Source organism: Nelumbo nucifera, chromosome 3, assembly GCF_055504915.1.
Source record: "Nelumbo nucifera cultivar China Antique chromosome 3, China Antique-T2T, whole genome shotgun sequence".
NCBI classification, from domain to species: domain Eukaryota; kingdom Viridiplantae; phylum Streptophyta; class Magnoliopsida; order Proteales; family Nelumbonaceae; genus Nelumbo; species Nelumbo nucifera.
Genome location: NC_142651.1, coordinates 79,545,791 through 79,689,969, shown reverse-complemented (window position 1 = coordinate 79,689,969; position 144,179 = coordinate 79,545,791). Strand labels below are relative to the sequence as shown.

Here is a 144,179-nt window from a genome sequence, read left to right as displayed (position 1 = left end):
CATTTGCTAATCAAGCCGAGCTCGAGCCTAGTGAAGCTCGATTCGTGAGGCTCGCAAGTCTAGTATAATAAATAAATAATTTTTTACTATATACATACATACATGCATACATATACATATACATATAAATATATAAATATATATAATAAATAATTTTTATTATATAATACTTTTAATTTTTTATGTATAATGGTAAATAATTTTTATAATTCTTATTTTTTATATGTAAAGTAAAAACATTATTTATATGTATATTTTTTATTTTTTATATGTATAATAATAAATGATTTTTATAATTCTTAACTTTTTGTATGTAAAATAAAAAATATTTTTATATGTATACTTTTTATTTAAAAAAAAACTCGGCTTGCAGTCGAGCTTGAGTCGAGCCAATCTCGAGCTCGAGCCTAACACAGTTTTAGCAAGTCGAGCTCGAATAGCCAAGTATTCAGCTCGGCTCAGCTCGAATCCACCCCTAATCCTAATATATCTATTTGTGAATTATCTAACTAAAAAACAAAAAAAAAGAAGATAAAAATATTAATTGTTGAAAATTCTCATTAAATGATTTTTCATGTTACAAAACTTTTGCATCTCCAGTAGGGGTGAGCCAATGGGTAAGTTCTACCCATAACTGAATGGAACCAACCTCAAACTGGCCTTGAACCAACCCTATCCAATCTATTACAGGGTAGGGTCTGGTTTCAAATTCTTGGAACCGACCCCCAGCCAAGTTGGCTCTAGGGTCTAAGGGCTTACCCCACCCGAACTGACTTTGGTTGGCCTTGGTGGAACCAAACTCGATGGAACCAAACTTACCTTGAAATAAACTTCAAAATACTTTTAAGGATGTAAAGATTTGAATCCAAAAACTCATGGTTACAAAGGCCATGGTCTCAATTGACCACTGAGTTAATTGAGATGTAAATCAGTCCTCTAATATCAAGATTAAACTTAGTAATTAGCAGAATAAAACATGTCTGAATAGTTGTACAAGAGAAGAAGAGAAGAGGTAAGAGAAGGAGTCTTATTATTCTCCATTCTCCTCTAACCCTATTTTATTAAGATCTAAAAATTTAATGATGACAAGAATGCCCTTAAGTGGGCGGCCAGTTTGGTAGTTACATTAAGAAAATAAAACAATAATAAATAACAGGCCCATTAAGTGTGGCCCATCAATCATAAAATAAAAGATATTACAAGAGTGGTTGTTAGGGCCCATTCAGCCCAGTCTCTTTACACTCTCTCTCAAGCTGAGCATAGATGTCAATCATGTCCAGCTTGCTTATATAGTGTGTCAATTTTTCCCTTGGAACTCCCTTGGTCAAGATATCAGCCAACTGCTCTTCTGATGTGATGAATGGTAAACAAACTTCTCATGAAGAAACTCTTTCCCTTATGAAATGCCTATCAACCTCAATGTGCTTAGTTCTGTCATGTTGAATAGGATTATGTGCAATGTTGATAGCAGTTTGGTTGTCACAATAGAGCATCATTGGTTTCTCGTAGTCCACCCCCAATTCCTCTAGAAGGGGTTGTAGCCATAGTAATTCTGACACACCATGAGCCATTGCCCTGCATTCTGCTTCAGCTGAGGATCTAGCAACTACTGATTGTTTCTTACTCCTCCAAGACATAATATTCCCAGCAACCAGAGCATAATAACTAGAGGTGGACCTTCTGTCATCAATACATCCTGACCAATCTGCATCAGTAAAGGCTTCCAGCTTCATGTGACCATGCTTAGCAAATAGAATACCTTTCCCTGGAGTACCTTTCAAGTAGCACAGAACCCTTTCTGCAACAGCTAGATGAGTATCTCTGGGAGAATGCATAAACTGACTAATAACACTTACTGCATAGGAAATATCTGTCCGAGTCATGCAAAGGTATAACAACTTCCCAAGCAGTCTCTGAAACACTCCCTTATCAGACAAAGGTTCACCATCTGTGGCATAAAGCTTATGATTAGGATCAATGGGAGTGGAGATGGGTTTAGCTCCAAGTTTACCAGTTTCAGCAAGAAGATCAAAGACATATTTGCGTTGAGATATGAAGATACCATCCTTAGATCGAGCAACTTCAATGCCCAAGAAATACCGAAGATCTCCCAAGTCTTTGATTTCAAATTCAGAGTTGAGAAATCCTTTTAGTTTACTGGCCTCCTCAATGTCATTACCCGTGACCACAATGTCATTAACATAAACAATCAAGAAGGTCACCAGAGAGTCATTTCTCTTCAAGAACAGTGTATGATCAAATTGTGTTTGAATGTAGCCAAAGGAGACAAGAGCAGCCCGAAATCTCTCAAACCAAGCCTGAGGAGATTGTTTGAAACCATAAATAGATTTGTGTAGTTTACACACCTTGCCTTTCATTTCTTTCTCATACACTCCTGGAGGTAGAGACATATAGACCTCTTCATGCAAGTCTCAATTCAAGAAAGCATTTTTAACATCAAACTGGTGTAGGGGCCAGTCAAAAGTAGCTGCTAGAGAAACTAAAACCCTAACTGAAGTCATCTTAGCAACAGGAGAAAATGTCTCAAGATAGTCAATGCCATACATTTGGGTGTAACCCTTAGCAACCAACCGAGCCTTAAACCTCTCAATAGAGCCATCAGAGTGATACTTAATGGTAAACACTCATTTACAACCCACTGGTTCCTTCCCTTCCAGCAAGTCCACAATATCCCAAGTATGGTTCTTATGCAATGCATCAAGTTTAGTCATCATAGCATCCCACCATTCAGTTTGAGATAATGCTTCTGGTACAGACCTGAGTATCACATGGGAAGAAATAGAGGCAAGAAAGGAGTAATAGGAAGGGGAGAGAAGGCTGTAAGATAAGTGTTTGGAGATACAATGGGTTGTACACTTCCGCTTGCCCTTGCGAAGAGCAATAGGAAGATCAAGGTCTGGGACAGTCAGAGATGGGTCAGTATAGGGCTGACTTGTTTCCTCAGGAATGATGGGAGTGGCAAGATGCTCTTCTGAAGGAGTGGAAACAACCTGCACATGTTTGAATTTCTGCCTTTGATACCACCTTTAGAGAGTAGGAGCAGAAGCAGGAGGAGCAAGGATATCAGAGGTAGGTCCAGTGGAAGAGGTGGACACCCCAGGATCAGACTCACAAGGGATGGGAAGAGGAACAGTTGGAGACATAGCAAAGGGCTCATCAGATTTCTCCCCCTCAAGAGGAATACTAAAGAAGGGAGTCAACTCGGCAAAGGTGACATTCCGAGATACAAAACGGGTGCCACGAACTAGATCAAAACAACAATAACCCTTCTGTGTGGAAGCATATCCCAGAAACACACACTTATGAACCTTAGGTTCAAACTTATGCCTTTGGTGACTATGAATATGCACATTGCAAGTACACCTAAACACACGGAGAGGAAGAGAAAAGAGATCCTCATCCGGGAAGAGAAGACTAAAAGGAGTTTTAAAGCCAAGGACCCGGAGGGCATACGGTTGATCAGAAAGGTAGCAGTAAGAACAGCATCGCCCCAAAACTTTAGTGGAACATGGGATGCAAACAAGAGGGATCTGGCAACCTCAACCACATGCATGTTCTTTCTTTCCGCCACCCCATTTTGTTATGGAGTATAGGAACAAGAACTTTGATGAATAACCCCAAAAGTTTCAAGATAGGTGGAGAGGGTTCTCTCAAAATACTCCTTAGCATTGTTAGAGCGAAATATTTTGATACAAGTATTAAACTGGGTGAGGATGAGTTCATGAAAATTTTTCACAATAGCTGGTACTTCATCCTTGGATTTCATGAGATAAATCCAAGTGTAACGTGAATAATCATCAATAAAAATGATAAAGTACCTATAACCCCCCATGGTTGGCATGTGATATGGCCCCCACACATCAGAGTTAACAATATGGAAAGGAGAAAGTGATCTTTTATTGCTAATTGAATAGGAATGTCTACAATGCTTTGCCAGCTCACATGATTCACAATGAAGACTCGATAAAGACACTCCTTTAAACATATCTGGGAACAGATGACTCAAAGCAAAAAAAGGCAAGTGACCAAACTGAAAATGACATAATAAAATTTTGTTAACAGACTCTGACACGACTGACTCTAAGGCAACTCCATGAGGTGGTCCCAAAGCTTGATCCGGTGTGTCCAGCAAGTATATTCCGTTTGCCTCATGGCCACTCTCAATCATCCTCTGAGACTGTAGGTCCTGAAAAACACAATGAGTGAGAAAGAAGGTTATGCTACAATTCATGGACTTTGTTAATCTATTAACAGATAAGAGGTATGTGTTAAGCTTAGGGACATGAAGAACAGGAAATAAGAACAGGGTGACGGAGGTATTTATATCATCTTTACCAGAGATGGGGGCAAGGGACCCATCGGCAAGTGATATTTTCTCTTTCCCAGAGAGAAGGTGATATAAGCAAAAAAGGTTAGATAGACTGGTCATATGATCTGATGCACCGGAATCGATAATCCAAGGGATTTTATGATTACCTAAAACTGAAGCATGATTTGCATAAGCACGAGTACCTGAGTGAAAAAAAATCCGATGAAGATGATGTACTGTTGGAAGGGTGAGCTGAAAAAACTGTAGCTTCCAGGTGATTTAGGAGCCTCCCATACTTCTCAAAATCCAACTTCATTGCAGCCAGCTACTCAATGGTTGATTTCTCTTCACTCTCCTTACTTCCCCCTTCAGGTACTGTAGCAGTATTAGCAGTCTTGGGTTTTCCCACCTGACTGCCCTTCTTAAGGTTATTATTGTTCTTAAACCTATCAAGGAGAAGTCCAGGATGAAGTTTCCAGCAGGTGTCCTTTGTATGCCGTGGTTTCTTGCAATATTCACATGCTCTCTTTTCTCAGTAGGGCCCTTTCATTTCATTCCCGCATGTGCAAAATGTTTTGTAGGTGGACTCTGCAACTGAACCTGCCGCCTACTCTCCTCACTACTTATCATAGCATATGCCTGTGAAAGAGTAATAACATCATCCCTGGCCAAAATATTATGTTTGATAATATCAAACTCTGGGTTGAGTCCAGTGAGAAACTCAAACACCCTATTTCTCTCCACCAACTCTCTATACATTTCAGCATCCTTTTTACTCTCCCATACCGCTGTCTCCATAACATCAATTTCCTGCCATAGGGATTTTAGTATAGAGTAATAAATTACTACACTCTTCTCCCCCTGTCTCAGGTTTTTCACATCACTTTTCAATTTGTATGCTTTGGCTACATTCAGTTTCTGTTAACAGGTCTCAGTTATACTGTCCCATATCTCCTTAGCCGAAGACATCTAGAGATAGGGCTAGCTTATATGGGGTTGCATAGAGTTAACTAACCATCCTATAACAGTATAGTTCTCTTGCATCCATTTTTCAAATTCAGAGTCTGTCTCTTCGGGTTTCACCTTACTACCTGTGAGATACTCGAGTTTTCCTCTACTACAAACATAGATTTTTATAGACTATGCCCAAGCAAGATATTCGTCCCATCTAGCTTAATTGTGGTAACACCAGTCAAAACGGAATCTACTGAGGCAGGTCCAAAAACTGACACCTACTTGAACTCACTTCCGTATGTCTCCATTAATCAAACGGAAATCAAAGAACATAAATTTTGACTATGTAAACTTACTTGAAGTCAAACCAGAACTCCGGTGCTTTAAAAACTAGGGTTTTGCTCCGTCCAGTAGATGGGAGGAAGAGAGAAGATGCTGTCGCACCTACCAGACTAACCCAAACTCTTCCAAACTTGAACCACCCTCCTTTAGCAATCACAAGACACCTTCCAAGCACAGAGCGCCACACCTGAGCTTCACCTTTCCTGGTAACCTCGAAAATCTCTAGTCGGCTAGGGTTTCGAGCAGCTGCAGAACAGCATCACTTCTTGGCAAAATCTAGCTAGAACTACTCTCCAAACCCTTCTACCAACTAGGCAAGTGATTCTCTATACTATAGAGAACCTATCTCTCCATACACTCTTGATTTTAGAGTGTACAGGAACGAAGAGAAAAAGGAAAATGAACTAAACCCGCTCTAATACCAAGATGTAAATCAGTCCTTTAATATCAAGATTAAACTTAGTAATTAGCAGAATAAAACAGATCCGAATAGTTGTACAAGAGAAGAAGATGGCGAAGAGAAGAGGTAAGAGAAGAATGAGTCTTCTTATTCTCCATTCTCCTCTAACCCTATTTTATTAAGATCTAAAAATTTGATGATGACAAGAATGCCCTTAAGTGGGCGGCCAGCTTGGCAGTTAGATAAAGAAAATAAAACAAGAATAAATAACAAGTCCATTAAGTGTGGCCCATCAATCATTAAATAAAAGATATTACAAGACTGGTTGTTAGGGTCCATTCGGCCCAGTCTCCTTACAAATTGATTAAATCATTTGTTTTCATTTTAATATTTGAATGTGTATAAAAAGTAATATAAAAGGAAATATTTACAAAACTTAAATTATAATGATAAGTTGTGACTTGTGAGCAATATATTAATATATAGTAATAATCTATATATTAAATTACTCAATTTAATAAATAAATATTATATAATTTTTAAATATATATTATATTTATTGAAAATTGAGTTTTTAAAAACATGTCATTTTTTTAAGGGGAGAGTAAAGAAAGAATAGGTTCCACGAATAGACCCTAGAATAAACCCCAAAACCACCAAGGGCAGGAACCAATTCTAGAACCAATCTTTATAGGGTAGGTTCTGGTTACAAAAACCTAAAAAATAACCCATACAAAATATATTCCAAGTTCAACCATAGAACCGAACCAATTCATGCTCACCCCTAGCATTTAGTGAATCGATACTTTGAATCAATGTCTTAAAAATGACTCAAAACTGGAATTGTTCTAGCCACCGATTTCTAGGTTGACGGTTTGACCGTTCAATTCAAACAAATAACCTATTTTGACAAAAATTTAAAAATTTAAGAAAAAATAATTAAAATAAAAAAACAACAAAAAAACCATTGAACGGGTCAAACAAGTCAATGGTTCGACCACCCAGGTCAACAGGCCATTGACCGATTCAACGATTTTTGGCTAAAGACCGGGTTTAAAATAAACAGAATCAGTTGCTTGAATGATTCCCAAACCAAATGGTCTGACCATCTGAAACAAGGGCCGTTCGAAAACCATTCTTTGTACGATGAAAGGACCTTTGTTTTTGGGTAAACCTGGTCCTTAACCGGGTTAGGTTTTCATTGTCATGATCCAGTTCATCCCATGAGTTTACCTGGAGCCAACAAAATTTGGATGGGGAGCATTGGATTATCTTGAGCTCCCAAATCACGCCAAAATGCCAAATGGATGATTTGTAGGCTGTTTTAGGCATTTCGTCTGCACGTTCTGGCCCGTATGTGACTGCCCTCAACGAGTAAGTATTGAATTCAGCAATTAAATGCAACTAGAATTTTTCGGGAGCCTCTCCTGCCTTTCTGAAAATGTCACTGTCCTGTTAATATCACTACCTACCGTTACCTACTTACCTACGTAGATTTTACACCCCCCCCCCTCCTCCCTTAACCAAGATGGGAAAATTGCCAAATTTTATCCTTCAATTCCACAGTTTTTACCATCCGGATATTTATCAAAAAAAAATTTAACTATCCGGATTTACAAATTCTTGGAAGGGAGTCGCATCATCAGAAACAATTCTTTTGTTTTTCCCCCTTTTTCTTCTTTTTGGTTCGTGCTATGTAAAAGCATGAACCCAAAGTTCTGTGGGGATTCAAAAAATACAGACTAGACCATGCAGAAACCAACCAATCAACCCATTTCATACCCATATGCACGTATGCATTGAGCCTAAATGACAAGTGAGAGCGAGCAAATTGGGTCAGAAATTGCAACCTTAGAAGTTGGTGAAGGTCAGGCCAGAGTGCTCTGAGTAACCCCACGGAGCCTCTCGTGTTCATTATTCCTTGGCTGAAGTGAAGAATTCACAGGAGGGATGTGCTGGAACCGAATGACAAAAACAAGATCGGTCCCCCACGGCACGCCTGATCATCACTGTTTACCAGACGGCGGCCAATCTGATGATTACTCTTCTCCGCCCCATGACCAGTCTAGTCAATAGTGAAAACCTTCCTTCTGCCTTACATCGTTGCTTTTGCTGTGTAGTCGGCAGATGGAAGGAGAAAAATGATCACAACGTCAGAATCAGAAGACAGAATCTCAGGGAAAAGATGAAAGATCAGACAGACTGTAACGTCAAAGTGCGAGAGAGGGAAGCTTCTAAAATTTGTCTGATGCCTATGGAGTTGAACGGGCTTCTTAATACTTTCTCTGATAAAATGGCCAACTAACGTCATTTTGAATCCAAATAATAAAATACCCGTTTGAGGGTTTAAATGAAACTCACCAACCAAATTTGGATTCTGGGCTTCTGGAGCTGACGATGAACTCTTTGTACCTTGTTCTGTTTCTTATGTCATCAAAAGCAGAGTTTCTCTATTAAATCCCAAATCCTCCATGTGCTCTGCCAACCCCACCTTCCCTTTCTGGATTGAGAATAGTAGAATCCACAAATCTTTAACCTTAGCTGGCAAAAACAGCATCTCCAACCACCAACCAACTTTCGTGCTTTGCATCCCTGTAATCAAAGTTTCAGCTCCAACCCCGCTGCCTTCCCTTGGAGAGAAGGCAGAAAACTGTTGGCTCTTAGCTCCAACAAATGTTTCACAGAGTGAGTGGTCCATGAATGTAAGAAGCTAGAGGGCTATCCACCACTTGTCAGATGGTGGTACCAATAATGGAAATAACCTGGACTGGACCGGAGGACCGTTTTTTACTTCACTTGTTGAATGGGCCCATATGGGGAAACCTGTCTCAACCATCTTTGCATTGCTAAGATCAGTTTCAGATTCGTTGTATTGGCTTTTGGCTCCAGAATCCACAGAATAAGGACCAAATCACGTCCTAACAAAGATATACATGCCAGATACGTTATAAGCAAATGGAACACTGTTGGAACCTTGCCAGCTTGACCATACAAGGTGGTTAAAAAGATTTGAGGAGTTGATCTGGTAAAAGAGCATCTTAGTATGCGTTTAGAATGGTTTTGGGTCTGTCATTCAGTTCTATTGTCTAACTTGACCATCTATGCCCTTGAAGGTTCATTATTCAGCAACATAATTTGGTGGGTATCTCCTTCACTTGTTGAATGGATCCATCCGAAGTAACTATATATTATTCAGGACCATTAATAGTTTTTTTCCTCCACTGGGCACTGGTTAAAGAACACACAAGGAACTCATGCTTGACCTAAAAAAGATGAAACTTTACCAAATATGATGTCAGATGCAGAAAAATCAATAAATTTAGAGCTGAGTTTATCACCATTGAGCCCATGACAAGTAAAACCAGTAGAGTGGATACCAGTTGCATTGCATATCTCTGTAATTAAAAAACTCGGGAATGGATGGTGAAATGCCAGATACCAGTTGCATTGCATATCTCTGTAATTATAAGATCTCAATATTTCAGAACTAGCAGCAAAATTTTATAACATGTGGAGCCTTCTACCATAAAGACACCCCCCCTCCCCCACCATGAATCACTTGAACAGTTTGCAATCCATCCTGTGAGTGTAAATGTGCATTGAACCATATTCATTCTAAACTGTACGCAATTAACATGATTGCTTCAGAAAACAGAAAAAACAGTTTCTTGGTCTAAAAACATTGCAATGCAGCAAGCAGAGGCAAACGTCCATATAAGGTATGTAATTTTCTCACATCATCATACATTGCAATTCCATAGTGCTGTACTGCTGTTGATAACATTCCAATGGAATGAGGAAGGATGAATCAATGAGCCAGCCCGGCTCCTGGCCATTTGAATGGTCTCGATAAAAAAAGACAATCACCTTTCTTGCCCTTGTACATAGAACACTTCCATACTCAAAATTTCAAAATCCCTACTAACACATTAGATTATCAACAAGAATATATTGGGAAAATTTGACACTCCACACGGGCAAAGTTTCTATGATTTATTCAGGCCCCACAAAATCCATTCCCTTGCAAAAGTCAAGTAGCCTGCTGCCTGCAGAATGTTATAAACTGAAGAACCATGAATTATCACAAAAGAATCACTTTACAACATCTGATGATAGATAACCTAGTTGAAAAGGCAAGAGGATTGTCCAAAGATAATAACAGGCAGGAAAATGTAAATAAGGTATTGATGCCTAGTCTAGGTAAGCCTATTCAAATAAGATAAAGATAAATGCTATTGATCTTTATGGCTATATTTACACATCTAGGGACATATTTAAGGGCATTTGCAACATCAGTCGAGCTGAATGTGTGATATGTACCCTCAATGAAAACCAGGAGTAGGTGCGGTTTCTTTCAGTTCAAGCACAAAGAACAATATATTCACAGCACATACATAATCAGCAGGGGGCATCGTTTGGGTGGCGGCAAAAATTGTTGGGCTTTGATGGAAGACCATTCCCAACTTATCGAATCCAAAAACAGAAAAAATGATTTCTGCCTTCCAAAATAACCAAATCCAAATTTCCTTAAATCATCAAACTTCCACCTGAAATTCCCATAAAGGAAATGAGTAAATTCAGAAAGAACAAACCTTCTCTCATTACATAATGAGGAACTTTTTTGAGTAGATATACATGCACCTTGGGGAAGACAACAACAAAAGCAGATCAAAACTAAGAAGCAAGGAAGCAATACAGAAGCACATATCTTCCAGCTAACCTATACATCGCTGAGTACATATTTGAAGAGTGCCTTCTGATTGACTAAACGTTACATCTACTGTATACAATTTCCCTGTGATTGTCAAGTTGGACCTTGTCGAGGATAAACTCATTGCAGCTCGGCCACAAGAGGAGCAGTTGTCAAGGGTCTGGGTTTCAATACACAGTTCACCGCTACCACTTTATCCTGCACCCGATGACCAGGGGAAGAAGAGGATTTGGTAAAATTACCTCAATTTTAGCTGCGCTCAGAAGGAATTCATCTCAAGACAATAGGTCCGTCTTTTCACCAGCAGCTTCGCTGCCGTTCCATACGGCTCCTCTTCCTCAAATGCTGTCGAAACCCAAGAACTATCGGAGATCTCTTTCTTGGCGGCAGTCTGCTCACTTGGTCGAATGGCTACCAACGTCGCCCCCTTCAGCACCATCCCGTTGGGCAGCTCCAAGTGTGGAGCATACCAGAGTCTCATGTTCAGCGCAGGCACCAGCGTCCGTCTTGAAGCTGTCGAAGCAGACAAGGGCTTCACTCTCAGCTCCTCCAGCTGCTCTCTGTTCATACAAAGAACACCCTGTCCGTCGGCATCCGTCAGGACAAGGCTTTCCAAGGTGTGATGCTCAGCGATAATCGGCTGGAGCAGGTAGTGTCTCGCTGATGCAGCTATCAGAGAACTGATTGTCCAGACGACTCTCAGTTTTAGGCCCCCGTTGGTGTAGAACGACTCAGGGATGTTCCCATTGTCATCTCCGTTTCCAACACACAAGCCATCGTTACCAACGCCATTTTCCTGCACGGATGAAGATTTGGTGGTTCCCGGAGAAAGGACAGATGAAGCACCGAGTATGACGCAGGTGTCAAGGGTGGATCCGAAATCTGCCCTCCATTTAAGCAAAACGCCATCCTCGATTCCTAATTCTCCACCAGGAAGCTCGATTCGGAGGCGACGGATCTCATTGAAGTTCTTCAACACCTGGGTCGGGGAGTGGTGGGTAACGCCACCTGCTTCCATTTCCTCGTCATCACCAACACCTCCGCCTCCCCCACCACCACCGCTACCACCGTTCAGAGACGAGGCAGACGAAGATTTCTTAGGGCCGAGAAATTGACCAAGGGCCTGGAGAGGCTTAACGATGCCACCGAAAACAAGACGGACAAGGTTCGAGAAGACGCCTCGCGTCTTATCAGAAGCGGCAGTCCCCGAAGAAGCGTCGTCGTCAGAGATGACGCAGTCGACCCTCACAACAACGTTATCCACCTGAGGAACCAGACCATGGAACCGACGGGACACAACGCAGCAGCGGCCCAACGCCTTCACATCTCCGATCTTGTTGAACACAATCAGAAGCAAAGAGTCCGGCAACCGATCGAAATGATCGATCTCCGCCACCTCCGCCGTGGACGGCTCCGGCCAGATTTTTCCGTTGAGATCCGGTCGGTGAGACGCCATCGCAAAACCCTCAAAGGAAGATAGACAATGATAGGAAGTCGGAGGCACGGATCAGCTTATACGACCAGTACAGATCAGATCTGATCTACTCTTCAGGTTAAACCAGTAATACAAATGAAACCTAATTCAGACTGCAAACCCTAGCCCTAGTTATACGAAGCGAACGCCGAGGAGAGAGAGGCAAAGCACTTCTCCGGCAAGGTTCTCCGTGCCAGATCTAGCCGGAAATGTAACATCACCGGATCAGAGACGACGACCAAATGAGGGAAAGAGAGGGAGAGAAACAAAGAGAGGTGAGAGGGTTATCGTTCTCTACTTCTCTTCTGAGGATAGATAGATAGATAGATCCACGGAAGAGAGAGAGGGAGAGAGAATGTGTGAGTGAGAAAAAGGAACGTTTTGATTTTTTTAATATTTTAATATTACTTATTTAGATTTTAATTTTATCTCTCTGTCTGTCTCGCTTTTGTGTTTCGCAATTATTTATTATTATTTAATTATTTATTTAATTACGCGGAGCGCGAGAGAGAGACGTTGTTGGAAGGGAGGTTCGGAAGAAAGAGGATTAGAGGAAGGGCAAACCTGTCCTTTACTGAGGGTATATTAGGTATTTGATTAATCTCTTTTTTTGTTATTTGGGAGTCGGCCGCATGAGAGGGATCACGTGAGAATGTTACTTTTTAACCGTCAGATGACTTTGAGCGCCCCCGGTTTTTGTCGCATGACTCACCGGTAGGTAAAAGGTCAACAATGCCTACATTAATTTGTTGCTTTTGGTGTACTTAATGGTGGCAATGTTGTCTTTCAACGCTTCATCGGGGTCGGGGACGGGGCGGTAGTGCTGCAAAACGGATTGGATCGAATCGTATAGACTTTGTTTTAAATTGATTCGTTTATTTTGGAATTCGAAGCGAATCTAATCCATCAAATTCATATCATATTAGAATCGAATTTGGATTGTTGCTGCCAAAATAAATTTGTAGCCGACGGCAACGACGTAATTTTTAGGGTTTTGAGGCTGACGGATCCGACCAGGTATGAGAAAGAAATGTTAGACTCCGATGGTTAAATTAGACGAAAGTTGTGAGGAGTCGGATCAAGCAAGAGAGGAGATTTAGAGTTTAAGTTCCGGTGTATTTACTTCAATGTGGGGGTCTTTTTTTTATAGTTGGAGTTGTTTGAGAGGAGTACTTAGGAGTATGTGGCGGCGGTTGGCAATGGTTAATGATGGGTGGTTAGGATACGTCCAGTCGATGCCACATGTCAAGATCTGCAAGTCAGCCAAATACCACTATATCACTTGTCCCCCACTCTCGAGATCATAGCAATTGAGGTTGTTTGGCAGGGTGCATTGAGGCCTTGACATCGGCCAAAGAGAATATAGTGTATTTGCATGGAGGCGTCAGCCTCGGCTGCAGAGCTCTTCTTAGGGGTTGTGTGGCAACTGCTTCTCCGTTCTCCCTTTGCGTCAATAAAGGACCATCTCGGGCTGAAGGGTCGTGACCATGGCCCGTGTGGGCATAGGCTGTCCATGTTCGTTGTTCATGCCTAGCACGGGCATTGATGTCTCTCATCATATGTCCTTACGCAAGACGGGTGTTGCATGCACGTATGCAGGACGGGCGTCATGTGTTCGTACGTAGGATGGGCATCGAGGTTGATCGAATGAGGCCATGCACGAGACGGTGCGAGAGGGTCTGGTTCGGCGTATCCTTGAGCCAGAGTCGATGGGTGAACTAGCCCCATCTCTTGGCGTCGTTTCGTCTCCCGAGGTTGGTGCCACGTGGAGCCCGTGGGTTCAGGTTGTTAGGTCGGCAAGTCCATGATCGTTGGATCTGAGCCATACATTTTTCTTTAAATAGGGAGGTTGGTTAAGCAACTCCCCACCATTTGCTCGAAACCTTATGCTTGGGAGCTAGTAAGGACACCTTGGCTATCAATAACCAATTCCCTTAAACTTTTTTTAACAAACATCTTTAGGTAAAGGATTCATGTCCTCAACATGTTCTCCTCGAATTTGGGTTGTGAGGAATATAACCTTCCTAACTGGAGTACTCCTAGCAGCACTCCTAGTAGTGATGGGAGTGATAATAGTGATTTTGAGAACTCCTCTTGGACATCTAGTGCCCAAGTGCTGAGGGAGAGAGTTACGTTCCATGGGGTCAAGCGTGATTAGTAGAGTGCGGGCCCTACCAATGAGAGTATTGATTCCAATCGGCCGAGGGTTGACACCCCAGGGAATGTTCTTGGGCACCTTAATGTTGTGGATGTGGAAGAGATCGAGGAACCCACAGCCAAGGCTGAGAGTAGAGGTGTGACATTGAGGCATTACCCCCACTCTAACTTAGACAACACTCTCAACAAGGTGCAAGTTAGTGCGTTGGCCAAGAGGTACCACATTCCAGGGGACTATAGGGTTAAAGTCCCTTTCATGGGTGATTGGCCATGGCTTGCTCCTGAAGAGGAGGTGTGCGTCCACGAGCATTACCTTCACTTCAGGTTGTAGTTTCCTTTACACCCCTTCATGCCCGAGATCCTAAACCATTACAACCTCACCCTTAGCCAGCTCGCCCCCAATGCCATTAGGACAATAGTGGTCGAATTGGTGATGGCCCATCTCTAAGAGGTGACAGTGATGCTAAATATATTTCGGTGTCTATTCGCACTAAGGAAGCACCCTGACAGGGAGGGCTTGTTTTAATTCCAAGGCCAATGGGAAAGGGTGGTGGACAACTCGTCATCTTTCCATAATTGGAAGAATAAATTCTTCTTCGTGAGTTGCCTCGAGGGCTAGTCCTTTCGGTCTGGTTGGGGGAGACCAGATATGTTGACCAAAAGGATTAAACCATGCAGTAGCGATGAGGAGAAGGCCATGATGACTCGGCTTCGTCTGGGCAGGATGATTCATGCCGGACCCTTGGTGAAGGAGGAGGAAGCCTTGGTGATGGCCGGCCTTAGTCCTACCCCCCTCAGTATGGATGCTCCCGCTGTCTGCCAGTTGTGAAGTTGCTTGAGTTTTGTTAGCATTCTTCTAAATCGTTTGCTTCTCTTGTTCATAGAAATGGAGAGCGGGAGGAAGGTGAAATTACTCGTGACGGTGTTTAAGAGAGTTGCTAGGAAGGAAACTACTAGGAGCATGCCTCGGCGTTAGCTAGAGGAGGGGGCTGCAAGACAATGGGCCAAGGCCGAGGTGGCCCATAGAAAGACAAAGGCGTAGAAGCTCCCTTCCGAAACAACCCAAGACCTTTAGGCCAAAAGGCTTCAACTACGCGAGCAACATCGGCCTGAGGGGACCTTGGGTGGATCACATCAGGTGGAGCCTCAGTCGTCTAATCCATGGGACAAGCCGCTCACCAAGCGTCGATTGATAGCTAGCGATCGGCATGGTCCTCCTCGGGGACTGCTAGTCCTAGACATAATATTCAGTGGACTTTGTTCGGGACAAGCTATTAGACAGGGCTGCTAAGGTATGTGTACACTACTTCGAATTTGTTGTGTCATCAAGGTCTTCTTGGTATCTGACTGATGTTTTTCCTTTCTTATGTGCAAAGGGTCTCTTGCTTGGTTGGCCTCTATGATAAGGTTGAGGTGCTAATTTAGCAACTCTAGCGGACGCAAGAGGAGATCAAGCATTTGAAGAAGCATGCGGCCAAGAACCGGGTACGCGACAAGCACGAGCATTGCAAGAAGGTCGAGGTCGAGGAGACCAATAACAAAGAGCTCATGAAGGAATTGAAGTCCTCCTTGGCCTCATTGGAGCAGCAACTGGAGGAATCGACCATAAAGGCAGTCAAAAAATACAAGAGCGCGAAGGAACATGAGATGGACTTGACATCCTTTGCCTCCTAGGCTTATTTGGAGGGCTTCGAAGACTGCAAGGCCTAGGTGATGAAGGTCCCTCTAAACTTCAATGTCAACCAACTAGATCTGTTTGGTGCCGAAGCTCGCTAGGTAGTAGATATATTGAGGATAGACTACAACCCAATCGTCGAAGTTGTTGCTGATGCCACTACTTAGGCCATCGCTCAAACTGGAAGGGGCCAATAAATTTTTTTTTCCTAGTTTTCTTTTGTTTGGGCCTAGGTTCCCTTGATACTTGTAATTTTTTCTTTTTCTTCTTTTTTTTTTCTTTTGTAAGGGGTCGACGCCTCCCCCATAAGAGGCCTTTATTTTGTAAAAACACCTGAGTGAATACAACTTGAGTTTCTTGGCAAAGATGTTCTTTACTTCTTTTCTTTTCTTCTTTTTGCTTTGTGCTAGGGGCCAAAGGTCTCCCCCCAAAGAGGCATCTTTGTAAAGAAACTTTCCATAGTAATCCTTTACATTTAAAGTGTCTTTTACTTAGTATTTTTGCGAGGACGTTCCGTATTAGAGTCTTGTAGGCCGATGCCGACACCACAAGTTGTTCTTTTATTTAGTCTTGGAACTCTTTGCCTTAGTGAAAAAGAAGGAAGTCTATTTTGGTCAAGGCCGACATCAGGCTCAGTGCATCATCGCACAAGGGCTTTGTAGTTGAGGTCACAAGTGGTTCCTTAGTGGAGAATCACTGGTCCGAGTGTATAACCTTAAGGAAGGTTGTATGCTTTGGGGCCAACGTCTGGTCTGAGCATATAACCTTAAAGAAGGTTTTATGCTGCGGTCAACCGGTCGAAGGGTCCTGGAAGTTGGAGGGAACGAGAACATTTACACAAAAAATGAGATCCAGGGTGAGGAATTTTGCACTTTTCATTCAGAATTTTTCACTAAGGTATTTATAACTCTACTGATAGTACATTCAGAGATTCTCAGAGTTCCAAGTGCGAGGCACCAACCTTCCACTTGTTCTAGCCAAAAGGTGTCGGGTCCTAACTGCTTGCTTGATTCTGTAGGGCCCTTCCTAGTTTGGGCCAAGCTTTCCGACACCAAGCTCAGGGACCATGACTTTTTTGAGGACGATGTCACCCTCCTTGAAGTAACGCTCTCTGACTCAGGAATTGTAGTATCTTGCAACTTTTCATTGGTATGTCGCGACCCTGATTTGGGCTTGTTCTCGAACACCTTCCAGTAAGTCAAGGTCATACCTAAACTCGTCACTGTTCTTGGCTTCCTGGTAAGCCTCAGTCTGGAGCATCAATTAGCTGATCTCTGTTGGGATGACAACCTCCATCCCATATGTCAAGTTGAAGGGGGTTTCACCTATGGCAATCCGAGGTGTCGTTCGGTATGCTCAGATCCCTTTGGTTGTGTCTAATCTTGCCTTCAGTCCGTCCAGGATTGTCATATTGGTGACCTTGTCTAGCCCGTTGGTTTGAGGGTAGCCAACTGAGGTGTACTATTGCTTTATCCCTAAGCTTCCACACCATTCTCTGAACTTGGCATCATCGAACTATCGGCCGTTGTCGATGACGAGCATGTATGGGATGCCAAACCAACAGATGATACTCTTCTAGAAGAAGCTTTAGATTGTTTTAGCCGTAATGGTCACCAAGGCCTCGACTTCGACCCACTTGGTGAAATAGTTTACTGCCATGATGAGGTATTTCTTATTTCTTGTGGCCGGGGGGGAAACTCCAAGGAGGTCCATACCCCACTTTGCAAAGAGCCATGGGTTGCTGAAGGCCGAGAGGGTCATTGCAAGCCAATGAAGGATGTTGGAATGCCTTTGGGATCGATCGCACTTCCGTACCAACTCAATAGCATCCTTTTGGATGGTCGGCTAAAAGCATCCTTGCATGAGTGCTTTCTATGACAAGGCTCTGCCCCCCAGATGATTGCCATAGATGCCTTCATGGATTTCTCTTAGCACATATTTGCCCTTGTCTTGGCAGAGGCATGTAAGATAGGGTAAGGTGAAAGATCTTCTATACAACTTGCCTTCGAGTATGGCATACTATACTGACTACCGTCAAACTTTCTTTGCCTCATTCTTGTCTGACGGTAACTACTCATGTTGCAAGTAGAAGAGAATGGGATCCATCCAGCAAGGCTTAACTTGGATGGGGTACACTTTCCTCTCTTTGATGTTAGGATGTGTCAAGCTTTCGATGTGCACAATGCGACCGAGGGCAGACCATGAGTAGCTGGCAAGTTTTGATAGGGCGTCGGCTTATGTGTTCTCGGCCCGTGAGACCTGGTGCAAGGCAAAGTGTTGAAAGTGATTAGTTAGCTCTCAGACTTTGTTCAAGTACTTGGCCATATTTGGCTCTCTAGCTTCATACTCTCCATTCACCTGGTTCACAACCAATTGTGAGTCGCTAAAGACTTCGATGCGCTTGCTTCCAAGGTCTTTTGCAAGCTGGAGGCTAACTAGCAGGGTCTCGTACTTGGTGTCATTGTTGGAAGCGGGGAAACCAAACTGCAATGCATACTCTAGCTCGCTACTGTCCAGGGTAAGAAGTATGAGGCTGACTCTACTTCTTTTGGAATTGGAGGATCCACCTACAAACAAAGTCCAGGTCGGTGATTCTTGTGGTTGGGGGCCTGTCTATGGTCGTGGTTGAAGGTGCATTCAACCAAGAAGTCTGTCAATGCTTGTGCCTTTATAGCTGGTCTCATTCTCATGCTTAGAGAGCACCAATTTGAGGGGCTGGTTGAGATCACTAGCGAAAGGCCTTAGCTTCTTGGCCGAGATCACTAGCGCAAAGGCTACTTTTTTACTTCTAGATATTTGGTCTCGGCCTCATAGAGCTCCTTGCTAATGTAATATACTAGCCTCTGAACCCCCTCATCTTCTTGAACCAATATTGAGCTAATGGCTTCATCCACAGTCGAGAGGTGCAAAAGTAAAGTCTCTCCCGGGAGGGGCCTTGTGAGCAAGGGTGGTGATGCGATGCAGGACTTTAACTCTTCGAAATCTTTCTGGCACTCTTCTGTCCATTGGAAACCCTTCAACTTCTTGATGGATTGGAAGAAAGTTATGCACCAGTCGGCCGACTTGGACATGAATCGGTTGAGGGTCGCGACTCAGCCAGTGAGCCTCTGAGTTTCTTTGGTCGGTCGAGGGGGCTTCGTGTCCAGTATGGCTTGTATATTCTCAGCTTTAGCCTCTATGCCTCATTGAGTGACTACAAAACCCAAGAATTTTCCTGAGGTGACCCCAAGGGCACACTTGGTGGGGTTCATCTTCATGTTGTATTTTCTCAGCATCCCAAAAGTCTTGTCAAGGTCCGACATAGGCTTTGACGTTTCTTCCCATATGCTGTATTTTCTAGCCCTAAGACTCTTCACAACCATGTCATCTTCATGTTGTATTTTCTAGCCCTAAGACTCTTCACAACCATGTCATCGACATAGGCTTTGACGTTTCTTCCCATATGCTCCTTGAAGATCTTGTTTACTAGCCTCTTATAGGTGGCCTCAGTGTTCTTCGGTCCAAAAGGCATCACCTTGTCGTAGTAGGTGTAGTGCTCAATGATGAATGAGGTCTTCTCCTCATCAACCAAGTGCATCTTATCTGGTTGTAGCTGGAGAAGGCGTTCATGAAGTTTAGTAACTCATATCCTATGGTGGCATCAACAAGGTGATCAATCATCGGTAAAGGAAAGTTGTCTTTGGGGCAGGCCTTATTGAAATCTGTGAAGTTAATACAAATGCGCCATTTCCCATTAGCCTTCTTAACCATGACCACGTTAGACAGCCATTTCCCGAGTAGATTGTCCACCTCCTCTCCGATGGCTTTCTAACGCTCCGGTGCAAAATTCCTCTTCTTTTTCCGAACCGACCTACAGCTTGGGTCCACACTCAACCTGTGAGTAATAATTGAGGGTTTGATTCCTAGAATATTAGTGGCGGACCAAGCAAACACGTCAGTATTGACTTTGAGGAAGTTTACTAGTTCAAAAAATATGTCCTAAGGGAGGCAAGACCTGACTTGTACCATTTTTTAGGGCTCAGCCTCGTCTAGGGGTACCGAGATGAGGGGCCTTGGAATGGGGCTTGCTAGCCTGTCAGCTGCTGCTATCGGAATCTGAGGGGTCGACCCCTTCTAGGCCCCCCAAGAATTGGCTTAGTGGGGTATGAGCGGATTGTCCTCCACATTGTTTGTGGCTTCCAGTGGGGCAGCTACCCTGTGGGTGGCTTCCTGTCGGGTGCCCTATGTTGTCTAATTGTCGGGCCAGGTTGTCCATCCTGCTTAGAACTAGCTCAAATTGGTAAATTGTGATTGTTTCGAACATTAGGGATGGAGTCTTGCTTGTCAGCCATTTTAGGGATGCTAGTCAATTAAATTAGATTAGGTTTTTTCTTAAGGGAAAGTTTTTAAGGCATTCCCACAAACGATGCCAATTGTTGTTGGCAATTGTCGAACACGGGTGGATCTATATTGATCCAATTATAAATGGGTTGATTTCAAATCTTCCCTAATGATTTCAATTTCAAATTCGGACAATCACATACCATTTGCAAACTCTTACCCTAAAATAACTATTACCATTTACTCATCTAGGCATGCTATTGAACTAATTCCAGCCTATTTTCATATTTACATATATCAATATTATATAATTAAATATGCCTATATAGGCATCTATGAATGTATGTATCAGTAATTTTAAATTTAAATATAAAAAAATTCAAAAATGCCTATATCTATCTATCTATACTATCTATAAAAGTGTGAATAGTTGTCCCTGACTTGTGAAAGTTTTATTGGACAACAAATCTCCCCTTTATATAGTTTGAATTGGAAAACAAGCAAAGACAAAATTGTTATTTTACATTTTCATTTAGTACTATTTATTTGATAAAAAGACACAAAAATACTTCTTTTGTTCAATAATTTAAAAACAAACTATAGTAAAAGATGCCATTTTACATTTTTCATTGAATGCTTATTTATACTATTATTAAAAGTGTGAATAATGGTGTGGAAATTTTATTTGACTAAATTACCCTAGTTTTTAAATTTGGTTTTTGTCTAATTTTAAGGATGGAAATGTAATTTTAAAAACCACTTTTCTCATCATTCAAATCCCTTTCATTAAGTCTCATATTAAAAGTATTAACTCTCATTAACATTCATTGAATCATTTTCTTAACTAAAATACTCATATTTTTGAATTTGGTACCTTTGTAATTGTCATAAAATGTAATTTGCAATGTTTTAAAAACCAACACGGAGGTTGAAGCATTTTTGCCTCCGGGTCGTGGGTTACTAGTTTGACTGGCCAGGTTGAGCGGTTCAGACCGTGCCACGTTAGCATATATGTATTAAGTGTATATATATACATATACATATTTAAAAGTAATGTATAAATATGTTTTAGATATGTTATATGTATTATTTTATATTTAATGTATGTTTTCTAATTTTTTTATTTATAAAAATACTAAAAATTGCAATTTGAGGCAAAAAAATGGGGTTTTTTGGCCTTGGGACGCATAGATCTTGAAAAGTTACCCAAAATAAAAAAATCACCCCAATCGGACATCAGAGTGCAAAGTTACGGCCTCTGAAAGTTTGCATGTATTTAGTGTGCAACCTGTGACCAAGCCACTGGGTCGAACGGGTCAACGGTCGAACCGGCCAGGTCAAATGGTTCTTGACCAAGTCAATAGTTTTTAACTATCTAACGGGTCTTGATTGAACCAGACCTAGAATGTTGGCCAGGTGACGGTTCGAACGGTTTAACCAACCAGGTCAACAACATGTTGAAAAGATTAGTAATTTAAACTACTACATTTCACAAAATAAAAAATAAATAGATTTTATAAATTGGATTTACAAATACTTTTAATGATATAAAATACATGTTTTGTAAAATCTATCCAAATGTGTTAACCCTTGATATCATAAATAAATAAATAAAATGGAAAAGTATAAAAACACAAAGACATTATATAATAATACAAAATTTTATAAATAACATTTATGCACCTATCTCATATTTATATTAATCATATTAAAGAAAAAATAGTGTGATAAATAATATTTTTTTTATTGATGTTGGAAATAAAATATAAAATTTAAAACCAACCCAAAAATGAAATTGTTTTCTTATTAGCGGATCAATAGTTCAACCTTTCGGGTCATATGTGTCAATTATTGATTTCATAATTACATAATAAAAATTAAAACAAAATAATAATACAAAAATATGAAAAAGATATAAACTCTGTAGAAAACATTTGGACACATCTCTAACATTTTATAGTAATCATATTAAAAAAAATAGACACAATAAACAAGAATAGTTTTTAACTTTTTATTGATGATATAAAGAAAATACAAAAATTCAAAGCTAACTTTTTAGGTCAAATGTGTCAATTCATGTAGTTATAATTAAATAATAAAATTTTAAAAAGATAAAAACAGAAAAATATACTATAATATATAAATTATGTAAAAAATATTTGAGAATATCTTTATATTAATGAACAATAATAAATATGATAAATAGGAATAATTTTTATAGACATTAAAATATAAAAAAAATATAAAAAATTTAGAAACATATTATATACTATCATCATCATAAATTTGTGACATACAAAACAAATATACACATACCAATTAATGTTAAGAGTACGTATTATGCACAGGTACAACTGAGTCTCCTTCACACCCCCAAACCCTGATGGTAGCAATAGGATTTGATCCTATGTCTTTGCTATAACGAATAAAAGATACCACTAACTAAGTCACCATCAGTGAATATATCAGGTCATAAAAATTAAATCAAAATATTTTAATAATATCATATAATATCCATATTTGCAAAGGATAATATTCTGATCTTTAAATGAATGTTAACCCATTTAAAAAGTACATTAAAAAAATTTCACAATCTAACATGTCTTTTCCCCTCTTTTTCACCTCTTTACCTTTTTAGATTTTCTTATACATGCATGATGCCGTTCCCTTGCACTAATATATTATTCTAAAAATAGTCAATTTTAACGTATTAAACTACAAACATTTTGAGAAAAAAAAAATGACAAACCAACCCAAACGCCAGAAGTCATTGTTATAATTAACTCGGTTTGGGTTAGGATTAACCTCAAGCAAACAGGCCAAACATAACCTGCCCCCAACACTCTCTCTCTCTCTATATATACATATATAAAACTGTTCCAACTAATATGGACCTAATTACCTGCTCACCCGTGACCCGTTGTTATGGTTCAATGAAAGTTATATTTATATATTTTTCAATGTTACTGTAGTTTCATGAGTATTTCATTGTATATATTTGTAACGTTTTTGTGCCTAAGCACTACAAAACAAACAGATAATTGTGTGGCAAATCTTGTAGAGGAATGGGTGCCAATGATGGACATCAAGCTAGTTAAAAGGCTCCAAATATGAAGAATTTACCTCAAAGGAGGGCTTTAAAGAAACCAAAAGAACAAAAGATAGATAAGGCTTAAAATATCGCAACATATCAGTGCATATTGAATGATATGTATCAGTTTTCAAGTTGTTGAAATTAGAGTGTCGTATATTTGAAATGCTTGATACTATAAAAGTTTTAGTGTTGAACGTATCGATACTTTGAACCTTGAGGATAGATAGCTAGATTACTAGCTCCTTAGAAGTGAAAGGTATTGGAAAAGAAAGTAGTAAAGGAAAAGATGGCTTAGCCAACTTGGACCATGAATTCCCAACATTAATTGATAACCGATGACCATTCTGATAATGAGAAGAGAATTTGGACAAGCAAATTGATCAAAGCTGTCAACTGATGGTCCTTGTACTCTTGTTTAACTTGTCTTTCACTTTCTCAAACCTTTAGCAAGTGGAGAAGAAAAAGGAGGAGTGGAAGAAGAAGGCCAACCTGTTACATTTATGAAATCTGAAAAGAAGGGCATATGACATTCACATCGATATCACAAAACATATCCTTTTATGTCTCTTAAAACCTAACCAAAGTCGCATAATGGGACATTACCAAAGTATCTCCTTGTCCCTTAATAAGTGAACCAGCTACATCACAAGACCCATAACAAGGTGGAAAGGAAAAATAAAGCCGTGGTAAAGGATGTCAAACTAGTTGAATTTGGTATGACTTGTCTCAAAACTAAACCCAATCCAAACCTTTTGCAGGTTTGGCTCACTTCACTTGACTCAAGTTGGGATCTCCTCTCAATAAAAACTGTCCCAACACTCTTCCAATATGATCTGAGTCCTCACATCTCACCATAAGGATGGGACCCATCATGTATGAAATGTGCGGATACAGATCATGTTGGAACCTATTGAAACTTTTTTTTTCTTTTTTGAGGGGAGATCCATACTCACTTAAATCCCAACCCTATATTCTAAACCTGACTGATTGGCATCCCTATGAACCAAAGAAAGAAAGAGCCCAGAACCAAAGGGAAATCCTGATTCTAGATCTGTGGTAATTAAGTGGGTCATGACTCATGGGTGAGGTTATGGAGATTGTTTGGGATATGCCCTAAAAAACCCAAATGTTATTAATGTAATTTAAGCAAACCTAGTTTTTCATTCTTTTTACCGCCATATCCATTATTAAATTATGAGTACCTAAATCATTTCTTATTACTTCACTCCTAATTAATGAATAACCCAAAAGCTCTAATAAAAGCATTATTATCAATTGCCCAAAGTCTAAGATTCAACCCACATTCAGAAATTAGAAAAAAAAAAAGATTGTCTTTCTAGCATGAAGGCATGCCCAAGAGATTTTGACCCATCAGCTCAGTTTTGGAAGAGTACAAATATAAATATATACAATGCAAATATAAGGTTTAAAATACAAAACACAGGGGTATTTGTACTCTTCCCAAACTGAGCCATCAGGGTGAAATGGTCAGCCCAGTTATATTTGGTGTCCATTAGGAAAAACACGTATTTGGTTGCAGTGCAATTTTATTTGAACTAGTATAAATGCATGAGAGTGCAAATGAAAAAAAAATGCATTCTTATTTAATTTTGTTTTGGGTTTTACTTCATTCTGCTTCGTGTCTTAATTTACTTTATTTGTAATGCAATCAAACAAAATAAGCAAAAATTTAAAACAAAAATAAGTCAGAATTTATACTCAAATCATTTATACTGTCACAATTTTGTATCAGTGCAAATTTATTTACATTACAACCAAACACAACTTAATTGTTTTTGTTGCATATTCAAATAAAAAAATGGATCTAAATGTGGTGCAACCCATACTTTGGTTTTAGTGTTTGAATGTTGGGTGGCCTGATATTTTTGGGCCAGGCCAAGTAGGTTGGCAAAAGTATTATTGTCTTCGGGGTGATACCCAATCAGAGTATCTTTGCTGTATATCTTAGCCACATGGCACATGTATTACAAAATATTGAACTAAAATGGTTGACCCGAAAACGGTTCATTAATTTGATCCTAAACCATTCTGACCCGATTTCACCAGATCTACCTCTACATTTTTATTCACATTGTAAATAAGGTTGGATTGTTCTAATTATCATGTAAATAAATACACACATTATTTCATACATATAACTTCATAAGTTTTTGTTATTTTAAAATAATTATTCACTATAAAATCTTGAAAAGAAGAAAAATAGAAAAATACCACAAATAATAGCATTAAATATGATATTTGAATAGAACAAAAGTACAGCTAATCTCATATAGTGGGGGAAGGTTACAAGAGAAGGAAATCAAATAGCTGATGTCCATGTGAAAATAGTGCACGGAAAAGATGAAAGCGATTTCAGAGAAAGAGGCCAGAAATTAATTAGAAGAATAGCTTTTGAGAATGATTAGGGATAAAGCTACCCCCAAGGTTTTCTGATCAGCCTTCTGCTCACTACCAAAAAAATGTACTATTTTTTTTAAAGCGTTAAAATATGACAAATAATTAATATGGATGGGCAAAATTGTCTTTGAGAATTCGGGATGTAAACTAATTGCTTTTTGTTGCTTCTCTTTTTGTAAGAGGTAATTATATATGTAGATGGATGTATAGTACATGACAAAGACATTCTTAACGCTTTTATGTGTTTATCATGGTTTATTCATATAAGGTGTCTAAAATTGTCATTTTAAGATACTTTAAGAAGGTTTGGGGCTAAACTCTTCTAGTATGTATTTGGTATAGCTATTGTTTATTAAATGTATTTGATTTTTTCAAAATCGAGAAAAGTATTTGGTAAATAATTTATGGATGCCATTTGTCACTATTAAGTGTTATATCAATAAAATAGTGAATACGTTCAACCATTGAGAAAAGCGTTAAAATGAAACTTCCTCTAAGAATTGGTGCACACATAAATCAAAACCCACTTTTGTGAATATCAATATATACAGATGAATATGATGAAAAAAATGCTGATTTGGTGATGACATGATGGTAATTTGATAAACGTCTATCATGAAACGCCCATGGAAAAAAAACACATGCATAATAAGGCCTTGTTAAGTTACAACCAATAAGCTTGAATGATAGGGTTAGTGTTGGCTTCACTACTTACAAAATGCAAAAGCTACAAGGTCATGGTTGGGACTAGGTTATGTGTTTTTCTTATAAATTCAAGACTAACTCTACCCTGATCTTGCCCAAGCTCAAGTTGTTAATTAAGAGGTCAATTCTACTCTTAGATGTTGAATTCGAGTTGAACTGAGAACATTTCATGCCAAAAAGTCAGATTGGGTTGAAGTTTGGGTTTGGTTAGGGTTCAGCCTTAACTGACATGTCTTCACATTTGATGATTTTAATGTATAAATCTATATCTATTATTAAAAGTAGGAATAAGGTCTAGATTCTGGAATTTTTGTTGAATAAAATACTCTTTTTGTTGAATTTAGTCCCTTTTATTATAAGGCAAAAAAATGTTATTTAAACTACTACTTAGGTTAAATTCATTCAATTCTCTCTTATTAAGTCCTATAGTTAAGATATTAACTTTCATCTTCTCATTAATTCCTATGTTTATTGTAAATTAAATAAATGAACACCAAGGCAAATTTTTCTAATTTTAAGTGTAAGAAACCAGTGAACCTTGATATGATAATTTTAAGTCTAAGAAATTAGAATATTATGACCAAATGAAATGAAAAAAATTGGACCAACCTGAAGCCAATCTGATCTCCCCACTTCACCTCTAGCTAACCCTAACCTAGTTATGGATAAAGATGTCGGATTAAAAAAGAAAAAGGAAAAGGAGAAATGACTCAAATCAGTGAACCTTCACCTGACTAACTAACAGGGGCCCTAGCTATTTCAACCAAACTGTCACAACAAAGGTGGTACTGATTAATCAATACCAAATATTTTACAAAGTTACAAAGAATACATGTAATTAATTTGTCCACTTGTAGTGAGAATAGAGCACGAAAAAGAAAGAAGTAATTAATCCCAATCCCACCAAAGATGACTAGAGATTAATAACAAGAATAGAATTATTCGGGATATAATAAGCTACCCTCAAAGATTTTAGATCAGTCTTCTGCTTACTACCAAAAATGTACTATATATATTTTCTTGAAGGGTAAAGGTGTTAATGTTGAGGAGAATCAATAATCGTAATATAGATGGATAAAATTGTCTTACACAAATCAAGACACAACTAGTTGATTCTTGTTGCTTTGTTTATAAGAGATATATGATTATATATAGAAATATATGTGCAGTACATGACAGACATTTTTATGTGTCTTTCCTCATGGCTTATTTGTATAAATTTCATATATAATGTCTAAAATTGTCATTTTAAGGGGATATTCAAGATATTTTGAGAAGGAATTAGCAGGTTTATTGTCAAATTATCAGGTTAACGGCCTATTAGTTATAAGGATTTGACTATGATGCCGAAAACACATCATACCGGAAAAACACATAATCAATCAACCGGTATCAAATGGTTAAGAGGTCAATATTCTACTCTTAGATGTTGAATTTGAGTTGAAGTGAGAAGATTTCACCCTGAAAAGCCAGGTTGAAGTCCAAGTTAGGGCTAGGTTGAAAAACATAAACCCAACTTAACTTTCAAAGTAACTTTGGGTTGAGTTAGAACCGAGGTCTTGGTGAATCCAAACCTGATATGTCTCATATTTGTATATATAAATATGTATATACTATCTAAGCATGCATCCACAAATGTATATATCTATGTGTGTCTATAGGGTGTCAATGGACCAGTTTTGAGTTGGACTCCATCCAAATCAAAATCAATTTGGACAGACTAATAAGATATATTGAATTTGGACGGACTGGATGGACCAATAAAACATATTGAGCCAATATCTGGTCCATTGATAGAAGATAAGAACATAGGTGTCAATGGACCAGATTTGAGTTGGAACCAATCTAAATTAAAATGAATTTAAATAGATTGGACAGTCCAGACACTGAACTGCACCGATCCAAAATGGTCAAAAATATTCATTAGACTGGATTGAACCAGGTCCATTTGCAATGGACTCACACTGGACTGGATTGGATTGGACCAAATCCAGTCCAATTGACACCCCTAAGTGTGTATCAACAATTTTTTAGTTTTAACTTTGTGTAAAAAAATGTCAACGGTTAGGATTGTTCGGAGTCTACTCCTCTCAAGACCCCGAATAGTTGAGACCAACATTGGATAATAACTTTATACTTTAAAGACAAAAAATTTCTGGTGTGATATAATTAAATATGGTACTCCATGAACCATGAATTTGTCCTCATCCATATAATAGTTCTAAAACCAACGAACCAAGGTTCAAAGTATCAACACGTATTGACCCATATCGGCTGATACGTATCATTCTGGGACCCCTTCAATACGCCCCTACAGTGGGTGTATTGGGGGGTCTGACTGGTTCAGGGGGTGGAGGAGCCCTAAACCGCCCCCCCTGAACCGGTTGTGAAAAAAAATAAAAAAAAAACATCAAAATATTTATCGATTCGTTTAATATGCCCATACCGGCGTATCGATATTTTAAACCTTGCAACGAACCTTTCATATATCTCTAATAAATAAGAACATTTTGTCATAATAAAACGAGAAAACCAGGCCAACCCCCAAACCCAACCTGACTTTTATGAGTAGGGTTAGTGTTACCCTCAGTCCATCTGATATAACCCGGTCCAAGTTGCAACCCTAGCTGTGCCTTTCCCTACATATGGCTGAAGATACATGGTCAATTAGTTTATCAAGTAAGAAAAGAAAGGTAAAGAACAGAAATGCCTTCAATTTGAAAGAGAGCATATGTTTTAGCTTGACACTATAGGTTTGTATCCCATGATATGCCACTATATCAACCTGACTCTGACATCATCTTGACTAACTAATAGAGATCCTAGCTATTAGTTAGGGTCTCTATTAGTTAGTCAAGATGATGTCACTATATCAACCAACTAAGAGCTTACCAAACTGTCACAGATTTTAGAAGGAATAACTGTAACTAATCAATTTATATATATTCGTAAGAGAAGAAAAACCGAGTTGATTTCTCATGACGAAATGGGGCAACAAAAAGAAAGAAGTGAATTCATTAAAGAAGACTAGAGATTAATTAATAAGAAGAATATATAACCTTTAATTTGAGGATTATTTGGAACAAGCTACTCCTAAGTTTATAGGCCAGTATTCTACTTACTACTTATCGGTGCATATAGATTGTAACTCTTTGAGGGTCAATACCCATCTTAGTCCTGGCTCAATTCTTGAAACTTGAAAAGTTTTTAATTTAAGCACATCACCCCCTGATCCCAACGGCATGCATGATACACAAATTTTGAATATTATGCACATCAATACCTTGAACCTTGATATAAATAATAATATTGTTTTTGAGAGATCACGACATAATAGGTGTTTGGCATTGGTATTGGAACATTATATCGTTTTCTCATAAAAATGGTGATGGGTATGTGTGAGTTGTAAGTGTTTATTTTTTATTTGGAAGTGGTACTGTCACATAGGCTGTTATCTGGGAAAATAATACGAGTTTTGTTTGATATCAGTACTGTAGAACCGTTTTCAGCATTGGTCATATTATCCAACGTCCAAGATGATGTTTTCTCAGAAAATGGCATCAATACTAAACACCCACATAGTTAATTGCTTCTTACTTTATTTATATTTTTTTTTGGTAAGAAGGAAGAATTTATTAAAAAAACACTGAAAAAGCAAAACAGATACAACCACCAAAACTAAACAAGAACAGAAGAAAAAAAAAACAAAGCACCAATAGCACAGAAAGAAAAAAAGAAAAAAAACAATAGAAAAACTACTAACTAACTACTGAAACAGAAAGACTGAGAACTGGGACTACTGTTTATATGAGGTAATTACAAATAATATAGATGCATGTGTACTACATGACAAAATATTTTGTGTTTTTAGGGTTCTAATAATTTCGTATAAGATGTTTAGAATCGTCCATCTCAAAAGGATATAAGATATGTATTTTGAGAAGAGGGCAAGAGAATTAGCAGTATTGGTAGCTGTCAACTTATTCAGCCATGTTCAGCCATTGAGAAGAGTACAAATACATACAAAATACAACAAGAATCTCATTAGAAATTTCCCATGTTAAGCCAACTTGTTCAAACTTTTCCCCAACAAGGATTTTTGATTAATTAATTCAGATCTCATCCCCACAAAATTCATCTTCACACCATCCTCAAAGCCCTTACAATATGTTCAATGTAAATATAAATGCTGCCATTTCTATGAAACTTGAATATTTGTATTTGTCCTCTTCTCAAATGGAGCCTTAGGCTCAGTTTGGAAGGAGTATAAATACAAATATGTAAAATGCAAAACCTTATATTTTGTATTATTTTGTATGTATTTGTACAGTACATATTTGTATTTGTACTTCTTCCAAACTGAACATTAGGTTCAGTTTGTTTGCAGCACACATTTCTTTTGCATTAATATAAATAAAGGGGAGTGCAAATGGGCTGGGTGCAAACTAAGGGTGCAAGTCGGATTGGCTCGAGTTAACAGTTTACACTGTTTTGGGCTTGGGCTTCGAGTTAGGCCTATTAAAATTTTGACAAAACCCCAATCTTAACCCAAAAAAGTTGCACCCCTAGTGCAAACTCTGGTTTACTTTTTACTTTAGATTTGACTTTGTTTCGTTTGTTTATGAGTAAAGGATGTAGCCCCTTCTTTATTTGAAACAAAATGGAGGCAAGATGAAGCTTATTTGTTTGAGAATAGTAAGATGGAGGCATAATGTTGTAGTCCCCTCATTATATGAGAGAAATACATGGAGGAAGGTTGTGCAAATTATGCATCAGTATTTTAGGCTCCATTTGGAAGGAGTACAAATACAAATATGTAGAGCGCAAAACCTTTTATTTTGCATTATTTTCTATGTAATTGTATTGTGCATATTTGTATTTGTACTCCTTCCAAACTAAGCATTAGATTGTGTTTGGTTGCAATGCAAATTTATTTGCACTGATACAAAAACATGATAGTGTAAATGATTTCAGTGCAAATTGTGATTTATTTTTATTTCAATATTTACTTCATTTTGTTTGATTGTAGTACAAATGAAGTAAAATAAGACCTTAAGCAAAATAAAATAAAATGCAAAACAAAATTAAACCAGAATTTGTGTTCTTATCATTTGCACTCCTATGTAATTGTACTAATACAAATAAAATTGTACTGCAACCAAACACATTCTTAGTATATGTTTGGCATCGATGCTGCAAATATAGGAAATGGTGCTGCTGATGTGTGGGTTGGAAGCACCGTTCAGAAAATGGTGTCTTTTTATTTCTATTTGGAAACATATCTGTCAGGTAGGATGTTTCCTAGAGCAACAACAACACTTTCTGTTTAGTACCAGTACTCCATGTTTGTTTTCAGCACTGGTAACCATTATAGGAAGTCCACATCACGTCCTCGTTGGAAGCAATGTGCTGCAATCTGAGAAAAAGCCAAATTCGGTGTTGCTCCAAACCATGCCTTATCGATTTCCAAGGCATGGTTTGGAGCACCGTTTTTTATGGAAAAATGGTTCCAAACAAACAAGAATTTCTTGGAGCACCATTTTTTTTGACGTGGCACTGATGTGTCACTGTTTTCTGGAGCAATGACATCGATGCCAAACATATGCTTAGATGCAAAATTTGCACTACCAATGAGTGCAAAGGAAACAAAAAAAAAGTGCAAATTTTGCAACAGGTAGAAATACAAACCATAGTCACAAACAAATGGGTGCAAGGCTGAAATGAGTGCAAAATTTATATTTTATCTAGATTTACATTGCAAACAGACAAAGCCTTAAGACCAAGGTTTTAAAACCCTCATTGACCCGGATGGTTGGTTCATTCAGCCCATATATCGGCTAGGGTACTAATTTCGTTTCAGCCCCAAGTCATTATTTTCCCAAAAAACTATTGAATTGATCATAAACCTGTTGACCCTGGTGGCCAAAGTTGTTCTGTTTTTTGTCCGGTCAATTTTCAAAGCACTGCTTAAGAATGAAGAGGGAGATACAAACAATTTGGCCCTTGTTGTTGCCAAGGATGGGTCGAGGGCAACAAAGTAATTACACTTCCATAGACGAGGGCTAGTTGAGTCCGAGGGCTTCAATGTTTGACCTATGAGTAAGGGAACACATCAGAGGCCCTGGGAATTATTGAAGGGATGTGAGATCCATCACATGGACACCCAAAAGGTGCGGAATAGGGTGGGCGAATTTCAAAAATTTCTCTCCCTTCAACTGGGAATCGTATTCCTTATTTTAGAAAAATCATATTTTTCAAGGATCAATCTTGAACCATAGATCAAACCAGATTTGAAACAAAACAGTGGGAGAGGGATATACCCCTGATACAGAGAAATAGTATCTCTCAATGGAGGTGTTCACGCCCAAAGAAGATCACCAAAAACTGCTCCCACTGAAGATGACATAGTGGATGGAGGAGTAGAATCAGTAGGGTCCTCCCACGAACCGAATTCTTCAGCAAGAATCCAATGGAGGCAGTGAGCACAACTTCTTATCAGCCTTTCACCAAAGACTGATGTCAAGGTCCAATCTTGACCACTCCTATAATGTTGGAGAACAAAATGGCAGTATGGCTGCGGCAGGAAGGGATCACAGGGAGAAGGCACAATCACACTATGTATTCTTCTCTTTGTAATTTGAGATATGGTATCTCTGGAATTTCTGGGATGGATTGGATGGTTCGCCCCCTCCTGCTTTTATAGGCTTAGAGAGATCAACTCCTGATCCTATCAGGAGTTTCCTAATCAGATCATTATCTGAATTTGGACTCTCTTCAAGTGATAAGGATAAGACCCTTATCTTATCTGCAGATTAGATCAGCCTTCTCCTGATCTTATCAGGAGGTTTCCAGATCTGAATTCAGATCTGATCTCTCTGAGTGGATAGGGCAGGACCCTATCCTATCTGCTGATTTAATCCCAGATCCACCCCATCTATTTAACTAATCAAATTAGGCCAGTTCGAAATGGGCTTCAGGCCCAATAAGTCTATGTGCTCAAAACTGCTTCCAAACTGCTGCCCAGTTGGACTTCTTTGTATGGCGTGGGACCCAAGCATTGATCTACACATTAGCCACATGGGTTCGGCCCAACCTTTGTTATAAGGCCTGGCCGAATACACTGTTGTGGATAGTACACCCCCTGAAACCCATCACATGGGCTTCTATTGGGCCCAACACTTACATTAAGTGGTCCCTGGGCCAAGCCACCTTATAAAAACCCAGGGACTATGGGCAAATGCAAGATTAGCCCATCAGGCATTACCCTCAGTGGCCTTACATTTAACCTCTTAGCCCATAATGATCAAACACTGCCCGACAAGAGATGACCTCTCCCTCGGCTGCAAGGAACAGTGTTGCACTCTCTGCTTATATGGATCACGGGGATTAAAACCTTTTGCAAACATTTTAGAAACCGCAATATATATACTTTTATATCTCATGTAAAATATATTTTGCAAAACAAATCTCAATGATTGAAATCGACTACCGGCAGTCTTGGTTTCCATCAGAGAGAATGCATCCCCGATCATTACCTTTGTCCGACAAAGGGGCTGATTCTGTCACTATGATCACCCACTCAGATGAATTCTCAGACTGTCCCAACATACCCAGGTTTTGACCCCTGCTAAGGATCTCACTGATTGGCATATCAAAGACAGCCCAATCCGACACCTAGTGCAGTATCATAATCGAGTCTAGGGGTCAGGTGTAACTTTCCAGTTTTGCCCATTAATCTCCAAGGTTCAGGGCAATACTGGAAAATCTGGTTCAGTTCAAAGATTTAATTAATCCTACACTGCATGTGCCTTGGGTCTCACCCTGGCGGCTGAGACAGGCCACCCCAACTGACTTGGTGGCACATCAGTGTCAGCCTTATCAGGATAGGTCTCCCCAGACCGACCCACCGGCTGTGAACATTCTAAACTAACACGAGTCTCATTAAGTATCAAGTTTAAGGGTATAACACAGAAACACACCACAAGAACATGAATCAAATATGCACTTTATTCATTTACAATAAACGTCAAAAGTACATCATTCTGATTGGAGCTAAGGACATACAAAGACTGTCTAACAATTATCCTAGGGGAAAAGACTCCGACGGTCAAGTTAGTAAGTGCGTAACAAGGGGCCAGACGAGGCCTGAGTAGAGATAGCTAGCTCAGACGAGATCACCAGAGAACTAGGGAGTTTAAAGCAGTTAAAGCCAAGATAGCTTACATTATAAGTGGCACACCTATTTATACTTGAGCTTGCCAAGAGTTTGTTAGTAGTGAACGACTAGGATGCGATCCGGTCCATTCCACATGTCGCCATCCTGGGCCTGCCATGTGCGCCTACATGAGCCCTCTTATTACTTGATGGTTAGGTATTCTTTTGGTGATATGGTGAGCAAGGTTTAGAGTATCAACATAATTTGTTTTTTGGTAGATAATTCACATGTGTTAGGGTCGTGTCTCAGTTGGTCGAGGTTGCCACATGGATGTTATCGTGTTGTAGGCTCATCTGACCTCTTTAGGCCACACCATGCACCGGGGTCACGGACCAAAAAGAAAAAACCTCGGAAGGGAGCATGATGCATGACCCACTTCACCAATAAGCATCCCCGCTGGGGAACGTGGAGCTATCTGAAGACTTTGTTAGGCGGCCTTCTCCCTTAAGCCTCACAAGGGATGTGTCCAAGTGCACCACAACATAAGGCATCTCCCCTCAACAACTCGACCCTGCCGCCCTTTGCTTACACCTTACTGACTTGGGCATCAGAGTACCTTCCTTGAGGACCTCATCCTTGGAACTTCTAACCATGCTTTGGTTGTAGGTTCTGTTTTGTACACCTCATCATCCTTTTACCTCAGATCGTCCAAGTTAGTAAGATCTATCTGTTGCGCGCCCACCTCGATTTGAACAACATAACATGAATTAGCCAATATAGATTGACACATATCAATTTTTCTAGATATATTTGCATCATATACAAGGAGAAAAGGGCAGTTTTAGATTGTATCATGTGGTATCAATTAACATGTTTGTAAAGCGAAACTCAACCATGCACAATGGTTGATAGGCATATATGCCAGCCTCATCACTACACATCAATATTGGAAACTACCTCTCTTATTCTAACCCTAACCTAATAAATGAAAAAACAAACCTATCAAACCTTGCCCATTTGGTATCAAACTTGATAAAAAATAAGTTCCTAATAGCAAAATGACTTAGGATCTATTATTCCTTTTTGTAAAAACCTTAAAATTGATTTTGTAATCAAAGAAGTTTAGAAATAAATGCAAAATATATTTTTTTGCATTGTTTTTTCATTTGATCCTTCAAGTTTCAACAGATTTATATTTTCTAGTGCTTGAAATACATGGATATGCTGATCTCTTGTTGAAACTATGAAGTTTTCACTTCCCCCCTCCCCCCCCGCCCTCCAAAAAATAAAGTAGAGACCTTTTCTTGTTAGAGACCTTTCTCTTTTAATAAGAAATCTATTAGAAAGTTGGTAGTCATGTTCAAACCACAAGCAAATTGCATTGCCAATCCTTCCTAGACACAGTGGTAGTTAGTCTACAACCGCTAGCTCAAATGGCTAATGCCACCCATGCATCTTGTGGTTTCCTTTGGACACAATGCTTGATTAATTAATGACACAAAGCCACCTCACTATCAGCCTCTAAGGCCTTGCCATGGTTCTTATTCCAAAAAAAAAAAAACCCTCTTTTTCTGAGAGAAATGAATCAAAATATATGAAGGAGAAATGGGAAAGAGACCCATTTTGTGATAAAAATAGAAAAAAAAAATTAAAAAAAAGTCTCCAAATGTTGTGATAAAATATGAGCTGAGCATGAACAGAGATTTCTTTATTATTCCACTTGAAACCCTCCAAATGCAATGAAAACCCACTCTAGTACTTAGGTACAGCAATGATGACTAGCAAGAGAGAGAGACCAAAAAAGTTGTCTGGTGCACAATTGGTAGTAGAAATCAATAGCCCTTTTTATACTACATCGAGATGCTTTTTTGATCTTTTGGTTGAACCACTGGTTGACACAACACTAAAAAGGCCAAATTCAAGGTCCTTTCACATGGACCATAATTGTTCAACTATTATAAAAATGTTAACTAGATTGAGATTAATTAATCTTCCACCATTAGTTAATCACAACAAACCTTGAGAGCACCAATCAAAAACTCCCACGTGGAAATCTCTGTGGTATTAGATTAGATAGGACTGCAGCCAAATGTCTATCTCATTGGGTATGGGGAAATCTAATCCACAATCACATTTCTTTAATATACATTGAATGTTTGAACTATCAAAGAAGCAGGATATGTTACTTCCAGGGAATATCTCTCCTGTTGGGCATTTCTCTTTTATGTGCCTCCTTGGCCACATGAGTTTGTCAGTTTGAAGAGATTGGTGGGATCAGGTGGGGTGTTAAAAGTATCCACGTATCGCCCTCTGCTCCCTTTTGTCCAAAGAGCCAAAGCCCTTGCCAGAACAGACCAGCTATCCTTCAATTTCCTTTTCCTTTTCTCTGTCGGGGCTTGTTTGGGAGAATGAGTTGAAGACTCAGCTAAACTGGTTCAACGGTCTTGAAACAAGGTTCAAAATTTTGTCATGTAATGAGTTATATTGTATCATATCCGCCCGTTTCTATATATAGAGTATTAAATATTTTAAAACTTTAATATAACGAGGGGCAGACTTTGTTAAGATTGCACCCCCATAAAATTTTGAAAAACACTAAGGTTCTGTTTGGTGGGTCTTTTCATGTAGGTTATTGGTTGTTTAAAAGTCCGATAATTTATGTTTTTGTCTTTTTTCGTTTGATTAAGGGAAGATTTAGCTGCTAAAAGACTTCACTCCAAAAAAATGCAAGTTTAAGAAGCTAGAAATGAAATTTTTTACCTTTTTTCATCTCATTTTTGTGTGGAAAGACGCACCTCCAACCAAACGATTTATAAGCTGCCAAGATTTTTATGTAAAAATCCATTACGTTTTTTGGCTATTAGATATTCCAGAAGGTATTTCAAAAAAGATTTATCAAACGGCACCTAAAAAAATAAAATGTGTTCTTCAAATCCCCTATACACGTCTTCTGACGTATCATGGTGTTTGGATATTTTAAACCTAGTTTTGAAGCACTCTGTTCAAGTCATTCAAACAGGGCACAGTGGACATAACTGATCCGGGAGGGCTGAAGCACAACAGCTTCTAGCTTATCAAGATGGGCTCCATATAAACGGTTCATATGCAGTGTTTGGTAAAAAAACCCAAAGAATCCAAATTAGCTGTTTATCAGTTGCTTGTTGGGCTTTTTGCTTCATCCTCTTTGAATAGTTTATCCAAAACTACTTCAAAACAGCTGAACCAACTTAGTAAAAAATACTCGAAGAACTCAAATTGACTGTTTATCAGTTGCTTAAGGAGCTTTCCCTTCATCCTCTTCAAATAACTTATCCAAAAATAATTCAAAGCAACTGAACCAACATAGCTGAATCTTCAGCTCAACCCTCCAAACAGACCAATTTAGCTTTCAACTTTCAACAACTAACATCACCTGAAAGAATGCCCTAATAAATAATAGGCTGTAAGGTTTAATGCGTGCTAGAAACTAACCTCAAAGGTGTCTATAACTGGTGAGTGGTGGAAATTGTCTGCACTCTCAACGTGGCAGAAATAAGATAGTCAAGCCTAGGCTTGGCCCAGCAATAAAAATAAAATATTGTTTTTTTTTTCAGTTCGAACCAATGTTTCAAAACCTGGCCGGATGTTGAACCATTCTTCTTAATCATTTGGATGGATTAAGGGGGTCAACCCATGATCTTATCAACATAAAAAAAGTTTAAAAGACAAAATAATACAAAAACCCAATAACCCTCACACCCATCTCACAGGGTATTAATGGTTCAACATTCCAGGTCAATGGGTTTAGAGGCCGACTTGAACCGGGACTATGATCGAATCATTGCATCAGCGGTCCAACTGGCCAGGTCAGTGATAAGTTGAAAACATTGGTCAAAACCCACTCAAACAAGTTCAATAATAAGCCTACAAGGCTACAATCTCTTTTATTAAAAAAATGTTGGAAAATCATTTGGTTGGAGGATAAAGGTGAGTGAAATCCCTTTGCTAAGGGCCCCGATTCTCTCAACCACTTTGAAGCATAATATGACTATGACCAATCCATGACATCCATTAAACTAGCAATCTCAGATAATGTACTATGTGTTCAGTCCTTAGTCCCCATCATCTATACATTGATCTTTTCTCTTCCTTTGTAGGGTTGCTGTTTTTTTTTTTTATTTATCTTTTTTTTAGAAAAAGATAAATAAAAATTAATGCTATTTTTTAAAAAAGATAAATAAAAAACCAATATTCTAAAAATTAATTCGAACATCAAACTGAAAAACTGAGTAGATCATGAGCTGAATCAGATGATTTACCCCGTGTGTGATCAAACTGTCAAGAACCTGAAGACCCTATCGTCGAGAAAAAGATCCATATGTATTAATTTTATCGTTACAAACAAGGGTTACTTTGTCCTTTCACTAGGGATGAGCCTGGTTTATCAAAAATAAAATATGTCCAAATACCAGCCCCCAACGAAGAAAAAGAAAAGGAAAGATAAACTTAAAAGTGAAGCTTTATTGCCGTGAATTTCTAAGCTATCAGGCTGAAAGTGAAGGATAATTTTTTTTTTTAATTCCAAGATTTTTATGTTCCTGATTTAAATCTTTTTTTACCATATTTTTTACTCTTATTGAAACATTCATACACTTTTTTGTAATGATTTTTTGTTTTTTAAATTCAGATTTTGAGATTTTTACAATCTCAACACACTCTCTCCAATGTCTCTTGATATGCCGGTATCATATAACTCAATTTAAAATGAGAAAAACATATTTATATAGATTTATTTATTTTAAAATAGTTCTTTTTTTGCTTTTTATTGTTTTCCTCTTTAAAAATCTATTTTCTGGCTTTTAATTCTCCAACTTGGCCACTATAATCACCTAAAATTTCCTAAAAGAACTACAATGTTACATATGCGGAGAACATCCGACACCTTCTTTGTAGCGCTGCTGTAATAAACATTTCGGTTTCGGAATCCGAAATAGCCGTTGTTTCCGCCTAAATTTTAACCATATCGTGACAACATCCCGAAGGACCGTTAGACCGGTCTGCCCGGTTCCGACACTATATGGATTTGACCGGTTGACTCTTTGGCAACCCAAGAGCGTGTCTACTTGATTGATGTTCCTCGTCTAAAAAGCCCGGTCGTCCCTAGAATCTGAACCGTTGTTAGATCCAAGGGCATCGGGACTTGTGGTCCATTCAGAAACGCTATTTCCTGAGATACCAAATTACTCCTCCCCCTCTCTTTTCACACCCTTTACGCAAGTTGCCACGTGGCAATGAACCCGACAAAGTAGAAACCATCATCACTTGGTTGTGATCATGATTTCTTTCGTGGGTGGGTCCCGCGAAAGAATAGTTAAGTTGCTATTTTGTCTCTGTATGTTAATATGATTTGCCATGTGTCACGTAAGGAAAAGATCAGTCATTATAAAGGAGTGGGGTCCCACCAAGGGAAGCACGTGGTCAGTTGGCTCCAGAAGCCATGATCATCACCCGGTTGAGATCATGATTCAGCTTGATATGTTTGGTAGTGGGTGGGTCCCGACAAGAAACCATTTATTTAAGGGATACGTGGCGGATTGGGTTTGGTTTGGGGTGAGTCCCACGCGAAGGCATCTCATAAGAAAACACGCACGCACGGGCACGCTTCCCGAGCATATGATTTTCAGCCAAAAACGTAGTTACGGACAAAAACCCGAGAACGGAACGGAAATAGATGCGGTGCCGTACTTCCATTCCACGACAGCGACTCAACAGCTCATGTCCCGAGGGTTTCAACAACCGTAGAGCTGGAGTAAGAGAAAGAAAATTGCTAAATTCAAGGATCTCCGTTAAACCCGAGGATATGAAGATTCGTTTCCCCAAGGGTAATTTTGTCTTTTCATCCACGGCCATAAAGGCGTCAATGGGTCCGGTTCGGTAAATATCAGCCTCTACCCGACCCGAATAGAAAAAAAAGGAAAGGGAGAGAGGCGGCGTAGCACATGATCACTTCAACCTGAACCCGACTAAACCGATCCTAATTCCTAACCCAATAGGGTTGGGGTCAGTGCGGTTTTGCCACCTAACCCGATCCACTGAAATCCCTGGGGTTACCGACCCTTCAAAGAAAACCCGGAACTCCGGGAAGGAATATTTTCTTATATCATCAGAAACCTTCACAGTCCTTAGATTAAAAAGTTTTGCCCTGTGATGATGGTGACTGGTGAGATGGGTTAGGACTTAGGACTTAGGGATTTAGGGCATTAAACGAAAAGACAGGAATGTCCTTCTATGAGAAAGGGTATTTTGGTAATTAGGTCGAGGGATTACACATGGTAGTAAGATACTATAGTACCTTATGTACCTTCAATGGTAATAAACTTTCATTTTTATTTATTTATTTTTAAAAAGAAGGGCACAGAGTCGTACAGTACAGGCAGAATCACACATGCGCATCATGGGTTAGCATGGAAGCATTAAATTCAAGAGATAGTCCGTTGGTGCTATTTTAAATATTAGTTAAATAATAATCAAAGGGGCAGTAAGTAATTAAGCAAGATACGTGAGAACATCAAGAACAAAGCACTCCAATCTGGCCCCACTAATTTCTACAGAATCACAAGACCATCTGCTGAAAAGACCAAGGTGCCCTTTACATTTTGGCTTAAGCCAGCAAACCATCCTCTTTATTGGGCAATTCTAGGAGGGTATTCTTGTCTTTTTGCCAAGTGGCACGTGAGAATGCCTCAGAGAAAATCACAGGATTATTACATGTTATGGTGATGGCTGGGCTGGGTGGCCAATGAGGCCACTAAAATATGAAGGGGAGTGCATGTAAAGAAGAGCAAAGGACAGTGGCAAACATAATTCTGCTTCCACCTGAGTTTGCTGGGGAATGATGCTAGAGAAAGCAAATACATTTGGTTGTAATTATTTTGCAGTTGTTAAGGAAAGCTAGGGTCAGGCTGAACCCTAGCTCATCCACCACTGGAAAGTGGAAAGGCAAAAGGAAGGAAGAAAGGAAGTGTAGGATCCAGTGGCAAACATGTGGGCTTCACAGCCCTAAAGACTGACTCAGCCTTTTCTCAACAAGAACAATGCAAGCTCTTGAGTATGCTTCCTCATATAAATCATCAATGTAGATGCTCCAAACCGACCGGCCGGGCTCAAATCGACCAATCGGGACCCTCTGATTATGTGCTCGTTTCCTGAATTCGATACTCTTTTCAAAATTGTAAACCATAAAGAAATTCTAACAATCCATTTGCATTGACTTGTTTTTTTTTGCTAACCATAGTTCATTACCTTAATTAATCCTCATTATGCATAGCTGGGCGCCATAAACCTGACTTGGAAACATCAGTACCATCTATAATTTCTCTATTCTAATCTCCTAGTAATATATAATAATTAATAATTAAATAAATCTGACTACAACCCTAGATGAGCTAAGATCAATAATTTGTTTATAATTTCCCTAACTAACCCATGGATCCTATTATCCTGCTAATATTATTAACACAATATAAATCAGTGCAAAATGGGTAGACTTAAATGAGGAAAAACTATATTATAATACAAAGCATCATTAATAAACTGAAGAATAGAGGTTGCCTATAGAATATAATCTCAAAACAGCTAAGCTCCTCATTTTTTTTTTCTTTCTGAGAAAGAGAAGTTCTAAGTACCAATACAATAATGTGAGACAACAGAGGTTCTTAAAATAATGTCCTAATGGTGTCTCCAAACAAAAGAAAAGTATTAACCCCTCATGGATTACATGCCCCGTCCACATAACTCAGTATTATATAATGAAAAGAAGCTGTCCTTTACAATATAACCATATAAGACCCAAACCTCTGCATTATTTTGTCTCAATCATGTCTCCTTTGAGCTCCAATAAGTTTCTAAAATAATCAAATCCATACAAGTAAATAATATGAACTACATCACCCATTCAAATAGACTATATATTTCTGTGTATAGGATGGGTTGTCTTTTCAAGACAAGCATCTTATTTTATTTGTTCCATAGAGGGGGCTTTAAATGCCCTCTCTCTTTCTCTCTCTCATCCATACATTGGTTGCACGTGTTCTCACCAATTAAGGAGGAGATCCGTGTAAACTGCTAAGGTATCTCATTTCCTCTCACGTGCACACAGAATTTATGTATTTCTTTTTATCATTTTTTCTCGAAATAAACCACTGTATCAATCATTGAAAATAGATTAGAAGATGCTTTAATCTGTTACATAGAGGGAATACAGGATGGCCCCAGTTAATATAATCTTTGATGGAGACGTCTAGCATACCATACATTTGGCCCATCTATCTGTCAATCTGGTTATCACTCACAATCAGAATCAGAAGACCACATCTGAAACAGGCAATTAGCTCGAAACTTGTGATAAACTGTAATCTTGAATAAAATTAAAATCAAATATACATGTTCAGGAAAACTGTAATATTGCTTCACCGCATAATTTGCATTTTGAACCACTGATTGATGAGTAATCTCACAGAAATTGTAGTCCCAATGCAAACTTCATACGACTTCAATTAAACAAATACACTCTTAATTTTACTATGAAACAGAGAAGATAGCGAGAAAGCTTTGTAGGCCCGTATATTTGTATTTATATATACGTCAAATACTTATCTGGCTAGCCATATAAGTTTCTTCCACAGCGGTCACATACATTAGGGACTGTTCCAGAGACAGTTTCTGGCTTCTGCTTCTTCATCTCTGGCAGATCATGCTCCAGAAGAGCGTGCAGTGCTTTTGGAGCTTCTTGGAGATCTTCAGAACTGAAAGTCAGACGTGCACAAAAATCCATTATAAAGACCGCTTTTTAATTGTCATAAAACTATAAAATGGAACGATTCCAGAAACAACAGAAAATAGTAGGTGGTTTAACTCAGTTGTCCATTTTTCTATTCAAAGTACATTGGCCATAAAATTGTTACATGTCATTCAGTAGACAAAAAAATATAACTTCCTGGTACCCATAATTCAAGAGCGAGTTGACATGTGCTCCACAGAAGACGAGTGATGAAGGTGCAGTGACATCCCTCCAAATTTGTGGTAAAGTCATCAAATGGATTATCATAGTAGAACCTGTAGGGTGCCCTCTATATAGTTACCATATTGTTTTTATCCATCCAAAAATGGACTGGACCTATACATGGTGTATTTACTTTCATTCACACCATTTTGGTGGCTGCACAGTTGGTGTCATATTCATGATCTGCCAGGTATGTACCTTAGATTTCTAGAACACAGAATGTAGAAGAAGACACTGTTGAGAAACAACTTTCAGTTGCCAAATGGAATTTCAACGCAGAAGCACAGCCAAGCTATTGGTTTTGTTTTAAAACTGTCTACCTTGATAGTTTCTTTAGGAACCATTTGTAAATAACCTGATAAAATTATGATAAATGGAACAAGCCAGATGAGTTGATGTAAACAATCTCCAAGTTAGGAATTCAATGGCTGAAAAACAGAAGAAATTCAACGGCATTGAAAGCTAGCTACAGCCCAAATATTTATTAGCCAAAAAGAATGTGATTGAAAATGAGTTCTCATCAGTATCTCCATCAAAACAAAGTTAAAAAACTAATATATAATTAAATCTAATAAGGAAAAAAGTTAGCAAACACACTATCCTATCACCACAACTAAATAGTAAAATAGGCCACAAGAAAAAAAAAGGAAATTCATTGATTGCCTTCACAACCCTGACAAATTCCAGCCACTAATAACCCCAAAAAATTATAAATTACGGAGGTATGACGACTTTATCTCATATTTATACTAGGAAGTATGATGACTTCCTTCGCATTTAATACTAGAAAACTTACTGAAAAAAAGTACCAAGCCTTGTAAGACTAATTTGATAAAACAGGTAATTACGCCCAAAATTTATAACACTTAATTTATAACTATTTTTCATAATTGCATACACACGGATATGAAATCAGAACCCAATGCATGTCTGGGAGTCTGACTCAGCAAGGTGAAAATACAAAGACTTGTGGAGATATAGGTAGAAAAATAAAAACTATTAAAATAGTCCTATTTTTTATATCCAACATTGTACTCCTATAGAAGAATCTCTGAAATTTGTTTTTCACTATTTATAGGAAAATGCTAGTGTACATTAGCTGTTCATTAATTTAAAATAAGCAAAATTTTACATAGAAGTGTCGCTCAAGAATCCATAGAGTGATGGAATATGATGCATGTTTGACGAGGACACTTCATCCATTTAACAGGATAAAAGTAATTAAAGTGATGGTTGAAATCACCAACATAGAGGTGAATATCAATTTTCACTGTAATATTTAATTCAAAAAAATGATGGTGCAGAGTGGTGTACTGATTGGTTATTATTTTATCCCCTATTAAACACGTAGCCTACTTATGCATTTATCAAGGCCTATGATATTGGTTGGGCCATCCTTTGCATTGCCCCTGGGCTGGATTTCATAACCCTGTAGATGTTAACTATCCATGAATATAGCCTATCCAAAGGTATTGGACCATTTGGAGAGTCCAGTTAGTGAGAATGTAGTTCTTGACCATCCACATTGTTGGATGAAGGCACCACCAACACTTAATTGGGCTTTCTGTCAAGAAACACTTTTATATACAATAGAACTCAAGATAGCTCCAAAGATGGAAGATTCATCAAGAATATATTGTTTACCTCATGGAGAGCGGAGGGGTTAGACGAATTATTGTGTCATGTGTGGGTTTAGCAAGAATTCCTCTATCTTTCAACTTGAGACAGACATCATAAGCAGAGATAGGGGATAGAGCCTTGCTGTTTAGCTCCACGGCATTAAGCAAACCTTTTCCTCGAACTTCCTTTATTATCTGAGGGAATTGCTTCTGAACTTTCATTAGCTGATTCCTAAATTCCTTGCCCATCTGATCAGCCCTGTAACATAGCAGCATAACAAATTCAATAGGTCAGGCTTGATACCTTTTTATTGACAGAAGGAAGATTTAACCAATATTTTGAATGAACACAAACTCAATTAAGCTATTTGAAATTCACATAGAAATTCCATTAAAAGAAATAAGAAGTAATAATTGAAAGATATTATGTTCAAAAGAGTAATCTTTAAAGCATGACTTGATTATAGATATTCAGTGTTATACAATTGGAAATAAACATGAAATTGATGAGTACTTCATCTTCACCTATCAGAAAGTGAGCGAGAGACTAAACAAAACTCCCAGTACACCCTGAAGTTAGTAGCCGTTGACAGATGTTGTTGTATATATGTTTGGTACCGCAAGGGTACTTTTGTAATTTCTTCATTCTTTAAGTTGTACGGACATCCTAGTATAAATAATAACATACTGCACGCCTGCAGTATTCTTTTTGGGCTCTCAGTCCTCTCGCCTCTCCTCTCTCCCTTTCTCTTGTTCAATATGGTATCAGAGCAGGTCGTCCAGGCCTGAAGGGTGATGTCGAGCAGTCTGATTTTTTCATCTTCCAAAGTCGAGCAGTCTGTCCCTTCATCTTCCAGTTGTGTCCATCTGCTGTTCGGCTTTCAGCAAGTAGAAGTCTGCCTGACTTTTCATCTTCCAGCGTGGAGAAGGTTCTGTTTTATGGAGAAATTTCCATCTGATGTTCAACTGAAACTTTCATGGAGAAGTTTTGTTTTCATCCCCTGATGTTCGACTGAAACTTTCAGAGGCTATCATCTGATGTTCACGAAGATATTATCTGCTGTTCATCTGCTGTTCGGCTGCCCTGGTATTCGACTGAAGTACCCTTTTTTGTTACTTTGTTCTCATTGACTGTTCGGCTCCCCTGTTGATGGACTGAAGTAACCTTTTTTACTTTGCTCTCATTGATTGTTCGGCTGCCCTGAAGTTGGACCTGTACCAGGTCTGCCAATTAGGTGTGTGGTGAACTTCACCTTTCTCCTTCCATTCTGTTGTGGGGTCGTATGATCCCTGTAAAAGCATAGGTCATAAGGACCTGTTTATGTGCTGCAACAGCAGTGTTTTGTTTTTTGGATCCCTGTAAAACCATAGGTCATAAGGACCTGTTTATGTGCTGCAACAGCAGTGTTTGTTTTTGGATCCCTGTGAAACCGTAGGTCATAAGGACCTGTTTGTGTGCTGCAACAGCAGTCTTTTTTTTGAGGCAGTGCTCCTCCTTTGGGTGTTGTTTTTAAATCTGAAATCATGAGTGGTGAAGATTCTGCCACATCTGGAGTTTCCTAGAGTGGTCAAGAGGGATCAAGAGGGATCAAGCTGTACACCACTGCAAGGGGGAAGATAGGCTATATTAATGGGAGAATTAAAGAACCACACTCTGGGAGTGCTGAATATGATAGATGGAATCAGGAGAACAGCATGGTTATGTCTTGGCTCTTAGTCTCCATGCAACCTCAAATAAGGAAGAATTTCATGTGGGCTGAAACAGCATATGAGATCTGGGAACAAGCAAAATCTACATATTCAGAACTACGACACTATGCCAAGATCTATTGTCGGCAAGATATGATTTGCGGCAAATTAAGAAAGATATGATTTGCTGCAAATTTAGAAAGATTTGATTTGATTGATTACAGATTTGATTTTGTTTCGACTGCTGCTACAGTAGTCCGAACAGGAAGAAGAAGAAGAAGAAGAAGAAGAAGAAGAAGAAGAGAAGAAGAAGAAGGGTCTGTCGAAAATCCGATGGTTAACCCATCCAGTCGACCCCCTTAATCTATATTAGATTCTAATAATGTTTACAAAGACAGAAATGCCCTTACTTAAGTGTGGGGCAGAGTAACTCTAATAACACTGCCACATAAGCAAGTTACTTAATAAACAGAAGACTAAACTACCCCTATTCGGCACATCTTAACACTCCCCCTCAAGCTGGAGAATATATGTCATATAATCCCAGCTTGTTACATAGATAGTTCACTTTCCCTGAGCTTAGAGCTTTTGTAAACAAATCTGCCCACTGGTCATTGGAGCCCACATGTTCTGTATTTATCTCTCCGGCAAGAACCTTCTCTCTCACAAAGTAGCAATCAACCTCTATGTGCTTTGTTCTCTCATGAAAGACAGGATTGGAAGAGATATGGAGTGCAGCTTGGTTGTCACAGTACAATTTCATAGGTTTATCCATGTGAAACCCAATTTCTTGTAGGAGATTCCTCAGCCACACTAATTCACAGGTAGTGTGAGCCATGGCCCTATATTCGGCTTCAGCACTGCTTCTGGCTACAACCGTCTGCTTTTTACTCTTCCATGTCACAAGATTTCCTCCCAGAAATGTGCAATAGCCTATAGTAGATCTTCTGTCACTCACTGAGCCTGCCCAGTCTGCATCTGTATACCCAACTACTTCAAGTTTTCCTCCTGGTTTATACAATAGCCCACGGCCTGGAGCTCCTTTCAGATACCTCACAATTCTAAGGACTGCATCCCAGTGAGGTATACGAGGGTTCTGCATGAATTGGCTCACCACACTGACTGCAAAGGAGATGTCGGGTCTCGTGATAGTTAGATAATTCAGCTTTCCCACTAGTCGTCTATACCTTCCAGGATCTTCAAATACTTCTCCTGTATCACTGCTCAACTTAACATTTGGTTCCATAGGGGTCTCAGCCGGTTTTGCACCTAACAGTCCTGTTTCTTCCAATAGATCAAGGACATATTTCCTTTGGCACAGATTCACACCTTGTTTTGACCTGGCAACCTCTATTCCCAAGAAATACTTTAATGTTCCAAGGTCCTTTGTTTGAAAATGATTTTGCAGAAATACTTTTAGTTTGCCAATCCCCAATTTATCACTATCAATGATGACAATATCATCCACATAGACCACTAATAAAATCTTCCTAGCTTCTGAGTCATAGCTGAACACTGAGTGATCAACCTGGCATTGCTTCATTCCAAAACTCTTCACCACTTCGCTGAACTTCCCAAACCAAGCACGTGGAGATTGCTTCAACCCATAAATTGCTTTCTTCAGCTTGCACACCTTACCACCCTCCCCTTGAGCAACAAACCCAGGTGGTTGCTCCATATATACCTCCTCCACTAGATCACCATGGAGGAAGGCATTCTTTATGTCAAGTTGAAGGAGAGGCCAATCATACATAACTGCCAAGAAAATTAGGACACGAACGGAACCAATTTTAGCCACCGGAGAGAATGTCTCCATGTAGTCCACACCATACAACTGTGAGTAACCTTTAGCAACAAGTCTGGCCTTCAGACGCTCCACACTACCATCTGACAAGTATTTCACAGTATACACCCATTTACAGCCCACAACATGCTTCCCAGGTGGGAGAGTAGTGAGTTCCCACGTTTGAGTATGTTGAAGAGCAGAAAGTTCCTCTTCCATTGCCCGCCGCCATCCAGGTGAACTAAGAGCTTCTTGAACATTGTTAGGTATGGAAATAGAAGACAAAAGTGAAACAAACTGGCGATGTGAGGTAGAAAGACGAGATAATGAAACAAAATTGGAAATGGGATGGAGTGTAGAACTACGTTTACCTTTCCGTAAGGCAATGGGTAGGTCAAGATCTGAAGGTTCAGCAATAGGAGCCATGAGAGGATCCGCAGATGAGGTAGAAGCAGGAGGAGGGGCCGGTGTCGTTCGACGTGTATACACTTGTCGGATCGGTGGTCGTTCAGTGGTGACCTGCACTGGATGAGGAGATGAGTCTACTCCAACAACAGCCTCTGGAACTGAATCACTAACAGGAAGAGGAAGAGGAGGTAAGGGTGAGGACAAGGGTGCTTCAAGACGGGAGAAGAAGGGAACAAACTAAAAAAAGGTGACATCAGGGCAGACATAGCACTTTCGGGCAATGGGATTATAACACTTGTACCCTTTTTGAGTCCGAGAGTAGCCAAGGAAGACACATTTAATTGAGTGTGCATCTAGCTTGTCTATTCCAGGACTCAGATTATGAACAAAGCACACACAACCAAAGACACGAGGAGTTAATGGAAACGGAGATAAAGTGGGAAACAAGATGGAGAAGGGGGACCGACCATGAAGAATAAAAGAGGGCATCCGATTAATGAGAAAACATGCAGTGAGTACAACATCACTCCAAAACCGTTTAGGAACATTCATGTGGTGAAGCATAGACCGAGCAATTTCAAGAAGATGACGATTCTTCCGTTCAGCCACCCCATTTTGTTGAGGGGTGAAAGCACACGAGGTCTGATGAATAATGCCATGCTGTTCTAAATACTGTTGAAATGCAATAAGAAAGTATTCACGACCATTATCTGAACGGAGAACTTTGATTGGAACACCAAATTGTGTGCGTATTTCAGCATGAAATTTTTGAAAAATGGAAAATAATTCACTTCTTTCTTTCATTAAGTAAATCCATGTCATTCTTGAACAATCATCAATAAAGGAGACAAAATACTTGTACCCATTATAAGACTCAATTTTGATTGGACCCCAAACATCTGAATGAACCAAAGAAAAATGACTCAACATGCGACTCTCAACTCTTGGATTGAAGGACACACGACGGTGTTTACCAAACTGACATGACTCACATTGTAAAACTGACAACTGACTCAATGATGGAACCAACATCTTGAGAACCTTGAGAGATGGATGTCCCAGTCGGCAATGCCATTGTAGAGGAGTAAGGGAAGTCTGAAGTGCAATTGAAGATCCACCGCCGTCAAGGTAATACAATCCACCAGCTTCATGCCCCCCACCAATCTTCTTCTCCGTCTTGAGATCCTGAAAAACACAAGTGGAAGGAAAGAAGGTAACAGAACAGTTAAGAGCTTTGGTTATTTTACTAACAGACATAAGATTGAATGGAAACTTAAGTACATATAAAACAGATGATAAGGGGACAGAAGCCAAGTCAACTTTACCAACACCACAAATGGGAGATGAGGACCCATTGGCAAGTGTAACAGTTTGTGATGTGGAGGTTTCAGAAAGAGAAGAGAAGAGAACACACCTGGAGTCCCGGTCATATGATCTGAGGCTCCAGAGTCAATAATCCAGGAAGGAGTTTTAGATGACATGCAAGCAATACCTGATTGGGCATATGTGGCAGTGGTATGCTGTGAAGTAGTTTGAAGGAACCGTTCATACTCATCACGCGGAACACTCACCATCTCCCTCCCAGAAGTAGATGTAGATGTGGGAGGTGTTCGGTCTGCCAGTTTACTGTCACTAATAGCAACCTCGCCTGCTACAGCATGATTAGCCCATTTAGAGGGAGGGTCATGGGTCCGATCATGAATTTTAAGGCCGCCATGGTTGGCTCTGGTTCAGCCTCTTCGGACGCTACCAGTAGTGTGACATCTTCGGAGGGAGGTATTCAATCAACAACCCTCTCTCTTTCTGAGAATTCTCTTCAAATTACCATTCACAAATTGAATGGAAAGAATTATCTTGAGTGGTCTCAGTCCGTGCGGTTGGTGATTGACGACAAAGGGAAACTCGGCTATTTGAATGGCGAAGTAAAACCGCCAGCCACTGATGATCCAAAGTACAGGTAGTGGCGCTCTGAAAATTCTATGGTTACTGCCTAGCTGATCAACTCTATGGATCCTGTGGTTGGAAAACCATTCATGTTCTTGCCGATTGCTCGTGATGTGTGGGAAGCTGTTAGGGAAACCTATTCAGATCTGGACAATCATTCACAACTGTTCGAACTGAATACCCGAATGTGGAAGATGCAGCAAGGTAAGTGTGAAGTAACTGCTTATTATAATGATATGATGGCTGTTTGGCAGGAGCTGGATTTATTTGAAGAAGAATGGGAAAGTCTGAGTGACAGTGCTCGATAAAAAAAGAAGATAGAAAGAGGCCGGGTCTTTGTCTTCTTGGCTGGTTTGAATAAAGAACTCGATGAGGTCCGGGGACGTATCTTAGGGCCCTTGCCTACTATAAGAGAAATTTTTTCAGAAGTGCATAGAGAAGAAGCATGGCGGCAAGTGATGTTGAAGAATGTTAATGAAACAAAAACTGAGAATGAAGGGTCCGCTCTTGTGGCCCGAGGTGCAGACGTAGACGGAGATAAACGAGGAGGAAAGCAAAGGCCTTGGTGTGATCATTGTAAAAAGCCATGTCATACTCGGGAAACCTACTGGAAGCTACACGGGAAACCAGCAGGTTGGAAGAAAAAATTAGACAGTGACAACAAGTCAGGGGGAGATGTCCGCATGCTTCAAGTAAGCAATTCGGATCCAGGGCAGCAATCATCCTCAGAGTCTCTTCCTTTCACAAAGGAACAAATAGAGCATTTATATAAAATGTTTCAATCTCAATTGTTAAGAAACTCTAACCCATCCTGCTCTCTAGCCCAGTCAAGTAATTTTTTCATTGCAGCCATTGCTTGTACCAAATCTAATGGCTCTTGGATATTAGATTTAGGTGCCAATGATCATATGACCGGCACTTCACAATTCATCTCTTCATATACACCCTGTGCAGGGAATCAAAAGGTTAAAATTGTAGATGGTTCCTTTGCTACTTGTTGAGCAAGAGCAAGAGAAGAGAGGAGAGAAGGGAGAAGAGAGGTGAGTCGAGTGGACTGAAAGCCCTCCAGAATACAGGGGGCGAGTGAAAGAATTATTATTTATACTGGCCCAGTCGTACAATATAAACAAGAGAGAAATTACAACAGTACCCTTGTGGTACTAAACCTAAGTACACAAACAACAGTCAACACTCCCCCTCAAATTGGAGCATAGATATCAATCATGCCCAACTTGTCATAAAGATCATGTCTGGAAAGGTTTAAACCCTTTGTAAAGATGTCTGCAAGCTGGTTCTCAGAAGTGACATAGGGGGTACACACTTCGCCTGTGATAACTTTCTCTCTGATAAAATGCTTGTCAACTTCGATGTGCTTTGTTCTATCATGTAGCACCGGATTGGCAGCAATGCTTATAGCTGCTTTGTTATCACAAAATAGAGTTATAGGTTTAGCCACTGAGAAACCCAACTCCCCCAACAAATTCTTTATCCACATGCCTTCAGCAACCCTGTGGGCCATAGCACAATATTCAACTTCAGCACTGGATCTAGCCACAACATTTTGCTTTTTACTCCTCCATGTAACAAGGTTCCCTCCTATAAAGGTGCAGTAGCCACTGGTAGACTTTCTGTCACTTTGGGATCCAGCCCAATCTGCATCTGTATAAACTTCAACTTTCAAATGTCCGTGCTTTTGAAATAACAAGCCAGTACCCGGATACTTCTTCGAAGGATTCTCTCTGCTGCTTCAAGATGGGAAGACCTAGGAGCATGCATGAACTGGCTGAGGACACCAACAGCATATGCAATGTCTGGGCGAGTCATAGAAAGGTATAACAATCTCCCTACAAGCCTCTGAAACTGTTTCACATCCTTGAGAGGTTCACCACAGCTGTCACCTAATTTATGGTTGGGGTCAATGGGAGAGTCAACTGGCTTCACCCCCATCTTCCCAGTGTCCTAAAGTAAATCTAGGACATATTTCCTTTGAGAAATGAAGATACCCTTCTTTGATCGGGCGACTTCAATTCCAAGGAAGTATTTGGCAGGTCCTAGATCCTTCACTTCAAACTGAGTGGCAAGAAAAAGTTTCAATCTCTGAATTTCATCCTCCCAGTCACCAGTAGCAATTATGTCATCCACATATATAATTAGAGCAGCAATTTTACCTTCTCTTCTCACAAACAGTGTGTGATCTGATTGACATTGCCTGTATCCTTTCTGCTGAACTGCCACATGGAATCTGCTGAACCAAGCTCTTGGTGATTGTTTCAGCCCGTATAAGGACTTCTTTAACTTGCACACTTTCTGTTCATTGCCTTGAGCTAGAAAACCAGGAGGTTGAATCATGTACACTTCCTCTTCAAGGTCACCATTCAAGAATGCATTCTTGATGTCAAGCTGGTGTAAAACCCAATCCAGATTAGCCGCAAGAGAGAAAAGGATTCTAATGGAGTTCATCTTGGCAACGGGGGCAAAAGTTTTTGCATAATCAACTCCATACACTAGAGTAAATCCCTTTGCCACTAAGCGAGCTTTATACCTTTCCACTATTCCATCAACCTTATGCTTGACTGTGAACACCCATTTACATCCAACTGGAACATTTCCCTTAGGAAGATCAACAAGTTCCCATGTGCCATTTTTGTGAAGGGCATTAATTTCTTCCATGGCATTTATCCATTCAGGAACTGAAAGAGCTTCTGCCACATTCTTAGGGATAGGAACACTGCCAATAGAGGTAAGGAAAGCACGAAATGAGGATGAAATGTTCTCATAGGAGACAAAATTGGAAATGGGATGTTTAGTGGTGCACAATCTAACACCCTTCCTGTGAGCAATAGGACGGTCAAGATCATTAGCAGTAGAGGAATCATTTTCAACAGATTCAAGGACATCATTGGGAGCCAAAATACCTGAGTGAGTATGATCCTCCCCCGAGGAGTCTGGTGGCACTGGAGGTACAGCTTCCGGATTCTCTACAACTCTTGAATTTGGTTGGCCTTTGCGACGACGAGAAAAAACACAAAAAGGCGGAGGGTCAGGAAGAGAAGGAAGCTGAACCAGTTTCTCCTCATGCCTACACTCCCCCTGAGGAGAAACAGGAAAGAAAGGCTCATTTTCAAAGAAAGAAACATCCATGGAGACATAGAATTTCCGAGAAACAGGATCAAAACAACGGTATCCCTTTTGAGTGAAGGAGTAACCAAGAAATATGTAAGAGATAGCACGAGAATCCAATTTTCCACGGGTGGGAGACAGATTTTGTACAAAACACCGGCAACCAAAGACACACGGAGGAATAGAAAGAAGAGGAGCCTTAGGAAAGAGAAGTTGATGTGGGGCTTTGTACTCTAACCGACGAGAGGGCATACGATTTATAAGGTAGGTGGAACAAAGAACAACTTCAAGCCAAAAACGTTTGGGAACATTCATATGAAGTAGTAAACCCCGATCCACTTCAAGGAGATGTCGGTTCTTCTGTTCGGTCACACCATTTTGTTGTGGCGTGCAGGCACAAGAGCTACGGTGAAGAGAACCGCGTGAAGCAAAAATCTCCGTGAGGTCACTATGAAAAAATTCTTTTGCATTGTCTGATTGGAAAATTTGGATTTCAGTTTGAAATTGAGTGAAGACCATCCGCTGGAAATCTTGAATGATTTTTGGTACTTCTTCCCTGGTTCGCATCGGGTAGACCCAAGTATATCTAGAATAATCATCAATGAGGGTAATGCACATGAGAGAAATTACAACAATACCCTTGTGGTACTAAACCTGAGTACACAAACAACTGTGAACACTACTGTTGCTAGGAAAGAAACTGTCTATTTCTCCTTCTCTAAACCATAAAGATGTTCTACATGTTCCTAACCTATCATACAATCTCTTATCTGTCAGCAAGCTAACCCTTGATCATAATTGTCGGGTTAATTTTTGGTCTTCTTGCTGTGAATTTCAGGATTTAACCTCAGGGAAGATGATTGAGGGTGCTAAACTGGATGGTGGCCTCTACCTCTTTAATAAAGGATCAACCTTTGGAAGGCAAGACCGACAGACTTGTTTCAGCTCTATCTCTGTTTCTAGTGACAGTGAAGTTTTGTTGTAGCATTATCGGTTAGGACATCCTAGCTTTCAATATTTAAAGCATCTATTTCCCAAGTTATTCATGAATAAAAATAATTCGTGTTTTAAGTGTGAATCTTGTGAATTAGCAAAACATCATCGTGCTGTTTTTCCGTCCCAACCATATAAAAAATCAAAACCATTTACCATGATTCACAGTGATGTTTGGGGTCCTTCTAGAGTAACAACTCTTTCTGGAAAGCGTTGGTTCATTACTTTTATTGATGATCATAGGGTCACTTGGGTTTTCCTTTTAAAAGAGAAATCAGATGCTGAAACTGTGTTTAAAACTTTCTATAACATGGTTCAAACACAATTTTAGACTCAGATTAAAATTTTTCGAAGTAATAATGGAAAGGAATTTTTTAACAATGTGTTAGGGAATTTTTTTGCTGAGAAATGAATTGTACACCAAAGTTCGTGTAATAATACACCTCAACAAAATGGGGTGGCTGAAAGGAAAAGCAAACATCTCCTTGAAGTTGCTAGAGCCCTAAGTTTTCAAACTAAGGTTCCTAAGTATCTTTGGGGAGAAGCCGTTTTAACAACCACTTATTTAATTAACAGACTGCCTACACGAATTTTGGATTTTAAAACACCCATACAGGTTTTCATTGACTGTTTCCAAAATCTCGGCTAGTGACAAACATTCCTTTAAAAATTTTTGGAAGTGTGGCCTTTGTTCAATACCATGATCCTAAACGTTCAAAACATGATCCAAAAGCACATAAATGTATTTTTGTAGGCTATCCCACTAATTAGAGAGGTTACAAATGCTTTGATCCAATTTTGAAAAGGATGTTTGTGACTATGGATGTCACATTCTTTGAAGGAACCTCATACTATAGACACTCCCATCTTCAGGGGGAGAGCAACACTAGTGAAGATGGTCTTTTAGATGGTTCTAATTTAATATTTGAATTTGTCCATAATGATGTTCCTCACAACTAGTCACCGAAAGAAAGTGAGGCAGAAAAAATCAGTGGAAACAAATGAATTAAATATTGAAAATGAACAACCTTCGGTGATGCCATCTCAAAATAAAAAAGCGGAAACAACAGAGATGCGTGCGAAACAGTATAAAGGCCTTGTATATTCAAGGGAACATCTAGCACTGAAAAGGAGAGGCACTATTCCGCAGCATCAACAAGAATCTAATCTGAGGGTGGATCATGAAATTCATGATAATTCTCCAAAAATACCTGAAAATATTCCTCCAGGTAATTCTAATTCTTCCAGTCAGCTTGATCTTCCCATTGCTCTTAGGAAAGGTGTTAGGTCTTGTACAAAACATCCTTTGTCAAATTTTGTATCTTACCAAAATATTTCACCTTCATATTGTGCCTTTATTTCACAAGTGTCTAGTGTATCCATTCCTAACAGTATCCAGGAGGCTCTAAATGTTCCTGAGTGGAAAGAAGTTGTTTTTGAGGAGATGAGAGCTTTGGAAAAGAATGCTACTTGGGAGAAAGTGGATCTGCCAGATGGAAAGACAGTTGTTGGTTGTAAATGGGTGTTCACTCTGAAGTACAACTCAGATGGATCATTGGGGAGATATAAGGCTCGCCTAGTAGCTAAAGGCTTTACTCAGACGTATGGAGTGGACTACTTTGAGACCTTTTCTCTAGTGGCGAAACTAAATACAGTTCGAGTACTCTTATCTGTTGCAGCTAACCTTGACTGGCCACTGAATCAGCTGGATGTGAAGAATGCCTTTTTGAATGGAGACTTGGAAGAAGAAGTATATATGGAGACTCCACCTGGTTTCACTGAGAAGTTTGGAACTAAGGTATGCAAGCTAAAAAAGTCTCTATATGGACTTAAACAGTCTCCCAGAGCCTGGTTTGAAAGATTCACAAGGTTCGTTAAAAGTCAAGGATATAGTCAAGGATATAGTCAAGGACAATCTGATCATACTCTTTTCACAAAAAGATCCACCAAAGACAAGGTATCGGTTCTGATTGTCTATGTTGATGACATAATCTTGATTGGAGATGATATTGAAGAGATGAGCAGACTAAAGCAGAGCTTAGCCAAGGAATTCGAGATTAAAGACTTAGGCCAGCTAAGGTACTTTCTTGGAATGGAAGTGGCTAGATCAAAGAAGGGCATTGTGGTTTCACAACGAAAATGTATTCTAGACCTCTTGAAAGAAACTGGAATGAGTGGATGCAAACCTTCAGACACTCCGATAGAAGTTAAGGCTAAACTCGGAGAAGTTAAAGATGAGGTTCCAGTAGAAAAAGGTAGATACCAAAGGCTGGTAGGAAGATTGATTTACTTGTCACATACACGTCCTGACATTGCCTTCGCTGTGAGCATGGTGAGTCAATTTATGCACTCCCCGTACAAAGAACATCTTGAAGCTGTGTATCGAATTCTTAAGTATCTAAAAGGCACACTAGGAAAATGACTCTTCTTCAAGAAAAATGAGAAGAGAGGGGTTGAAGTGTATATAGATGCGGATTGGGCAGGCTCAATCACTGATAGAAGGTCAACTTCGGAGTACTGCACATTTCTTTGGGGCAATTTAGTTACTTGGAGAAGCAAGAAGCAAAGTGTTGTTGCTAGAAGTAGTGCTGAGGCTGAATTCAGATCAATGGCTCAAGGAGTGTGTGAGGTTCTTTGGCTAAAGAGGGTGCTAGCAGATCTTAAGAGACTAGTGAGTTTTCCTATGAAACTATATTGTGATAACAAGGCAGCTATCAGCATTGCTCATAATCCGGTTCTACATGATAGGACTAAACATGTTGAGATTGACAGACACTTTATAAAGGAGAAACTCGAAGAATGAAAAATTTGCACTCCGTTTGTACCAACCACATAGCAAGTTGCAGATGTTTTGACTAAGGGCTTGTTGAGACAGCCATTTGAACTTCAAGTTAGCAAGTTGGGCATGATAGATATCTTTGCACCAACTTGAGGGGGAGTGTCGGCACAATATGATTTGCGGCAAATTAAGAAAGATATGATTTGCTGCAAATTTAGAAAGATTTGATTTGATTGATTACAGATTTGAATAAATTTAGGAAAGATTAGATTAGAATAAAATTAGGAAAGTCATATCCTAGGATTAAGGGAAAGATTTAATCAATCCCTAATTGAGAGAGATTCTAGGAGTAATTGAGAGAGATGCTAGGAGTTTGTCTCTCCTATCTTTTCTTATTTAAGTTGTATGCTCAACATGTTTTATCAACACATTATCAATACAGAAGTATTTCTTCTTCTCTCCCTCTTCATTTCTTCTTCTCTTCCTCTTTATTTTTCCACATCTATCAACTACAGGCAGAATCGTCTACTTGTAAACAGGGGGAGAGGTGTTTATCGGTATATCACTCTGACTTGATTTCTGTCTGGAAGGAGTTTGACCATTACCATAATGTGGACTGGAAGTGTGACGAGGATGCAAAACTGTACAAGAAACTTGTCTCCCAGCAGAGAGTGTTTGCCTTCTTACATGGTTTGAACCCTATGTATGAATCTATCAGAGTCCAGATTCTCAGTTCTAAGGATCTTCCATCAGTTCAGGAAGTTTATGCTCTTGTACAACCTGAAGAGAACAAAAGGAATTTGACCCAAGGGAGGATATTATGAATTCCTTCCGTGACCATTTAGAGCTCTATGGTAGAGCAATTTGTCAGATGGATGCTCCTCCCTCAACCTCATTTGCATCTACGTCAGGTAACTCTGCCACAACTTTCCATGTTGCTTCTCACACCCTTGACTCTCCATGGATCATTGATTCTGGAGCGTCAAAACACATGACTGGTACGTCCTCTTACTTTCAAACCTATCACCTTTTTTCTGGAAGAGACAAGGTGAGACTAACTGATGGATCATACACTTCCATAGCTGGTCAAGGAACCATCTCTCTTCCCCTTGGCCTTACCCTCTCTGATGTCCTACATGTTCCAAAATTTCCCATTAATTTGTTCTCTGTTAGTAGTGTTACTAATTCCTTAAACTACTCAGTGACCTTTTTCCCTTCTCATTGTGTGATTTAGGATCTGTCCTCGGGGAGGACGATTGGTAGGGGACGTATGGTTGATGGACTTTACATGCTGGAGAATAAGACTGGTCTTCATGTTATAGAGTCTATGAGTCAGTCCTGTAAGAGTCAAGTTTATTTATGGCATTGTCGCCTTGGTCATTTGTCTTTTGAGTCTTTAAAAGTTATGTTTCTAGAACTGTTTAAGTCAATGTTCGTTTCAGATTTCTCTTGTCAAACGTGTCAGTTAAGTAAACATTGTAGAACTCATTTTCTTCAAAAAAAATAGTAAATCTGAATTTCCTTTTCACATTGTTCATTCTGATGTATGGGGCCCTGTTACTTTACCATCTGAGAGTGGTTACAAGTATTTTATTACCCTCATTAATGATTGTTACGAGATTATATGTTGTAATTATAGGCTGTAATTATGGAGTATTAGCCCAATTAGGAATAGCTTGATTATAGAAATTATTCTTGGAGGAGGTAGTTGATTTTCTTCCTATTTTAGTATCTACAAGGCTGTATATATATGTACTATTTTCTCAGTTGAAAAAGACATCAATTTTTTCTAATTCTTGTTCTATCACATGGTATCAGAGCTGGAGACACCAATTCCAGTTTGAAATTAATTTCTAGTTTTCTTCCCGTTGCTGCCCAAGTGAGCAGCTTTGCCCAAGTGAGCAGCAACTGCGGTCTCTAGGTCATCCATTCCAAGTGACATCTGCATCTCACCGCCCCTACTAGTGGAAGCGGAATCCCTAGATCGGCTTACCCACCAAGTCGCATCGTCAGAAACCCAGCATGTGATGGACCCACATTGGTCGGTCTCTTTTCCGACGATCGCCTCAGCCTCGGTGTTACTCCTGTGGTGTTTGTTTGCCCATTAGGAAAGTCTTTCTTCTTTGTTCTTTTTTATACAGTTGATATTTCGGTGCTGCCAGTTGTGATTTCTTGCTATTTGGGTGTTGCATTTGCTGCCGATTTTGTTTAAGTGTGTTTTATTGGCTTTGCTGGTTGTCAAAAGTCTATTTTCTTGTGTTTATGATGGCGGTTGAACAGAAGAACTGGGCTATGTCTAGTATTATCCCCATTCTGTCTAAATTCACTGAACAAAAACTAAACGGAACTAATTATTTAGACTGAAGTAAGACTGTTTGTTTGTATTTACGAAGTATCTCTAAGGACAACCATCTAACTAAGGACCCTCCTACTGATGAGACTCGTACTGAATGGCTAAGGGTTGACGCTCAATTGATTTTGCAAATCCGTAATTCTATTTAGAATGAGTACGTCGATCATGACTCTCACTGTGAGTTTGTAAAAGAACTAATGGAATATTTGGCATTTCTGTTCTCTGGTAAAGAAAATATTTCCCGTATTTTTTATGTTTGCAAGGCATTCTATCAGGCTGAACAACAGGATCAGTCTCTTCAGACCTATTTCATGAATTTCAAACGCACTTATGAGGAATTGAACGCCTTGTTACCTTTCAGTACTGATATCAAAGTTCAGTAGAATCAACGTGAACAAATGGCTATCATGAGTTTTTTGGCTGGCCTTAATCCTCAATTTGATGGTGCTAAGTCACAAATTCTGTCTAATCCTGAGATTACCTCTTTAAAGGAGGTCTTTACTAGGGTCCTTCGTACAGATACTAGTTCCCATACCTCACCTGTACAACAACCTAGTCACTGGTCAGTCAGAATAGTGGATCAACTGGCCGGTCTCGTTCTCAGAATAGTAGCAGAGGTGGCAGTAATAGTGGTCGAAATGCTGGAACTCAGGACACAGGGAGAGTAGTTTGCTACTATTGTCATGAACCAGGACACACTAAAAGGACTTGCTAGAAATTGTTAAAGAAAAACCAGAAGTCTTCTGGGTCTCAGTCAGCTCATGTTGTAACTACGAGTGATGCTCCTTATCCATTGTCAGATCAGACCATTACAATTTCTGCAGATGAGTATGCGAAATTTACCCAGTATCAAGAGGCATTAAAGAACTCCACTCAGTCCATCATTGCCCTTGCTGAGTTAGGTAAAACCAATACATGTCATCTTTCTTCTTCCTCTCAGTGGGTCATTGATTTTGGTGCAACAGATCATATGACAGGTAATCCTAGTCTCTTTTCCATTTTCCAATCACACACTTTTCCTTCTTCAGTCACCTTAGTAGATGGTTCTATTTTTTCTGTCCTTGGTTCTGGCACTATCAATCCCACACCAACACTTTCTTTGTCATCCGTATTGAGTTTACCAAAATTGCCTATTCCAGTACTTTATCCCCTTTTGAAGCTCATTGTCGGTTGGGGCATCCATCTTTACCTTTGTTAAAGAAGTTATGTCCTCAGTTTCATGATGTATCTTCTTTAGATTGTGAGTCCTGTCAATTTATAAAACATCATTGTCTATCCTCTGTTTCTCGAGTTAATAAAAGGGCTAGTCATGCTTTTGAGTTAGTACATTCAGATGTTTGGGGGCCTTGTCCCATTATGTCTAAGACTGGATTTCGATATTTTGTTACCTTTGTGGATGATTTTTCTCGTATGACTTGACTTTATTTAATGAAATCTCGTTCTGAGTTGCTTTCACATTTTAAAACCTTTTGTGCTAAAATAAAAACCCAGTTTGATGTGTCTGTACAAACATTGCGAAGTGATAATGCCAAAGAATATTTCTCTGGTTCCTTTCAGACCTACATGGCTCAGAATGGAATACTCCATCAATCATCTTGTGTTGATACTCCATCTCAAAATGGAGTGGCTGAGAGAAAAAATAGACATCTTCTTGAAACTGCCAGGGCTCTTTTATTTCAAACACATGTTCCTAAACAGTTTTGGGCTGATGCTGTTTCTACAGCGTGTTTTTTGATTAATCGCATGCCCTCCACTGTTCTAAATGAGCAGATTCCTTATAAGATTTTGTTTCTTAATAAATCTGTGTTTCCTATTGAACCTTGTATCTTTGGATGTTCTTGTTTTGTTCGTGATGTTCGTCCGCAGGTTTCCAAATTGGACCCCAAGTCATTAAAATGTGTTTTCCTGGGATACTCTCGTCTCCAAAAAGGGTATAGGTGTTTTTCTCCTCTCTTGAACAGGTATCTTGTGTTAGCTGATTTACATTCCATGAACATCTTCCTTTCTTTACCGCTCCATCTACACCTGTGTGTCCACAAGAGGATGATGATCTACTAGTGTATCATGTCACCGGTCCAGACTCTAGTGTTGTTTCAATACCACCACCACATTCTCAACCAAAACCACCTATTACTCAAGTCTATTCTGGACGACCTAATCCTCCTGTGACAAGTCCGGCACCGGTCTCTTCTTCGTCATCGGATCCAATGCCCAGTGACATTGATCTACCTATTGCTCTTCGGAAAGGTAAACGTCAGTGTACTTATCCAATTTCCTCTTATGTTACCTATGATCGTTTGTCCTCTACTTCTTGTTTGTTTGTTGCCTCTCTTGATTCTGTAGGGATTCCCAAATTTGTTCACCAGGCCTTATCCCATCCTGGGTGGCGTGATGCCATGCTTGAGGAAATGAATGCCTTGACTGAGAATAGTACTTGGGATCTGGTCGATTTACCTGCTGGTAAGAAAGCGGTTGGATGCAAGTGGGCCTTTGTAGTCAAATTTAATTTTGATGGATCAATGGCTCGCCTACTGGCCAAAGGCTATGCATAGACATATGGAGTGGACTATTTTGATACTTTCTCCCCTGTGGCAAAATTGACTTCAGTTCGATTATTTATTTCTCTGGCAGCTACATATGATTGGCCACTTTACCAGCTTGATATTAAAAATGCTTTCCCGCATGGAGATCTTCAGGAGGAGGTTTATATGGAGCAACCACCTGGGTTCGTTGCTCAGGGGGAGTCTGGGAAAGTTTATCGTCTTCGAAAATCACTGTATAGACTAAAATAGAGTCATCGAGCTTGGTTTGGAAAATTCAGTCAGGTAGTAGAGAGGTTTGGGATGAGGAAGAGCAGATTTGGCCATATTGTTTTCTATAAGCAGTCCACATTTGGCATCATTCTACTTGTTGTATATGTAGATGATATTGTTATCACTGGGAGTAACACGTAGGGAATCTCATCCTTGAAATCCTTCTTGCAGAGCCAGTTCAATACTAAAGATTTGGGGCACCTAAAGTACTTCTTGGGGATTGAGGTAGCAAGGAGTAAAAGAGGCATTTTTCTGTCTCAGAGGAAGTATGTTTTGGACCTGTTAACAGAAACTGGGAAACTGGGAGTCAAACCATGCAGTACTCCAATGCTTCCTAACCAACAATTCACAAAGGATGGAGATGCTTTTGATGATCCTGAACGATATAGAAGATTAGTTGGAAAGTTGAACTATCTCACAGTGACTCGTCCTGACATTGTTTACTCAGTTAGTATTGTAAGTCAATTTATGTCCTCTCCTACAGTGCATCATTGCGCAGCCTTAGAACAAATCTTGTGTTACTTGAAAGGAGCTCCTGGATGGGGGATATTGTATCGGAATCATGGTCACAGTAATATTGAGTGTTTTTCTGATGCCGACTGGGCGAGTTCCAAGATTGATCGAAGGTCCACTACTGGCTATTGTGTTTTTGTTGGTGGTAATCTGGTTTCGTGGAAGAGTAAGAAGCAAAATGTGGTGTCGCGATCTAGTGCAGAATCTGAGTATAGAACAATGGCACAAGCTTCGTGTGAAGTTATGTGGGTTTCTCAACTCTTAACCGAGGTCGGTCTTAAAGTCTCAGTTCCAGCGAAGCTATGGTGCGATAATCAAGCTGCGATTCATATTGCTTCCAATCCAATTTTTCATGAACGAACTAAACATATTGAGATAGACTATCATTTCGTTCGTGAGAAAATTCAACAAAACTTGATCTCTACAGCTTATGTGAAGACTGGAGAGAAGTTAGGAGATATCTTTACAAAAGCTCTTAATGGAGCTCGGGTTTCTTATATTTGTAACAAGCTGGGCATGATTGACATCTATGCTCCATCTTGAGGGGGAGTGTTACGAGATTATAGGTGGTAATTATAGGCTGTAATTATGGAGTATTAGCCCAATTAGGAATAGCTTGATTATAGGAATTATTCTTGGAGGAGGTAGTTGATTTTCTTCCTATTTTAGTATCTACAAGGCTGTATATATATGTACTATTTTCTCAGTTGAAAAAGACATCAATTTCTTCCAATTCTTGTTCTATCACAATGATTATTCTAGATATACTTGGGTATATCCTATGCGAACCAGGGAGGAAGTACCAAAAATTATCCAAGATTTTCAGCGGATGGTCTTCACTCAATTTCAGACTGAAATCCAAATTTTTCAGTTAGACAATGCGAAAGAATTTTTTCATAGTGACCTCACGGAGTTCTTTGCTTCGCGTGGTTCACTTCACCGTAGCTCTTGTGCCCGAACACCACAACAAAATGGTGTGGCTGAACGGAAGAACCGACATCTCCTTGAAGTGGCTCGGGGTTTACTACTCCATATGAATGTCCCCAAACGTTTTTGGCTTGAGACTGTTCTTTGTTCTACCTACCTCATTAACCGTATGCCCTCTCGTTGGTTAGAGTACAAAGCCCCACATCAGCTTCTCTTTCCTAAGGCCCCCCTTCTTCCCATTCCTCCTTGCGTATTTAATTGTCGGTGCTTTGTCCAAAATCTGTCTCCCACTCGTGGGAAATTGGATTCTCGTTCTATTCCATGCATATTCCTTGGGTACTCCTTCACTCAAAAGGGATACCGTTGTTTTGATCCTGTTTCTCGGAAATTCTATGTCTCCATGGATGTTTCTTTCTTTGAGGATGAGCCTTTCTTTCCTGTTTCTCCTCAGGGGGAGTGTAGGCATGAGGAGAAACTGGTTCAACTCCCTCCTCTTTCTGATCCTCCGCCTTTTCGTGTCTTCTTCTGTCATCGCAAAGGCCAACCAAATTCAAGAGCTGTGGAGAATCTAGAAGCTGTACCTCCAGTGCCATCAAACTCCTTGGGGAAGGATCATATCCACTCAGGTAACTTGGCTCCCAATGATGTTCCTAATTCTATTGAAATTGATACCTCTGCTGCTAATGACCTTGACCTCCCTATTGCTCATAGGAAAGGTGTTAGATTGTGTACCACTAAACACCCCATTTCCAACTTTGTTTCCTATGAGAACATTTCACCCTCTTTTCGTGCTTTTCTTACCTCTATTGACAGTGTCCCTATCCCCAAGAATGTGGCAGAAGGTCTTTCAGTACCTGAATGGACAGATGCCATGAAGGAAGAAATTAATGCCCTTCATAAAAATGGCACATGGGAACTTGTAGATCTTTCTAAGGGAAAGGATCCAGTTGGATGTAAATGGGTGTTCACTGTCAAACATAGGGCTGATGGGACGGTGGAGAGGTATAAAGCTCGCTTAGTGGCAAAAGGGTTTACTCAAGTGTACGGAGTTGATTATGCAAAAAATTTTGCTCCTGTTTCCAAGATGAACACCATTAGAGTTCTATTCTCTCTTGCTGCTAATCTAGATTGGGATCTACATCAGCTTGATATCAAGAATGCATTCTTGAATGGTGATCTTGAAGAGGTAGTTTACATGATACAATCTCCTGGTTTCCAGGCTCAAGGCAATGAACATAAGATGTGCAAGTTGAAGAAATCTTTATACAGGCTGAAACAATCATCAAGAGCTTGGTTAAGCAGATTCCATGTTGTGGTTTAGCAGAAAGGATACAAGCAATTTCAATCAGATCATACACTGTTTGTGAAAAGAGGAGAAGGTAAAATGGCTGCTTTAATAGTATATGTTGATGATATAATTGTTACTGGTGACTGGTGTAATCTGAAGTGCTATACTCGAAGTAGCAAGAAAGAAAAGAGAATGACAGAAAAGAATAGAATGTCGAACTGTACTAGCCAGTCGACCAGTTCTTTATTTATAGATGAATATAGTACAAGGTACAAGAAATTACTGGGATGCCCCTGATTAGTGATGGGACACCCAGATGACTTAAATCATTAAACAGGATTAGGCCCATTAACACAAGCCCAGTTACAAGATAGGTTAAACATAAGAATGGGCTAATAAGAACACTTATCAGCCGAACATAACTCTAACATTCTAACACTCCCCCTCAAGCTAAGCATAGATATCAATCATGTTTAGCTTGCCAAGTATGTCCCTGAACTTCGTTGATGCCAGCCCTTTAGTTAATACATCTGCAATCTGCATCTCTGATGGAGTATAAGGCACACAGAGTTCTCCTGAAATAATTCTCTCTCTGACAAAGTGTCGATCAATTTCAATATGTTTTGTCCTGTCATGCTGCACAGGATTGTTGGCAATGTTGATAGCAGCTTTATTATCACAGTACAGCTTGAAAGGACTATCTGTCTTGATACCAAGCTCATTAAGGAGAGTCCTGAGCCATAAGAGTTCAGCAACCCCGTGTGCCATAGCTCGGTATTCTGCTTCTGCACTTGATCTAGCCACAACATTCTGCTTCTTACTGCGCCATGTGACTAGGTTTCCTCCCAAGAATGTACAGTAACCTGAGGTTGATTTTCTGTCTCCAACAGATCCAACCCAATCAGCATCAGTGTAGGCTTCAATTTCAAGTCTGCTGTTTTTTCTGAATAAAATTCCTTTCCCTGGGCAAGTCTTCAAGTATCTGAGGATTCTTTCCACTGCTCTCATATGAGGGGTCTTTGGTGAGTGCATGAATTGACTGACAACATGTACTGCATAGGCAATGTCTGGCCGAGTAAGGGATAAGTATATCAGTTTTCCTACCAATTTTTGGTACCTTTCCTTATCACAGTATTCCTCACCCATTGATTCTTGTAATCCATGGCTTGGTTCTAGGAGTGTCTGCTGGCCTGCACCCCATCATGCCTGTTTCCTTTTGGAGATCTAGCACATACTTTCTTTGACATATGTAGATTCCTTCTCTTGATCTAGCAACTTCAATTCCAAGAAAGTATCTCAGATTTCCCAGGTCTTTGATCTCAAATTCCGAAGCTAAGAACTCCTTCAGCCTCTTCATCTCTCTCACATCATTTCCAGTAATCACCATATCATCCACATACACAATGAGTGCTGTAAGTTTGTCATCCTGTCTCCTTGTAAACAATGTATGATCTGCACTGCTCTGAGTGTACCCTACTTTCTTCATGGCCAAACAAAGTCTCTCAAACCATGCCCGGGGAGATTGCTTCAAACCATATAATGCTTTCCTTAGTTTACATACCTTCTTTCCAACATCATATCCAGGTGGGGGTTCCATGAACACCTCTTCATGAAGATCACCATTTAGGAAGGCATTCTTCACATCCAGCTGATGAAGTTCCCAAGAGAATTTTGCTGCTAGTGACAGTAGAACCCTGATTGTGTTGAGCTTTGCTACTGGGGCAAAGGTTTCCTTGTAGTCAATTCCTTCCTTTTGTGTAAACCCCTTTGCCACGAGTCTGGCCTTGTACCTCTCAACTGACCCATCTTCCCTGTGCTTTACTGTGAATACCCACTTGCACCCAACAGTGCCTTTCCCTTCTGGCAGGTCCACCAATTCCCATGTCCTTGCTTTCATTAGGGCTTTCATCTCCTCATTCATGGCTTCTTTCCACCTTGGATTAGATGCCGCCTCTGAATACCTGGAAGGGACACATACAGAGGAAAGAGCAGACACAAAGGAATGATAGGCAGGGGATAAGTGTGAGTAAAAAACATAATCGGCTATGGGATGCCGAGTGGTACAAGAACGAACAGGCTTACGGAGAGCAATAGGAAGATCCAAATCTGAATTGAGTGAATCAGAATTACCTTGGATTGCAGAGACAGATTGATCTGAGTTCAACTGGTTGCAATCATGAGGTTGAGGGGCCTTCTTCCTTCTACTGTATGTAAGTATCTCTTTCTCTTGTTTACTGGAACCTTCAGAAGTATCAGCCGAATCTGGAGAAGCAACTGGCACAGTGGAAGTCTCACTAGGTTGACCCGGAATGTTATAGCTAGTAGTAGTGGAAGGTGCTGAAATGGGAACAAAAAAGAAGGGAGAATGAGAATCCTCTTCCAACCCACTACTCTCCCCCTGAAGAGGATTCTGAGAAGACCCGAAATAGGATTGAGACTCAAAAAAGGCTACATCCCTGGTGACATATTTTTTCTTGGAGACAGGATCATAACACTTATACCCCTTCTGCGTAGGAGAGTACCCCAAAAATATTCCCTTTGTAGCCTTAGGATCCAGCTTGGTCTTCTTTGGATCTTTCACATGTATGAAGCATGTACAACCAAAAACCCGCGGGGGAAAAGGAAATTCTGGAAGAGTGGGACACAAAACAGAGAAAGGGGTCTTCATACCCAGTACCTTAGATGGCATCCGATTTATCAGGTATGATGCAGTGAGAACAGCTTGAGACCAATATTGCTTGGGCACATTGTGCTGGAAAAGAAGGGCTCGAGCTGTCTCCAATAGATGTCTGTTCTTGCGCTCAGCGACCCCATTTTGCTGAGGGGTGTAAGCACACGATGATTGATGTAACATGCTCGCATCTTCCATGAATGAGTTCAGGGATCTTTCAAAGTATTCAGCTGCATTGTCTGAACGGAATTGCTTGATCTTTTTATCAAATTGTGTTTCAACCATCTTGCAAAACATCATAGTTATCCGGGGAACTTCTTCACGTCCTTTCAACAGATAAATTCAAGTGCACCGAGAATAATGGTCAATAAAACTGATGAAGTAACGGAAGCCATCAATGGAAACAATGGGTGAAGGACCCCAAACATCAGAATGAACCAAGTCAAAAGGGGCTTGAATTTCATTATTAGAAATTGGATACATTGATCTACATTGTTTTGACATTTGACACACATCACAAATTAAACTCTGACTCGAAATGCCCTTACATAATTCGGGAAACAACATTGCTAAGGAAGAAAAGGACAAATGACCTAGCCTAGCATGCCACAAGTGCAGCCTAGCTATTGACTCCACACTCTCCGGACTAGTAGTAGAAGCTTGCATGGCTGAGCTGACATCTTCATCAAAGTAGTAGAGGCCCCCATACTCATGACCACTCCCAATCGTTTTCCTCGTCAATCTGTCCTGGAAGACACAATGAGAAGGAAAGAAAGTTATACTGCAGTTCAAGTTTTTTGTAAGCTTTGAAACAGACAACAGATTTGAGGTAAGACTAGGAACATGTAGGACTGATTTAAGAGAGAGATCCTTGCTTAGGTCAACCACCCCCTTTCCAGAGATGGTGGAGAGGGACCCATCAGCTACTCTCATCTTATCCTGGCCAGACAACAAATGATATGTGGAGAATAAGGAGGACATATGTGTCATATGGTCAGTGGCTCCGGAATCAATCACCCAAGAGGTAGAATTAATGGAACTAGATGCACTAAATGCAGAGGCTGTACCTGATTTGGCAAGTGAGGTGGAAGCTAAAGAATTGTTCTTCAGACGGGCTAATGCCCGACTGAGAACCTCTACCTCACTAGCTGTGAAGCCCAAAGTACTTGGTCCAGAGGAGTCGGCAGCCTGCTTTGCGGTGGAAGATGACACTGTCTGAATACTCTGTGAGTTGTCACTACTGTTGTTGGTGGCAAGATTCCCACTTGCTGTGTGGCCCTTCTGTTGCCTTTTGTCCTTTCTCAGAGCAAAAGATGAGGGTACAGGACCCAACATTTCTCCTTTGTGTGTTTCTCACCACCACAATGTGTACACTTGAGGGACTTCTTGTCTGAAAATCTATTCCCCTTAGTGGATACTAAGGCTGAATGTTCTCCAGGTTGTTCTGTTGACTGTGTCTGGGAGTCAACTTGCATCTCCTTTCTCCTTACTTCTTCATTCCTCACCAGGTAGTAGACATGGTGAAGCTCAGGTAATTCATCTCTCCCTAGAATCTGTGACCTTATACCTTCATATACAGGGTCAAGACCCGCCAGAAACTTGAAGGCTCTGCCCTCCTCAATCTGCTTATCATGCCTCTCCTTATCATTAGCATTTTCCCAATCCAAAATCAAATGGTGGTCAAGCTCTTCCCAGAGGCCTTCCAATGTTGCAAAGTAGGTTGCCACGGACATGTCTCCTTGCCTTAGGGCTGCAATGACTTGGTTCAGCCTGTAAATTCTAGCATTGTTCTTTTTCTGGCCATATGTCTTGGATACTTTCTCCCAAATTTTAGCAGCTGTGGGGAAGTGATGAACAGTTCTGGCCACCCTAGGAGTCATAGAGGCCAGCAACCAAGACATGACTGTGGCATTTTCCTTACGCCACACGGTGTATTCAGGACTGCCAATTTCTGGTTGTTTCTTGTCTCCATCCAAATAGCCTGTGAGGTCACGAGAGGTAATGAACAGCATTGCTGAGACAGACCACTCTCTGAAGTTATACTCATCTAGCAGCACACTTGTAATCTGCAAGCTGTGCAGATTAGGGTTTTCCAGGTTTGAGGACCTTGTAACAGGTCTGTTATCTCTAGAGGAAACTTCACCGGATAGTGAGGACATCTTGACTTCAGTCCAGGAGTTGTTCACAGTGCTGTAGTTGATTCTGTTTAGGACTGGCCGAAGTGGTTACAGTGTTCACCGTGCTGGTAGAAGTGTTCACAGTTCGGGTACTGAACCAGTTCAGTACTGATAACCGAAGTAGCAAGTACAGGGCTGCTAACTGAACCAGTTCACAGTGCTGTTTAGGACTGGCCGAAGTAGCAAGTACAGGGCTGTAGCTGAACCAGTTCACAGTGCTAGTAACTGAAGTTACTTCAGTTAGGGCTTGTTGTGCAACTTGAAGTAACTGTGCAGTGCAGTAACTGAAGTTCACAAAGTAGGACTGATAACCAACCTGAAGAGAATCTGTAACTGAAGTTACCACAGTTCTGCCCAAGTCTTGCTGGGGCACGAAGCTGCAACTGTAGAGAAGGCTAAGTCTTTACCACTTGTTCTGCGCAAGTCTTGCTGGAGCACGAAGCTGCAACTGTAGAGGAAGCTCTCCCTCTTTCGGCTAGTGCTAGGACTGCTGAAATCAGTCCTCAACTAGGTCTGTCCTATACAGACCTCTCTTAGTAGCCCAATAGCTACTCTTTGCTGGAGATAATCTAGTAGGACATCTACTTCTGGGTCTTACTTCTCTTGAGTCCTACAACCAAGAGAAACCCTAGGTTCGAACTTGCTTTACTCTCTTACACTCCTAGGTCTTCACTGCAACAACCCAGAAAAGGAAGAGAGAAGATGAAAAGACAGCAAGAGAAGAGAGTGCGCCTGCTGAAACCAGGAAGGAGCTAATGCTCTGATACCATGTAATCTGGAGTGCTATACTCGAAGTAGCAAGAAAGAAAAGAGAATGACAGAAAAGAATAGAATGTCGAACTGTACTAGCCAGTCGACCAGTTCTTTATTTATAGATGAATATAGTACAAGGTACAAGAAATTACTGGGATGCCCCTGATTAGTGATGGGACACCCAGATGACTTAAATCATTAAACAGGATTAGGCCCATTAACACAAGCCCAGTTACAAGATAGGTTAAACATAAGAATGGGCTAATAAGAACACTTATCAGCCGAACATAACTCTAACATTCTAACAACTGGAAGGATGAAATCCAGAGGTTGAAGAGTTTCCTTGCCACTCAGTTTGAAGTGAAGGATCTAGGGCCTCCCAGATACTTCCTTGGAATTGAAGTTTCCCGCTCAAAAAGGGGTATCTTCATTTCCTAAAGGAAATATGTCCTATATTTCTTGGCCAATGCCTTGATCATCCCAAGAATGTTGCCTTTGGTTCTACTTCTTCAGAGTCAGTCAGTCAAATTATGTTGAGTTATTGTCGTTTTGGTCATTTACCTTTTTCTGCTTTGAGTCATTTACTTCCCGAATTGTTTAAGGGAGTCAGTGTGTCCAGTCTCAATTGTGAGTCATGTCAGTTGTCAAAGCATTGTAGAAACAATTACCCTGTAAGAAATAAAAGAGCTTCTTTTCCTTTTCATATTGTGCACTCTGATGTGTGGGGGCCTTACCACTTATCTTCTATGAGGGGCTACAGATATTTCATCCTGTTTATTGATGACTTTTCTAGATTCACTTGGATATACCTAATGAAATCCCGTTATGAAGTCCCAAGACTTGTGAGGTGTAGAGAAGATGGGCCGAATGGCCCATAGGCTGTTTATTCTTTCTTGTTATTTATGTTTTTCTGTAATGGGCCTTATTCTGGGCCCATCCTGTCTATATTAAGTTCTTTGTAATTTCTTGCCCAACTAAGGGCCTCCTTTTAATTATTCAAATCTATCTTAATAAAATAGTGTTAGGGTGCTGAGAGAGAGTAGGTTCGAAACTCTCATTCTCAAACCCTCATTGCTGAACTCTCAAGCTCTCCTTTCTTCAGTTTTCTTCATGGTATCAGAGCAGACCTGAACTTCAATATTCTAGGGCTGGAAGCTTAGGCTCGTGTTGCCTGATTCTTGGAGGTCATTGGAAGTGCCCAAGACTAGAATCTCTTGGAGAAGTGGTTCGGTGACCAAGAAGAATCAGAGAAAAAAAGGAAGGGGAACAGCTCGGTTCTGGTTTGAAGCTTGAAACTGTAAGTTGTGCTCAGATTTCTGGGTTATTTTCTTATGTGTTTGGACTGTTGAAGTGTCCGAAAATTTCTGGTTGTTCTGTACTACTTTCGGCTGTGTTTGGACTGTTGAAGTGTCCGAAAATTTCTGGTTGTTCTGTACTACCTTCGGCTGCCATTGAATCTGGTTTAACCCAGAAATTTCTAGGCTGTTTTCACTCCTTGGACTGTCAAAATTGCCGAAACATCCTTGTAACAAGGCTGTAGATTGTTACTTAATTTGGCTGTTTTTGGGGGGCTATACGAACTGTTCTTGAGGCCTTTTTTTTCTTTTTTGACAGTGAGGTTGTCTCTATTGCCCACACTGTGTTTGTAAAAAGGCTTTTTCAGCAATACCAATTGGTATTTACTCTTCTTGGCTATTTCTTTGGTGGTTACCTTGAAGTCCAAATTTGAAAAGGTACTTCGGCTGAGTGCACAGTGCCTAGAAGTTTCTGATTACTTCTTGAAGGCCGAACTCAGTGTATTGCCTTTTTGTGGTCGGCTAAACTCAGTGTATTGCCTTCTTGTGGTCGGCTGAACTCAGTTCTTGCTCGTTCATTCAGTATACTTGTAGAAGTCATCTGAAATCATATTTGAAGTGGTTACATGATGTACTCCTCAGAGTTTGAAAACAAAAGTGGTGCTGAATATGGACACCACCAATAGTTTAGTGACTTGGTTAAACTACTTACAGACAACAAATTTGTATTTAGTCTAGGTACATGAAGGGCAGAAGGTAGGAACAAGGAATCTGTAGCCTTGATGGTTCCCTTGCCAGAAATAGGGGCAAGTGAACCATCAGCTAAAGTGATTTTATCACGTCCAGGAAGCAAGTCATATGAGACAAACAAGGTAGAAAGGTTGGCCATAAGATCAGAAGCACCCGAGTCAATAATCCAAGGGATCTTAAGATTACCTGAAGTGGTTACATGATTGGCAGAGGCCCTTATACCTGAATGAGCAAATGCAGAAGAAGCTGAATTTCCTGAAGGGTTGGAAGAAGAAGTCACATCCTCTAGATGACTGATCATCTTCCCAAACTTTTCATATTCTGCTTTCATGGCTGCCAACTGTGCACAACCGACATCTCTTCAGTATAGTACTTATCAATATCTGGCCCAACAGCCACATTTGCACTTCCTGTCCTTTTACTATCATGTTTTTTCTGAAACCGAATGGGAACAAGATCATGATGTAATTTCCAGCACTTGTCTTTGGTGTGCTTCGGCTTCTTGCAGGACTCACATACAACTTCTTTCTTTCCTGAGCCACTAGATGTCCCAACAACACCTTTGGGTTTAACCCCCATATTTGCAAAGTGATCACTAATACCATCCCCTTAAACCTGAACAACCCTTCTGCTCTCTTCACTACTCACCAAGGCATAAGCTTGTGACAAAGAGACACTCTCCTTGGAAAGAATATTCTGTTTTGTGATATCATATTCTGGGTTTAGTCCGGTTAAGAACTCAAACACCCTGTTCCTTTCAACCAGTTTTCTGTAAGTCTCTGCATCATTGATGGTATCCCAAGTTATAGCTTCTATTAGGTCAATTTCTTGCCACAGAGACTTCAGGGTTGAGAAGTATACAACTAAAGGTTTCTCCCCTTGCCTTAAATTCTTTACATCACTTCTCAATTTATAGGCTCTAGCCACATTTAGTTTTTGGGAATAGGTTTCTGCAACACTGTCCCAAATTTCCTTTGCTAAATTCATCCATAGGTAGTGTTGGCTAATTTGTGGCTGCATTGAGTTCACAAGCCACCCAATGACAGTGTAATTTTCTTGCATCCACTTCTCGTAGGATGGATCATCTTCTGGGGGAGCCCTCTTTCTCCCGGAAATAAACCCCCACTTTTCTCTACTACATATATAAATCTTTACCGATTGTGACCATGCCAGATAATTAGTTCCATCTAGTTTAACTGTGGTCACAGTCAAGAAAGAATCAATTGGAGTCCCCTGAACCGGTCCATATTGAGCACCGATCTTGTTTTCAAATTCTGAAGAGTTCATTATGTAAACACTTCAAATATGATTTCAAATGACTTCTACAAGTGTACCGAATGAGGATGAGCAAGGACTAAGTTCAACCAACCTCAAGACAGCAATACACAAGGCCAAACTACACCCAGAAGTTGCAAGAACCAAGACTAAAGTAGAACCTTGGTTCGGCCTTCAAGAAGTAATCAGAAAACTTCTAAGCACTGTGCACTCAATCGAAGTTCCTTTTCTAATCAGGGACTTCAAGGAAATCACCAAAAAGTATCCAAGAAGAGTAAATACCAATCCGTATTGATGAAGAGGCCTTTTTACAAACACAGTGTGGGCAATAGAGAAGACCCCACTGTCAAAGGTGAAAAAAGTCTCAAGAACAGTCCGTATAGGCCCCCAAAACACAGCCAAGAAGAAGCAACGATTTGCAGCACTGAATCCAAGGATGTTTCGAAAATTTTGACAGTCCAAAAAGGAGTGAAAACAACCCAAAAATCTCTGGGTTAAACCAGATTAAAAGACAGCCGAATAGCTGTGCAGAAACAACCCAGAAATTTCGGAAACATCAACAGTCCAAACACAGAAAAATAACCCCAAAATCTGAGCACAACTTACAATATTTAAGCTTCAAATTAGAAACCAAGTTGTTTCCCTTTTTTTTCTGATTCTTCCTGGCCACCGAACCCCTTCTCCAAGATATTTGAGTCTTGCGCACCTTCCAATGACCTCCAAGAATCAGACAACACGAGCTGAAGTTTCCAGCCCTAGAATACTGAAGTTCAGGCCTGCTCTGATACCATGAAGAAAACTGAAGAAAACAGACCTTGAGAGTTCGGCAATGAGGGTATTGAGAGTGAGAGTTTCGAACATTACACCCTCTCAACACCCTAACACTGTTTTATTAAGATAAATTTGAATAATTACAAGGAGGCCCTTATTTGGGCAAGAAATTACAAAGAACATTACATAGAAATGATGGGCCCAAAATAAGGCCAATTACAGAAAAGAACATAAACAGTAAGAAAGAATAAACAGCCTATGGGCCACTTGGCCCATCTTCTCTACAATGTCTCTATGGATGTTACCTTTGATGAGCTTTCTCCTTTTTATGGTTCCTCTCAGGAAGGACATTGTCAACAGGGGGAGAGTTTGTCACAAGTATTTGCTCTTCCTCTTCCTGTCCCAGTTGAGTCACTTGACAAGCCTGTATCCTCACAAAATGAATCAAAGGAGGATTAGCCACTTCATTCATCTTGCCCTAGTGCTCCTATTTCTTTACCTCCTCGTCCTACCCATAATCCCAAGGTGTATCAAAGGCAAAGATCCAGGAATGAGCAAGTTGTTTTCCTTACAACAGATGAGGCTCATACACTCCCAATCACAGATGAGATAACAGGTACTGCTTCAGCCCCTTTGGAACCATCATTCCCAGATCTTGATGTCCCCATTGCTGTTAGGAAAGGAAAGCGGAAGTGCACTGCACACTTCATACTTTGCTTACCTCTCTTCAGTTGCTTCTAACCCCATTCCTAGGTCTGTGTCAGAAGCTCTTGGGATTCCAAAATGGAGAGATGCCATGAAGTCTGAAAGGGATGCTCTACACAAGAATGATACTTGGGAGGTGGTGGATTTGCCTGAAGGGAAGGATCCGGTTGGGTGCAAGTGAGTCTTTACCATTAAATATAGAGCTGATGGGACTATTGAGAGGTACAAGGCCAGACTTGTTGCAAAAGGCTACACACAGACATATGGGATTGACTACCTGGAGACCTTTTCTCCTGTTGCCATGATGACATCTGTGAGGGTTCTTTTATCTTTGGTAGCTCACTTTGATTGGCCTCTTTATCAGTTAGATGTAAAGAATGCATTTCTGAATGGTGACTTACATGAAGAGGTCTACATGTGTCTACCTCCAGGAATGTATGGGAAAGATATGCAAGGAAAGGTATGCAAATTGAAGAAGTCACTTTATGGCCTCAAACAATCTCCTAGAGCCTGGTTTGAGAGATTTAGAGCTGCATTTGTTAAATTTGGCTATGTTCAGACAGTCAGATCATACTCTCTTTGTGAAGAAAAGTGGATCTCTAGCAGTGTATCTCATTGTGTATGTTGATGACATTATAGTGACTGGTGATGATGCCTCAGGCGTTCGGGCCCTTAAGTCTTTCCTCCGTACAGAATTTGAGATTAAGGATCTAGGGGAGTTGAGATACTTCCTTGGCATAGAAGTTGCTAGATCCAAGGATGGGATTCTTATTTCCCAGAGGAAATATGTCCTTGATTTGTTGTCTGAAACTGGAAAAATGGGTGCTAGACCAGCTGCAACTCCCATTGATACGAGTCACAAACTTTCAACTTCGGATGGAACATTGTTGGAAGACAAAGGGGTCTTTTCAGAGACTTCTTGGGAAGCTTCTGTACCTATGCATGACTAGGCCAAATATTGCGTATGCTGTCAGTTGTATTAGCTAGTTCATGCATGCTCCTAGAGATACTCATATGGCAGCAGCAGAACGGATTTTGTGCTATCTGAAAGGCTCTCCAGGAAAAGGAATTCTATTTACCAAGCATGGTCATCTGAAACTTAAAGCCTATACTGATGCTGATTGGGCTGGAAATATTGATGATAGAAGATCTACTTCAGGGTGGCTGGTAATGTTGTCTCTTGGAGGAGTAAAAAACAATCAGTATTGGCCCGATCCTCCGCAGAAGCAGAGTATAGAGCCATGGCACATGGAGTCTCGGAATTGTTGTGGCTAAGGTCCTTAATGGAAGAACTTGGGATTAATCATGACAAACCCATGATGTTGTACTGTGACAATCAGACTGCCATCAACATTGCTACAAACCCAGTACAACATAATAGAACCAAACATATTGAGGTTGATAGACACTTTATTCGAGAAAGTCTCTCTTCCGGTGAAGTGTGTCTTCCATTCATTACTTCGGAAGGACAATTGGCAGATTTCCTCACCAAGGGTATTTCCAAGGCAAGGCTTCAACATGACACTGGCAAGCTGGGCATGATTAACATCTATGCTCAGCTTGAGGGGGAGTGTAGAGGAGATGGGCCGAATGGCCCATAGACTGTTATTTCATGTTATGTTTATGTTTCCCTCTATAATGGGCTTTATTCTGGGTCCATACTCTATAATGTTCTGTTTTTGTAATTTCTTGCCCACTCAAGGGCCTCTCTGTAATATTTCAAAGATTAACTTAATAAAATGTTTAGAGTGTTAGAGGGAGGTTTAGTTCGAACCTCTCACTCTCTAACTCTCATTGCCGCTAGCTCTCTCTCTCTCTCTCAACTTCTTAATCTTCTCTTGTTCATTTTTCTGGTTTTGCATCTAATCTCAAGCAGTCCTATACTTCAAGAGGACTGTTTTCAACTTGTTATCAGAGCGGGCCAGAGCTTGGCATGACCCTCATGTGATTCTAGTCCAGCCAACTGCATGAGGATGTTTTAGGGCTGGAAGTTTAAAGTCATTCACCTGGTTCTTGGAGGTCATTGGAGGATGCCCAAGTCTCTACACACTTGGAGAATAGTTCGGTGACAAGGAAGAATCGGAGAGCAAGGTGTTCGGCCTGATTTGAAATCAGAGAGAAAGGTGTTCGACCTGGTTTGAAGTTCAAATAAGAGATTCACTTACTGTAAGTTATCTCAGTTATTGCAGGGTTATTTTCGTTGTTTGGGAGGGCTATTAAAAGTATTCGAAACCCTCCTCCATTCGAATGGGACAGTGAGCATAGCTTCTAAATTGTTTCTTCTGGCAAGAAACAATATCAAGATCAAATCTTGATCCAATCCAAGAACTGGAGATCGAACAGGGTAGGGCAGCAAGAGCAAGAAGAAAAAAAGAGCTGAAGGCAAGATCAGTCTAACTGAGTTGTCTTCTCTCTGTATTGAGTGAGTGTGAATTCAAGGTTCGCCCTGCTCTCTTATTTATAGCCTTAAAGAGACAATTTCTTAATCTCATTAGGAGTTTCCTGATCCAAATCTTTTATTTGGATCTAGACTCTTTAAGTGATAAGGATAATCCCTTATCTTATCTATAGATAAAGATCAACCTTCCTAATCAAATTAGGAGTTCCTTTGATCCAAATCATTATTTGGATATGGACTCTTTAAGTGGATAAGGATAATCCCTTATCTTATTTGTTGATCCAAATCCCAGATCCGCCCCTATTTAATTAATCTAATTAACCCAGTTCGAAATGGGATTTTAGGCCCATTAAGCTTTCAGGCTCACTACCTATTTAATGCTGGCTAGCTTGGCTCTCTTTGTATGGCGTGGGACCCTATCATTGATCTACACATCAGCCACATGGGTTCAGCCTAGCCTCTGTTACAAGGCCTGGCCGAATTCACTGCTGAATACAGTGAACCCCTGAGTCCATCACTATGGGCTCTTAATGGGCCCAACATTTACACTAAATGGTCCTTGGGTCCAACCATCTTATGAATGCCCAAGGACTATGGGCAGATGCAAGATTAGCCCATCAGGTATAATCCTTAATGGTCTTACACTTAACCTCTCAGCCCATAATGATCAAACACTGCCTGACAAGAGAGGACCTCTCCCTCGGCTGCAAGGTGCAGTGCTGCACTCTCTACTCACATGGATCCCGAGAATTAAAACCTTTTGCAAACATTTTGAAACCATAATATATATATGTATATCTCTATATAAATATATTTTGCAAAACCAAATTTCAACAGTTGAAATCAATTGTCGGCAGCTTAGGTTTCCATCAGAGAGAGTGCATCCCCGATCATTCGCTTTGTCCGACAAAGGGGTTGATCCTGTCACTATGATCACCCACTCAGATGAATTCTCGGACTGTCCCAACATACCCAGGTTTTGACCCTCTCTAAGGATCTCACTGATTGGCATATCAAAGGCGTCCCAATCCGACACCTAGTGCAGTATCATAATCGAGTCTAGGGGTCAGATGTAACATTCCAGTTTTGCCCATCTATCTCCAAGGTCCAGTGCAATACTAGAATTTTTTTCTGGTTCAGGGTTTCAAGAAAACCCACACTGCATGTACCTCAGGTCTCACCCTGGCAGCTAAGACAAGCAACCCCAACCAACTTTGTGGTACATCAGTGTCAGCCTTGATAGGATAAATCTCCCTAGATCTATCCAACGACTGTGAAGATTTTAAACTAACACGAGTCTCATATGTGTCTAGTTTAAGGGTATTACACAGAAACACACTATAATAACATGAATCAAATATGTACTTTATTCATTTATGATAAATGTCATAATGTACATCATGCTGATTGGAGCTAAGGGCATACACTGTTTAATAACTCCCACTTGCACTTAGGTCCAATCGGGTATAAGCCGAAGTCCCATACTTTCCACGTGTTCCTCAAACACTTTCTGTCTTAGTGGCTTAGTCAATGGGTCTGCTACATTTTCTACTAATGCTACCTTCTGAATCAGGATGTCCCCTCTTCCAAATATCTCCCGTAGTACATAGTACTTCCTCTCGATGTGCTTTGACTTCGAGTGGGCTCGTGGCTCCTTAACCTGAGCAATGGCTCCAATGTTGTCACACAATAGTGGAATGTGTGATGTGCTGGATGGAACTACTCCTAATTCCCGAATGAATTTCTTCATCCATACGGCTTCCTTGGCAACTTCACTTGGGGCAATGTACTCGGCCTCGATTGTGGAATCTGCAATGGACCCTTGTTTGCTGCTTTTCCAGCTCACTACACAGGACCCCACCGTAAAGATGTATCCAGATGTAGACTTTCTATCATCTAGGTCTGACTGGAAATCCGCATCGGTATACCCAAGGATCTGTAGTGAATTACCATCGAATATCAGACAAACTTCTTTTGTCCTTCAAAGGTATTTCAGTATGTTTTTCACAACGGTCCAATGCTCTTGTCCTGGGTTAGATTGGTATCTACTTACCACACTCACGGCCTAAGCAATGTTTGGCCGATTGCACAGCATGGCATACATGATGCTCCCTACGGCAGAGACATAGGGAACTTCTTTCCTGCCCTCAATCTCCTCAGGTGTCTTGGGAGACATACCCTTAGAGAGAGTGACTCCATGCCTGAAGGAACATTTCCTTTCTTGGAGTTCTCTATACTGTATCTTTTGACTATTTTGTCAATGTAAATAGATTGAGATAATCCTATTATCCTTTTCGATCTATCTCTATAGAGTCGAAGTCCCAAGGTATAAGAGGCTTCTCCAAGATCTTTCATGGAGAATTGCTGTGAAAGCCATACTTTTACTGTAGTCAACATTCCTACATCATTCCTAATTAGTAGAATGTCATCTACATACAGAACCAAGAACGTAACCTTATCCCCACTAGTCTTCCTGTAAACACAAGGCTTATCTGGATTCTGCTCTAGTCAAATTGTTTGATAGTAGAGTCAAACCGGATGTTCCAGCTCCTAGAAGCTTGCTTAAGTCCATATATGGATCGATTAAGTTTACATACCATGTGTTCCTGACCTGCAGCTATAAAACCTTGCAGTTGCTGCATATAAATATCTTCAGTAAGATCTCCATTCAGGAACGTGATTTTAACATCCATTTGCCAAATCTCATAGTCATGGTATGCTGCTACAGCTAGTAGGATCCTAATGGATTTAAGCATGGCCACGAGCGAAAAGGTTTCCTCATAATCGATTCATTCTTTCTGAGTGTACCCTTTCGCCACAAGATGAGCCTTATAGGTCTCAACCTTACCATCGAGGCCCTTCTTACTCTTATAGATCCATTTGCAACCAATTGCTTTTACCTCAGGGAGCGGATCTACCAGAGTCTAGACTCCATTGGTCTCCACTGAGTCCATCTCAACTCTCATGGCATCTACCCACTTCAAAGAATCTATGTCCAACATAGCTTCCATACAAGTCACGGGATCCTCCTCACTGGTTGTAGCTTCCACCAAGTAACTTTCTTGGTCATAGTCGTAACGAACTGGAGGCCTGGATGCTCGGGTAGATCTCCTAGGTTGGTTATTAACTGGAGCTTGTAAGGCATCTCCCACTACTCCTGAGCTCTCCTCATCAAGAACAACTTCCTGACGATGATTGTTCAGGATATAATCTTCCTCCAAGAAATGGGCATTTCGACTACAGAACACCTTCTGCTCTCCTAGGTCATAGAATAAATACCCTACAGAGCCTTTTGGGTAACCTAAAAATAGGCAACGACTGGTTTTAGATTCCAATTTGTTAGCACTTGTTCTTTTAACATGTGCCGGACAACCCCAAATCTTCAAGTGTCTTACACTTGGTTTCTTACTAGTCCAAAGCTCATAGGGAGTCTTTGGAATGGATTTGGTCAGAACCCGGTTCAACACGTATATTGTAGTCTCCATTGCATAACCCAAAAAGGATGTGGGTAATTCCGAGTGTACGAGAAGTGGTCGGACCATATCCAATAAAGTCCGGTTTCTCCTTTCTAATACACCGTTTAACTGTGGTGTAGCAAGAGGAGCTAGTTGTGATACTATCCCATTTTCCTTTAAGTAGTCACTGAATTCATTAGAGAGATATTCACCTCCTCGATCTGATCGAAGGGCCTTAATGTGTCTCTCCAACTGTTTCTCGACCTCTTGCCTGAACTCTTTGAACTTTTCAAAGGATTCAAACTTGTGTCTCATTAGGTACACGTAACCATACCGAGAGTGATCATCGGTAAATGTTATGAAATAAACGTACTGGTTACGTGTCCTAACCTTCATGGGACCACATACATCTGTATGTATAAGGTCAAGTGTGCCTGTTGATCTTTCAGGTTTATTGTTAAATGGCCATTTCGTCATCTTACCCTGAAGGCAAGCTTCAAAGGTTGGAAGATCTTCTACAGTTAGAAAATCCAAAGGACCATCTTTTACCAACCTTGTGATATGATCTATGTTAATGTGGCCAAGTCGGTAATGCCGCAGGCACGTGGGATTAACTGTATCACGGGTTCTTTTCTTGGGGTTATTATCCAACGTAGTTTCGGTTATATTTGTTTCTAGAGAAGGATGGAGAGCATAGAGACCATTCTCAAGTTCTCCATATGCGAGGAATTTGTTATTTCTTTTGATAGTAATCACATTACTAAGGAGAACAGAATAACCATCCGCACACAATTTTGAAACAGAAGTCAAATTTCTTCTCAAATTGGATACATAAAGAAAATCTTTTAATATAATTATTCCTTATCTGAAATACAATTCTACAGTTCCTATGGTTATAGTTGCAACACTTGTAAAGTCCCCAAGTAAATAATCACTTCTCCGTCACTCGATCTTCTACTTGTCCTGAACCCCTGCAATGTATTACATGCATGAGTAAAAGCCCCGGAGTCGATACACTAGGAAGCAGAAGTGACCAACATATTGGTCTCTATTACAAAGGATTCGAAATTACCTTGTTTCTTGGTCTCCAGGTACTGAGGACAATTCCTCTTCCAGTGGCCGGTCTGTTTGCAGAAGTGACAGGTATCTGATGCCTTGTCCTTCTTCTGTTTTTTAGGCTTGCTAGTTTTCTTCTGAGATTTCTTCTTGCCCGATTTGCCACCTTCAACAAGCATGGCAATGGGCTCATCCTTCTTTATCAGTTCTTCGGCCCTCTACAACATGTTGCTGAGTTCCTGAAGGCTAACATTTAGCTTGTTCATATTGTAATTCATTATGAACTGATTGAAGGAAGGAGGCAAAGAGTTCAGGATGGCATCGACTTTGGTGACATGATCTAGCCCAGATCCAAGAGCCTCTAGTTCATTGATGTACCCCATCATCTTAAGACAATGGTCATGAACTAGCTGGTTCTTGGACATTTGTGCGGTCATAAACTGGTTTAGGACCTTCTGACGAGTAGAACAATTCTACTCCTCATACATGGTACTTACACTATCCAAGATATCTTTGGACACTTCGATCTGATCGAATTGTCACTGTATCTAATTGTCTAAGGAGGCTATGATATAGCACCGGGCAAGAGAGTTTCTCTTTCCATTCTTGATATTCCTTCTTGCGGGCCTCAGAAGCCCTATCACCCGGACGATCCAGAGCATGGTTCTTAGCAACTTTGTCCAATTTCTCGGACGTCAGAACCAGCATAAGATTACAATACCAATCAGCGTAATTTGGGCCCTTAAGCTTATTGTCGTCCAACAGTTTGGCGAATTGTCCGTTTGCCATTTCTAATAAAGGCAAAGCAAATATTAGTCCACAACCTAATTTGATTCATGTTATCTATATAGATATGGCTTTTAATCTATGTTCCATTTCCATTTGTTCATCTTTGAGATTTCCCTCCTATCTCAGTGACGGAGACTACAAACTATGTCTCTGGAAATGTGGGAAACCACATAGGATGCATGGAGCCAACTGTTTCAGCTGCATAACCCCACCACCTTCTGTGAAGGATCACATCCACTCATCTCATGAGCTTTCCCTTTGGCCTTTGTCAGACAAGGTTCATTGCCATTTTAGGTTAAACCTTTCTGTCCAGTGAGTGCTTACCCATCATGTTTGTGAACGCCAAGGTACCGTGAGAGAGTTCCATTTTAGGATAGACCCCTCCCACATCGGTCTACGACGCCCCTATCATCTTATGAAACAATCCAACAGATCCAGAAGAAAATGGATAGCCCAATTTTATGGTGCATTTCCTCATTACTGAAGTACCCATCTTCATGTTAATGATAGAAGAGGCCTTTAGAGAGTTCATCATATGAATCTCCCTGTCACATGCACTCATATTTTAGTGGAGGGAACAGAACATTACGCCCTAGTTTTATTTAGGTCAAACCAAAGTGCCTCCCACTGGCTAGATTTAAATGGGCACTAAACGGCTAGGGTTCCGCACGGTTCCTCTTGGGGAGGAAGCTGATGTGGGGGCCCACCAAACGGGGAGATCATCCAATGATCTTATGGACACCATGGCAATGATGTGCATTCAACCATGGTATGCGAAAGAGCCACTATCGAAATAATCATGGGCCAAGTACTTATGGTCCATGTACATAGCACATCACACATCCATACATCACATGCATGAAATAAACTGATCTAATCAATTAAAATATCTGTAAAATCCTTAATTAATTAGGTTAAATCAGTATCAGCCCAACAGAGCCCATAATGTTATCATATAACATTATCTAGGTACATTGCAGTACAGCCCATGTAGCTAAATTAGGGCTGATTCAGTTTTATCATATTAAAATTAGGTTTTTACATAGGTGGGCCGAATTAAAGCTTGAAGTGGACCATCAACCCTCTGGCCTAAATTGAATTAATCACAGAGGGCTGCACTATGATTTTCTTGGATATCCTACAAACCTGCAAAGAACAGTTAATCGTAGATTGCAGAATCGATATCTGCAAAATCGCAAATCGCAGAACTTGTTTCTGCGAAATCTTCCTCTCCTCTGTTGCACGCTCCAGCAATTTTCAGATGGAAATAAGATAGAAAAACCTAATTTTTCTATTATTACATCACATCGAATTCTTATAAAATGTCTAAAAATTAAAAAAAAATTATTTACAGACCAAATTTGAATAGAAAAGAAATCGCAGGGTGCGCCAATCTTGGCACCAAAAAGATTCAATCTCCATCACACGTGCAACCCAAAAATTCAAGAAACATTCACAGAACAATTCTATAAATATCAGAGAATAATAAAGATTTATTTTCCAGATCATTTGCCCAAAATCTAGGAACCAATTCCCAGAAAGAACGCTAACTGCGCAAATCGGGTAAAACACCTTATGCCCATTTGCGCAGATTCAGATCTGATCCAATTCGGTTCAAGACTTGAACCTGGCTCTGATACCATTGTAGGGATGGGAGATCCATCATATGGAAGGCCGAACCCTGAAGGAAGGCTAGGCGAAATTTCAAAAATTTCTTTTTTAGAAAACTGCATTTTCAAGGTTCGTTATTATAACCAAACCGGACCAAATCTGAAACCAAATTAAGGGAGGGATATACTTGATACGGAATCCACGCAAGAATGCTCCTCCCAACGTAGGTGTTCACACCCAAAGAGTGTACCAAATCCTCCCTCCACTAAAAATGACACAGCTTGGGATGAGGAAGGATCAGCAGGTAGTTCTTCACCAAGAACTAGTGATTCTTCAGCAAGAATCGAATAGGACAGTGAGGACAACTTCTAAATTGTTTCTTTTGGCAAGAAACAATATTAAGATCGAATCTTCATCCAATCCAAGAACTGGAGATCGAACAGCGTAGGGCGGCAAGAGCAACAAGAAAAAAAGAGTTGAAGGCAAGATCAGTCTAACTGAGTTGTCTTCTCTTTGTATTGAGTGAGTGTGAATTCAAGGTTCGCCCTGCTCTCTTATTTATAGCCTTAAAGAGACAATTTCCTAATCTCATTAGGAGTTTCCTGATCCAAATCTTTTATTTGGATATAGACTCTTTAAGTGATAAGGATAATCCCTTATCTTATCTATAGATAAAGATCAACCTTCCTAATCAAATTAGGAGTTCCTTTGATCCAAATCATTATTTGGATATGGACTCTTTAAGTGGATAAGGATAATCCCTTATCTTATTTGTTGATCCAAATCCCAGATCCGCCCCTATTTAATTAATCTAATTAACCCAGTTCGAAATGGGATTTTAGGCCCATTAAGCTTTCAGGCTCACTACCTATTTAATGCTGGCTAGCTTGGCTCTCTTTGTATGGCGTGGGACCCTATCATTGATCTACACATCAGCCACATGGGTTCAACCTAGCCTCTGTTACAAGGCCTGGCAAAATTCACTGCTGAATACAATGAACCCCTGAGTCCATTACTATGGGCTCTTAATGGGCCCAACATTTACACTAAATGGTCCTTGGGTCCAACCATCTTATGAAGGCGCAAGGACTATGGGCAGATGCAAGATTAGCCCATCAGGTATAATCCTTAATGGTCTTACACTTAACCTCTCAGCCCATAATGATCATACACTACCGACAAGAGAGGACCTCTCCCTCGGCTGCAAGGTGCAATGTTGCACTCTCTACTCACATGGATCCCGGGAATTAAAACATTTTGCAAACATTTTGAAACCATAATATATATATATATGTATATCTCTATATAAATATATTTTGCAAAACCAAATTTCAACGGTTGAAATCAACTGTTGGCAGTTTAGGTTTCCATTAGAGAGAGTGCATCCCCGATCATTCGCTTTATCCGACAAAGGGGCTAATCCTGTCACTATGATCACCCACTCAGATGAATTCTCGGACTGTCCCAACATACCCAGGTTTCGACCCCCTCTAAGGATCTCACTGATTGGCATATCAAAGGCAGCCCAATCCGGCACCTAGTGCAATATCATATTTGAGTCTAGGGGTCAGGTGTAACATTCCAGTTTTGCCCATCTATCTCCAAAGTCCAGGGCAATACTGGAATTTTGGTCCGATTCAGGGTTTCAAGAAAACCTACACTGCATGCACCTCAGGTCTCACCCTAGCAGCTGAGACAAGCCACCCCAACCAACTTGGTGGTACATCAGTGTCAGCCTTGGCGGGATAAATTTCCCCGGATCTATCCAACGGTTATGAAGATTCTAAACTAACACGAGTCTCATATGTGTCCAGTTTAAGGGTATTACACAGAAACACACCATGATAACATGAATCAAATATGTACTTTATTCATTTACAATAAATGTCATAATGTACATCATGCTGATTGGAGCTAAGGGCATACACTGCCTAACACATATCCAGTCTATCTCTACAGAGACCCAAATAATTGGGACCAGCATCTGAAAAATCTAATGTGATAGTAACTAGGGGTGATCATGGGCCGAGCTGGGCCAGGCCGAGCATCTAGACCTATGACTTTAAATGCATTACATTAAATGTATATATAATATATTATATTATATGTATCAAATATATGTTATACTTTTACAATGTTTTTATATAAATATATATTGTAGGTCAGGCTTTAAGTATGTCCCAGGCCTAGTTCCAAATTTCCAAACCTAAGCACAAATCCTAGGCCCAAGCCTGGAAATTTTCAAGCCTTAATGGGCTAGAAATGATAACCCCTAAAGTGATTGTTAGGGGATGGTCCCATTGAAATAGAAGGAGCAGTGGGATATTTAAAATAGATAGACCTTCCTTTAGGTAGCCTACATTCTTGATGCCAAGACTGAGTATACCATAGGACCATATATGTGAATATTATGGTGACTATTATTAACAGAAAAAAATAGAAGAAATATGGAAGAAGAAGAAGAAGAAGAAGAAGAAGGAGAAGAAGAGAAGAGAGAAAGAGAGAGAGAGAGAAGAGAGAAGGGAGAAGGGAGAAGAGAAGAGAAAAGGTTGGGAGAATGAATCAGATCTGTGGCGCCAGATTTCTTTATTATATATAGGGCAACACTTCAAAAATAAGAAAAAGACCTTTATGCCCTTGTGGCACTTACATAACATAAACACTATAATAAATTAGTTATTCTAACACTCCCCCTCAAGTTGGGACACAGATGTCAATCATGCCCAACTTGTCACACAAATCGTTGTGCCGCAAGTGATGAAGATCCTTGGTGAAAATATCTACAAGTTGTTCTTCTGAGCTGACATAGGGCATACATACTTCTCCACTCACAAGTTTTCCTTAATAAAATGCTTGTCCACTTCAATATGTTTTGTCCTATCATGGAGGACCAGGTTGGCTACAATGTTGATAGCAGCTTTGTTGTCACAATAGAGTGACATAGGGCAGTTAACTGCAAATCACCTAACAGGTTCTTTATCCACATGATTTTAGCAACTCCATGAGACATAGCTCTATATTCTGCATAGCTCTGTATTCTGCTTCAGCACTGGACCTAGACACCTAACACGAGAACTGCAGCCCACATGCACAAAATACAGTTTGGACACAATTTGAACACAGATCAGCTCCAATTTTTCTCAAAAAAAAATTTCCAGGTTTATTTCATTGTTGAATAGGCTTAACAGTCACAGTCTACCACTCTTCCAGACCTTTTAAACACACCAACTACCAGGAGAGACCACAAACAGTGTTTTCACACCGAATAAAAGGGCAAAAACAGGTCGAACTACAGAAGTTCCATTCTCAGGTACAAGGATCACACGATCCACATAAAAGAGTTTTGAAACTCATAATCCTTTTTCACAGCATTCAGCCACCTTAAATCATAGTTATTTTCTTGGTTCACGACCAAGAGGAAGGAAAAAAATAAAAAACTCTTGTATCAGTTGTAGATTTATTTTTCTGATCTCAGTCTGGAGAGGGCAGCAAGATGAAGGAAAAAATTCTTGTTTGATCTACTCTCAAGCACAGTAGAACCTCTCTGATACCATATTAACAGAAAAAAAAGAAATATGGAAGAAGAGAAGAGAGAAAGAGAGAAGAGAGAGAGAGAAGGGAGAAGAGAAGAGAAAAGATTGGGAGAATGAATCAGATCTGGCTGCGCCAGATTTCTTTATTTATATATAGGGCGACACTTAAAAAAGAAGAAAAAGAGCCTTATGCCCTTGCGGCACTTACAGAACATAAACACTATAAAAACTTAGTTATTCTAACAACCGTCATGCTAGCCAAGTCCACCAATATTTGGTAATGTCCCTAACCATGACCCTCAATCACTTACTGGATGGAAGACACAACAGGGACGAAAAGGAGCTAAGAGGGCAGAGATTATTTGAACTTTTTATCTTGTTATGTTCCATTTCTCTTGATGTTGAGGAGAATGCTACAAGTTGTATATATGGAAGGCTTTACTTATTTGGTTTACAATAGACAATCAGGGCTTACCAAACTCATTTTACTAAAAAAATGAGAAAGAAAAAAGGAAAGAAAAGAAACAGGGAATTTTCTCCATTCTATTAAAGCGAACAGTTATTTTCATATGTCCATATCAATGACAAATATTTTAGAATCAGTAACACTCAAATTATTTCCTTAATAATTTTGTTTTGTGATCTTGAAGATGTAATATAAGGTAAAAAGGTTGTTACCTCTCTGCAAGCCTCTCTTCTCTGATGATATTTAATGAGGCAATGCCTACAGCACTGGCCAAGGGATTTCCACCATAGGTACTGAAATCACAGAAATAAAGGTTAGCTTCCACGAGATAAACTCTAACAAGAGATAGAAGAGAGAGAAGGATGACTGACAAAAAAAATGCATAGATATTTCAAAAACAACAAAAATAAAAAATAAGTAATAGAAATGTGAAAGAACTTGTGAACTAACTAGTAAGGTAGTTAAAAGGGAAACTAATAAATCCCACGAGTTTAAAAATTTTGAACCATAGGCATGACCAATTTTAAAGTGTAATAATTACGCTATCCAGTTCTAAGAACCTTGGTTGATAAACCAATTATGTTGGCCTCTGCAAGCTCCAAAATTGGCTTCTAAATGTTATGAAAGTAATAATTATAACAAATCATGTCAATCATTCTCTTCTTCATTTGGTTTCCCAACTTAATTTTTCCAACTCCTTTTCCTCTAATCTTTTCTTCAGTGACATATAATCTTTTAATTAAAATATATAAAAACAGAATAAGTAGTCTATAAATAAATCCTGACATTTTGAAGCTTTCAGCAATTGTAGCACAGTGATTTAAAAGGTGTGCCTCAGGTGCCCTAGGCTCCAGGTGCAGCATTTTCAAAAGGCGTGTGCACTTGGCATGCCATCACTTTATCCCAGGCATGCGCCTCTTCGAAATTTTGCGCATTTTCTTTTTATTTAAGCATAGCTGCTGGGCTGGGGGATCCACCCCCAGACCCCCAACCAAGCCCCTTGAGGCAAGCCCAAACAAGTCCATGCTAGGGTTTTAAAATCTTAATCCCTACAAAAAAATGATTTTATAATTTTAATTGTCTTTTAAAAAGAAATTTTATTGGCTAAGATTGTTCATTCATTCATCCTAATAAAATATCTCTTTTAAAATACAACTAAAATTATAAAATAAGGTGGACCTTGGCACCAATGGTTGGGTTGCTCCATTGAAACCTGGGTGGCCAGGGTTCAGATCTTGAAAACAGCAGCTCTCTATGTGCAGGGGTAAGGCTCCATATATCTGTCCCTCCCCAAACCCTGCATTGGTGGGAATTAAGTGCACTGCGCTGCCCTTTTTAACTAAATTATAAAATCTTTTTTATTTGTAGGAATTAAGAATTTAGGACCCTAAAATGGACTTGTTTGGACTTGCCTCCAGGAGTTTGGTACAAAGGTGGCTTGTAGAATTAGGAATGCAAAATCTTTAACACCACATTAGCCATTTAAAGTAATGCAATTGGGAAAAATAAAGTGATTTAAAGTTTCACATGCTTGAATGTGTTTTGTATGTTTGATTTTAATTTTACATTTTCATTTTGAATATGTTTTACATGTTATGCTTATGTATTTTAATTTGAGTTAATAGGATTGTTTTTAAACGTTTGTTTTAAAACTTAAGTTCATAGTTTTAATTAATATTATGTCTAATATTTTTAATTCTTTTTTAATGTTTGATTATTTGGAATTTGCATTTTTACGCCTTGCTTCCAAAAGGTCCGTGCCTCAGGTGTAAAATGCCCCTGGTGCTTTTAAAACACTGTTGTAGCAGCACTTTCTCATAACCAACTTGGATATGATTAAATTTCACAAGAGCAACATGGTGATTGGATTGGGCCAACAGGTGAGGCATGAAGATTCAGAGAAGCACCAAATTTTTCACAGCTAAGCTGTCTCTAAACCTGCAAGATTCAGGTCCCAACTTGAAAGACAGGGCACCACTAATTATGCTTCATGGGTCAACCCAATAATAGTGCACTAGGGAATTTCAAATGAACTAATCTATTATGAAATCAAGATCATTAAAAACCACAAACCTTCCATGTTCTCCTGCCTTGATACATAGCATTACATCCTTGTCTGCAAGCACCGCGCTTAGGGGTAATATTCCAGCACTTATTGCTTTTCCTAAAATCTGGATTTGACAAGTGTAACTAAAGTTATCAAAAACAAAACATGGAGGCATGTAAGTTTTGAACAAAATTACATAATTATAGTGGGTAATTATAACATAGACGGCAGTTGGCATGCAGAGATTGGGTATAGAAATTTCAGGATGTCTAGCATAAAAACATCCTAAAATAGAGTTGCTTCATCCAACAGAAACAGATCAGCATAAGGTGAGAAATGTGGGACCAAAATCCAAGAACCACTGGTCATAGTTTGTCCATTCTAGGGTCATTTTTTTTTCCACACAATGAGTAAATACCACTTCTGAAATGAAGAGCTTTGGTACTGTTAAAATATTTGATTAGCTATCAAATAAGCCTGAGGAGCTGTTTGATAGCAGATGAAGCGACTGAACTTAATGATTTATTGCTTTGTCTTTTATTGGATAAAATAATTAAATAACAAAATATTCAAGGTAAGCAACCCAACTTCAGTTTCAGCAATTATGGAGCTCACAACCTCCTTAATAACTTCTTAACTAAACACAAAGAATAAAACATTGGATTCAGACACTTCAGCTGTTATCCAACAGCTCCGAAGAGAATCTATTTCAGACAGCAAATCAACAAGTTATATAAAGGTTATGAGGAAGGCATGTCAGATTTCCTATAGGCATTTATTGTGTTTCCTAGTTTAAGTATCTAGTTCTAGAATTGGATAATAAATTTAGTTTATGGAAATATGACAGACTCATGAAATCTCCATTTCATTTCCCATTGTTAGAGTGAGCCGAATAGGGGTAGTTTAGTAATCTCATGTCAGTTAAGTACTTTGCTTATGTTGCTGTTTTATTAGAGCACTCTGCCCCACACTTAAGTGTGGGCAGTTTAGTCTTTGTAAGTGTTGAAAGCTAAATTACTGTAGCCGAAATAGCAGAAAAGAGAAGAAGAAGAAGAAGAGATGCAGGAATGTCGAACTCCACTACTCAGTCGACAGTACTATTATTTATATTATGGTGTAGTACAATGATACAGGAAGTTACTAGAATGCCCCTGATTAGTGATGGGACACCCAGACAACTTAAAACATTAAACAGGATTAGGCCCATTAACAAAGGCCCAATACAGGACAACTTAAACTTAAGTATAGGCTAATAAGAACTCTTATCAGCCGAATACTCATACATACAAAGACTTCAATCCAACACTCCCCCTCAAGCTAAGCATGGATATCAATCATGTTTAGCTTGCCAAGCCTGTCCCTAAACTTTGCTGCTGCCAGCCCTTTAGTCAGTACATCCGCAATTTGCATCTCAGATGGAGTATAAGGCACACAGAGTTCACCCGAGACAATTCTTTCTCTAACAAAGTGCCGATCAATCTCAATATGTTTTGTCCTATCATGCTGCACGGGATTGTTGGCAATGTTGATGGCAGCTTTATTGTCACAATACAGCCTGAGAGGACCTTCAGCCTTAATGCCAAGTTCATTAAGAAGAGTTCTGAGCCATAAGAGTTCAGCAACCCCGTGGGCCATAGCTCGATACTCTGCTTCTGCACTTGATCTAGCCACTACATTCTGCTTCTTATTGTGCCATGTGACCAGGTTTCCTCCCACAAATGTACAGTAACCCGAGGTTGACTTCCTGTCTCCAACAGACCCAGCCCAATCTGCATCAGTGTAGGCTTCAATTTCAATTCTATTGTTTTTCCTGAAGAGAATTCCCTTCCCTGGGCAAGTCTTCAAGTACCTGAGAATCCTTTCAACTGCTTTCATATGAGGAATCTTTGGAGAGTGCATAAATTGACTGACAACATGCACAACATAAGCAATATCTGGCCGAGTGAGGGATAAGTATATCAGCTTCCCTACCAATTTTTGGTATCTCTCTTTATCATAGTAGTCCTCCCCTACTGATTCCTGCAGGCCATGGTTCCGTTCCATTGGAGTATCTGCTGGCCTACACCCCATCATGCCTGTTTCCTCTAGGAGGTCAAGAACATACTTCCGTTGACATATGTAGATTCCCTCTCTTGACCTGGCAACTTCAATCCCAAGAAAATATCTCAAATGACCCAAGTCTTTGATCTCAAATTCAGAAGCTAGAAACTCCTTCAGCCTTTTTATCTCTTCCAAGTCATTCCCGGTAATTACCATATCATCCACATAAACAATGAGTGCAGTAAGTTTGCTATCCTGTCTCCTTATGAACAAGGTATGGTCTGCACCACTTTGAGTGTACCCCACTTTCTTCATGGCCCCACAGAGCCTCTCAAACCATGCACGGGGAGATTGCTTCAACCCATATAATGCTTTCCTCAGTTTGCACACCTTTCTACTAAAGTCATAGCCTGGTGGAGGTTCCATAAATACCTCTTCATGAAGGTCACCATTTAAGAAGGCATTCTTCACATCCAGTTGATGAAGTTCCCATGAAAAATTTGTTGCTAGTGACAATAGAACCCGAATTGTGTTGAGCTTTGCTACCGGGGCAAAGGTTTCTTTGTAGTCAATCCCTTCTTTCTGAGTAAACCCCTTTGCCACAAGTCTGGCCTTGTACCTTTCAATGGACCCGTCCTCCCTGTGCTTTACAGTAAACACCCACTTGCACCCAACAGTGGTCTTCCCCTCTGGCAGATCCACTAATTCCCAAGTTCTTGCTTTCATTAGGGCTTTCATCTCTTCATTCATAGCTTCTTTCCACCTTGGATCAGACACAGCCTCTGAGTACCTAGAAGGAACACGCACAGAGGAAAGAGCAGACACAAAGGAGTGATAGGTAGGAGATAAATGTGAGTAAGAAACAAAATCAGCAATGGGGTGCCGAGTGGTGCAAGAGCGGATAGGCTTACGGAGAGCAATAGGAAGATCCAAATCAGAAGTATGAGAGTTGAAATTACCTTGGATTGTAGAGACAGATTGATCCGAGTCCAACTGGTTGCTGTCATGAGGTTGAGGACCCCTTTTCCTTCTATTGTATGTAAGTATCTCTTTTTGTTGCCTACTGGAGCCTTCAAGAACATCTGCAGCATCAGGAGAGGTAACCGGCACAGTGGGAGCCTCACTGGGTTGACCCGGAATGTCACAACAAGGAGTAGGAGGAGAGGATGGAAGACCCGAGGTAGATAGGGGAACAAAAAAGGAGGGAGAATGAGAATCCTCTTCCATCCCACTAGTCTCCCCCTGAAGAGGATTCTGAGAAGACTGAAAATAGGGTTGAGACTCAAAGAACACCACATCTCTGGTGACATACTTTCTCTTGGAGACAGGGTCATAACACTTGTAACCCTTTTGTGTAGGAGAGTACCCCAAGAATATTCCCTTTGTAGCCTTAGGATCTAGCTTAGTCTTCTTTGGATCCTTCACATGTATGAAACATATACAGCCAAAGACCCGAGGAGGAAGGGGAAAGTCTGGAAGAGTGGGGCACAAAACAGAGAAAGGGGTTTTCATACCCAACACCTTAGATGGCATCCGGTTTATCAGATATGATGCAGAAAGTACAGCTTGAGACCAGTATTGCTTGGGGACTTTGTGTTGGAATAGTAAGGCTCGAGCTGTCTCCAATAGATGTCTATTCTTGCGCTCAGCAACTCCATTCTGCTGAGGAGTATAAGCACAGGATGACTGATGTAGTATGCCAACATCTTCCAGGAATAAGTTCAAGGATTTTTCAAAGTATTCAGCAGCATTGTCTGACCTGAATTGCTTAATCTTCTTATTAAACTGTGTTTCAATCATCTTGCAAAATGCCATGGTTATCCGTGGTACTTCATCCCGTCCTTTTAACAGGTAGATCCATGTACAACGAGAGTAGTGGTCAATAAAACTGATAAAGTACCGGAAGCCATCAAAGGAAACAATGGGTGAAGGGCCCCAGACATTAGAATGAACCAAATCAAAAGGAGCACAAATTTCATTGCTAGAAATTGGATACACAGTTCTACATTGTTTTGACATTTGACATACTTCACAGGTTAGACTCTGACTTGGAATGCCCTTAAACAATTCGGGAAACAACATTTCTAATGAGGAGAAAGACACATGACCTAGCCTAGCATGCCAAAGATGCAGCTTAGCTATTGACTCCACACTTTCCGGATTACTAGCAGCAGATGCTTGTAAGGCTGAGCCGATGTCTGCATCAAGGTAGTAGAGGCCTCCATACTCATGACCGCACCCAATCGTTCTCCTTGTCAATCTGTCCTGGAAGACACAATGAGTAGGGAAAAAGGTCATACTACAGTTCAAATTTTTGGTAAGTTTTGAAACAGACAAGAGATTTGAGGTAAGACTGGGAACATGTAAAACTGATTTAAGAGAGAGGTCCTTGCTTAGGTCAACAATTCCCTTTCCAGAGATAGTGGAGAAAGACCCGTCAGCAACTCTCATCTTATCCTGACCAGACAACAAATGATATGAAGAGAATAGGGAAGACATATGTGTCATATGGTCAGTAGCACCGGAATCAATAACCCAAGAAGTAGAGTCAATAGAGCCAGTGGCACTGAAGGCAGAGGCTGTACCTGATCTAGCAAGAGATGTAGAAGCAAAAGAATTATTTCTTAGACGGGCTAATGCCCTACTAAGGATCTCAACCTCACTAGCAGAGAAGCCCAATGTACCAGTTCCAGAGGAATCAACAACCTGTCCCATAGGAGAAGAAGACACTGTTGGTGTATTTTGTGAGTTGTCATCATTGTTGCTGGCGACGAAATTCCCACTTGCCGCAGGCCTGTTATCTCTAGAAGAAACATCTCTGGGTATTGAAGACATCTTGAATGCAGCCACTGTGTAGGTGACACTGATTGAGACTAGCCGAAGCAGTTCTGAAGGTTCTGAACCAGTTCTGGAGCAGATCTGATTAGCTGAAATGATCACAGCAGGTTCTGACAGCACTCGACACAGTTTCAGACTTGCCGAGACTGTCACAGTTCTGAAACAGTTCAGTTACAACAGCAAGCAAGGAGTTCTGGGCTGGTAACCGACCTGAAGCTAAGGGTTCTCAACTATTGTGCTATGCAGACTCCACTTGAACTTTGAGTACTGCAACTGTAAAGAGAGTGTCCTTCCTTGCGGCCAATACTAGGACTGCTGACATTAGTCCTCAACTAGGGTTCACAGTGCTGAACAATCTGGAGCTGGCAGCTCCCTAGGTAATCTCACAGCAGTGGTGAGGGGTTTCGGACTGATAACCACCCTGAACTTGGAGCTGTTTGCCACATTGCTATGATGGTAGAAGTGTTCACAGTGCTGGTAGAACACTAGATAGACTTCACTTGGGCTGAACCAAAAACTGCAACAGTTCGGGTACAGTAGTGAGTGAACAGTTCGAGGCTGCAACAGTAGCAAGTGAACAGTGGGCTCTGTAGAAGAAGCTAAGTCTGTGCGAGTCTTGCTGGAGCACCGAAGCTGTAACTGTAGAAGTAGCTAAGCCCCTTTCGGCTAGTGCTAGGATTGCTGAAATCAGTCCTCAACTAGGTCTGTCCTACGCAGACCTCTCTTAGTAGCCAAATAGCTACTATTTGCTGGAAATAACCTAGTAGGACATCTACTTCTGGGTCTTACTTCCCTTGAGTCCTACAACCAAGAGAAACCCTAGGTTCGAACTTGCTTTACTCTTACACCCCTGGGTCTTCACTACAGCAACCCAGAAAAGGGAGAGAGAAGATGAAAAGACAACAAGAGAAGAGAGTGTGTGCCGGCTGAAACCAGGAAGAAGCTAATGCTCTGATACCATGAAAGTTAAATTACTGTAGCCGAAATAGCAGAAAAGAGGAGAAGAAGAAGAAGAGATGCAGGAATGTCGAACTCCACTACTCAGTCGACAGTACTATTATTTATATTATGGTGTAGTACAATGATACAGGAAGTTACTAGAATGCCCCTGATTAGTGATGGGACACCAAGACAACTTAAAACATTAAACAGGATTAGGCCCATTAACAAAGGCCCAGTACAGGACAACTTAAACTTAAGTATAGGCTAATAAGAACTCTTATGAGCCGAATACTCATACATACAAAGACTTCAATCCAACAGTCACTCCCCCTTCTCTTCGTCGGTTCTGTTGGTGGCAAAGCAGGATGGAACGTGGAGGTTCTGTGTTGACTATAGAGAACTCAATGACCGGACGATCAAAGATAAGTTCCCTATTACCGTTATTGACGAACTGCTGGACGAGTTGCATGGTGCCCAGTATTTCCCTAAGTTGGACCTCAGGTCCGGATATTTCCAAGTTCGCATGGCTCCTGGTGACGTGAAGAAGACTGCTTTTCGCACCCACCATGGCCACTTCGAATTTTTAGTCATGCCATTCGGACTCTCCAATGCACCATCTACATTTCAGTCACTAATGAACAAGGTATTCCAGCCCCATCTGCGCAAATTTGTTTTAGTTTTCTTTGATGATATCCTCGTTTACAGCAAATCATGGGTAGAGCATGTCCACCATCTGAGGACCGTTTTCGTACTCCTACGCCAACACAGCTTATTCCTGAAACGGTCCAAGTGCTCCTTCGGGGAGCGACAGGTTCTTTACCTCGGCCACATCATCCATGGGCAGGGTGTAACAGTTGATAGTTCCAAGATTCAGGCTATAACAGAATGGCCCAAACCTCAATCCACCAAGGCCTTACGTGGGTTCCTCGGTTTAACGGGTTACTACCGCAAATTTGTACAGAACTATGGAGTGTTGGCAGCCCCGTTAACCAACCTGTTGAAGAGAAACTCCTTCCGGTGGGACGATGCAACTGATGAAGCTTTTCTGTCACTGCGAAATGCACTGTCTTCAACCCCTGTCCTACAATTACCTAATTTCGCCCTCGAATTTACAGTCGAGTGCGATGCTTCAGGAGTGGGTATCGGGGCCGTACTACAGCAGCAAGGGCACCCGATCGCTTTCTTCAGCCGCAGATTGGCTAACCGGCATCTGAAGCTTCCAGCCTATGAGCGCGAACTAATCGGCCTTGCCCGAGCCATCCAGCACTGGAGGCCGTATTTGTGGGGGCGGTCGTTCATCATCAAAACTGATCATTACAGCCTCAAATACTTGTTAGAGCAGCGTCTCACCACTTCCCCTCAACAGCATTGGGTTAGCAAACTGCTCGGGTTTGACTTCCGGGTGGAATATAAGGCGGGATCCTCTAATCGCGCAGCTGATACCTTGTCTAGGCGAGAAGAAGATGTGATGGTTCTATGTAGCATTTCCCAACCTCGGATCTCTCTGTTTGACGACATTAAGAAGGCAGCACCACAGTCCCCAGAATGGTCGCTCTTACTGCAGAAGATCCAGACCGGCACGGCCGACCCCGATTGGTCACTTCACGACGGGTTGGTACTGTATAAGGGACGAGTCCATCTTCCAGCTGACTGCCCGTTGATTCCCACCATCATCACCAGCATCCATAACTCCACCCACAAGGGCATTCAAAAAACACTATACCGCGTCCGGACTGATTTCCATTGGCGAGGTATGAAGACTTCTATTCGAGATTTTGTCCAGAATTGCTCCACATGCCAACAACACAAATGGGAAAACCTACACCCGGCAGGCCTCCTTCAGCCCCTTTCCATCCCATCGCAGATCTGGGCCGACATCTCCATGGACTTCATTGAGGGACTTCCCAAGGTAGGGGGCAAATCAGTTCTCTTTGTGGTAGTCGACCGCTTCTCTAAATACGCGCACTTCATTCCTCTATCACACCCATACAGTGCCACTTCGGTTTCCCTCGCCTTCTTTACACATATCTTTCACTTACATGGGTTGCCGGAATCCATCGTCAGCGATAGAGACCCGGTCTTCACTAGTGCCTTCTGGAAAGAGTTATTTCGACTACACGGCACCACCCTGGCCTACTCATCAGCTTACCGGCCACAAACCGACGGTCAGACGGAAGTGGTTAACCGCACTATCGAGATGTATCTCCGCTGTTTCGTAGGCGATCAAACTTGACGGTGGTTGGAATGGCTTCCTTGGGCCGAGTACTGCTACAACACAGCCTACCATTCCTCCCTCGGCATGACTCCCTTTCGCGTCGTTTACGGCAGGGATCCTCCCCGCTTGCTGTCCTACGAGCCTGGATCTACTCGCTTGGACGCAATCGATCACTCCTTACAGGACCGCGACGCCCTCCTCGCCGACGTCCGCATTCGCTTACAGCAGGCCCAGCTCCGCAAGAAGCTCCACTATGATAAGCACCACCGGGAACTGTCGTTCGATCCAGGACAATTTGTTTGGTTGAAGCTCCAGCCCTATCGGCAGCGCTCCTTGCGCCACAAGGCTGCCCCGAAGCTGGCCCCTAAGTACTATGGGCCCTACAAGGTTCTGCAACGGATTGGCAGTGTGGCCTACCAGCTGGAATTGCCAGAGACTAGCCGAATTCATGATGTCTTCCACATCTCCTTGCTGAAACCATTTATGGGTGTTCCCCTGGACCAAGTTCCCTCCCTGCCACCCTTGAAAGATGGCAAACTGGTCCCCCAGCCTAAAACTGTCACCCGCTCTCGTTTTAATCGTGGAATCCTTGAAGTCTTGGTGGAATGGTGTGATCTACCACCAACAGAAGCCACATGGATCCCATTGGCAGAGTTCCAAGCCACATATCCAGCTTTCGAGCTTGAGGACAAGCTCGTAGTCCAGGAGGGGAGTAATGTTATGAACGCCTTCCTCGGGAAGACGTACCATCGCCGCCGGCAGCAACAGGCCCCGGGCCCACCGCCAGCAGCAGCAAGGATTCAGTGATGCTCATCCTACCCAGTTCGGCAACAGCAGCCTTATCTAGATTAGATTAGCTCATTTTGCTTGTTCTTATCTTATTGTTCTTATCTCTTATCTTGTTAATAGCTTATCAGATTAGGATTAGCTTAGCTTATCTTATCTTGTTAGTAGCTTATCAGATTAGGATTAGCTTATCTTATCCTTAGCAAGATAAAACTGGAAGTCTCCCTATTCAACAAGGAGACTCCCTTTGATTAGGACTCTTGTAATCTCCTATTTAAGGAGACCCCATTATTGAATGAGATATCAAATTATTCAGTCAGGAGTGAGTTAGGAGAGTTGGTGATCTCTTGGACAAATCACCGAAGGTGCCAAGATAGGTTCATCACGAGCAGGAAGGAACAAGGGAAAACAGGAGGTTTTCCCCGTGGACCGACCCGTGACGAGATCCTATTCCCGGGCCCTCAACAGATGTCAAGTTGTTATGTGCTCTGGGTTGAATCTGGGTTTGGTATTGGGTATGGAGCACCTGTTCTCTTAAAAGGATAAAGCTTATCTCTTAATAGAGTCCAGATCCAAATCAGATTTGGATAATCTCCTAATTAGATTAGGAGAGTGCTCCATAATGAAATAAAAGAAGAAAAGGGTGAACTAGACAAGAACACCTCTCTCTCTCTCTTGTTCTCTCTTTTTCTCTCTGATCTTCCAAGAAACCCTAGAACGACCTAGGCTTTCAAGAACTGATTTTTCTCAGTATTCTTCTTTGTTTTTGCAAGAAAAACTCAGAAGAATTTCAAGCTCAATTATCCCACTGGAACCAAACAAGTTGGATTGCAGATTTGCTGAAAACAAGTGTTACTGAATCGGTTCTCTGTACACCATGCCATCTTCAGTTGGAGAATGGTTTTGGGTTTGATATTGGGCGTGAACTACCACCTTGGGAGCTGCACTTTGTGGTCTCCGTATCAGGTATAATAACCCTTCTCTTTGGTTCCAATCTGGTCCGGTTCAATGCAAGAACAATCCTGAAATTTCAGATTTCAGTTTACCGGGAAATCAATTCCTGAGAAGGTTAGAAAAATTTTTGAAGCTCCCAACCATATTCCAACATTGGTATCAGAGCCAAAAGGTTCAGTTCTTGAACCGAACCGAATGGCTTCCTGCATTTGTCCATATTGAATTCAAACCATCACACTGTCAGCCCTAGTTATTTAATTTGATTAATTGCTGTTTATTTGCTTAAGTGATTGTGAATCATAACTGAAAATTTTCAGATCATAAGCCTTGTGATGCATGCTTTGGACACCAAACCCTAGGCTGATTTGAACTAGTTTTGGTCCAACTCATATGGGCCGAACCTATGGTTTAATGGGGACTGATAACAGCCCCTTAGATTGCTGATTAAGTGATCAAGATTGGATCTTGACTCGAGGTTTGATGGGCCATTGCATGGACCAATTCAGCCCATGCTTGTAAAACCTATTTAGAGTTAGATTAAAGCAAGGATAGCCCATTTTAGCATGGACAGCTATATGGGCCGAACTACTTTTTGCAGTTGGCCTCATATGCCAAGATAAATATTATTAGATAATTGGGTCCATTGATGGGTTAATCATGTGTTTAGTCTAAATGGATCTAAGTTTTACAAGTTTTTATATTGATTTGGATCAATTATGTATGTGATGTGCTATGTGAATGTGATCGATCATGGCCATAAGTGCTTGGCCCATGAATTGACTTATGTGGCTCTCTACAATCTACATGGCCGAATGCACACCATTGCCATAATGCCCATGGACCATTGCATGATCTCCTTTCTAATGGGCCCTTCTCTTGTTTCCCCTCCAAAGAGGAACCCCACGAGAACCCTAGCCCATTAAGGGCCCACTTGAATTTGACTTTATAAAAATCAGTGAGAGCCACTGTGGTAAAACCTAAAGCTGACCTAGGGACTGATATTTTGTTCCATCATGAATAATATAAGTGTTATATGATAGGGAATATCATAAGATGGTATCTCTAAAGGCCTTCTGTCATTAGCATGAAAGTCAGCTGAATTGGTGGGCGGGGATGCACCATAAAATTGGGCTATCCATTTCACTGAGTCGGTTGGTGGGAATGCTTCATTGGATGATAGGGGCATCATATACTAGTGGAAGGGGCCTATCTTAAAATGGAAGACTCTCTCACAATGTACCATGGGGCTTTTCGATATGGCGAGTCAACACAATTCTGATCAAATCAGCCCAGTTCAAAATGGGCTTTAGGCCCAATAAGTATCAAGCGCTCAAAAGTCTTCCAAATTACTGCCCAGTTGGGCTTCTTTGTATGGCGTGGGACCCAAGCATTGATCTACACACCAGCAACATGGGTTCGGCCCAGCCTCTGTTACAAGGCCTGGCCGAATTCACTGGAGGGCCCAGTGAACCCCCTGAGCCCATCATATGGACCCTATGGGCCCAACACTTACACTAAGTGGTCCCTGGGCCAAGCCATCTTATAAAAACCCAGGGACTGTGGACAGGTGCAAGATTAGCCCATCAGGTGTTATCCCAAATGTCCTTACAATTAACCTCTCAGCCCATAATGATCAAGCACTGCCCGACAAGAGAGGACCTCTCCCTCGGCTGCAAGAAATAGTGCTACACTCTCTATTTACATGGATCTCGAAAATTAAAACCATTTGCAAATATTTTGAAACCATACTTAAATATATATATCATATATATAAATTTTGCAAAACAAAATTCCAACGATTGAAATCAACTGCCGGCAGTTTGGTTTCCATCAGAGAGAGTACATCCCCGATCATTACCTTTGTCCGACAAAGGGGCTGATCCCGTCACTAGGATCACCCACTTAGATGAATTCTCAGACTGTCCCAACATACCCAGGTTTTGACCCCTGCTAAGGATCTCACTGATTGGCATATCAAAGACAGCCCAATCCGACACTTAGTGCAATACCATAATCGGGTCTAGGGGTCAGGTGTAACTTTCTAGTTTTGCCCATCAATCTCCAAGGTCCAGGGCAATATTGGAAATCTGGTCCTGTTCAAGGGTTCAAGTAATCCTACACTGCATGTGCCTTGGGTCTCACCCTAGCGGCTGAGACAAGCCACCCCAACAGTTGGCAGCACACCAATGTCAGCCTTGGTAGGATAAATCTCCCCAAACTTATCCAACGGCTGTGAACATTTAAGACCAACACAAGTCTCATTAAATATCCAATTTTAGGGTCTTACACACAGAAGTATACCACACAACATGAATCAAACATGTACTTCATTTATTTACATTAAATATCAAAAGTACATCAAAACTTATTGAAGCTAAGGGCATATAAAAACTGTCCAACATACTATTCACACCCTGAAGAGGTCTTCTCAACTTTTTTAAGAAAATTACAAATGGGACCTTGAATAGGCACTGATGTGGACGCGTATTGGGAGCAGCAGCAGCAATGATCCGGTGTTCTCATCCTATCCAATTCGGCAGCAACAGTCTTATCCATTCAGTAGATTAGATTAGACTATTTTGTTATTCTTATCTTATTAAGTTAGTAGATTAGATTATCTTATCTTATTAGACTAGGATTAAGAGAGACTTATCTTATTAGAGTAGGATTAAGAGAGATTATCTTATTAGATTAGGATTAAGAGAGACTTATCTTATCTTATCAGTCTTATCTTATCAAGATAGAGTTCGAGGTCTCCCTATTCAGCAAGGAGTCTCCCTAAGAGCAGGACTCTTGTAATCTCCTATTTAAGGAGCCACTATTATTGAATAAGGGCATCCAAAATTTCAGTCAAAGAGAAGAGTAAAGGAGAGTTAGGGAGATCTCATGGACAAATCACCCCTTAGGTCGCCACGATAGGGTCAGCACGCAAAGGGAGGGGCAAGGGGAAACTAGAGGTTCTCCCCGTGGACCGACCCGTGACGAGATCCTACGCCCGGGCCCATAACATTTTGGTATCAGAGCAAGGCGTCATGGGTGGTCTGGAACAGCTGCCGTCCAAGGTCCACGAACTCGAGCACCGACTCATGGTTTTTGGTATCCATATCAGGTATGCATCTCCCTCTTTGGTTGGTTTCAAATCTGCTCTAGTTCAAAGCAAGACCGGTCCTTGAAAAATGCAATTTTTCGAAACATAAGGAATTCGATTCCTAGAAAGATTAGGAATACTTTGAAATTTTGCCCAGCCATCTATAATGGTTTGGCCATCCCTTTCTCAGAAACCCTAGGTCCACATAGGGGTGGCAATTTTTCGCCCAACCCGCTAAATCCACCCAGTATGTGATAACTTTTTATTTTGATAACTTTAGGGCATCATTTCAGGGGTATTTTAGACCTTAGACTATCTAATCTATACCCTTTTTCCAGTTAAGTTCAATATTTTGACCTTTGAGGGTCCTTGTGCAAATTCTGGGTAAAAACTAGAAAAATGAAAGAGTTTTCTGCAGGTTTTTTGGAAGCTGGTGAGAATTCCAGCTGAGAAAGGGGGTGTTTCTGTGAAAAACTGAGCACAGAAGGGTGCCTCCTATCTGCTAAACCCAGATAGGCGCCTTTCCTGTAAAATAACTCTCTCTTTGAAGCCCTAGGCGCCTCCCACAAATTCATTTCACCTTTAACAAACCCTAGCCACCCCTAACTGCTAAATCATCACCTTCCACTCCACGCTAACATCTAATCTGAATGATCCAAGCCTTTTGTGGGTCCCATGCCATACAAATCAGACCTAGGTTGGCCATGCAACACCCTTGGGTCGTGAGCCTTATAACCGGCGGGTCTAAAGCCCATAACTAATATGATTAATTAAGTTGTCACATGACAACTTAAGTTGTCATCTGACATGGGGCGAATCTGTGTTTGGATCTGGGTATGGAGCACCTAATCCTAAAAGAAGATAAGGTATATCTCTAATTAGAGTCCAGATTTGATTTAGATCTAGATTATCTCCTAATTAGATTAAGAGATTATAAATGAGGACGGGGCAGACCAGTCCAAGAAAGCTTCATAGTTTTGTAGTTTCTGGTCCTCTCTACATCCTTTTCTCTCCCAGCTTTTCCCCATTAGACAACAGATATTTTGGGACTGATATAGATCAGTTCTCTTTTGATTTTTCCAAGAAAAATTAAGAAGAATTTCGTGCTCACCACCCTAGTTCGGTCCAAGCAGTTGGGTTGCAGTTTTGCTGAAAATTGTGTTGCTGAACCGGCTTCAAGAAAACGCTGCACCATCTTTAGTGGATGCTGGTTTTAGGACTGATTTGGGCGTGAACCTCCACCTAGGGATCTACATTTGTGGTATCCATATCAGGTATGCATCTCCCTCTTTGGTTGTTTTCAAATCTGCTCTAGTTCAATACAAGACCAATCCTTGAAAATTGTAGTTTTTCGAAAGATAAGGAATTTGATTCCTAGAAGGATTAGGAATTTTTTGAAATTTAACCCAGCCATCTAGAAAGGTTCAGCAATCGATATGATCGATCCTAACCCTTTCTTCATCCCTTTCTTAGAAACCCTAGGTCCAAATAGGGGTGGCAATTTTTCGCCCAACCCGCAGAACCCACCTAGTATCTGATAACTTTGTATTTTGATGCCTTTAGGGCATCATTTCAAGGGTATTTTAGACCTTAGACTCCCTTTTTCTAGTTAAATTCAATATTTTGACCTTTGAGGGTCCCTGTGCAAATTCTAGGTAAAAACTAGAAAAATGAAAGAGTTTCCTGCAGATTTTTTGGAAGCTGATGAGAATTCCAGCTGAGAAAGGGAGTGTTTCTATGAAAAACTGAGCACATGAGGGTGCCTCCTATCTGCTAAACCCAGATAGGCGCCTTTCCTATAAAATAACTCTCTTTGAAGCCCTAGGCGCCTGCCACTAATTCTTTTCACCTCTAACAAACCCTAGCCACCCCTAACTGTTAAATCTTCACCTTCCACACCACCGTAACATCTAATCTCAACGATCCAAGCCTTTTGTGGGTCCCATGCCATACAAATCAGGCCTAGGATGGCCATGCAACACCCTTGGGTCGTGAGCCTTATAACCGATGGATCTAAAGCCCATAATTAATATGATTAATTAAGTTGTCACATGACAATTTAAGTTGTCATCTGACATGGGGCGAATCTGTGTTTGGATCTGGGTATGGAGCACCTAATCCTATAAGAAGATAAGGTATATCTCTAAATAGAGTCCAGATTTGATTTAGATAGATTATCTCCAAATTAGATTAAGAGATAGTTCCATAAGAGATTTTAAAAGAGGAGGGGGCGGACCAGTCCAAGAAAGCTTCATAGTTTTGTAGTTTCTGGTCCTCTCTACACCCTTTTGTCTCCCAGCCTTTCCCGATTTGACCACAGATATTTTGGGACTGATATAGATTAGTTTTCTTCTGATTTTTCCAAGAAAAATTCAGAAGAATTTCGTGCTCACCTCCCTTGTTCGGTCCAAGCAGTTGGGTTGCAGTTTTGCTGAAAATTGTGTTGCTGAACCGCCTTCAAGAATCCGCTGCAAAATCTTTAGTGGAGGCTGGTTTAGAACTGATTTGGGCATGAACTTCCACCTTGGGATCTACATTTGTGGTATCCATATCAGGTATGCATCTCCCTCTTTGGTTGGTTTCAAATCTGGTCTAGTTCAATGCAAGACCGATCGTTGAAAAATGCAGTTTTTCGAAACATAAGGAATTCGATTCCCAGAAGGATTAGGAATGTTTTGAAATTTTGCCCAGCCATCTAGCATGGTTCAGCCATCGATATGATCGATCCTAACCCTTTCTTCATCCCTTTCTTAGAAACCCTTGGTCCAAATAGGGGTGGCAATTTTTCACCCAACCCGCTGAACCCACCTAGTATCTAATAACTTTGTATTTTGATGCCTTTAGGGCATCATTTCGGGGGTATTTTAGACGTTAGACTAGCTAATCTGTACCCATTTTCTAGTTAAATTCAATATTTTGACCTTTGAGTGTCCCTGTGCAAATTCTGGGCAAAAACTGGGAAAATTAATGAGTTTCCTGCCGATTTAGGGAAGCTGGTGCGAATTCCAGATGAGAAAGGGGGTGTTTCTTTGAAAAACTGAGCACAGGAGGGTGCCTCCAATCTGCTAATCCAGATAGGCGCCTTTCCTGTAAAATAACTCTCTCTTTGAAGCCCTAGGCGCCTCCCATTATCTCTTTTCACCTCTAACAAACCGTAGCCACCCCTAACTGCTAAATCTTCACCTTCCACTCCACCCTAACATCTAATCTCAACGATCCAAGCCTTCTATGGGTCCCATGCCATACAAATCAGGCCTAGGTTTGCCATGCAACACCATTTGCTCGTGAGCCTTAAGTTGATGGGTCTAAAGCCCATAATTAATATGATTAATTAAGTTGTCATTTGACATGGGGCGAATCTGTGTTTGGATCTAGGTATGGAGCACCTAATCCTATAAGAAGATAAGGTATATCTCTAATTAGAGTCCAGATCTGATTTAGATGTGGATTATCTCCTAATTAGATTAGGAGATAGTTCCATAAGAGATTATAAAAGATGAGGAGGCAGACCAATCCAAGAAATCTTCATAGTTTTGTAGTTTCTGGTCCTCTCTACACCATTTTGTCTCCCACCTTTTCCCAATTTGACAACTGATATTTTGGGACTGATATTGATCAGTTTTCTTCTGATTTTTCCAAGAAAAATTCAGAAGAATTTCGTGCTCACCTCCCTAGTTCGGTCCTAGCAGTTGGGTTGCAGTTTTGCTGAAAATTGTGTTGCTGAACCGACTTCAAGAATACAATGCACCGTCTTTATTGGAGGCTGGTTTAGAACTGATTTGGGCATGAACTTCCACCTTGGGATCTACATTTGTGGTATCTATAGAGAACATTGATGTGGGCCCCACAGATGTGGTCCCACTCTGTCCGTAGGGTAGAATGTATCTAGTCACAGCTGTGGTCGATTTATGATTCTGTTATTCTAGTTGTTATTTACTTTTCAGTTTTATATTGTTATGTGTTATGATGTAAACACCAAGGGCAGAGGTGTCCTTTCATGTAACCCTAGAAGGCAGCGAACACTTTTTCCTTGTAAGTTATTTATTTTCTAAGAGAAGTTAGACCAGAGAAGATAGGTTGGACCTATCTGGAGGGGAAGGCCGAACCATCCTAGGGTTTTCTCTCTGCGATTCACTAGGGTTTTACAGCAAACCCTAGGCCGAACTGTCTCAACTGTGTTTCTCTCTTCACTAGGGTTTGAAATTAATCTTGCGGCAAGCCCTAGTGTTTGACTGAACCTTGAGATTTATATATACAGATTCTAGGGTTTCTTATTAACCCTACTGCAAGTCTATATATACAGTACTAAGTGGATTGTGCAACTGAATTGTTCACTTTAAGGACTGATTAAAACCCTAACTCTCCCAAGCATATCAGACCTCTTTTAAGCTGTTTTTTCAGAGTCCTAAGGGGTTAGAGCTCTACGGACAGCTACTGTTGTGTTGGCTAGTTGGTTTCAGATCAGAATTATCCCAGTTTGGTGCACATACGTGGGGTTACTGGTTCAGATCTGAAAATAGAATTGTATATATTCCTAGGATTGTGGAAGAATTGATTTAGAAAGTTTTTTCTTTCTATTTTTGTACTTTCTTTTTTCTCTTCTTTCTATTTATTGCAGCAGCTTACTGTATAAATATGCCCATTGGCAATAGAATGAAACATATCAGTATTCTACCATTCCAAAACATGGTATAAGAGCTCTAGGTTTGTCAACCTTGAGATTTTTTCGGCCTTCATTGCCAGTTTTTTGTGTTTTTCTCTTCTGGCCTTCAGTGTTGATCTATAACCAGAAGTGTTCCTTTATTCTCCTTTCCTGCTGGCCTTATTTTTCCTCCATTAACAATGTCCGACATGACTGCAACAAGTGCTCCCTCCAAACCGATGAAGGAGCAACAAATTCTCATCCTCACACTGGTGATTTGCAGAATATTCAGGCAACATATAGACTGAATGGCCATAATTACTTGAAGTGGTCACAACTAGTGCGTACCTATTTGAAGGGAAAAGGAAAAATTAGTCACCTCCTTGGAACAGGACCAAGGTTGGGCAAGCCAAATTTTGATGCTTGGGACGAAGAGGACTCCATGATTATGTCATGGTTGTGGAGTTCAATGACACCCGAGATCAGTGATACTTGTATGTTTCTTCCCTCTACAAAGGCTATTTGGGATGCTGTCCGACAAACCTATTCCAAAGCCCATGACGTTGCTCGTGTCTATGAGGTCAAAGTGAAGACTGTGGCGGCCAAACAAGGGAGCAGGAGTGTTACAGAGTATGCATATCTGCTGCAAAATTTATGGCATGAGCTTGATCATTATCGGGTTCTTGAGACAAAGTGCGCAGATGATGCTATGATCTTGAAGAATTTTATTGAAAGAGATAGGGTGTATGATTTTTTGGTCGGACTGAATGCTGAATTTGATCAGATCCGAATACAAATTCTTGGCAAAGAAGAAGTGCCTCCATTGAATGAAGTCATAGCCCTTGTCAGAGCTGAGGAAAGCCGCCGTGGAATCATGCTTGAGCCTAAAGATCCCAAAGGCTCAGCCATGGTGGCAAGGGGAGGAAGTTACAGTAGTTCAAAGGGTGAGAACAATCACAACTTGGCTCGTGACACAACCACCCGTGACTCTAACGATAACCTCTGGTGCACCTATTGCAAGAAGCCTAGACACATGAAAGATCGATGCTGGAAACTTCATGGGAAACCTCCCACATCCAGCAAGGAATGGGGAAATCGAGGAGTTTCAAAAGGAGTTCAACAGGCCCATAATGTCTCCACAACCCCGCAGCAAGAACACTCAAGTCAGGGACCATTTAATGATGAAGAAATTGAAAGGCTAAGGTGCTTCCTGAAATCCTTGAAACCAGGAAGTGGTTCTACCTCTCTTGCTCTCTCAAGTGAGTCTTTATCTCTAGGATTACATGCCTCGGCTAGTGTTTTTCCATGGATTCTTGATTCTGGAGCTATTGACCACATGACACCCTCTTCACTACATTTTCTCACCTATACACCCTGTCCTAGTAATAGAAAAATTTCTGTTGCTGATGGTTCTTTCACCACAGTGGCAGGGATTGGGAATATTCAAATTACTCCATCCCTATTACTTAAAAATGTGCTTCATGTTCCTAAGTTATCCACTAGCCTTATCTCTATACATAAACTCACCCAGGATGTGAGCTGCAATGTTGTATTCTTCCCTTCTTACTTTGTATTTCAGGACCAGGTTTCGGGGAAGAAATTGGACTTGCTAAGGAAAGAAATGGACTCTACTACCTTGAAGCAACCAGCAAATCATCTCACACTGTTATGCATGTCACACACGAGTCATTCTTATCTACCTCCAATAAAGATTTAATTTGGCGTCATCATTTCCATTTTGGTCATCCTTCATTTCCTACTTTAAAAACAATGCTTCCTTCCTTGTTTAAAGGAATTGATGTTGAAACCTTTCATTGTGATGTTTGTGAACTTGCCAAGCACAAAAGGGTTTCTTTCCCAATCAGCAATAAAAGATCTTCAACTCCTTTTTATTTGATTCATTCGGATATATGGGGCCCTTCTCAAATTCCCAACATTACTGGCTCCAGATGGTTCGTCACCTTTATTGATGATTGCACTAGGATCACATGGATTTTTCTTCTTAAGTCTAAATCTGATGTGGGTACGATTCTTCCCAACTTTCATAACATGGTCCAAACTCAGTTTGGTGTGAGAATTAAAAGGTTTCGATCTGATAATGCTACAGATTGTTTTAATCAGAATTTGTCCCCATTTTTTCAGAAAGAAGGCATTGTGCATGAATCCTCCTGTGTTAACACTCCCCAACAGAACGGGGTAGCTGAGAGAAAAAATGGTCATCTTTTGCAAACCACCCGAGCCTTTCTCTTTCAAAATCAGGTGCCAAAACAATATTGGGGGGAAGTTGTCCTTACTGCTGCCTACACCATAAATAGACTACCATCTAAAGTTCTTGACAACCGAAGCCCAATACAAGTCATTTCTCAGTTTTACCCTGATATTCGAGCCTCAAATAATCTCACACCAAGAATTTTTGGCTGCACTACCTTTGTTCATGTCCATAATAAGGGAAAATTAGACCCACGAGCAATCAGGTGTGTCTTCTTGGGATATTCCCCAACTCGGAAAGGTTATAAATGTTATCATCCAGCCACCAGAAAATTCTACACCTCCATCGATGTCACATTTGAGGAAGGAAAATCTTTTTTCACTCAACCTTATCTTCAGGGGGAGCCCTCATTAATGGAAGATAAGGCATCGGATCTACTCTCCCTAGATGTATTACCCTCCTCACAGACATTCAATCGTCAAGAATCACATCCCTCTGAGTCACATTCCTCTGAGCCCCACATTCCCGAGTCTCAACAAGAGTCGAACAACCCGACCAGTGAACCAAATTCGAACACTGTTAACCCCACGAATGATGTGCATGATAATGTGAGATATATGCAGGTTTACTCTAGGAGGAAAAATCCAGATCCTAAACCTGTGCAAGTCCAAGATTCAACTCCTAATCCTAGAACTGGGGGATGCTTAGAACCTGAACCTACACCTTCACAGTCTGAGTATGAGTATGACCTACCTATTGCACTGAGAAAAGGAACCAGAGAATGTACCAAACGCCCATTGTACCCTTTAGCCAAATATGTATCATTCCAAAGATTCTCTAAATCCCATAAAAGTTTTCTAGCCAGCCTTAACACCATTCCAATTCCTAATACTCTAGTCGAGGCACTTTCTAATAAGGAGTGGAGAAAAGCCATGAGAGTGGAAATTGAGGCATTAGAAAAAAACAACACATGGGAAGTTGTGGATCTACCAAGAAACAAGAAGGCGGTAGGTTGTAAATGGGTGTTCACAATTAAGTACAAATCTGATGGGTCATTAGAAAGGTACAAAGCACGCCTAGTAGCCAAGGGATATACACAGACTTATGGGGTAGATTATCAGGAGACTTTTGCCCCAGTAGCTAAAATGAATACAGTAAGGGTGTTACTGTCGTTGGCTGTTAAATATAATTGGGATTTGCAACAGTTTGATGTAAAAAATGCATTTCTCCATGGTGATCTAGAAGAGGAGATATACATGGACATTCCACCGGGTTTTGGAGAAGGCATTAAAGGGAACAAAGTTTGTCGGTTGAAGAAAGCACTATACGGTCTCAAACAATCTCCGAGAGCATGGTTTGGAAGGTTTACGAAGGTAATGCTAAGTACAGGTTACAAGCAAAGTCAAGGTGACCACACATTGTTTATCAAACACACAGCCTCAGGGGGAGTTACTGCACTATTAGTCTATGTGGATGATATAATCGTTACCGGGAATGATAAAAAGGAGAAGGAAGCATTGAAAAACTGCCTCGCTAGAGAATTTGAGATAAAAGACTTGGGGAGACTAAAGTATTTTCTCGGAATTGAAGTTGCACATTCTAAACAAGGCATCTTTATCTCTCAACAAAAGTATGTTGTTGATCTTTTGAGAGAAACAGGAAATATGGCATGTAAACCAGCTTCCACGCCTATAGATCCCAATCATAAACTTGGAGAAGCCAACGAGAATGCAAGTGTAGACAAGGAGATGTTCCAAAGACTAGTTGGAAAACTCATTTATCTTGCACATACACGACCGGATATTGCATATGCTGTAAGTGTAATAAGTCTGTTTATGCATAATCCTAAAGAAGTTCATCTGCAGGCTGCTCATCAAATTCTGCACTATTTGAAAGCCAATCCAGGAAAAGGAATTTTATTCAGAAGAAAAGGAGGATTGACTCTTGAAGCATATACAGATGCCGATTATGCAGTATCTCCAGTAGATAGACGGTCCACTTCTGGTTACTGTACCTTCTTAAGAGGAAACTTAGTCACTTGGAGGAGTAAGAAGCAAAATGTAGTGGCTCGGTCAAGTGCAGAGGCAGAATTCAAGACTATGGCACGAGAAGAGCCTATGAAACTATATTGTGGCAACAAGTCAGCCATCAATATTGCTCACAATCCTATTCAACATGACAGGACGAAGCACATCAAAATTGACCGACACTTTATAAAAGAGAAACTGGATAGCAAGTTGATTTGCACTCCCTATGTGTCTACAAAAGGACAACTAGCCGATGTACTTACTAAAGGGCTCAATAGTACAGACTTTCGGAGAATTATAGCCAAGCTGGGAATGGAGGATCTCTATTCACCAGCTTGAGGGGGCGTGTTGGAAAATGTGGGGTACTGGTTCAAATCTGAAAATAGAATTGTATATATTCCTAGGATTGTGGAAGGATTGATTTAGAAAGTTTTTTCTTTCTATTTCTTTCTTTCTATTTTTGTACTTTCTATTTTCTCTTCTTTCTATTTTTTCTTCTTTCTATTTATTGCAGCAGCTTACTGTATAAATATGACCATTGGCAATAGAATGAAACATATCAGTATTCTACCATTCCAAAACAGTCTCCACTAAGGGAAATAGATATTCAGACAAGAAGTCCCTCAAGTGTACCCATTGTGGTGGTGAGAAACATACAAAGGAGAAATGTTGGGTCTTGTATCCTCATCTGAAGCCAGCTGCTTTGCGAAAGGACAAAAGGCAACATAAGGGTCACACAGCAAGTGGGAATCTTGCCACCAACAACAGTGGTGACAACTCACAGAGTACTCTGACAGTGTCCTCTTCCTCCACAGGGCAGGCTGCCGACTCCTCTGGACCAAGTACTTTGGGCTTCACAACTAGTGAGGTAGAGGTTCTCAGCCGGGCATTAGCCCGTCTGAAGAAAAATCCTTTAGCTTCCACCTCTCTTGCCAAATCAGGTACAGCCTCTGCCTTTAATGCGACTAGTTCCATTAATTCTACCTCTTGGGTGATTGATTCCGGAGCCACTGACCATATGACACATATGTCCTCCTTATTCTCTTCATATCATTTGTTGCCTGGCCAGCATAAGATGAGAGTGGCTGATGGGTCTCTCTCCACCATCTCTGGAAAGGGGGTGGTTGACCTAAGCAAGGATCTCTCACTCAAATCAGTCCTACATGTTCCTAGTCTTGCCTCAAATCTGTTGTCTGTTTCAAAGCTTACAAAAAATTTGAACTGCAATATAACTTTTTTTCCCTTTCATTGTGTTTTCCAGGACAGATTGACGAGGAGAACAATTGGGAGTGGTCGTGAGTATGGGGGCCTCTAATATTTTGATGCAGACATCAGCTCAGCCCTACAAGCTTCTGCTACTACTAGTCCATAAAGTGTGGAATCAATAGCTAGGTTGAACCTGTGGCATGCTAGGCTAGGTCATGTGTCTTTCTCTTCTTTAGCAATGTTGTTTCCAGAATTAGGTAAGGGAATTCCAAGTCAGAGTTTAGTTTGTGATGTATGTCAAATGTCAAAACAATGTAGAACAATGTATCCAATTTCTAGTAATGAAATTCGAGCTCCTTTTGATTTGGTTCATTCTGATATTTGGGGACCTTCACCCATTGTTTCCATTGATGGCTTCCGTTACTTTATCAGTTTTATTGACCATTATTCTCAGTGCACTTGGATTTATCTATTAAAAGGACGTGATGAAGTTCCACGGGTAACCATGATTTTTTGCAAGATGATTGAAACACAATTTGAGAAGAAGATTAAGCAATTTCGGTCGGACAATGCAGCTGAGTACTTTGAAAGATCCCTGAACTCATTCATGGAAGATGTAGGCATGCTACACCAATCATGTGCTTACACCCCTCAGCAAAATGGGGTTTCTGAGCACAAGAACAGGCACCTATTGGAGACAGCTTGAGCCCTACTTTTCCAGCACAAAGTGCCCAAGTAATATTGGTCTCAAGCAATTCTCACTGCATCATACCTGATAAATCGGATGCCATCTAAGGTATTGGGTATGAAGACTCACTCCTTTCTCTGTTTTGTGTCCCACTCTTCCAGAATTTCCTCTTCCACCACGGGTTTTTGGCTGTACATGCTTCATACATGTGAAGGATCCAAAGAAAACCAAGCTAGATCCCAAGGCTACGAAGGGAATATTTTTGGAGTACTCTCCTACACAAAAGGGGTATAAGTGTTATGATCCTGTCTCCAAGAAAAAATGTCACTAGAGATGTAGTCTTTTTTGAGTCTCAACCCTATTTCCAGTCTTCTCAGAATCCTCTTCAGGGGGAGACTTGTGGGTTGGAAGAGGATTCTCATTCTCCCTTCTTTTTTGTTCCCCTTTCATCACCTTCCACTACTCCTAGTTGTGACATTCCGGGTCAACCTAGTGAGGCTCCCACTGTGCCAGTTACTTCTCCCGATACAGCAGATGCTCCTGAAGGTTCCAATAGGCAAGAGAAAGAGATACTTACATACAGCAGAAGGAAGAAGGGCCCTCAATCTCATGATTGCAACCAGTTGAACTCAGATCAATCTGTCTCTACAACCCAAGGTAATTCTGACTCACTCACTTCGGATTTGGATCTTCCTATTGCTCTTCGTAAGCCTGTTCGTTCTTGTACCACCCGGCATCCCATAGCTGATTATGTTTCTTACTCACACTTATCTCCTGCCTATCACTCCTTTGTGTCTGCTCTTTCCTCTGTATGTGTCCCTTCTAGGTACTCTGAGGCAGCATTTGATCCAAGGTGGAAAGAAGCTATGAATGAAGAGATGAAAGCCCTAATGAAAGCAAGAACATGGGAATTGGTGGACCTGCCAGAGGGGAAAGGCACTGTTGGGTGCAAGTGGGTATTCACAATAAAGCACAGAGAAGATGGGTCAATCGAGAGGTACAAGGCCAGACTTGTGTCAAAGGGATTTACACAAAAGGAAGGAATTGACTACAAGGAAACCTTTGCTCCGGTAGCAAAGCTCAACACAATCAGGGTTCTACTGTCACTAGTAGCAAATTTCTCTTGGGATCTCCATCAGCTGGATGTGAAGAATGCCTTCCTAAATGGTGATCTTCATGAAGAGGTATTCATGGAACCTCCTCCTGGCTATGATGTTGGAAAGAAGGTGTGTAAACTAAGGAAAGCATTATATGGTTTGAAGCAATGTCCTCGGGCATGGTTTGAGAGACTTTGTATGGCCATGAAGAAAGTGGGGTACACTCAGAGTAGTGCAGATCATACATTGTTTACAAGGAGATAGGATGACAAACTTACGGCTCTCATTTTTTATGTGGATGATATGGTGATTACTGGAAATGATGTGGAAGAGATGAAGAGGCTGAAGGAGTTCTTAGCTTCAGAATTTGAGATCAAAGACCTGGGAAATCTGAGATATTTTCTTGGAATTGAAGTTGCTAGATCAAGAGAAGGAATCTACATATGTCAGCGGAAATATGTGCTAGATCTCCTAGAGGAAACAAGCATGATGGGGTGCAGGCCAGCAGACACTCCAATAGAACCGACCATGGACTACAAGAATCAATGGGTGAGAAATACTATGATAAAGAGAGGTACCAAAAATTGGTAGGAAAACTGATATACTTATCCCTTACTCGGCCAGACATTGCCTATGCAATGCATGTTGTCAGTCAATTCATGCACTCACCAAAGATCCCTCATATGAGAGCAGAAGAATTCTCAGATACTTGAAGACTTGCCCGAGGAAAGGAATTCTATTCAGGAAAAACAACAGATTTGAAATTGAAGCCTACACTGATGTTGATTGGGTTGGGTCTGTTGGAGACAGAAAATCAACCTCAGGTTATTGTACATTCTTGGGAGGAAGCCTAGTCACATGGCGCAGTAAGAAGCAGAATGTTGTGGCTAGATCAAGTGCAAAGGCAGAATACCGAGCTATGGCACACGGGGTTGCAGAACTGTTATGGCTCAGAACTCTTCTTAATGAGCTTGGTATTAAGGCTGAGAGTCCTCTCAGGCTGTATTGTGATAATAAAGCTGCTATCAACATTGCCAACAACCCAGTGCAGCATGACAGGACAAAACATATTGAAATTGATCGACACTTTGTCAGAGAAAGAATTGTTTCAGGAGAACTCTGTGTGCCTTATACTCCATCATAGTTGCAAATTGCAGATGTATTGACTAAAGGACTGGCAACAACAAAGTTCAGGGACATACTTGGCAAGCTAAACATGATTGATATCCATGCTTAGCTTGAGGGGGAGTGTTAGAATGTTAGAATGATGTCTCTTTGTATGAGTGTTTGGCTGATAAGAGTTCTTATTAGCCCATACTTAAGTTTAAGTTATCCTGTAACTGGGCCTGTGTTAATGGGCCTAAGCCTGTTTAATGTTTTAAGTTAACTGGGTGTCCCATCACTAATCAGGGGCATTCCAGTACTTTCTTGTATCTTGTACTACATTCAAATATAAATAATAGCATGGTCGACTGGCAAGTATAGTTCGACATTCCAGCATCTCTTCTTCTTCTCCTCCTTACTGCTACTTCGACTACAGTGGTTCAGCTTTCATCCAGATTAGGAGACCTCCCACTAGCCCTAACATCTCTAGAAGACACTTCCCCGGATATGGAAGACATCTTCTCCGACTTGCAAGAGTACCAAAAACTGTCACACAAGTTATATGAAACCACTTCAGACTTATGAAGCTTGCAGCACTGTAAACTCGGACCGGAGGGTCCGTATCAGGGCTGAAATACCAAGTTCCACTCTGTTGTACTGCTCTAACTACTGCTGTTGCAAGCTTCCACCAAACTGCTGAAGCACCGAACTGAAACCCTTCTGCTGTGTTTAGCCACTGTTGCCGCAGCCTGGACCTTGCTGTTGTGGCTTCTACCACGCGCTAACCACTGCTATCGCAGGCTGAACCCTCACCCACGAACTGTTCTAGGACTGCTGAGATCAGTCCTCTCTTCCAGATCTGTTCTACACAGATCTCACTTAGCCGAATGGCTACAACTTGTTGTGTGTGTCTCTTAGGGCATCAGCTACTGGGACTAACTCCCTTGGGCCCCACAACCAAGGGAAACCCTAGATATAGATTCTGCTGGGTTCTACGACCAGACCTAGGGTTTCTTTGCAGTACCAAGATAGAGAGAAAGGTGAGAGAGAGAGAGAGAGAGGTGCAAGGCAGCTGCTGTAACCAGGCGAGTTTTAGTGCTCTGATACCATGTTTGCCGAACTGAACCTGTCAAGTGAGCAGAGAAGAAGAAGAGGAAGAAGAAGAGGAAGAGAAGAGGAGAAAGGAAGAAATGTTCGAATGGGCACAGTTCATCAGCCGGCCCTGTTCACTTATATAATAACAGTACATAAAGTTACATAAAAGGACCAGGATGCCCCTGATTAGTGATGGGACACCCATTCAAATAAGACACTAAATAAAAATAGGCCCAGTAACTAAGGCCCATTAACTAAAGACTTAATACCCAACCTAGACAAGAGGATAACAAAATATCAGCCAAACCAACACCAAGCTTCACCCCGTATTCCATGTTTCACTTCTTAAGCAGTGCCTCAACTCAGAAACTCGAGTGTGTACCACCCTCCCCGAATTCTCAGAGGACAGGTTTCTCTAAATAGTTCCCCTTAAGGTGTTGGACTTTTGTTGTGTCAAGAAAGGGAAGAAGTTCGCAAAAGAAGCTTTGATTGCCTGGAATGGACTTAATCTTGATGACACCACTTGGGAATCTTGTACACAGATCCAGCAATAGTACCTTGGATTCAACCTTGAGGGCAAGGTTTTCTCGAGGGACGACAATTGATAAGAACCTACAGGACTCACGGTCTCAGGCCACTTCTCAGGCCCAGGACGAGGCCCACATTAGTAGCAGTCTAATGGTGGCAAACAGAGTGGATATTCCACACCCAGTTCATTTTGTGTATACCAATCACCAAAAGACAGGACACGTCAGCCTAGTTGGTTGGGATCCACTGTGAAGTCAGAATTGGTTAGGGCAGATTGTAATAAAGAGAACTATATAACGTTAGTAGAGGAGGAGAAGAGCATGCCGAGAATTATCCCAACTCTTTCTTCCTTCCCCTTCCTTATCTTCCTTATGTAGGAGGAGAACCCCCTCAAAGTGGTCCTTGCATTGGGCAATAACCCAACATATGTTGAATGTGGATGAGTGGATCCAAGAAGACTGAATTAAGCAATGACAATGGTTCAATCACAGAGTCACTCTCTTTCCTAAAAGCCCCTTCTAAAACCAAAATCCCAATTCAAGCCCGAAGAAAAGACAGAGTAAAATTTAGTAATGGGTTCCTTCTAACACTGAGAGAGGGAATAGAGCAAATGAAACTTCACACTTAAAGGAAAGTCACCCAACCAGACACATGCAAGGGTATTTCATATTTGACCACTGGTAGGTGGCCACCTCTTGGGTTGATTAACATCAATAACCGTTTTGATTAGATGGACTTATTCCATAGTATGTTATCTGGACACTCGTGGAAAAGAGTACTACTGTATTCAGACAATGTTGTTTGGAGGCTAGGACATTCGAGTGTAGCTCACCCATCACATCATCCAGAAACCTAGATTACTGTGCAAGTAGGAAATTTTGAAAGTGATATTTTCTCAAATATTACCCACCTAAAAGCTTCATACCTCAAGGAAAAAGAATATGACAAAAGTCAAAGAAAAAAGGAATTTCTAAACAGAATATATATATATATAATTAAATTCTAACAATTTTGCTTTTGCTGATAGAAAGTTCAAAAATGCCAAAAAAGGACCAAAAGTATGTCACATATTTTACTCATAACTGGCGTGTTTGTCAAGATAAATAAGAAATATTTACCACAACATCAGGTCGGATATTTTCCCAATCACAAGCCAGCATTCTCCCAGTACGTGCTATGCCAGTTTGTATTTCATCAGCAATCATTAGAACATTGTACTTTGTGCAGAGATCTCTGACATCTTTTAAATACCCATCTGGTGGAAGTATAACCTAGAAAAGAAATGAAAGAGAATAGTAAAAAGGATGTCCACGAAATACTACTTACCTTGTAAAAAATGAAAATCTAATATGCAACTTTTCAATTTATACAAGGAAAAGGAGCAGCCCAAAAAAGAAAAAAAAAATGTTGAATTCTCATGTTATGGCAAGGGACCTTCTTCTCCACATGAGTAGGAAGATTAACCGCTGCTATACAGCTCAAAGATTGAATGAAATTACTTCATTCAAAGTTAAATCCTAGGTCTGCATAGGAAATTAAGGAAGAAAATAACAGAGATCCCTCTATTGGGTTATCATGAAAATAGCTATCGAAAAATATTTAATACTTTCAGAATTATTGAAGTTCTGAATAATAATGGATATTTTGGGTTATATATGAAAATCGATATCTGCATGAACTCAGCCGAGTTAATGAGATCTTATAAAAGTTTATAGAGATTAATTTAGAGTTAAGACAAGGTGTTTAAGGTGCAGCCAAACTGATTCCACTGGATTAAGTTAGCAAATCAAGGAATGATTTCTTGAATAATCCACCAAAAAATTTTGAATAGAATCAGCCTATAATAAGTTCCAGCTTCATAGAACACATACCCCAGCCTCTCCTTGAATAGGTTCAAACAAAAATCCTGCTATCTGATTTCCTTTTTCTGCATCAAAAAAAAAAGAGAGAGAGACAAACAATTACACTTTTGAAACAACAATGATTTGAGAAATTAATAACAAATAATAAAAGTAAAGTCCAAAAGTTACTTTAGGTATACTTTAAATCTAAAAGGGCAATTACCCAATTATGATCCTAAACTGTTTGGGGTCTTGGGACTGGGAGGGGTAGAACATGCCTAAACTATGGCAGTTTTTTGCACAAAGTATCCGCTCTCAGACTCAAACTCACGGTCTCATGCTTGTTAGCCTGAGATTTTACCATTGCACCATGTAATGGCCCCTTAAGGAACATTACCAATGTTGGACCCAGCTCTCCAGGGTCTTGGAAGGGGTGGACTAAAATATGGACCTAACCATTGACATTTTTTGCACAAAGTGGCTACTCTCAGACTTAAAACTGCACTCTCATACTTGTGAAATGGCCCCTGGTATACTTAAACCTCTCATTTTGACTCAATTCAAGTAAGCCTTGTTAGTCCCAACTATACAAGGTTGGCTACATTAATCCTGTTCTGCCATCCCACTCTGTTGAGTGCTACATCCATTGTTAAATTGTGGGCCCTCAAACCATTTCCCACTACTTCCAACTCACGTTCATTTTGGCCTGATCCTAGCTCTACTAAAAAATACTTTAGAGGATCACATACGAGAAGCTGGAAATACATTTTGATGTTTCCCACCTATAAAATACCATAAACAAGAAAAAGAATAGGGTTGGCATGTCTGTAAATTGGTAATTTATCAAATTATTTAGAACAATCCAGGCATATCTATATATTTGATGGTTAAGAGAATCTTATTAGTTTGATTAATGAAACTTCCTTGGTTGGATCCAACAGATAATAAGTTACAACATGCATACCATATATCAGGTCATGTTTAAGCCTTTAAGGTACATCCCAACAATGAATTTAATGTTTTAGTTCCATGTAAACAAATACAGAAAAAAACACCAATATATTCTATGTATTTCATATCTGCATACCTTTAAAGATCCTCTCTAGTGCATCAGCATCACCAAAATCAACTTTAAGATGACCAGGCAACAACGGTCCAAAACCACGTGTAGCGTCATTGTCACAGCTCATAGAAATCACAGCCAAGGTACGACCATGAAAACAGCAACAACATGATACAATAATTGCCTGAGCAAGACTCAGTTTTAAGTCACTGGAGTTATTTGCCTTTTTTAGGGGAATAAAATAAAAATTAAATAGTGGATATATAAAAGCTTGATGAATCCTCTTCCACCAGGGCCCAGTGAAAGGTAAGGCCTACTCATGGTATTTACAATATCAAAGGGCCATAATCTCCTCATCACAATGAGAAATAACTTAGCTATATTATATTGGTGCACATGTGTGAATTGAGGGAATATGTACTAACATTTAGTTGAGTATCATACCCAACACTCTTCACTCCGAAGTCCTATCAGGAGAATTTTCATTGTATATAAGACAATGATGTTTAGTCTGCATTAAAAGTAGAAACATTATGAAAACTAATATATTCAATGACTATTCTATACCTCATCCTTGGGAATTTTTTTCTTCTCATAACCCCATTTTCTTGCCAACTTCAGTGCTGTTTCCACACCTTCAGCCCCAGTATTCATTGGAAGAACCATGTCATAGCCAAACATCGTTGTTATATGCTTTGCAAATATTGGGAATTGATCATTGTAGAAGGCTCTAGAGCTCAGAGTGAGCCTTTCTGCCTGTTCAACTAAAGCTCTAATGATCTTTGGATGACAATGCCCCTGAGGTTTAGATGCCACAGAGTTGAATTAATATCCAAGCACTATTTGGTAAACTCATTTCATCAACAGACTCCATTGAAAATGAAATAATTTAAAATTAAATTAACATTTTTTTCTCAAATTTACGCTTGAAGAAGGTTGGAGTCATGTATAGAATGAACTAAACCTGCCTCATGTTTAGAAGAATATGTCTACCTGATTAACAGCAGAGTAAGCTGAGAGGAAGTCCAGATATTTGTGGCCTTCAGGATCCCATACATGTGAACCCTTTCCTTGTGAAAATACCACTGGAATTGGATGATAACTGCATTTTGACAAGAAAATTTGAATTTAAATGACACCGAAACACCAAGCAACCTTTAAGAGACTACAACTAATAAATGGATGTAAATACTGACTTGCATAGAATGCCAGGCATGTATGCACATAGCCAACAATGAACCACAAAGACTAAATGCTCTACATGTGTGAGTGTATATGTTTTTTTCTCTTTGTACCTTCCTGTGGAGTAGCTTTAAAGAAGTATTAAAGGTTGATAGTAAATGCAAGTGGTTGTGGTTAGAACATAGAACAATGACGTTTCATCCATATGGAAAGAAAGTTGAGTATTTGGGCATCACTGATATCAAAGGTGTAACTCTATTTGTTGAAGAGTCTAGAAAGAAAGAAGCAGACCAAGAAAAAAAAGGGCTGAAGTAATGAGGAATAATTCGAGGGCCCATAGTTTAACAATAGATATGATACTGAACAGAACAGAATGGCGGAACAGGATTTGTGTAGCCAACACCATACAGTTGAGACAAGGTTTAGTTGAGCAGAGTTGAGTATTTATTGCAACTTTTTTTTGTCAAAAAGTTTTGAATAATCTTGTTTTTTATGCTTTTGGAAAAGTTTTTTGATATCTAACCAACATGTCCAAGATTATGCCCCTGTAGTTGATTTAAAAGACTTGCAGCCAAAATATAGACAGGTAATGAGTAACAGTTCTACTTGGCTTCTCAATTATTTAAAATACTTAATATTTTGCTTTCAGAGTAATCTAATTGTTATCTAACTTATATTAAGAGTAGTTTCTACTTTCTATTCAGCTTTAGTATCAAAATTTGATTCTAAATAGATGTAAGATAGTTTCTAGAAAAAAATTTGATAATGTCCAGTTTAAGCCTAATTAGGAAATTAAATATTCTTTCACCTTTTTCACATAAGCCAAAATACAAATTTAAGGATTTATGTATCTGATTGTCTCTCTGAAGCCCAAAAGTGATTCCTGGAACAACTACTTTAGGTGGTGCAGTCCATCATGCTCTTACACAAGATAGGTGCAATGATGACTCTTGTTCAATTAGAGAAAATCCCCTGGCTCTTTTCACTCTTGATTTTGATCTTTTTTCTTGAACCAGAAATCTTATTTTCAGTCATAGTTTATTGGTTTAAATTCCAAATTTTGTTTTAAGTTATTTTCTTTATTTTAAGTTTGTTTATAGACTTTGCTTAATCATTCACTAATCCTAAGAAAGGATTACAGTCCCTCAGAATTGTAGCTATCCAGCCTTGGCTATTACAATCCCTCAGATATACAAAAATCTATTTATACAAAATCAAACAATAGGAAGCTGTTAAGTTAGTTTGCCTTTCATTGATTGGGCATTGCTTCCTCTCTCAGAGTCACATTATTGCTGAGATCTGTACACGCTCTGCTCTATACTAAGATGCTGGTTTAAATATCTGGGTTAGATGTAGATGACCTCAAGGAACCAGGAAAACATTCATGGGCAAGGATGAAATCTACCTTAAGTATGGCAGGCATACATAATACACACTTTTTTTGGGGGTGGGGGTGGGGGGTAAAGGGCATTACACACCTCAATCACTAGTATATAAGAAGTTGTTTCCAGTTCTTTTTATTTCTATTTCAATGTCCAATAAACATCATACTGCTTAGTTGATTGATTCACTTTTAAGTTTTAATATATTGTCTGTTTTTGCTTTATCAATTTCCAGATTTACAAAACCTGTTTTAAACTGTCTGCAACAAGTATTTTCTTCAGATTTTTTTCCTGAAAAAGGATAAAGTAATTTTATTCAAAACACAACCAAAGATACAACAAGATTTCTAGAGCAGGCTACAAGAACACCAGATGCTCCACAAGTTTACAATTTTACATTTTGTGTAAGAGAAACAACAAACTAGAGAGAAAACTCCTTAGAGGCAGAAACCCACGACCCATTTTTTATCAGCAAAAAATATTAAATTAAAAGAAGCGTATTGAAGAAATACAACCACCAGCTCCCTAGAGCTGGCCCAGACCTCAAATATCATGCAAAGCCACCCAATATAATTGATCCCAAGAAACCTCGTCTTTGGCCAATGCATCAGGCATCAGCCAAACCATTTGCTGATCCATTAAACCATTTGAAAGAGGCCCCAACTTCAGATGCAAGCTTTTTTATTTCTCTCAATTCTTGTCTATACACCCATCTTCCCTGATTATTGTTTTTTAACTAACTCAAGACCTAATTTTACCAACAGCCAAACCAAGAAGATCATCCTCTACCCTGCTAATATTGTGGAACATCCTCATATTCCTCTCAGCCCACAAGGTCCACACAATTGCTGAAGGAATCATCTCCTAAATGAGCTTACCCTTCCTATTCAAACCATGAACTGGCCAGGCAAGAAGCACATCATTCAGGGATGGGGGACCTAGGCAACACCCACTTCAGATTAGTATCTCTTAAGAAGTCTATCTAGAAGCCAGCCACCCCTGCAGTGGACAAGAAGATGATTAACATTCTCCATGTCCAGCCACACAGCCCACAAGAACTATCTTGGATCCATAATCCTCCCTTTAAACAAGCTGTCCTTAGTTGACCATAGCACGAAACTGACTTGGATGGAACCATGGGGCATGGGCCACTATTGGGAATGAGATGTATCTGGGGTCTCAAGTTTCTTTCATAGGATCTGACAGTAAATACCCCATTGTTCTCACATTTCCAGCACCACCCATCCTCCTGCCCTGCTGTTATAGTTATATTTCTCAACATTTGAAGAAGGCCCAGCATCCCCCCCCCCCCATCTCCCTGTCTTGCAAGTTTCTCCTAAAACCTGGAGACCAGACCATATGATGTGAGATGTGAATCAATCCTCTTAAGTCTGGTATTAATTTCTGATTACAGCAATAAAAAAGGAAGAAAAGAAGAGAGATACAGTAGAAGAGAAGAAGAAGAAGAGAGTTCAATGGTGCCCTCTCTCCCCTCACTAATCTTTTATTAATCTGAACTAATCAAGATAATTACATGTATGCCCTTAAGTGGGTGGGTGGCCAGCTCAGCAATAACTTAAAAGAAATTAAAAGAAGTTAACAGGCCCATTAACACATAAAAAATAAATAGAACACTACAAAACAAAAAACAAGTAAGAGGGGCCATTCGGCCTAGTCTCTTTACACTCCCCCTCAAGCTGAGCATAGATATCAATCATGCCCAACTTGCTTATATAGTATATCCATTTTCCTTTTGGAACACCTTTGATCAAGACATCAGCCAACTGCTCTTTTGAAGCAATGAACGGCAAGTAAGTGTATGCTTCCAACTTCATATGTTTGTGCTTGGCAAACAGAATACCTTTTCCTGGAGTGCCTTTCAAGTAATACAAAACCCTCTCTGCAACTACTAAATGTGTATCTCTAGATGAATGCATAATCTGACTAATGACACTCACTACATATGAAATATCTAGCTGAGTCATGCAAAGATATAACAACTTCCCAAGTAGTCTTTAGAACACTCCTCTATCAGAAAATAGTTCACCATCAATAGCAGAAAGGTTGTGATTTAAGTCTATAGGAGTGAAGGCCGGTTTAGCACCAAGTTTGCCAATCTCTACAAGTAAATCAAGACATACTTGCGTTGAAAAATGAAGATACCATCCTTAGATCTAGCAACTTCAATTCCAAAGAAATATTTGAGATCTCCCAAGTCTTTGATTTCAACCTTAGTCTTAAGGAACCGTTTGAGTTTAACCACTTGGTGTCATTGCCAGTAACCACAATGTCACCAACATAAACAATCAAAATAGTATGATCAAACTGAGTCTATGTATATCCAAAAGAAACAAGGGCAGCCCGAAATCTCTCAAACCAAGCTTTAGGAGATTGTCTAAGGCCATAAAGGGATTTATTCAATTTACACACCTTCCTTTGCATTTCCTTCTCATACACCCCTAGAGGTAAAGACATATAGACCTCTTCATGTAAGTCTCCATTCAAGAAGACATTTTTAACATCGAATTAGTGAAGTGGACAATCAAAAATAGCAGCTAGAGACAACATAACCCGAACTAAAGTCATCTTAGCCAAAGGAGCAAAAGTCTCCAAGCAATCAATACCATATATCTGGGTGTAGCCTTTAACAACCAACCGAGCCTTAAGCCTCTCAATAATACCATCAGAATGATACTTGATAGTAAACACCCATTTACAACCAACTGCTTCCTTCCCCTCAGGCAAGTCCACGATCATCATAGCATCCCTCCATTTTGGTTTTGGACAAGGCTTCCGGTACGGATCTGGGAATCACATGTATAGAAACAAAAGCACGAAAGGGATAATAGGTTGAGAAAGAAGGTTGTAAGACAGGTGTTTGGAGATGTAATGGGCAGTATACTTCCATTTTCTTTTGCAAAGGGAAATAAGAAGATCAAGGTCTGGGAAGGTAGAAAAAGGGACAGAGGAAGGCTGACTTGTGACATTAGTAGTGATGGGAGGTGCAAGAGGCTCTGTTGAAGGAGTGGAAACAACTTGCTCATACTTGAGTCTTTGTCTTTGGTACCATCTTTGGACAATAAGATGTGAAGAAAATGTAGGAGGATGAGCTGGAGGAGGCTTCTAGCAACCTTAACCACATGGCAGTTCTTCCTTTCTGCCACTCTATTTTATTGTGGAGTGTAGGAACAAGAACTCTAATGAATAACCCTAAAGGCATCAAAATAGGATGAAAGGTTCTTCTCAAAATATTCTTTGGCATTATCAGTTCGGAATATTTTGAGTCAGGTGTTAAACTGGATAAGAATAAGTCCATGAAATTTTTGCACAATAATTGGTACTTCATCCTAGGATCTCATAAGGTAAATTCATATATAGCGAGAAAAAATCATCAATAAAAAGGATAAAATACTTGTAAGCCCCCATAACAGGTAAATGGTATGGCCCCCACACATTAGAGTGCACAATATGGAAAAGAGAAATTGATCTTTTATTACTCATTGAATAAGACTATCTACAATGTTTTGCAAGTTCACATGACTCACAATGAAGACTCAACAAAGATATTCCTGTAAACATGTCGGGAAACAAATGACTCGAAGTAAAAAAAGGTAAATGACCAAAACACAAATGACATAACATGACTTTATCAACTGACTCTGATAAAACAGACTCCAAAGCTACTCCATTAGGTGGTCCAAGAATTTTATCAAGTGAATCCAGCAAGTATATTCCATTCACCTCATGGCCACTACCAATAATCCTCTAAGATTTCAGTTCTTGAAAAACACAATAAGTAGAATAGAAAGTTATGATGCAGTTCATGGATTTAGTCAAGCTCCTAATAGATAAGAGGTTGGTATTAAGCTTAGGGACATGAAGAATAGAGGATAAAACAAGGGTGTCAAAGGCTTCGATATCTCCTTTGCCAGACATGGGGGCAAGGGACCCATCAATAAGGGATATCTTATCTCTACCAGAGAAGAGCTGATATGAGCAAAAAAGGTTAGATATGCCGGTAATGTGGTTTTATGTACTAGAATCAATAACTTAAGGGATTTTATGATTACCTGAAACAGTAGCAAGATTTGTAGAAGCATGAGTAGATGATTGGGAAAATGCGGATGAAGAAGTGTTGCCTGAAGAGTTGGATGCTGCAACAGTGATCTCCAAATGATTAATTAACCTCCCGTACCTTTCAAATTCTGCCTTTACTGCTGCCAACTGCTCCATAGCAAATTTCTCTTCACCTTCTCTATTTCCGTCTTTAGGTACTGTAGCAACATTTGCATTCTTAAGCTTCCCTATCTAACCATTCTTCTTAAGATTGTTGTTGTTGTTGTTCTGATTGTCCGAGAGAAACTCTGGATAAATTTTCCAGCAAGTATCCTTAGTATGTTTCAGTTTCTTGCAGTATTCACAGATCACTTCTTTCTTCTCAATCAGACCTTTTGGCTTTATCCCAACATGTGCAAAATGCTTTGAAGGTGGTCCATGTAACTGTACTTGTAGCCTACTTTCTTCACTGCTCACCATAGGATATGCTTGAGCAAGGGTGGCTTCCCTTGGCCAGAATATTCTTCCTAGTCATGTCAAAATCAGGGTTGAGTCCTATAAGAAACTCAAACACCTTGTTTCTTTCTATTAGTTTCCTGGATGCCTTTGCCTCCTTGGTGCTTTCCCACACAATTGTCTCCATAATATCAATCTCCTACCACAATGACTTTAATATGGAGTAGTAAACTACCACACTCTTCTCTCCCTATCTCAGATTGTTCACATCATTCTTTAACTTATAGACTCTTGCAACATTTAACTTTTGAGAATATGTTTCTATAACACAATCCCAAATCTCCTTGGCTGAAGTCATCCAAAGGAAATGCTAACTTATGGGGGGCTACACAGAGTTTACAAACCGTCCAATCACTGTGTAGTTCTCCTGCACATTTTTCATATGTAGGATCAGTCTCTTTAGGTTTCTTCTTACTGCTTGTGAGATACCCCAGTTTACCTCTAATGCAAACATAAATTCGTATAGATTATGCCCAAGTTAGGTAATTTGTTTCTTCCAGTTTAATTGTAGTCACACCTAGGGGTGAGCATGGGTTGGTTTAGTTTGGTTCCACGGCAGAACCTGGAACCTACCCTATAGGGGTCGGTTCCAAGTCTTTGGAACTAGAACCTACCTTGTGAAGGTCGGTTCCAGGGTTGGTTATAGCCTTGGTGGTTTCGGGGTCAGTTCCAAGGTCTACCCAAGGAACCTGTTCTTTCTTTACTCCCCTTCAAAAAAAGGAAGCATGATCTTTAAAAACTTGATTTTTAATAAATGTAATATATAATTTAGAACTTATATTATCTTTATTGATTAAATTGAGTAACTTAATATGTAGATTATCATTATATGGCTGAAAACTTATAATTTAAATTTTAAGTTTTGTAAATATTACCTTTTACATTACTTATTGTACACATTCAAATATTAAAATGAAAAAAAAATGATCAAATAACTTAAGTAAATGTTCAAGTGAGGCCATGGCCTTTGTAACCGTAAGTGCTTGGGTTTAAATCTTCACATCCCCAAAAGTATTTTGGGGTTTATTTCAAGGCAAGCTAAGTTCCAAGGCAGGTTCCACCAAGGCCAACCAAGGTCGGTTCATCGGATCGGTTCGAGTAGGGTAAATCCATAGACCCTAGAACCGGCTTGGGTGGGGGTCAGTTCCAAGAATTTGGAATTAGACCCTACCTTATAACAGATTGGGTAGGGTCAGTTCAAGGTCGGTTCCATTCGGTTCCGAGTAGAATGTACCCATTTGCTCACCCCTAGTCACACCGGTCAAAAGGGAGTCTACTGGACCAACCCCAGATACTAGAATCTGCTTCATTTCACTTCCAGATTGCTCCATTGATCAAACAAAATTCAAAAAAAAAAGTTTTCAGTCTTTATGAACCTAACTTATGTTAGTCCAGTACCCAAGGACTCAAAATCTAGGGTTTCATTGCACCCAGCTGCCGGGAAAGAGAAAAGTAGCCACCCCTACAAGAGCTCTCCAAACTTCTTCCAACTTCAATCGCCCTCTTCTACAGATCAAAAGGAACCTCCCAACTCCTGAGCACCACACCCAATCCTTCTCTTTAACCTATAACTGAGAATCTCTCTAGTCAGTTAGGGTTTTGGACAAAAGCAGCAGCTTCACTTCTTGGCAATCTACAACCAGTTTTAACTCTCCAACCCTCTACCAACTAGGGAAAAACAGTTCTCTAATCAATCAGAAACGTAGCTATCCATACACTGCTCTAATCGAAGGGTGTATGGGAAAAGAAAGAAAAACAAAAAAGGAGGAAGGACCACTCTGATACCAAGATGTGAATCAGTCCTCTTAAGTCTGGTATTAATTTCTGATTACAGCAATAAAAAATGAAGAAAATAAGAGAGATGCAACAGAAGAGAAGAAGAATAAGAAGAAGATTGAGAAGATGGAGAGGAAGAAGAAGAGAGTTTGATGGTTCCCCCTCTCTCCCCTCACTAATCTTTTATTAATATGAACTAATCAAAATAATTACATGTCTGCCCTTAAGTGGCTAGCCAGCTGAGCAATAACTTGAAAGAAATTAAAAGAAGTTAACAGGCCCATTAACACATAAAAAATAAATAGAAAATACTAAACAAAAAACAAGTACTAGGGCCCTTTCGGCCTAGTATCTCTACAATGTAGGCCTAGCTCAGCTCTAGTCTTTAAAGAATGTTTATTGGTCTTGTTGATCAGAATTTTATGGTTGTTGATGGCTGTAATGGCTTCTTGAAGGAATAAGAGAGAAAATAGGGATAGAAAGAAGAGAGAAAATACCTGGAACCACTCACCATAGTTAGCATAAGCTGAAGAAAACTCAATATATTTCATTGCCTTTGTGTGAAACTTCCATACATATTTATAGACTCTAAACTCATAATAATCCTAGGAATCAAACTGTTAGACTCATAATAGTCCTAAGAATCAAACTGTTAGACACTTAGACTTAATAATCCTAGTAGGACTCAAACTAAGTTGTCATATCCTATTTCAATTCAAAGAAGACTCTGTTATAGACGCATTCATCGGGAAAAAGTATCATCGCCGCTGGCAGCAACAGGAACCTGACCCACCGCCAGCAGCAGCAGTGATTCAATGATCCTCGTCCTACCCAGTTCGGCAACAGCAGATTAGATTAGATCATCTTGCTTGTTCTTATCTTATTCTATTGCTCTTATCTTATCTTATTCTATTGCTCTTATCTTATCTTATTAGTGGATTATCAGATTAGGATTAACTTATCTTATCCTTAGCAAGATAGAACTAGAAGTCTCCCTATTCAGCAAGGAGACTCCCTAAGATTAGAACTCTTGTAATCTCCTATTTAAGGAGACACCATTATTGAATGAGATATCGAATATTCAGTTAAAGAAGTGAGTTAGGAGAGTTGATGATCTCTTGAACAAATCACCAAGGTGCCAAGATAGGTTCATCATGAGCAGGAAGGAACAAGGGAAACCAGGAGGTTTTCCCCGTGGACCGACCCGTGACGAGATCCTATTCTCGGGCCCTCAACAGACTCAATAACTTTAGTAAAAACTAGAGACCAAAGGACAAGGGAAAAAAACTAGCGACCGAATTTTTTGGGGAACCCCATGATCTTTGTCCTTAGATGCCGCAGGTTTAATGTATCATAGCTTGTAAGTTATATATTATTATCAAAAGTCTAGTCCGCTCCGCCACCCTCTTACCCCTTATACACACAACCAAAAAAGAATACCAAACAAAATTTAAAATGAAAGGTGGCTTTGGTCTTTTATGTCATAACGCCATTAATACAATCGTGTCCACCGAGACAGGAGACTTGATGTAGTATAAACAAAGAACAATAAGGAAGGATGCAAAATCAGACTCTGAAACAGTCATATTGATAGATGAAAGAGTGAGGAGAAAAAGTCGTGTCAATGAAAATAGACATCAGTAAAACTGTACATTTACAAGCATGCACGTGTATCACTTATACATGGAAACAAGAAGAAAATTCTAAATGAAACCAAGCAACATAAACAAACCCAGAAAACAGAACATGAAAGAGATTGGAATTGTAAAATTAGAATTAAGATGCCCAGATATCAATTGAACATTTATAGGAGATTAGTGAAAAAGGACTCACTTGTGGGCACTGTATTCATATTCCAAATTCATGAGTTCTTGAGAAGAGGGAGGGCTGCTTTTCTGGGGAAGAACACTGAAATTCCTCCCGTTGCAAGCCCTCTTCAGGAAACACTGTAGAGGTCTCCTGGTCGCCATTGATGATTATTCCAACACTCAAAATTAATCAAGCGAACAACTGCTGTTATAGATCCTCCTCAAACTACAGAGCAAACCCAGATCCTAAAACGGATCAAATTCATCCAATTCTCTCTATCTACCCCTCTCTGCAACTGTCTCCCTATCTATGTGCTAGATTTCTCTGGCCTTGTGTCTATGCATTTGGAATGAGTATATCCATGCATGATCAAACTATAGCAACTAAAAAAAGGCAACGGAAAGAGAATTTTTAATTCAATTCTCCAAAGAATTCCAGAGCTGCCCCCAGTTCAGCGGTTTTGTTCTTCATCCTAAACCCATTCCTCGCACTCACCAAACCATTTCTCCTGCTCTTGCAAAACTCGACCAGATTAATTCACCATGTGATCTCTATTCACGTGGCAAATTTCATTATCAGTTTATCTTTTTCTACGTGGCAAAAAAAGTGGTAGATCAAAATGCTTACTTGACGGCATAATGGACCGACATGGCGACATTCGACAAGAGTGGATATGTGGAATGGGTAGACGGAAGGATTTTTTGGTCATTTGAGGTGGCAAAGATCCGAAAAATTTTCGACGGTGAAGATGTTGCGGTACACGTCAAGGTCCACCAGCCTTTGATGATTCCAACATGTGCGGCCAATGGATTCGATAGTGCCCAACTGTCCACCGTTGGATTAGAAAAACTTATCCGAATGGTGGTGCGCAATGAGTTGGGTAACACTGGAAAAAGAAGTATGAAGATCAGACGGTTAAAGATTATCTGTGGAATGTGGGGCCTAGTCTTCAGAGTCGAGACGCTCCGTCCTGCAATTATTGGCTGGCCGGCTGCAAATCATGCAAGGAATAGACCAGGGGGACTGTATCAGCACTATCTTTTGCTCTCGAGATGGGATAATGTAACGGAGATCCACCCTAAAATCGAGAATCGTTGGATTAGAATATGTTACTAAATTTTGAGTAGATTAATGGGCCCACTTACCTTTTGGAATAAGTGTGCTGTCAATTATTTGGAGAGAGTCTAAAGTCACGGCTTTTGTTAAAGGAATAGACCGATGACATGACGCAGACTCAGACCTTTGCGGCTTTGCCTAATCCTTTTAGGAGTGTTAAAATACGATTTCGATTAGTGGCCAAGAGGAAGAGGTCCTATGCAAACCTTTGGATTATAATCTTTGTATCTTTTGGCCACGAATAACAATAAAACAATAAAAAAAGATTCCGATCAAACACCCCTATTTTCTTTGTGTTTGTTGGCAATGCAAATCTGAATAGAATCCAAAATTTTGCATCCTACAAACAGATGTAAATTTTGCATCGCTTTCTTTCTAAGGCTACAACTTGGGTCGGGTTGGTCCGAACCCAACCCGAAAAAGTTGGGTTGATGTTCAGGTTTGGGTTAGGGTTGAAATTTATGAACCCGACTTTTACTTTGGGTTGGGTTAGGATTGAACCCTTAACCAACCTGACCCAACCCGAACCAGACTCTATAGTACATGTCATATATAAATATATGTTATGTGTAAATATATAATATACATTGATTTGTTTAGATGCATGATATTTGTATAGCTCCCACGACATAGTATCATGTATTTCTTTTAAGATAATTATTTCTCTTAATCCTAAACAGAAAGACTAAAACCTTAATAACATTATTTTATGTTTTTTGAAAATTTTATTCTTCATCTCCTCTATGTTGTTTGTCGCCCAAGAAAGATCTATTGTAAGGCATAACTCATAATAAACTATAATCATTTCTAACACTTATTTTTCTGAATTGTGTACCTAAAGAACAAAAAAAAAAACATCAACAAACAAATACTAATGAAAAATAGGACTAGTATATGTAGTGAAAGTTGAGTTAAGATATAAAATCGAGAAATTCTATGAGGTTTTAAGGGATGAGAAGAAGCTTGGGTTGGGCCCAACCCGATCCGAAATTGGCTTCAAGTTGGGTTGGGTTGAGTTAGGGTTGAAGGAATTTAGTTAGGGTTAGGGTTAGGGTTAGGGTTGGGTTGGTCGGGTTGAAGGTCGGGTTGGGTTAGGGTTAGGGTTTAGAACTTAGGGTTGGGCTAGGGTTGGCCTCGATCTGACCTAACCCCGGCTCGACTTACAGCCCTATTTCTTTCTAACTTTTCCTTCATATATAAATTGCATATCACATCATCTTGCTTCCTACCTCACTTTCAAACAAATAAACCTCCACTGATGATTTTGAGGATCACATTATTTTACTTTTTAATTGTTACAAACATTTAACACGGTAAAATCAATACTTAAGCAAAACTAAATTAGAATTTACACTCTTATACATTTATACCAACACAAATGAAATTCATACTTAAGAAAAACTAAATTAGAATTCTGTGGTATCTCAGAGTATCCATTTTAGTGGAGATGTATGAACCATTATCAATAAAGTGAATGACATATTTCCATGTCCTCTAGTTGATAAAATAATTAATAAGTATACAATCCGATGAGGGGTGATTTGGCCCAACCTATTAATTAGTTGATACGTGGACGCAATTTGCTGACAGTGATTTGATATTTTATGCCACCTCAGTAGGCCGGGACACCTTGGGTACCTCGAGCACCTCAACAAGAACTGAATTCCGAGTAGTTAGGATGGCCCGATCAACTGAGGTAAGCCTTATCCTTATCCCATCCGGCCCGATCAGTAAGCTAGTTGTCTCCAAGCTCTTTAGGATCACGCTGCACAATTGTAGGTCTTATCCTTATCCCATCCGGATCAGACAGACACAATAAGCCTTATCGGCTAACATGAAGTCCACCTCCTGGTGCGGAGCGGTCTCCTAACAGCGCGGACCGAGAATCTCAGAGGTGTTTCATGAGATTTACGGCAACTCACATATATAAGGGGCATCTACCCCAGTGACACAAGGTACGCGCGATTTATTGCTTACTAGCCTACTTGCTATCAAGCTTTAAGCTCTCACACATAATGTACTGACTTAAGCATTAGAGCGACCACACCGGGTAAGCCACTTTGGGTCCTCTGAGCCTTGTTTCCTTGCAGTTTGACTGACCAGCTAAGCAACCGACGTCCGAGTAACCCTCCAGCTAGAAGCAACCAAATCGCACTCCATCAATTGGCACCGCCTATGGAAAACACAACAAAAAGCTAAGTTTTCGCTTTTAAATCACCTACCTTTCTTCTGCAATAATTTATTAATGGCATCATCAAGCAACATCAGCAAGAGCATTGAGATGATAGTCACTGGGGGCAGGACCAACCTGCATTTAACCTAGAGATCCCCTCTGTGACCATTGGACAGTCCACCTTCCCCCTCACCATCCCAAGGGTATTGACAGTTCAAAGGTAGACATTCATCACCTAGTCAGTCAGCGCACCCCTAACGCTTGGGACCCTTCAATAGGTTGGCATCCATCACCACCCCGACAAGTAGTGGACTAGAGAAATCAGCCACAGCACAACCATCAAAGCGATCAACAACAGCGATCACGCAACGATCAACACCACCGCTGTCATGACGAACAACAAATCAGCAACTAGCAACACAGGGTAAGAGGCGAGGACCCAGCTCGAGACTCCTCTATTCCCAGTAACAACCAAAACCTAGACCGCATTCGTGAGAATGCCAACAACAGAGACTAGCTCCCTCCTTGCAGCAGTGTCCGAGATTGGGAGAACACCAGGGTCGAGATACCAACCAGCACTAAGGTAAATAGCACCAACCAGGAAGCAGCGAAGAAGCGACACCATCATCGAGCATGCCACACCTTGGGTAAGAGTAGTGCACCAATAGTAGTAGTGGAGAAAAGACGAGAAGAAGTGAGCTCAATAGCTGCATAGTCGGCTCCTATTTTACTAAGCTAGCCTTCCCCCTTAGCACCAGAGATCATCTCGGCCCCAAGGCCAAAAAACTTTAAGACACTTGCCCTGGAGACCTATGACAGAAACTTAGATCTGAACGACCATGTGGACAATTTCCAGTCCCTGATGTTGCTCATCGGGGCAGATGACGCTAGCCTTTGCATGGTCTTCTCGACAACCTTCAGAGACACAACAAGGTCGTGGTATAGGAACTTACCTCCAGAATCAATCAGAAGTTGGGTGTAGTTCGTGGACCTGTTCACTACCCACTTCGTCACAAGTAAGAAGTGCCCCAAATCTGTGATGAGCCTTTTGAATGTAGTTCAGTGGGAGAGTGAGTCCTTAAGAGACTACATAAGGAGGTTCAACTCAGAGAGACTACAGGTACCCAACCTCGACCGTGCCAAAAGGGAGTTCACCAATCGGATTTCCATTGGCATCTCGAGTTGAACCCTCCAAGGACCATGGAGATGTTACTCGATGAAGCAGACAAATTCATCAAGGCGGAGGAAGCTCTCGGGTGCGGGTTAGAGCTACACCAGGCTGGGAAGAGGAAGAGAGCATAAGAGAAGAACAGTAGCAGCAAGCATCGGCAAAAGAGAAAGTCACCGAAAAGAAGCAAGTTACCGCATAGCAGGCGAAGCAAGTCGCTAGAGAAGAGCCGGTCACCACCTCGGGATTCTAGGTTAGGTCGGTGATCTATAACCCCTCCTATCTAGAGGTCCAGTTATACCGCCCTGAACGCCAAGCGGGGTGAAATTCTAATGGCCAGCAAGGACACCAGCTATGTCAAGTGGCCACCCAGGGTTGCAGCGTGGCATCAGGGAAAGCATCAGTCCGGGAGCTCGAGCGCGAAGACGAGAACCTACCGAAGCACCCTCGAGTAGAGGAGGTGATCTACTTCACCGAGGATGATGCTCGTGGGATCCAATATCCGCACGATGACACCTCGTTGTCAAGATGGTAATCAATTACTTTGAGGTAAAGCGTATCCTGGTAAACTCGGGCAGTTCCACGGATATCATCTTCCTAGAAGACTTCAACAAGCTGAAGCTGGAGTGGAAGGATCTTCAGCTGGTAGATACACCCCTGGTCGGGTTTAGTGGAGATGTAGTGAAGCCCCTCACTAGAATCATGGTTCCGGTTGCAGCAGGGACTAGGCTCAACACAATAAGGTCTGAGCACATGTTCCTGGTGGTCACCACCCCATCCCCTTATAATGCCATTCTAGGTCAGCCAATGTTGCATGCACTACGTGTGGTGGTGTCAACCTACTATTTGTCGATGAAGTTCCCAACGAACTATGGAGTAGGGGTAGTATGGGGTGATCAACTAGAGTCACGGAAGTGTTACGTGGCCGCACTAAGGGCTAGGCCAAGTTGGCGGACGACATGGAGTTAGAACCACCCCCGAGCACACCAAGGAGCAAGCTGCACCGATGAAGGAGACAATCCAAGTCCCGATCTCCGATGTTGAGCCTACAAAGACTCTCTAAATCGGCGCTCGCCTAAATGAACCACTTCCGTTACAACTGGTAAGCTTTTTATTAAATAATTTAGATGTTTTTCCTTGGTTGGCAGTAGAAATGCCCAACATAGACCCTAGTGTTATAACTCACAAGCTTAATGTGGACCCTTTAGTCAGGCCAGTTAGACAAAGAAAAAGGAACCTTGCCCCAGAGCTATGGAGGGTGGTAGATGAGGAGGTCGGGAAGCTCAGCCCAACAAACTTTGTTAAAGAAGTCCAGTATTCGAGCTGGATAGCAAATCCAATCCTCATGAAGAAAGCTAATGGCAAGTGGTGCATGTGCGTCGACTATACTGACCTCAACAGAGCCTGCCCAAAGGACAACTTCCCCCTTCCCAGAATAGATCACCTAGTAACGAGACATCGGGGCATGAGTTGCTGAGATTCATGGGCGCTAACTCCGACTACAACCAGATTATGATGGATCTAGTCGACTAGGACAAAACTACTTTTGTAACCGAACTAGGGTTGTACTGTTATAAAGCAATGCCCTTCAAACTGAAAAACACTGGAGAAACCTTCCAGCACCTTGTAAATAAAGTGTTTGAGCCTTTAATAGGTAATAAAGTTGAATGTTACGTTGATGACATGGTCGTGAAGACCCAATTTTCTTCTTTAATTAATGATCTAGACTCTGTTTTCCAAATTTTAAGAAAATTTAACATGAAGCTCAACCCGAACAAATGTGTCTTCGGGGTCACGTCAGAAAATTCCTCGGGTATATAGTGAACTGGTGTGGCATCAAGGCTAATCCAGAAAAGATAAAGGGCATCTTAGATATGGGACCACCCCGAAACATAAAGGAAATGCAAAGGCTAACTGGCCAAGTAGCCGCCCTAAACCGGTTTATGTCCAAATCGGATAATCGGTGCCTACCCTTTTTTAAGGCTATCAAAAAGAACGAGGACTTTGAATGGTCCGAGGAGTGCCATCTCATTTTCGACGAGCTCAAAAAATATCTAAGTACCCCACCGGTTTTAACCCGACCTAAACCTGGAGACGAGCTTAGACTATACCTCTCCACGAGTGATGAGGTGGTCAACTCGGTACTAATCCGAGAAGTAGATCGGGTCCAAAGGCCTGTCTACTATATAGTAAAATTTTGCAAGCAGTTGAGACAAGGTACCTCGACATCGAGAAACTGGACTATGCATTGGTCATCATAGCTTGGAAGCTACGCCCCTACTTCCAAGCTCACACCATCGTCATCCTCATTAACAGACCATTGAGGCATGTTCTTTAGAAACCCGAGGTCTCAGGCAGACTGACGAAGTGGGTCATCGAGCTAAGCAAGTACGACATTTGATTAGAGCCACGCCCAACCATTAAAGCTCAAGTCCTGGTAGATTTCATCGTGGAATGCACATTCAACACGCCGATCCCTGAAGTGGCTGAGCCGGCTAGCACATCGGAGGCATCAACTAGTGCGGCACCAATTCCAATCAGGGAAACCCCAACCTGGGACGAGAAGCCCTGGATCCTCCACGTTGGCAGCTCATCTAATCAACGAGGAAGCGGAGCCAAACTCATACTATACGGGTCGAGTGAAGTAAAGTTGGAGTATGCTCTCTGGTTCGGATTCGAGGCATTGAACAATGAAGCAGAGTACGAGGAGCTAATACTCGGGCTGACGTTGGCGAAAGATGTTGGAGCAAAGCACGTCATGGTATGCAATAATTCCCAACTAGTTAAAAACCAGGTGAATGGCAAGTACGAGGCTCGAGAACCTGCCATGATGGCTTACTTAGCCAAAGTAAGGGAGCTCCCGCCCGGCTTCCACTCTTGGTTCATTCGAAAAGTACTGAGGTCGGAGAATGCCGGAGCCGATGCACTCTCAAGGTTAGCAAGCACAAGCAACAACACCATGAGGATGGTGTACATCGAAGACCTACCTCAACCCAACATCGTTAGGGGGCAGACAAGGTCACTCCTGTGTTGCAAGAAGAACTGAGAGGGGTTGACCCGTTTGTTGATTATTTGCTCCATAGGACCCTACCAGCAAAGCGTAATGCAGCTCAGAGGGTAGAGTTTCAGTTAGCCCGATACATTATTATCGAAGGGCGGTTGTATAGGAGATCCTTTATGCTCTCCTACCTGTGCTGCTTACAGCGGGTGCTACACAATATCCATGAAGGTCTCTGTGGAGGACATTTGGGGGGTAGGACGTTTTCCCAAAAAGCACTAAGGCAAGGATGCTACTGGCCTACAATGAAAGCAGATGCACTCGAGCCAGGCTTTCCACTTATGATAAGGGCAATAGCTTAGGCATGGGCCCGGCCTGGCCCGGGGTTCCAGGCCTGAAACATAAGCCCTAGCCCAGGTCTACATAGGCCTAGGCCGGGCCTAATTCTGGGCCAATGTCTTTCATATATATAAAATATTACAAATCTATAATATTTTATATTAAATGGCATAACATGCATATAAACTTATTTTATACATTATATAATATAAAATATTACATATAATATAAATTATACATGTCATGCCATAATATTTATATATAAAATATATAATATAATGTAAAATAACTTGTATACAAATGTATACATTATATACAAAATGTGTAAGTTTAAATATATGCGGGCCAGGCTTGAAGTATTAAGCCCAAGCCCGACCCTAAAATTTGTGGGCCTGATGCGGGCCCGGGTCGGGCTGAAATGATCACCTTTACCAAAGGCACGCCAACATCCTTCACTACCTTGCCACTAACCTGAAGTATTTGACCAGCCCATGGTCTTTCGCCCAATGAGGGATAGACATCCTCGGTCCATTCCCACCTACAACTGCACAAAGAATATTCTTGGTTGTAGCAGTGCACTACTTCACGAAGTGGGTGGAGGTCGAGCCCTTGGTGACAATCACAGTCTGGAATGTATAGAATTTCTTCAAGAAGAACATAGTATGTCGATTCAGTCTACCTAAGGTGTTGATCTCAAACAACGGGAAGCACTTCAAAGACATCAAGTTCCAAAACGGTGCACCAAGATGGGGATCTAGCAAAACTTCACGTTAGTGGCACATCCTCAACCGAATGGACAGGCCGAGGTGACGAACAGGGCAATTCTCCGTAGACATAAAGTTCACCTAGTGCGAGCTAAGGGTTTGTGGGTTGACGAGTTGCCCAGTGTCTTATAGGCTTACAAGATCACTATCAAGATTGTGACAGGCAAGACACCATTCAACTTGACCTATGATACGAAGGCTATCATCCTCGCCGCGATCGAAGTATCGACCTTGTGGCTAGAGGCATACGACAAGGAGGCCAATGACGATGAGATGCGCATGAACCTCGACTTGATCAAAGAGGTATGCGACTTGGCTTACATCCGGACTATGGCCTACCCACAGCGGGTAGCTCGGTACTACAACACTCGAGTCAAGAGACACCAATTCTAAGTAGGCGACCTTGTGCTTCGAAAGGTGACGGTACCTAAGCCCGGCGTGGGTAAGCTCAAATCGAACTAGGAGAGTTTGTATAGGGTAAGACATATATTCGGCAAAAGGATGTACGAGATTGAGACGTTGGAAGGGAGGCAGGTGCCCCATGCCTGGAACGCCAACAACTTAAGGAGATATTACCTATGAGCTCGGAAGCAAAGCATCCGCCAAATTTTTCTAAGTCTAGATGACCACCCACTTAGGCAACCCAGTCAGGCCACACGTCGGCTAAATGATACAATAAGGAGTGGACCACGAGTTGCTCCCAAAGCCTAAGGTCCACGGTGCCAAGTCAATAGTGACCTCGGTGCCAAAGACGAATAAGAACCAGTCGCTTTCTAAGCATATGGGCAGCACAGGCAGTTCGGGTTCTATACCCTACAATGTCTGTTCACCTCGGCACATAGTTACCTCGGGTTACTCCTAACTATGCCTACCTGTGTTAGAAGCTTGGCACCGTGGGGCAACCTACACTTAGAAAATTTTTTATCATTGATTCATTGTATGAGAAGTGACAGAAAAGTGTATTTCATTTCTTCCAAAAAAGATGAGTTGTACATTCACCAAAAAAAAAAAGAAAGAAGAAAGATTTTGCTGAACCGAGTTCGAAGGCTCGACATACAATGTATTTATAAGGGGGTCCAAAGAAAAGAGGCAAAAATTTATTCTTCATGGGGCTCCTCGCCCCCACCTTCAACGTCCTCGGGGTCCTTGGCTGGCTCAACATCCATGACATCTTCAGCAGCACAACAACCTCTTTGGTCTCTATGACCTCATCGACTGCATCATCCGGGCTCTTCTCTGTTGCTCCCCCATCAATACCGTCATCACTCTCCTCCTCGGAGTTTGGATCTTAGTCGGCTTCTAATACCATTTCAGTATTGACTTTAACAATGGTGAGGGCTCCGAGGTCGAGCTCGGGGAAATTGCACTGGCTAGCTAGCGACAAACCTTGAAGCCCTCCCAAAAATCATCTGAGTTGACCGCCTCCCTCATCTGATGATACTCTGATGAGGTTTTGTAGGCAGCAACAGTGGCATTCCCGGCCTCCTTAATGCCCTAGGTAAGAAGGGCCTCGCGCTCAATAGCAGCAGACTTCTAATCCTCGACCTCCTTCATTAGTTGTTCAACCAGCCCTTTCTTTGCCAACACCTCGGCCTCCAGCTTTTGGATGGCATCAACGACCTTCGCTAATCTACTTTGGCACTCTATAAGTATCCCCTCGACGTGTTTGACCCTCACCTCGGCAGCCAGTGCCCTTTTCAGGTGTTGCTCAAACTACGGCCTGACGGAATGGATCATCGAGTTTACATGTAAAAGAGAAAAGTTTGCTAAGTATAAAAATGGAGCAAGGAGAAGATAAGGTACCGAGGTCAGGGACATACCAGAATGCAGCTACTTACAACCTTAGCTATGAGTTGAGCAATAGGCAACCCGACAAACTTAGAGACCTCCTCAGGGAAGACCTTATCCCTACTCTTGAAGAGGCTAGTCCGGGCATTCTGGATGCTTGGGACCATCTCGGGGCCTTCACTAGAAGAACCGACCCCGGGAGTAGTGGTCTGACGCATGGATGCTCGGACTACCTAGGGTTGGCAAGGCAGAGAATCCTTTCCTTGATCCTCATTGACCAAGTTGATAACCGAAGGGTCCTTCATTCCAGTAGGGTTCGTGGGCTCGACTATGGGCACCTGGGAATTATCACCTCGAGTCGTCTTACTCTTCTTCCTCTTCTTCATGCCCGAGAAGAGTTTGGTTATCGGGACACCCGTCATAATGCTTGTGAAAAGCAAGTACCGAGTCATCCGAAGTGATAAGAGAAAAGGTAAGGTAAAAAAGCTAAGTATGTGCGTGCCAAGGTGGTGACCTACCTGGAGGACTCAACCTGGCTTCGACAAGCTTGTCCTCAACCAGATAGTTTCCCAGGTCCAAACCAAAATCTACTAAGGCCGGCATCTTCTTTTTTATCTTCCTACTCAAGCTATCTTTAGGGTCACTGATGGCAGTTCTCCATTGAGTTTGGAAGGGCCATCCCCTTCAGCGTTCACAATGAAATACCTAGTCTTCCAGCTGGCACCTTGGAAGGGTATTTATGAAGCAGCTTGTATCCAGGTCGGTAAGTGACATAATAGCTAAACTTTTCGACCCCTTTGGGGGCGGTAGGGTTCTTCTTGATTGAGCAGAGATAGGTGAAGGTATATCTAAGGGGAGGCTGCAGTCAAGGAACAAAGAAATGATGCTAACCACAGTACGAACTGAGTTCAGGTGAAGCTGATTTATGATGCCACCGAAGAAGTTTAGGACTTCGACAATAAAGGGGTGAAGAGGAAACCGGAGCCCGGCGAT

General features: G+C 40.7%; 2 protein-coding genes across 3 annotated transcripts; both read right to left on the bottom strand.

The window, feature by feature from the left end:
• Positions 1 to 10,548: 10,548 nt before the first annotated feature.
• Positions 10,549 to 12,571, bottom strand: LOC104590438 (F-box family protein). Its single transcript, XM_010249110.3, has one exon. It carries the CDS (start codon positions 12,191 to 12,193, stop codon positions 10,997 to 10,999), a length of 1,197 nt encoding a protein of 398 aa, XP_010247412.1. The 5' UTR covers positions 12,194 to 12,571; the 3' UTR covers positions 10,549 to 10,996.
• Positions 12,572 to 43,112: 30,541 nt separating this feature from the next.
• DELTA-OAT (ornithine-delta-aminotransferase) lies at positions 43,113 to 133,386 on the bottom strand. Of its 2 annotated transcripts, XM_088900092.1 has the most exons (10): positions 132,865 to 133,386; positions 123,113 to 123,221; positions 122,687 to 122,917; positions 122,144 to 122,303; positions 121,087 to 121,142; positions 120,334 to 120,486; positions 91,783 to 91,880; positions 89,922 to 90,002; positions 45,420 to 45,653; positions 43,113 to 43,518 (listed from the first exon to the last, which is right to left on the bottom strand). In XM_088900092.1, exons 1-10 carry the CDS (start codon positions 132,999 to 133,001, stop codon positions 43,374 to 43,376), a joined length of 1,404 nt encoding a protein of 467 aa, XP_088756218.1. In that variant the 5' UTR covers positions 133,002 to 133,386; the 3' UTR covers positions 43,113 to 43,373. The 2 variants fall into 2 exon arrangements, with proteins under 2 accessions (XP_088756218.1, XP_088756219.1); XM_088900093.1 differs by lacking the exon at positions 43,113 to 43,518 and having other exon boundaries at positions 45,416 to 45,653; positions 132,865 to 133,382.
• Between the last annotated feature and the right edge of the window lie 10,793 nt (positions 133,387 to 144,179).

Bases quoted from the DNA above. Each gene is read 5' to 3' on its own strand.
- DELTA-OAT (XM_088900092.1), bottom strand. From the start codon at position 133,001: ATGGCGACCAGGAGACCTCTACAGTGTTTCCTGAAGAGGGCTTGCAAC. The intron at 123,222-132,864 runs GTGAGTCCTTTT...GTCAAAATGCAG, and splicing joins TATGAATACAGTGCCCACAA to TTATCATCCAATTCCAGTGG. The intron at 43,519-45,419 runs GTAAACAATATA...TCTGACTTTCAG, and splicing joins ACCCCTCCGCTCTCCATGAG to TTCTGAAGATCTCCAAGAAG.
- LOC104590438 (XM_010249110.3), bottom strand. From the start codon at position 12,193: ATGGCGTCTCACCGACCGGATCTCAACGGAAAAATCTGGCCGGAGCCG.